Source organism: Aedes albopictus, chromosome 2, assembly GCF_035046485.1.
Source record: "Aedes albopictus strain Foshan chromosome 2, AalbF5, whole genome shotgun sequence".
Taxonomy (NCBI): domain Eukaryota; kingdom Metazoa; phylum Arthropoda; class Insecta; order Diptera; family Culicidae; genus Aedes; species Aedes albopictus.
Window position 1 is genome coordinate 299320242 of NC_085137.1, and position 144179 is coordinate 299464420.

Sequence of the window (144179 nt, forward strand, 5' to 3'; positions counted from 1 at the left end):
GATGCATAAATCGACTGTTTTTGAAATATAATAAACATAGGGGTATACTGCTGTGAATCCCAAGTCAGTCCCATCTGCATTTTTGGCAAAATTGAGTTAATGGCAGTTTTAGATCTTTCTTCGGATGATCTTTCAGTTGCGTGAATAAAAATATATAGTTTGTTCAGTAAAATCGAAAAACAACACCAAGTCAGATTGTCCCATAATGAAAAGTAATCGCAAGTCAGTCCCATTATCAGCTTGTGTACCCTGCAGTACAAAACCGAGCACCGTTTTACTTAGTTTCATAGTTTTGTCAGTAACGTTTTCACATTTGAAACAATTTGTGAAAGTTTCATGATGATCACAGAAGTTATCAAATCATGACGATTTTTTAAAGTTTCACAAGTTTTCACATAGAAACTTCAGAGTCCGTTTTCTCAATGCCTACTTTTTACATATGGGACTGACTTGTGATTCACGGCAGTTTAGACTGAAGAAATGTACTGATACCCTACAAGGTCTTGAAGAAATGTTTAATGAAACTATTAATAATGTAATTTTTAAACATGACAAATGCGACATGTTTATATATTTTGCATTGCGAATGTTTACAGTAATTACAAAGACCAGCACCGCAATATAAATGATCTGTTACAAACAAACTCTGCTCCATCGCGTACCGGTAAACAACAAGTGGTCATCTCAATTAGCCGTCACGCTAGTAATAAAAAAACGTGAACACGTAGCACGTCTATTAGGAAATCTCTCACCATACTGATTATTGCAATTCATCGTTTATTTAGAATGTGCTATAACGTTTCCTCGTTTGTTACAGGGATCTCGCTGGAGCGTTGAGTTTGTACACTTAACGATTTTTTATTTTTGAAAAAGAGATGAATTAGAATTGTGGAGTTAAACAAGAATAGATAAGTTATCATCTAAGCGCAATACAAATTTTACTGAAGTTTACTTCGATTGTTGTTTGGTTATCATAACATTACAATAACGTCTCCATCATTTCAATGCGGTGTAGTAATATGTAACGTTGGGCAATGTATCTCGTAATGAAAAGTCACTGTTGAGGTAGGTATTGGACTATGCTATGAAATTGTTCATAGTTCACTAACCTCTTGTTATGTGTGACATATTTGATTGAAAACTATCTTTTTTTCTTTCTAACATATATCGCATTAAATTCAACAACACCAACAAACAAAACAAGAAACCTTCAAATAAGAAATTCTAATCATCTTCCGTTTAGTCACTGGTGTGTGGTATGCAGCTACATATATGCGTTCCCTAGCTTGTGGCCGATCATCGCAACGCGTTAATGAAAGGCGCGCTGGCTAGTTTTATTGATACGAGTTTGTATGTATTACGCCGAATGGACGTAAATGTGGGCGCCAATAGCATTGGACTTGAATTCTGTTCCTCATGTGGCTATCGCCGTGCTATGGGCTCACTGTGGTAAAAAATCCACCATTAGGTGGCACAAAAGAACATCATAAATCTCAGCATCCTCATTATCTACAAATTTGGTGTCTTTGACAAAGTTTTTTGACAGATATAGGGTATATAGTAGAATATCTATTTGGCTCGAGAGTCTGCCACAAGCTGTGGCTAGTTGCAGTTATAAATATGCAAAAGCATTCTTATTCCAATTGTTATCTATACTACTGAAACTTTTTATATAGTTTACCATAAGTTCTCTAATTTTGACTGCTAGTTCCTCACCTAGTTACAGTACTGAACAGAATAAAGTACGCATATGCCAATTTTCATACCAAATTTTCAAATTTGGAGCTCTGAATTTCAGCTTCTAGTGCATAGGATGACTTCAAATTTATACTCTAGATAATATGAAAATTACCTTGTTAAAAAGAAAGATTATATCATATAAAATTATAAAAGTTATCGCAATTCTCTCATCTTTAGAAAAAACGTAACATTTTGATTTTGGAATACAGTTGAGTCTCATATTAATCGCTGCCACCCACTTCACGCCCACCGCAATTTCTCAGCTGTCGTACACCCAATCCAGCTGATTTTTTTAGTGCATTTGCAGTTGGTGCTTACTATAGACTCATCACATTAAAAAAATGAACTAATTTGGTTAGAGGACAGCCTGGAAAACTCGGTGGGCGTAAAGTGAGTGACAGCGTCTAATAGGCGACTTGACTGTTATTTCTAAATTTGAATATTTAGACAAATATATTCTTTAACAAAGTTGATTTGTCCAACGATGAATTTAACTTTTCTAAACAGTTTACTTATAACAGTTCTCATACAAAATATTAAAAAAAAACAAAATTTTGCCTCTTTATAAAATGGAAGTTTTGCGAAATTTATAAAAGTATTACTTGGGATTATTTTTATTTTTTCACAGATCAAATTTCAAGTTATTTTGAAAATTTGAGATCGATCGGTGCACTAGAAACTGAAAACTAGAAAACAACCAATGCGTACTTTATTCTGTCCAGTACTGTAGCTATGATGATCAATTTTAGTGAAGAATCATTGCCTGAATTTGATAACGCAAACGAAAGAAAAAAATAGAAGAGCGAGTATTTTTTCGACGTCCCATACGCCGGTGATTAGAAATCGATTTTTAGTTGTTTTTCAAGGAAAGTTGCTCTCTTCAAACATCTTATGCCGTAAGCAAAACTCCGACTGCACTGATTTTTTTACTGTAGGTCCCTAGGGGTTGTTCATAAACCACGTAGACCAAAATTTTGCCATCTCAGACCCCCCTCCCCCCGCGTAGACTTTTGTTTATACAAAAAAAATCGAGTGGAGCGTAGACTTTGACCAGACCACCCCACCCCCCAAAAAGTCTTCGTGGATTATGAACGGCCTCTTCTTCTTTTTTGATAGTTTACTTTCCCACTTTATCATGACCTGCCTATCTTCAACTTAGTGTTCTTCCACAGTTATAAATTGAAGAATCAAAGAAAAGTGAATATGAATAGAATGAGGCAAATATATCGACTCTTGGACTCAACGAAAATATACTCAATGATGTTACTACTTGTTGAATATGTTCTGAGAAATTCCTATGATTTTTATGCTTTTGAAACTTTGCGATTAGCACCGGAATATCACATCAAACCGCCTGTCAACTGTTAATCCTCTACCAAATAACTCTGCACAGGGACAAATGAGTAATAAAATTTGAATTTTCACTAACTCACTCATTCCTTCGAAGACGTTCTCACATACTCAGTCACCCACTAACTCTAACTTACTATTCCTTTACTCACTAACTGACTTACTCACCCAATTAATTACACTAGTTTACAGCATTTTTGAACTCGATAAGCTGATGATCATTTTTGGTGTAGAATCATGCCCTGAGTTCGAAAACGCGAAAGAAAAAAATTACAGTAGAGCGGAAATTTTTTCGACTTTCCATACAAGGTTGATGATTTGAAATCGATTTTTGTTCTATTTTTGAGCAAAGTCGCTCACTTCAAACATTTCATTCTCCGTAATCAATACTCCGATTGAGCTGATTTTTTTACTGTAACCCGCCTACATATGATACGTCAAATAAACGTCGAGAAAGAATTTTTAAGTTGGTTTTTTCTTATTGAAAAAAATACATTTCTACAAAAAAATTTGAGAATTTTGCTAAAATTTAAGAAGATCGTCCCTAAAACTCGCCAATATCTTGAATTTCATCAATCTGACGCAAAACCTGTATTCAGATGATCAAATGGTATTGTAGTCAGCTTTCAATTTATGGAAAAAGATTAAAAATTGGTTGAACAAAACGCAATATATTTGAATTTTAGTAAATGACATATTTTGAAAAGTTGTAAAACTCGATATTGAGCTAAAACTCAAAAACTGCTCTACTTAAAATTTTTTGAAGGTCGGTTTCGAAATCAGCACTAAATTGTGCTTCAAAAATTTTGGTCGTTGACAGAAGTTCACGACTTTCGTTATATTTTGTAAACTTGTGTTACTAACGCATACACTTTGCTCATAAATTGAAATTGAATTGTGATTGAATCCATGATTGGATCCATGTGTTATTGTATATTACGTCAGGCCAGGAGATTTGAAAGTATATAACATGTGTAAAACTTTTAAAATACACTCATTGCGCAATTATGGGTCACCCAAGAAGCAATCATTTCAAATAAGAATAGTTTTTCATACAAAAGTAACACTTTCACTATTTTTGTTTTATATTCGCATCATTGAAACACCTTTCTATTGTTTTATATAAAAATCTGCTTATTAAATTCACTTAAGCCGGTGAAAATTACTAAAATGTAGGTAATTATTGAAAACCACAATAATGGGTCAAAATTGGCTGTGTAACGATTACACTAGTTTACAGCATTTTTGAACTCGGTAAGCTGATGATCATTTTTGGTGTAGAATCATGCCCTGAGTTCGAAAACGCAAAGGAAAAAAATTACAGTAGAGCGGAAATTTTTTCGACTTTTCATACAAGGTTGATGATTTGAAATCGATTTTTGTTCTATTTTAAGCAAAGTCGCTTACTTCACACATCTCATTCTCCGTAATCAATGCTCCATTTGTGCTGATTTTTTTACTGTGACTCGCCTACATATGATATGTCAAATAAACGTTGAGAAAGAATTTTTAAATTGTTTTTGTCTTATTGAAAAAAATATATTTGTTCACATATTTTTGGAAATTTTGCTCAAATTTAAGGAGATCGCCTCTAAAATTTGCCAATATATTGAATTTCATCAATCTGACGCAAAACCTGCATTCAGATGATCGAATGGTATTGTATTCAGCTTTTAATTTATGGAAAAAGATTTCAAATTGGTTGAACAAAACGCTAGATATTTGAATTTTAGTAAATTCCATATTTTAAAAAGTTATAAAACTCAATATTGAGCTAAAACTCAAAAACTGTTCTACTTAAAATTTTTTGAAGCACGGTTTCGAAATCAGCGCTAAATTGTGCTTCAAAAATTTTGGTCGTTGACAGAAGTTCACGACTTTCGTTTTATTTTGTAAACTAGTGTTATGGGTCAATTTGTTGCCTATTATGGGTCACTCAAGGGGAACTTAAAGCGTACAATTTTCGAAGCTGAATACTATTCATTTGTGTATTCACATGACAGAAATATATAGGGTGCCTGTACCAGTTATCGCACTACCTAAGGAAAACTATTTCCACAAAAATAAGAAGAAGACCGACGAATGTCATCGATATGTCAAATGATAGCTTAGTTTTCATACTTTACAGTAAAAATATAGAAACCGAGCCAAAACTACTTTTGGTATTTATTACGGCGTGTGCCAATGATAGGAACCCTGTACCAGTTATGGACATATTTGTTAATTTGGGTTCCACTTCTCACTATTTACATGCATTCCTTATGAGATTAGCCATAACTGGTACACTATGGCGAAATAGGGTGCAAGGAAGCCGAAAAGTTAAGGAAAATGAATTAATTCTATCATTTTTGAGCAAAATGTGAAGTTTGAATGATTACAACCATCTTTTGTGATCGTGATCTGTTGTTCACGAATTTTTTCTTGTAGATTTGCATCATTAAAGGTTGAAAATCATCTATGGCGAATTTGAGGTACTATAGCCATAACTGGTACACTGAGCCTATGACTATAAACATTCATTATGTGTTATTCACAAATTAACATTGTAAAAATAATAATTTTGCCATTAGGGACCACACAAATAGTTCCGATTTCTTAATAGGAGAATGTTCATGCAAAATATGACAAAATATAAATTTTATCGTAGCATAATATACGGATCACTACGAAGTCTTTGAGTATTGAACGTCACTTGATGGGTAGATGTACTGTTAAACGGGGTAACTTTGATAATGCGAGTAACTTCTATACTGCCGTTCTACGCATAGTTGTCCCATGTTATATGGGATTTCCATATAACATGGGACAATTATGCCTAGGACGGCAGTATAGTTCGACAGGCACTGCCTATCCTATATGCCTATCACTGGGTCTCCAGTCAGCCTAGTGGTTAAGACTATGGATCGCCAATCCGGAGACGGCGGGTTCGATTCCCGTTCCGGCCTAGAAAATTTTCTCGACTCCCTGGGCATAGTGTATCATAGTACTTGCCTCACAATATACAAATTCATGCAATGGCAGGCAAAGGAATCCCTTCAAATAATAACTGGAAGTGCTCAAAGAACACTAAGTCGAAGCGACGCAGGCCAAGTCCCACTGGGGACGTAGAGCCATAAAAAAGAAAAAGAAAATGGCACTGCCAATTTAATCGTATAACTATGATTCCTTCAATAAAGCGCTGTTTGCAGTTTAGAAGGAATTTCTCTGCCTATCTTGATGCATGGGAAATTCCTTGCCTGCGCCCAAGAAACCGTTTTTCTTCGATCGCAGTATGCAGTTGCGAAGAAATGACAATTCAAATGGCAACCACAGTAGACAATTTCTGCCAGGAATCGGTCAAGAAGTTTCTTGAGCGATTTCTTTTGAACTCAAAACTAGGCTTAAGATAAGAAAAAATCAAACGTAGATCTATACTATTACATATTAAAGCCCGTCTTAGAAGTGTTTTTATGAAAACCGAGAAATTATATCGCAAAAATCAACGGTTGAAAAGTTATTAAAAAAGCGCACGAAATCGGCAAAATAAATCACTCTGTGTCGGAAAGTTGCGGGACGCTAGGTGTAGACTTTTTATTATATTGAGGGTAAAAACTAAATAATTGACATACCAGTTGTTCTAAAAGCTGAACTTGGATATGGGTTACGTTTATATGTACTCATTAACCCTTGGTCAAGCATATCAAGAGATGTTCTATATTCTGGGATGTTCTAGGTGTTCCAAATTGTCCTAGAGTGAAGTCCTTCAAATCTACAAGAATAATTGTATGTACCCGAGCAGGAGAAAATAGCTGAAGAATAAGTAACTCAGGTATGGAAAACCGAATACCTACAACCTGAATGAGGTATTAAGTAGCCCTACATAAGAGGTAAAATACCTAAAATAATAACTGGTGTGTATTCTGTGCCTAACGCGTGAATAATGACATCAGGTATGGCAATACCTAAATAATAATCGACGATTTTTCCATACAAATAGCGATTTTTCCATAATTGAATGATACCTCAAGCAGTCCTCAACACCAAACCAATAACTCGTTAAGGTATTTCATCAATACCTACAAAATACCAAAATAAGTTATTTTCAATACCTGTGTAACCGACCAATACCTTGTCTTGGTATGATACCTGACTTTGGTATGCTCCAGTTATGAGGCAGTTATTCATTCCTGCTCGGGTATTTTCGCCACAAATAATAGCATTGCATAACCTACTGTAATCCGTGAAGCTCTTGACATCTTAAATGTCATTTAGAGACACCATAGGGATATCCCAGGTCAGCCAAACTACCTTGGAGTTCAGAACTTCAGGTCTACACTCGTAACAATAGCCATATCTGTCATACTGAGTAACGCTGCATAATCAACCGCGGTTACTGGAGCTGTCTGAAGTCTACTAGCTTATTATAACCCTTTGGGACATTCAGGGTCGTCCAAACTGTTCTATAATGAAGTCCTTTAAATCTACAAAAATAACTATATGTGTTTTCGTCATAAATAATAGTATTGCATAATCTGCTGGGATCCGTGAAGCTCTTGAAATCTCAAATGTCATTTAAAGACACTATAGGGATATTCCAGGTCAGCCAAACTACCTTCAGAACTTCAGGTCATCACTCGTAACAGTAGCCATAGCTGTTTAATTGAGTAACGAAGCATAATCAACCGTGGTTACTGGAACAATCTGAAGTCTTGTTGCTTATTATAACCCTTTGGGATATTCACGATCGTCCAAACTGTTCTATAATTAAGTTCTTCAAATCAACAAGACTGTCTTTATGTGTTTTCACCACAAATAATAGTATTGCATAATTTGCTGGGATCCCTGAAGCTCTTAAAATCTCAAATATCATTTAGAGACACCATAGGGATATTTCAGGTCAGCCAAACTACCTTGGAGTTCAGAACTTCAGGTCTACATTCGTAACAACAGCCATATCTGCTGTTGGCGACACTGGCAGCACTGTAGGTATCGATAACGAATAGGATCCGTGGGATATAGGCATCGGTCACGGACGTCATCGGCATCGGTCACGGACGTCAACGATCGTGCAATGACTGACAGACACAACGCACAGTGGCGGGCCTCCATACAAAGGTCGGACAAAACCTCAAATGTTAACCGAAATGGCTGAAATTCACAGGTTATGATGATTTTAGTGCCCTGAATCTATTTCGGTTATGGAAATACACATATATTTTGATTTTACTATATTAGGGTGGTTCAAAGTTTCAAAATCTCCTAATTATGGGAATCATGGAAAAGCGATTTATAATATGATATCACGATGTGTTTTTTGAATGTAGATTTTGATTAATCTTTAAATTAGGGGGTTCTTTAATCATGTATTGGAATTGAAATTACAAACAATCTGTATTTTCTGCTGTTAGAGTGGCCCATAATCTTTAAAACTACATTAATCATTAGAAAAAATCGTTTACCTACGTTTTCATTCAATGGATTAATTCAGATACACACCAATGGTGGTTGACAAGACGGGGTCTATTCTCAAAGACCGTCCAAAGACCACGTGACGTTTTACGGTAGAACACGGAGATAAGTTAAAGATTTGAAATGGGGTCTCACATAGTGAACTGCGTGAAATTTGAATTGTTTATAATCAATCTCGTTTAATCGATTTCATATATGTATGCTCGTCCGAGTTTGCGTGGTAATGTACATTGATCTCTGTTATCACTTGTCGAAGCAACCAAAACAATCCGATCTATAAATAATTTGCATTACACATTCGCAATATAGAAGGGAATTACATATTTAAAAACGATTATCAGAGATCGATAATCATATTGATAAACATTAGAGCTCTAACAAATATTTTCAAAATCTTTATAAGTCTGTGTGTCGTTTAGTGGAAATGTGTTCTACGAAAGCGCATGAATAACATACAATTAAACTTCAAGTTTTTGAAAGAAAAATATAAGGTGTTTCACTAACGAGTGTAGAATGTTGGTTTCATAAAATTGAGATTAAAATAATCAAAGATTGCCTTGGTGGTCGTGACAATTACGCAGAAAAATATTAAACGTAGCATTTTACGCCGTTTAGTGAATTCCTTTTATATTTTATAGATTGCTGCTGCTTTGAACTGTAGCGATGTGCGTGTAGAGAAGAAACGCGTAGATGTCGAGGAATTCGTGTCACTTTATTTTTATTGAAACTACGATATAAGTTCATGAAGGTAGGTAGTGTCTAAGTAAATAAGAGCTTAATCATTCTTAGTCATCACTCCCCTCCTCTCCAGCTCCCTTTTTAACTGAAGCGCCCACCTTCTTGTGTTTTTCTGTCAAAAAAAATATTTATTTGTTAAAAAAAAATAAATTTAATTTTAAAAAAGGTTAGAGTTGTGACCATCCGTTATCGCCCCCCCCTCATTCCGCCCCCTTCCCCATATGACCCCGTGACTAATGTCGAATTCGTTTATTTGCACCGCCTGCACCGCTTTGCCACCGGGTGTAGCAAACTTGCACCGAAACCGTTCGTTTATTCGCAGGTACTGTTCTGTTTTGACACCCGATTGGCACCGGTGCAAGAAAATGCTACACCCAGTTTGAGCGCGGTGTAGCAGGTACAAAGCTAGTTTTACCAATACATGTATATCGCTGATCTTGTATCGTGGTTTTGTTTTGGTAGGAATGATGATTTTTTCTTCGGCATTAGGTAAAGAGTTTGCTTCGATATTCGTTTATTTTGAGAAGTTTCAATTTCCAAAGAGCAAATCTGTGCGTTTAAAAATTATTTAAACTTGATCGATGATTATCACGTCTTTCAACTTCTGAGGAATCTGCAAAATTTATCAGTAACATGAAATTTAAAAGAGTTGTTTCAACGTACATTTTTCCCATCACTATTTTTTTTGATTATAGCAAATATGTGGATTACTTTTAATGTTTTTAATCATTAGAATTTTCTGTCGCATGGTGATCTATGATATATGAAAAAAAATACGTAATGAAGTTTTGATAAGCCCAGAATAGAATAAAAATCTATTAATTCAAATTGGACTGAAATATTACTGTAGGTACAAACAGTTTCAAAAACCGTAAATTCTTTTTTTTTCTTACAAGAAATATTGAATTTTTAAATTACATTGAAAGTCGAACAAATGTGACTAAAGGATGGTTAACGCGTTTTTAAGTAATATAAGTTGCTTTTAATAGAAAAATTATGATATTACAAGAATTTGAAGAAGATAAAAAATGTACGAGTGTTAAAACATTGGATAACAATTTTCAAGTAACATTTATTATTACAAGTTTAACATGTACAAGTGGATCACTGAAAACTTTTAAAATTGTTAAATTGTATATAGAAAGAAAAAATAAATAAAAATAATTTTATTCATCACGGAAATCATAAAAACACTATGTTTATTTTTTATATCCTTTATTGTTTTCATTGACGCTCTCACGCGCTCTTACTAATACCATCATAAGCTGTCAACAAATTGCACCGAAACCGTTCGTTTTTCCGGTGTCAATTGCTACACCGGTGCAGTGCACCGTCGGGAATAAACGAATTCGACAGTGAAGGCCTCTTACTAGAACGAGGATTACGATAAATTATTAGTATTCTGAAGTCAATTTGAATTATGTTAAGATAAAATATAAACTTCAAACAATATTACTTACTCCACAACCATGCGGCTCCATTGTGACCTGATATGAAAAAAAATTTTTTTTTCGCTCTTAGCGCAGAAATGCGCAAACAGTGACATATATAGCCAAAAACTAGACAAAATTGCACGTCAGATCCGGGATACGTCGTTGTTTTCTGATGTTTCCTAAACAAGTACTGGATCTCTTTAATACGAAGATTTTCTTCAATATTCCATAAAAGTCAATATTTTTGCATGTTGTAAAAACCTAATAATTTAGTAATTGGATTTTAAACAAAACCTGAAATGTAATGGTTATACATACCCAAAAACACCAACAATATTGTCACATTATTTAAATCTTCCTATGTTGTACAACGAGCTCATGAAGATAGCTCATAAAATAAAGACAATAAACACTAGTCAAGCACCACACAAAACCTCAACTTTGAAAAAATCTACAAGACTCAATTTTTGACCAAATGACTTGAAAATTTGGGCTTTTCTTAGTTGAAGTATCTATAATGGAAGAAAAATATTAGAAACATAAAACATTGAAGTCGATTTTTGAGGTTTTGTCCGGCTTCCGGCCACTGTGCAACGTCAAGGCAGAGTGGAGAGATGAAAATTGTTTATTCTTTCCCATGTGATGAGTAAAGCACCTGTTTGCTAATCTATGTGCATAATTAACTTGCCGATATTAATACCTTTTCGATACTTAATAGTTACGCGTAGCAGCCTGCATTGAAGTGCTTGAACTATAAACTGTAGGTTTATGAAATTTCATGTATTGTGTGATCCTTAAAATGAATTTCTTTAGTACAGGCTAAGTGTAACCACGAAGGTTCGGACAGAATTCTAACCCCTCTAATTCTGTTATCATTAGTAATATAGAGTAAGTGCAATTTGTATAATTTAGATAATCATCTAAAAAGAACCGTTTCTAGGTAAACCGGTCATCACCTTACTGAAGACGGTATTGAATATTTGTTGAGCTAGATTGGAACTAAAAGGACCAGTTTGTAAGTAGATCGAACGTTGAAATGAGATTCTCAAACTAATAAAATCTTCCCATAGCTTTAAGAATTCAGCACAGTAACCCCTGGTGCGATTCTATATCGAAGTCCGAAGCTTCTACCCAACATCTGCAATACTAAGTAACGTTGCATATTTATCTGTGGTTACTGGACCAATCTGAAGGCTACTTTTTATTATTAACCTTTCGGACATTCAGGGTCGGGCAAACTGTTCTAAAATGGAGTTCTTCAAATCTACAAGAAAAACTTTGTGTTTTCGTCACAAATAACAGCATAGCATAATTTGCTGAGATCCGTGAAGCTCTTGAAATCTTAAAAGTTATTTAGAGACACTATGGAAATATTCCAGGTCAGCCAAACTATCTTGGAGTTCAGATTAACCCGAACTACTACTATGTCATAGTCTCTGGTTATATTCTGTGAGCTCCAGTAAGTATAATATTTTTTTTTGTTTTTATTTATGTGTATTAAAAGTAAGTATAATAGATTATACAACATAATTCTTTATAGCCGAAACAGAAGCTACAATTGCTGTAGATGCTAGATAATAAACACCAAAATAGTTTGGATGGCCCCAGCTGATCTCATGATGTCTATTGAACTTTCAGAAGACTTACTGGGTATGATAGATTACAAACCGGAGCTTTGTATAATGAAAGCAGTTACCGCTACACCGGTATACTATCGGAAGAACAGTTTGGATAACCTAGGATATCCCGACTGATGTAATACTCTCTATTGAACATTCAGAAGACTGACTGGACATGATATATTACAAATCGTAGCTTTATATAATGAAAGAAGTTACCGTTACACCCGTAGACTTTAGGATCTAAACTAAAGAACAGTTTGGATGACCTAGGATATCCCGACTGATCTGATACTCTCTACTGAACTTTCAGAAGACTGATTGGACATGATAAATTATAAATCGTAGCTTTGTATAATGAAAGAAGTTACCGTTTCACCCGTAGACTTTAGGATGTAAACTCAAGATCAGTTTGGATGACCTAGGATATCCCGACTTAGCTGATACTGTCTATTGAACTTCCAGAAGACTTACCGGACATGATAGATTACAAACCAAAGCTTTGTATAATGAAAGAAGCTACCGTTACACCTGTTGACTTTCGGATCTAAACTCAAGAACAGTTTGGATGACCTAGGATGACTTGACTGATCTTATACTATCAATTGAACTTTCAGAAGACTTACTGGACATGAAAGATTACAAATGAAAACTTTATATAATGGCAGAAGTTACCGTTACACTCGTAGACTTTAGGGTCTAATCTCAAGAATAGTTTGGATGACCTAGGATAACCCGACTGATCTTAAACTCTCTATTGAACTTTCTGAAGACTTACTGGACATGATAGATTACAAATTGAAGCTTTGTATAATGAAAGAAGTTACCGTTACAACCGTAGACTTTAGGATCTAAACTCAAGAACAGTTTGGATGACCTAGGATGTCCGGAAAAAATATTCTGCATAATATTCTACCTTTTTTATACTATTGAACAGCAAAACTGCAGAAATACGTAGATAATACTCCATAATAACGATTGGAAAAAATCCGGCTTCAAAGGGTTAAGATAAAAAAAAGTGACTTCTCTAAGTTTATTTGGTCATATTGATCCGAAATCTATATACAGGGGATAGACAAAAAAATCGGGACAGGCAAAATTTTCGCTTTTCAAAAAATGATCAACTAGCTGTATCTTTTCGGAAAATGCATCAAACATTCTCAAATTTTTACTGAAAGTTGGTCAACTTGTTATCTATCAATGGTCCAATTTTGGGAAAGATCGTGCCATTCTACATGAAGTTATAAAGATTTTTGAAAAAGATAAAATTATCCGAGAGCAAACTTTGAGCTGTTATATCTCCGGATTCAACGAACCGATTTTTATGAAATTTTGATTATTCACGACTTATATTATGAACTCTGAAAGACATTTGACTTTACTTGAAATTTTCAACAAGAGAAAAAGTTATAGCAATTTTATGTATTTCGCGATTTTTAGTAAATTGGTGTATTTCTAATATGCATCCCATTAGTTTTTCAATTTATTGGTAGCTATGTTGTAACTTTCCTTCAAAACATATTTACATATAAAACAATTAGAGGGAAATTAAATGAACTATAATTTGCATCTTGAATTATGAAACGATGTTGAAGTTTTGGATAATTTTGTGTTTTGTTAGAAAAATAATCTTATCGTTATAATATTCTTCCCTGCTAAGAATTTTAAGTTAAGTCAAAGGTTTTTCATAGCTCATTGTATAAGTCATAAATGGTCAAAATTTCATTGCAATCGGTTCATTGAAATCGGGGATATAACAGCTCAAAGTTGGCTATCGGATAATTATAACTTTTTCAAGAATCTTTATTACTTCGTGGAGAATGGCTCAAACTTTCTCAAATTTGGACCACTGATACACAACTAATTGATGAACTTACAGTAAAGTTTTGAGAATATTTGATGCACTTTTCGAAAAGTTAGAGCTAGTGTAACATTTTTTGAAAAATGAAAATTTTGCCTGTCCCGATCATTTTGTCTATCCCCTGTAAATAAAAATGGAATGGTGTTTGTATGTCACGAATAGGCTCGGGAACGAGTCAACAGATCGACATGATTCTTTCACTGTTGCAATCCGTCAGGGCTCCGACGTGTTCGCAAGCAAAAATAATTCGGAAAAGTGACCGGGAAGGCAAGAAAAACGGGAAAATCAGAAATTCCATTTTGAGGGGCATTTCTTCATGGAACCGGATGTCAAAAACAGAGTAGGCAGGCAGTACGACGTTTGCCGGGACTGCTAGTAACAAATATAAACAGAAAAGGAATGGTAGAAGACGAAATTAACTCATTTTTAAACTGAGTAAAAGGCGTCAATATGATCTTTGCACCCACTGTGCATTCGTAGAGAAAGCACACTACTGAAAACTGTGGGAGTGATAGTTGGTAGAACGTAGAACGTAATAACAAAACGTATGGAATTGAAAAATAATAAACGGAATCAAAAAGCGGAAATGCAGAAAAGCAGAACTAAGCCCGATCAAGACTTCAAACACAGATATGAATTATTAATCTTGAGAATTTTAAACCTCTTTTAAAATTTACCACCTTCTTCCACCACTGTGCGTCCAGTGGCGACGACAATGCTGCCGGGCCAGCGGACAGACTGGTTTGACGAAGCATCAGTATCAGCTATGGTTTTGAATGAAGCGGACAACTGGCCGGTGTGTAGATACGCACGCACCTTCTTTTTGACGGTCGTCGTTCGTTGTCAACAAACGTAGGGAAGAAAAGCAACCGAAACAAGCAACCAACCAACCGAATTCTTGACCATTAATTTCCCCGCGGAGGAGCTTTGGTTGTTTTCGAGACTCTGTTTCGATTGCCCTTCTTGAGAGCTAGCTAAAACAACGTGATTTTTGACTGGATGAACTATTCGTCTCGCGGTCACCGAACTTGACGGTGGAAGAAGATTGGAATCAAACGATTAGTTATTTTTGGCTGTGACCAAAAAGGTGTTGGTTTGTGAAGAATCTTGCTACGCGGAGAAGATTACTAGTGTTGGCAAACAACGTGGGACTTGAATATTTACAAATTTAAGGTGACGCCAAGCTTTGGAATTACGCGTTTGTGAACAGGTCGTTACCAGGGAAAAGTGCTGATAATTTGAATGTTTTGATGCCAATCTCAAATCACGTGGAAAAGATTAGGATAGCAGGGATAACAATATCTGTATTTTGAAAGCAACAAAAGCAAACTCAAACACATTGAACGACATTACGCAAATCGCCAGATATTGGACAATTCCATGTTCAAAATCAGCTGTGGAAAAGTGGAACACCGGCTTCGACCCAAGGTGGCACAGTGAATGCGTGAAGGCGTGTCAAATTCAAATAATTGCAACCGTTCCAAAGCTGCACGCTGCGAGGAAGGAAAGTAAGCTACAGTCAGTGTAAGTATTTTTTACTTATATAATAATTGTTTTGGTGCTTTTTCTTTTGCATGCCTTTCGTTGAATTTATGCTTGATTGATGGTTTGACAAACAACTGTAGTGTGGAAACTTTTTGGTTTTTTGTGTCGCAGATGCTAACCTTGGATAGCATTATATGGTGTGTGAAGCGAAAATGATTCTGCAGGTCCTAATTAGAAACAGAAATATTTGAATATCAGCACCTTTTTGGCATGTTATAATATTTATAATCGAAGGAGTATATAGAACACAGAATGAGAATTAAGTAAAACAAATAAAAATATTTTTTTCTTCGTTTTGCCATTATTTCCTCGCCGAGAATAAATACGTTTCATATGTGAGTGTTCCACGAGTTGTAATGCTCCACTCTATGTTGTTATATTTTCTAACATTGTCAATCAAAAAGGCATTATATGCTTTGGGATAGGCAAATCTGACAAAAGCTAACGATCACTTTTTTCTCTGGTGGCTTAAATGAGAGCCCTATGAAAAAAAATTACTCCGCCAAAATTTGCCATGGCGCAGCATAGGCAAAGTGCACTTTTTTTCACTTTTTCGTATCGAATTCCACATCGTAGAAAAATAAACGAGCATTTTTTGGAAAGAAAATTTGATTCTCTTTCAGATGCGCTTACACTCCCGTGCAAAAGTTTGGGGTCACCCTCTCAAAAACGTGGAAGTGTTTATCGGTCATATCTCAGTCATCTTTCACTTAATCCACTCGTGCTTAGACTCTTTCGAAAGATAAAGAGTTAGATTTGATTCGTAGGTTTATTTCACAAATTTTATATGAAATTTTTAGTATAAAAACTTTACATAAACTTACATGTTTTTCCAAAATCTGTACGAAAAATTGTTTTCCATGTGATTTGTAATTAGGGGCGCTCTTTCACAGGGATTTAAATCTCTATGATAACGGGACCTTTTCATCGCAATCGACTTCTTACACCTCTGGGATAATAAAACTGGAACTGTACAGAAATCGATGCTTCATTGCCTCTCAATGACAATGGAGTAGTACGACATGCACTAAATACTAAGGATACGGGTAATGCCACAAAAGATCTAAATACTGGTCGCAGTGGCTCACCCGAACAGAAAAAAAAATTGTAATTGTAATTGGGCCGACCAAATTTTGAAATGAAAGTTTCATTAAAACCCTATTTCTATCCTCTTTGAGAGCTATTTATTAGATTTTAGTGGAAAAGTTCATAACATAATTTAAACTATTGATTTAGGTTTACTCGTCACCGTGTAAAAGTTTGGGGTCACCCTTTAGTTCTTAGTATGATGCGTCGTGCATAAGTTTGGGGTCACCTTTCAAATGAAATCTGAGTCGGATTTTTATTCAAATCGTTATTTTTTTGGTACAACTCCAATTTCTTCCCTTGGTAGTTGAAAGGCAAGACACAGAAATGGTTATGAAATGCTTATAAACTAATTTCTAGACTAGGTGACACTCTTAAGGTAGAAAATGGTATATACAATCCATACTAAATCAGCTAAGTTCGTTATATAAAATGCGAAATCGAATGGAAATGAGATGAAAATTACTGATCTGTGAATCCTACCCTACAAAAACGTAAGGGTCATAACTAGAGTTATACCTTTACCCTTTACCTCAAAACCTATAACAACGAGTGCCATTTCTTAGAGTAAACTAATGCTATCCAAATCGGGATTTGGGTTTAGTGCAATGGTGCGTTCCTGGAGTGCGTTCGGAATTTAGTTATTTGAGATTTTGGGATAGAATTTCCAAAGACACCCATCAGTATATCGATTAACAATAGATAAATCATATGGAGTATGTGATAAGTCAATCAAAATCATTATGAATTATTACACGAATTTATTCTGGCCTGCTTACTCTCATACGAAATTTGACGTTTGAGCGGTGTCGGCACCACTCAAACGTCAAATTTTCTGTAAGTAAGCAGGCCAGCATAAATTCGTGCAGTGGACCATTGTGGTTTATTAAGTAGTTTATATATTTACTAGCTGTGCCCGACAAACTTTGTCTTGCCTACTGCGTTTTTTGACATTTTAAGTTTCTTGCCAAGACCAAGTCCCCGGTCACAAAATGTATGGAAAATCGATTTTCAAAAACTTTCAATTTGTTCATGTTTTTTTTTTGCCTGATCATAAACCTTCCTTGGGTGAAAACTAACAGAACAAAACCAAGACGACCAAAATCGAGCCTTCCGCAAAATATGAGCGGTCCCACGTATGCCACTGCATTTATATATATATATATATATATATATATATATATATATATATATATACAAAGATATCATTTTCTACCTTAAGAGTGTAACTTAGTCTAGAACTTAGTTTATGAACATACTATAACCATTTCTGTAACCTGCCATTCAGCTACCAAGGGAAGAAATTGGAGTTGTAAAATGACGATTTGAATAAAAATCTGTCTCAGACTTCATTTGAAAGGTGACCCCAAACTTCCGCATGATGTAGCATACTAAGGGGTGACCCCAAACTTTTGCTCGGTGACGTGTAAACCTAAATCGATAATTTAAATGATGTTATGAGCTTTTCCACTGAAATCTAATGAATGCTCTCAAAGAGGATAGAAATAGGGTTTTAATGCAACTTTCATTTCAAAATTTGGTCGACCCAAATACAAATTACACGGAAAACAATTTTTCGTACATTATTATTATTATATTTTATTAAAGACACTTTACCAAATAAGTTGGCATTCGTGTCCAAATTTTTCGTACAGATTTAGGAAAAACATGTAAGTTTTGATAAAGTTTTTAAACGAAAAATTCCATATAAAATTTGTGAAAAAAACCTACGCATCAAATCTAACTCTATCTTTTGAGAGAGTCTAAGCACGAGTGGATTAAGTGAAAGATGACTGAGATATGCAAAGCAAAAGCAAAGCAAAGCAAAGATAACCGTACACATCGTAGTTGCTACTCCGTGATTGACCAGAACAATCGAAGTTGCACAGAGAGCCAATGAATGTGAAAGCTTGGGACTAGCTAACCATTCTCAATGTGCACAATTCGAGAGTTCAGCTATTTAAAGTCAATAACGGCGCTGGCCACGTCCTTACGGTCATCAGGAAAGGGAAGGAATGTTAGTTCGACAACCGTTGCTACTAGAAACCGTGGAATCCACAGCATCCCCACAGTTGTCACGGGAAGGAATGGTGGTTAGTAGGGTAGGGTAAGGTGTGGATCTAGGAGCCACCTCTGTTAGGTGATATGATCCACTAGTTATATGGAAATACACGTCGCGGTCTTCATCACGATTATGATTTATTTGATCACGATGACCACTGATCCCGGATTTCGTGCTCGCGTTTCCATCGCCCTACCGTGGAAACCGACTGATCTACGATTATTGTAGCACGATTCTGAACCCGGATTTTTCACTCGCACTTCCATCGCCCTACCGAGAAAACCGACTGACCAACGAATATTGTAGCGCGATTCTGAACCCGGATTTTTCACTCGCACTTCCATCGCCCTACCGTGGAAACCGACTGACCAACGAATATTCTGAAAGATGACTGAGATATGACCGATAAACATTTCCATGTTTTTGAGAGGATGACCCCAAACTTTTGCACGGTAGTATACTTAGATCCGGTAGGTACTTATGAACAATATGTCATTGATTTGAGGAGCTCTTGCTATGCCTCCGCCGGACGATCTTCTGGATTTTTTGTTTGCTGGCCAATTCGGTGTCTGTTGGCGTGGGCATCAAGAATGATGATAATGGAAGCCATTACCAATGGAAAATAACAACTTCTAGAGCAAAAAATGAGTAAAATTTGACGACAAAAATTTTACTTTTTTATGTAAACAAACGATTTTCTCCTTATCTCACCAAGCGCCTCTACAATTGGGGGTCATCCGAATTAGCCTATAGCAAGGAACATACAAACCCTGAAATTCCGTGCTTACAATGCTGCGCATCGCACAGTGGCGGGGCTCCATACAAATGCCGGACAAAACCTAAAACTATCTTCAAAAGTGCTGAAATTTACATGGCTAGTTAATTTGTGTGCACTGAATCTATTTCTGGCATCCATAATTTGCACATTTTTGTATAAAAGTTGGTTTAATGTATAAAAACAATATTGTTTTTAATTAAATAAATAAAAAGCTTATAATAATTAAGTTCGTATCTTGTTCAGGCTGATAAAAATTTAATTTTGACTTTTTGTCTCCCCACCTTCAAACATTTTTGGCTGGATTTTGCATTTTGAGGGGGGCAAATAAAAAAAATATTTATCGAAATATCGGATCTTGCTAAAATATATTTACCAAATCCGATGAGTTTTTAATATTTTTCAGATTAAATGCTTTATTATTTTTATCCCCACCCCTCGACCAGCCAAAGAGTGGTGGGACAAAAAGTAAAATGAATATTTGTAACGGCCTTTTTTGTTCTGGAATATAGTTTTAGTGCTCTATGTTCTGCGATAAGATTGGATAATATGCAGGGCCGGATTTACAAATGTGGGAGCCCGGGGCCACAGTGTTGTGGGGGCCCTTTATAGAGAGGATTTATTTTTGCCCATATAACATGGAAAAATCTAAAAAAAAAATGATCCTTTCTTTTTAAATGTGGCCACGAAGGAAAGTATTAACCCTTCGGGACGCGCGCTGTTGTAAAAAGTACAACACCATCAAAAATCCTCGTGCGTCGTATACAGCGCGAGCGTGGTGCAGTTTCGGTTGCTGGATGCCGCGCGTCCTGAAAGGTTAATGTCGTTAGGGAAGAATTTGAATCTAGAACAAAAGACAGAGCCAAGAATGATGTTGATATCCACTAAATTTATTCATAACAGATTCTAGCGTAGAAATTTATATGAAGTAGAAAATGCTATTCAGAAATGTATTCGCGCCATTAGATTCCCGATTTAGTGGAAATTCATACCAGAGTTCATAGAGAAGCTGCAAGAAGCTGAAATTTTCAAGGCATTTCTAGCAAAATTTGTAGCACAATCGGTGTTGTCGTTTTTGCGAAATTCAAAGAGAATTTCTAGTGGATCCCTGCTGCAATCTATGGAGAAATTGCAGGTCGATCATCATGAAGATATAACACTTAACAGCAACTTATTCTAGCGCGACTGCAAAGGATGGTTCTGGTGAACAAGAATTTTTCACTAAATTATGAAATCAAAGAGAAGATTAGAATAGAAAATGCAGAACAAATTTTAGAGGGAATCCATGATAAGATCCTGATGGAATTTTTGACCTAATTTCTAATAAAATTTCCTGTTAAATTTCTTGAAAATAATTAGCGGAAAACCCGGATAAATATTAGCCAATGTCTCCACAAATTTATTCTGATATTTTCTCTATAGAAATCTGTGGATTTTATCAGTTCACTATGAATTCATCCTTATTTCAGCAAGCAAATCTCATAACTCAAAAAAAATTGGACTGAAACTCTTCAAAATTATCTGCTTTAATTTCATGCTAGATTTCCTCTAAAAAATGTTGCAACAGTTGTGGTGTTCTCCGATTTGAGTAAGTCGTAATCTGTCTAAGTAAAATAAAAATCAAAAGCTTCAAAAAACACCACTAAATTTCGAAAAAAAAACAAAATCCTTCAATTCTTCCAAGAACACTATACACAATTCTTCAACATATTTTCAAACACTTTAAATTTAGCAAGAACTTTTTGACTCTGCAGTTCTGGAGTTACTCTAGAATTCAATCGAAGAATTTCATCAGGATTTCCGATAATTATTCATAAGCAATTGCACAAAAATATAATGGCATTGAGTTTTGGAGGCAGAATAAAAATTTCATTAATAGCTGGACAAATATAGTTAAAGTCTTTCTCAAAAGAATCACAACATATCACATACATCTTGCAAGTAGACAGTAATTTAAAGTTCTAATAACAAAAGCCAAATCAAGAGATGTTTATTGTAATACTTTTTTCCTGCTTAACATTTTTTTGTGAAGTGAAATTTTGTGGGGGCCCCTGAAATATGGGGGCCCGGGGCCCTGGCCCTCCCTGGCCCCCTCCCCTAAAACCGGCACTGATAATATGTTAATCTACATAGTTTTTCGTATGAAGCATGTAGAATTGTATTAAAATCCAAGTTAACAAGGCAATATCGCTGCACACTATTTACTAAGTGAGGGTAACATTCTATTTATCATCTACACTTGTCACACAGCGAAAATATGATGACACCTTATACCACATCTAGGTAGAACAAAAGTCTACAATACAAGCTGACAACACAGACAAACCTCTTATTAACGGTTAGATAAAATAATCTGTAGTTCGTAAATCGTACGCTCATGGCGCTCCGTTTATTCTATACCGTCACCTAGTTAGGGGATTGCGAAACATTGGCATTGATTGGCGGTTTGATTAGCATTGAGCGATTATATTATTGTGGTCTAGATCGTTGCCATTATTTAAATTGCAATTTGTTCGAAGTGATACGTCTGTTTGTCTGTGCCTTGGGCTGTGGTCGCCATTTTAGTGGCTTTTTGAGTTAAATCATTCTTGATATTAATATCGCCGAATTGCCGATAAGGTAATTCAGCAATGAAAGCTTGGATGATTAGTTGATAAAATAATAAATATGCATATGCAAGGTACATTCGTTCTTGAATTTACAAGTAATCCGTTGTTTCATTATAATTATTAAAAGGTAAACTACAGATAGCTACTCACTTTAATATGATCGAGAGAAATACAGTCTATCACATAAACCATTCAATAACCGCTCTGTTGTAGTTGCTCAAAAATGCACTAGTTGAACACAGTACTAACGTAATGCTGTGTCAAGAGATCGAATGCGCGGCAATGAACAGGTCAAAACCCCACCCAAGTTCATTCTGCCTAAGAGATAATGCTACATATCAATAAACTATAATGACTTTTATATCCTGGACGAGAATTTTAAAATATATTTTATATGTTTACGTTCGAAAAAAAATATATAAATTTTCGACTGCTCCGCCACCATGCGTCTCCATTACAATTTTTCTTCAAAAAAGTATTTTTTTCGTTCTTAGCGCGCGCAGTTTCGCGCAGACAGTGACGCATATCCCCAAAAAACTAGACAAGATTTGGGGTTAGATGCAACACACCTGATTGTTCCGAACTGTTTCATTAAAAAGTACTACATAGATCAATTTTGCCTGAATTTATTATCAAAAGAAAATCAGTAAAAATCAGTAAAGGGTTGTCCATAAACCACGTGGTCATTTTTTGGGAGCTTCCGAATAGCGTTTACGTTACTTTGCAGAATTACGGCAGCATACAATAGATAAGCTGACGTCTTACTCTACTTCTTTCTCATCGATCCCTTGTTTTTACGATTACTTCAAATATTCTGTAGTTAAATCGCTCGCTCACGGCACCCGCATCTTTTTTTTCTCCTGTTTATCTTTTGCCACCTGCTCAGTGGTTTGCGAAATACATCATGGTCAGCATTGGGTGATTGTTTCGTGATGATGATTTAATCAGAATTTTGTTCAAGTGGTTAGTATCAACCGTATCGTTTTAGGGGAATGCGTTTTAAACATAAAATCGCTGTGAGTGACGCAGCTACGAAGGTTAATGCACACTTAGCTATAGTTGGCGTCTTTTATCCTGGGATGGGATACAGGTATTTATTTCTTGTAACCTGACTGTCAGGCTGAATGCGATCTTTTTTCATCAACACCCGTGCAGAGGAGAATATCAAATTTATAACAACAGAATCTCAAAGCCTGTTTTTGTATCATAATTTGTTATCATTAACATATCAAAGTATTACTTTATATAACATGTATTGTTGGTTAATCTTATTTTGTTCTAAATAAGTTATTAAGATTCATCCACTAAATAACATTTCAAAAATATAAAGTATTACGAATATATACTTATATAAATATAAAGTATTACGAATATATACTTATATAAATATAAAGTTGTACACGAAGTTTTGTTATTATTCCGCTATTGAAAATGTACAAATATGTGCCAAACTATAACAAATAAATAACAAGTTTTCAAATTCACTGCAAGATTCATTGTTATTTAGTTGTTATTGAACCTAACAAAACATGCTATCTAATTGGTCTTCCAGGAACATTTTTTTGATATGAGTTTTGTTATTGTTGCTTATGACAGACAAGTTTATAACATAATAAGATATGTTAATAACATGTATGTATGTATGTATGTAAAAACATAAAAATTACTGATTCCACTATACTGCCCATAACCGCATAACAGTAACATTTGACAGAAGTAGGCATTGGAGAAAATGGGACCCAAAGTTGCAGATCTTAATAGTATGGGAATGAACCGAAATTGTAAACATTTTTTATTGATTCGTAATCAATTGTTTAGCAATAAGAACTTCTACAGCACTTCTTGTATGCTGGACCTATTGTCAGAAAATAAATCGGACTTAAGTATGATTGATGACACGCATTAAAACCAGTCTATTTTCCCAGTGTGACTGTTATGCGGTCACATCGGTTAATGAGACAAAATGACTTGGTGTTTATTTCACAAATCCTAGAACAAACTTGAAAATTTTATTCAGGTAGTCGAAAGTACTTGTAATTTGATGATGATCCCCGATATTAAGTCAATAACAGCAAAATATGCAAATGTTACAATTATGCGGTTATAGGCAGTATACAGTTATTATGCCAAAATAACATATTATATTATGCTGTTGATATTCTCTTCTGCTCGGCAATTCTTCCAGGGATTGTACCAGGGTTTTTCTAAAAATTCTCTTTTGAGCTTTCACAGAAATAATCTAGAAATTGTAGTAGTCATTTATCGAAGATTTCTACTTGTACAAATTCTTTACAGGCTGTACACCAATCCCCTATATTTCTCCAGGACTCCGTTTCGCCTAAAATCTCTTGCGCTAGCACTTGTAAGGAGATCAGTCGTCTACATGGGAAATTGATAATGTTCTAAATCATGCTTAACCTGAAGACCAAGAGACCTTGTTTCTGCTTTTCTGTCAGAGTTTCTGTCAGAGCTTTTTTCAACGTGTTGTACAAAATACATCAGCGGGTCTACTGAAGGGTAAAATACGTCTTTGAGCTCTATTTTGTTTCTTCAAGTACACTAAATAAAATGATACGCATGACCCAGCCTTTTACAACCTTGGAGAACATCTGCCGCTGTTGTCGCTCTCGGTAAATCTCGACATCATTATTTATTGTCGGGGAAGATACACAAATCATGTCAGGCAAAAGTTTAATCATTTTCAACCCCCTCTCAAGCGAATAATTAAAACGAATTTTAATACCTACTTAACGGTTTATTGGAAATTCATATCAGCGCGACAGAAATAGCAAAATCATAACCGTTTGCGCACTACCTTGCCATAGCTGTTTTTCAATTCAAATGAAATTAAAAAACTCTCATCTCACTTGTAGATATCAAGCACGTTTTTTTGTGGCTTATCTACATATCCTCATATACATGTAGGTAAATTTACTTTTTATAATGTGTTTTTTCGTTGCTGAATTGGATGTGTGTATGTTTGATGGATTGAGTGTACAATAAAATTAGGAAGTTTTCGGCTATTCATTGAGAAAATTGTACAAGAACCGTTCGATAAATGTTAGTTTTATAGTCCCTCAAACATTTCTGTAGTAGGACTACTGCAACATTTCACGATATGGCTAACATTAAGACATGATAGCTTATTTTTCTTTACCCACGTGGCTTTATGTTATCATAATTGAATCATTACTTCCGTTCCATTGCAGATTACCATTGCATCACGTTCATCGATCGCCAAGTCTCCTAAATGGACACGCTCCAAACGCCCAATCCCGTAGAACTGGACGAAACGCGTCTATTTGGCACGGTGCCGGAAGCATTGGCCGATGAGAATGACCCGTCTTTAGCGCTGCGGTTGCCTTTGTTGCAATCGAAACTCAGTCTGCGATCGTCCTCGCCAGAAGACAACGACAAAAGCTCCGGCATTGGCAGCACCGTGAGCAGCATTGCAACGGCCGATAATAACGCGATTCAGGAGACAGGTGACAAGATGAATGCGAATGGGGATTTGTTTGTGCCGGCTCGAAGCCCACCCACGGAGGAGGAAGGTGATGGGGGCACTCCAACGAAGAGCATCCAAACTGTTGTGATTGACATTGAGAACGGGGAAGGTAAGCGCTGAAATAATTATTTAATTTTGATGATAACTGAGATAATCTTGGAATGACTGTTTTAACTGCAGTACCAAACTGTAACCACTATATCGGTATCCGATTCGCTTTAGCCACCGACCGGCGCGCGAAATTTGTAAGCATGTACTTAGCACGTGTTTCATACACGCGTCTGTGTGCGTTTTGTCATGCTCTCATCGTATAAACGAAAGCTCATTTCGGAGCTTTTTATGCTGTGCAACATTTCGTTCATATGTACCACAAACATAGTGTAGTGCAACATAATATCACAGTAGAGGATGATTTCAGATATTGAATTGTATCGGGTTTATCTAGAAATAAATGTGTTATTTTATATACTCTTTTCCCAGAAACATGCAACTGCAGCTCATGAACATGAACATGAACCATTCCTAAATTTTGACAGACATTTTGGCTTGCGGTGCACTTTTTAGAAAATAATTGCTTCGCGGTTTACTGGTTTATTCAAGGGTTTATTATTGTCAAAGAATGCAATTCGAAGTTTGTGACGAACGATGTCATATTTTTCATTTTCAGATTTAAGCTCTGATTACGTTTTTTTTTGTTGGAGCTGAGTGAAACGGTTGTTTGACCTGGTATTTATTTTCTGAGGATATTTTTGGTCAAGATCGTTTGGAATATTGAGTGAAGACTTATTTTTTGCCAAATTAATGACAAATATGTGGTGGATTCCTAACGAAGGCATCTATGAAATCCTGCGTATACCCCTGAATGATTTATGGTTAAGTTCATAAAAAATGTTTTTCTAATGGTGATTTTGAGATCCATTGCTCTGCATTTCACTTTGAAAATCTTGAATTGTCTGTGAGATTCTTGGTTAACTACGTGCCAGATCAATAATACAGTTTTGCATTGTACGTGCATCAAAAATATGAGATTTTAGTTAAATTTCTTAAAAAATTCTTCAAAAATATCTGGCGCGCTTTGAAATGAACTTTAAAGTGACGGTTTTTTTTATATGTTCCGCGGTGCACTTGTCAAGGCATCATGGTGCACCAAGTGCACCACGGTGCACGATCTGAAAACTCCTGAAATAGGAGACTCTTATTTTTTTCTCTTGGTGTAACGTCCCAACTGAGGCAGGCTTGACTGTCGTGTGGTAGGACCGGAGATATTCTATGCCCAAGAAAGTCAAGGAAATTTTATTTACCAAAAAGACCAAGACCGACCGCGAATCGAATCCGTCACCTTCAGTATGACCTTGCCGAATATCCACTTCGGCTAACTATTGATGAGTATTTGAGCTTGATGAAATAAATCTGTATAACATTAGAGTGATCCTACTAAAATGCTTCCCTTTTTTCCGATAAACATTGATAACAAACACTGTTGAAAATGCTTTGACATCCATGTGCACAACAGACACATGTGCTCAATGAACAAATTGTGATTTGAAATATGAAAAGAAATCCATGCACTCCGGTGAGACATGAACTCACGACTCTCAATTCGCCAGACCGAGGCTTCTATTCCTTCAAGCTAGGGAGTCACTTGACTATCTCCGTCGTCAGTAGGCGTAGAACTGAACTCAATTCCACAGTTTCCACGATTTACAAGCTCCCGAAAATTAAAAATAACTTCCTCTCCCGCATGTATGCCAAATGTGCACAACAGTGTATGTATTAGATGTTCATCTAATCCCATCCGAAGAAGATTTGGGTTGTGAAAAGTAGCAAAACAATGTGCGAATGTGGAATCGAGTTCAGTTCTACGCCTACTGGTGACGGAGATAGTCGAGTGACTCCGTAGCTTGAAGGAATAGAAGCCTCCGGCTAGCGAATTGGAAGTCGTGAGTTCGAGTCTCACCGGAGTACGTGAATTTATTTTCATAATTCAAATCTCAATTTGTTCATCGAGCACATGTTTCTGCTGTGCACATGAATATCAAAGCATTTTCAACAGAGTGATTTCCACATGACTTGGTCAGCCAAAGCAAAATCAAGAAATTGATAAGGGCCTGTCCATAAACTACGTAGACTCTGAAGGGCGGAGGAGGGTTATGGCCAAAGTCTACGAAAGTCTACGAGGAGGAAGGGGGTGGGGGGTTCTGAGATTGCCAAAATTGATTCTACGTAGTTTATGGACAACGCCTAATTGATAACAAAGATATAAATTTGTGAAAAACATAAGGCTTATTTTTGGAAATCTCAAACTCAACCCCCCCCCCTTTGGTAGGCTTTTGTAGATACACAATTTTTGAAATTGGCATTGACTTTTACAAGAAAACTTGGTTGATCATTTTTGAATAAAATAGGAAAAAAAACTCGATTCTACATGCTTTCATGTATTTTTCCTCATTTTTTTTAATTTTTGAATTCGCTGTTGCTGTAGGTAGGGTAGAATATAGGAGGAATATATTTTATTAATGTGAATTATTTGTAGAATTTATTTTAGTATCAAAAATTTCCAAAAATGTTTCCCTTTGCTTGTTTTGAAAATCGATATAAATATTCGACACGAGTCGAAGGATATTAGTTAGTAGCATTTGACCATCCTTGACTACTTGACAAATTTTGAGACTGGCGGTCAGCTTTCAACAGAAAAAAATATTTTAAATAATCGAAGTTTAAGGGTTTTGAAATATTATTATTTTTCTAGAGTATTGTTTTGCTCCTTGCTGTGCGTGCATGGCTCCTGATGGGGTGAGTAAATATTGCAGCATAATCGATCGCGTTCGCTATGGTCTCGCGCGAAAACGAAAACAATAGATGCGCGGTGTTTAGTTTTGTGTTGTTTCTTGTTGTGAATGCATATGGTTTGGATCATTGATTTGTTCTTTGTCGCGTTCAGTTCATTCCTGTGTGGAATGGGCTTAAAGCTTCTGCATCCTAATGGGGTGGAGACGCGCGACAGGATTTCTTTTAATAGAAATATTTTCATTTAGAAAAGTGGTCGGTTGTGCGCGAAAGTTGGTGTTAATTGATCCATTGTCAGATCACATCACCAACCATAGGTGACTCCTAGACCTGACAATGTACCCTATCCTACTAACAAAAACTCCTTCCCAAGACGATCGTGGAGACACTGGGATTACCGGTCTCTATAACAACGGTTGTCTTACTAACAATCCCTTCCTTCCTCGATGACCGTAAGGACGTGGCCAGCGCCGTTATTGTCATTACTTAATTTTTAAACGAAAAAATCAAAAGAATCATACAAATCATCCCATACAGAAATGAAGAACTCACTAAAACGACTTGATAATATTTTCAGTACCTCCAAATAGTAATATTAAAAAAAAAACACACAAGTAATACAAATGCAGGCTATTTCAGTACATCTGTTAAACTTGTTTTATTTTTTTGAGTTTTGAACTTGAGCTTGAGCTGAATTGATCGCCCGTAGATTTTTCATTTCATTTATTTAATTAACATCAAATTCATGATAATACTAAATCAACATTTGCGATATGCAGCTGCAGCCACGGGGATGCTACGGTGATCTGATATTGTTGCCGCTTATCGTGCGCAACCAGAGCTCACCAATACTAACATTCACTCAATACAGCAACGGGAGCAAATGAAGAAAAACGCACCTTGACAAAGAAAGTTTGCGGAAAGAATTGTTGTGTGTCTTTTTACAAAGAACTAGTACTCTATAGGAGCTTGATTTAAATACCGACACTCTAACATTCAAATTTATTAATTTATTGCGCATTTTCATACTCAACACATTCATGAGATCTAATCTGAAACAAGCGTTTTGATCCAATATCCCTCGTAAAAGGGTAAACATCCCACTTTCACGATTGTGTTGGTGAACATTTTGACTGGAGTATAAATTTATGCTCCACGTAAGGAGGCACAATCCAATCTGTCAAACTCCATAGAGAAAAAATAGGATGCCATCTCCTTGGCTGCAGCCCTCCAACCTCGGTCACGCCCAACACTCGCCAAGTCACGCTCCACCTGGTCCACCCATCTTACTCTTTGCGCTCCACACCTTCTTGTGCCAACCGGATCAGTAGCAAACACCAGCTTTGCAGGGTTATTATCCGACATTCTTGCAACGTGCCCTGCCCACCGTATCTTTCCGGCCTTGACCACCTTCTGGATGCTGGGTTCGCCGTAAAGTGCAGCGTACTCGTTGTTCATCCTTCGCCACACACCGTTCTACTGCACACCGCCGAAGATCGTCCTTAGCACGCGTTGCTCGAATGCTCCGAGTGCTTGCAGGTCCTTCTCGACCATGGCCCATGTCTCGTGTCCGTAGAGGACCACCGGTCTTATTAACCTTCATCCAGCCAAAGTACATTTTCCACCTTCGGAAAAGCACAAAAATGGTCATAACTTTTTTGTTTTTCGATGGATTTTGTTGAAATTTTCACAACTTCCCGAAAAACTCTTCTAGTTTATGATGCCGGGGACATGGGTACCTGGTCCTCATGGTTCCGGAGTTATTCCGGATTGTCTTGGGGTACCAAAATTACCCACATACTTTGCGCAACGTATATCTCAAGATCCCGATGAGGTAGAAGTATAGTGTCTTCGGCGAATTTGTTCAACAGGTTAAGAACTAAACGGCAACGGCGACTTTGGTTCGCAATTAGGCCGCTAGGCGGCGCCAGTGTCAAAAATGTTCAAACCATCATATCTCAGAAACCTGATAAGATAGAATGATGCTGTCTTCGGCAAAATTCTTCAGCAAGTTCAGAACTATCTGATAGTAAGGTCTTTGGTTTGGGATTTATCCGCTAGGTGGCGCATTGTGTCTGAAAAATTTAAACACGTATATCTCGATACCCTAATTAGATACAAGCATGCCGTTTTCAGCAAAGTTGTTCAGCAGAGTAAAACTATCTGGCAATGGCGTCTTTGGTTCGAGAATAGTTCGCTAGGTGGCGCCAGGGTCAAACATCTTCAAACCTCTATATCTCAGAATCCTGATAAGATAGAATGATGCCGTCTTCAACAAAGTTCTTCAGCAAGCTAAAAACTGTCTGATAGTTGAGTCTTTGATTCGTGATTATTCGCAAGGTTCTTCGCTACACCGTCTTTTACCCCTTCTTCTTCTTCTTATTCTTCTTCTTTATGACTCTACGTCCCAACTGGGACTTGGCCTGCCTCGCTTCAACTTAGTGTTCTTTGAGCACTTCCACAGATATTAATTGAAGGGCTTTCTTTGCCTGCCATTGCATGAATTTTTATATTGTGAGGCAAGTACAATGATACACTATGTCCATGGAGTCGAAAAAATTTTCCCGGCCGGAACGGGAATCGAACCCGCCGTCTCTGGATTGGCGATCCATAGCCTTAACCACTAGGCTAACTGGAGACCCCAGTTTACCCCCTGCAGACAAATTTTGTCACCCCACAATATTGCTCCGTTTTCTCTTCCGGAAATTTCTACAGGAATTTTTCTGGGAATATTTCCAGTCATTTCTCCGAGAATTTCTCAAGGAATTCCTCTGGAAATATCTCCGGGAATTTTTCCGGATTTTTTTCCAAGATTTCTTCTAGGACCCACATCAGGAACTCTTCGGAGATTCCTTCAGGAATTCCTTCGATAATTTTCCCAGGAATTCTTCTGGGATTTTCTCCAGGAATTCCTCCGGATGTCCTCAGAGAATTTTCTCAGGAATACCTCCATGAATTGCTCCGGGATTTTCCTCAGGAATTCTTTCAAGAACTTCTCCATGATGGATTTTTCCGAGAATTTTTCTAGGAGTTGCTCCAGGAATATCTCCGGGAATGTCTCCGAGAACTCCTTCAGGAATTTCTTCAGGAAACCCGCCAGGAATTGCTTTGAAAATTTCTTCATGAAATTGTCCGAGAAATCCTCCAGAAATTCTTCCAGGAATTATTTCAGAAATTTCTCCGGGAATTTCTTCAGAATACTTCCGGTTTTTTTTTGCAAAAAAATCCACTGGGAATTTCTCCAGGAAGTCTTCCGTGACTTTTTTTCAGAAAACCCTTTGAGAGTTTCTCCAGGAATTTCGCCGGGATTTTCTCCGGGAATTCCTCCGGGAGTATCTCTGGAAATTCTCCTTGGAATTTCTCCAAAAATTCCGCTAGGAATTTCTCCAGGAAATCCTTCCAAAATTTTTCCTGGAATTCCACTGGGAATTTATTTACGATTCCCTCCAAGAACTTCTCCGGGAATTCTTCTAAGACCTCCATCAGCAATTTCTCTGGTGATTCCTTCAGTAATTTCTCCAGGACTTTTTCTGGGATTATTTTCAGGAATTTTTTCGGGTATTTCTCCAGGAATTCGCCCGGGGATTCCTCCAGGAGTTCTTTCAGGGGATTCCTCCAGAGATTCTTCCTGGAATTTTCTTCGGGGAACCCCCAGGAATTTTCCAGAGGAATTGCTGGAGAAATTACCGGAGGAATTACTAGAGAAATTTCCTGAGGAATTCCTGGAGGAAATCTTAGAGGCAATACTTGGTGAAATTCCCAGAGAATTTCCTGAGAAAATCCCGAAGATTTACTTTAAAAAATCCCGGAGGAATTTCGGAAGAGTCCCCGGAAGAATTCCTGGAAGAATCCCTGGAGGATTTTCTGGAAGATTTCCAGAAGAAATTCCCAAAACAATTCCTGGGGATGTCCTGGAGAAATTCCCGGAGACATGCTCGGAGGAATTCCTGGAGAAATTCCCGGAGGAATTACAGGAGACATTCCCGGATTTATTCGTAAAAGAAGTCCTTGAGGAATTCCGGGAGAAATTCTCGAGTGTTTTGTGAGAAAAAAAAATCACGGAAGACTTCCTGAAGAGATTCCTGGAGAAGTTTCGAGAGGATTTTCTCTAAAAAAACCGACTGTTTTCCGAAGAAAATTCCTGGATATATTCTTGGAGAAACTCCGGGAAAATTCCGGGAGAAATTCCTAGAGAAATTCTTGGAGGAATTCCTGAAGAAATTCCCGGAGGAGCTCGTGGACGAATTCCTGGGAAAATTCTAAGTTAAATTTCCGGAGAAAATCTCGGAAAAAAGTCCGGAGGAATTCCTGGAAAAATTCCCAGAAGAATTCCTGCAGAAATTGCCGAAGGAGTTCCTGATGGGAGTCCTAGATGAAATCCTGGGGAAATTTCCGGAGGAATTCCTGGAGGATGTCCTAGAGGATTTTCCGGAGGAACTTCTGGAGGATGACCTAGAAGAATTCCCGGAAGATTTCCTGAATAAATTCTTGGAGGAGGTTCTTGAGGAATTCCCAGTAAAATTCTTGGATAAATTCCCGCTGGAATTCCCGGAGAAATTCCTGGAAAAATTCCCGGAGACATTCCCGGAACAAAAAAACGGAGCAAAGAAGCAATATTGTAGGGCGACAAAATTTGTCTGCAGGGGGTCAAAGACGGTGTTGAAGTGTTGCCTCTTGTACCACTGTTCTTGACCGTTACTATCCTGCCAAATGGCTCTTAGCTTGCTGAACAGCTATGCTGAAAATGGAATACTTCTTCTTCATTAGGGTGTTCATACATTTCTTAATACTTGACGGAACCAATCGATTAATATCAGAACCAAGGACACCAGATACGGCTTACTTCCTCTTAACTTTCGGAACAATTTGCTGGGCGTTTGCCGATTTTTGAGATAAAATTGTTTGAATGTTTTGATTGCTGGTGTCACCTAACGTCGCCATTGCCGGATAGATCTCAACCTGCCGTACAATTTTACAGAAAACGCCATGCTTTTAGCTTATTACAGTAACGAGATACACGTGTTTAAATATTAGACACAAGGTGCCACCAAGCGAATGAATCACGAATCAAAGACTCAACTATCAGACAGTTTTCAGCTTGCTGAAGAACTTTGTTGAAGACGGCATCATTCTATCTTATCAGGATTCTGAGATATAGAAGTTTGAAGATTTTTGACCCTGGTGCCACCTAGCGGACGATTCTTGAACCATAGACGCCATTGCCAGATAGTTCTTACCCTGCTGAACAACTTTGCTGAAAACGGCATGCTTGTACCTCATTAGGGTATCGAGATATACGTGTTTAAATTTTTCAGACACAATGCACCACCTAGCGGATAAATCCCAAACCAAAGACCTTACTATCAGATAGTTCTGAGCTTGCTGAAGAATCTTTCCGAAGACAGCATCATTCTATCTTATCAGGTTTCTGAGATATGATGGTTTGAACATTTGTGACACTGGCGCTGCCTAGCGGCCTGTCGAAATTTTCGACTACTGCGGGTAGTGGACGTGGTGGCAGCGGTGCTCGTGCTGGTTGATCCTCCATGTCAGCAACGTCGGGAACGGTTTGTATGCCCCTGCGTGGCGGAAAATTTCTAAATAACTCTTTGTTAAGGTTGAAGTTTCCGAAGAAAACTTCAACCATTTCTGAAACTCTTTTAGTGGATTGCGGAATCGAACTCTTAAGTGGATTTAGGTATCAAACTCTTCAGTGGATTTTGGGATCGAACTCTTTGGTGGATTTAAGAGTCGAACTCCATTGTGGATCGGTATTGTAAACTCTTGCAACGCTACCAATCCCAACCATATCATGAAATCACAAAACTTGTGACAATGAATGGTAAGGGAAGGCAGGCTGCGGTGGATACAATGGCTCGTACCTTCGGCTTCGCTGCACAAACTCCAAAGGGTGGGATGCGATGAAATCGCACGCTGCTCCGATGCTCCGTTCGCTACTCGCGCACAACTGAGTTGTTTCGCGCGCCCTTTCTCCAAGGGGTGGTAGCGTGGGTTGCTGCTGGGTGGAACGTCCGTTCGCTTTGCCGTACGTTTTGTGAATGGCAAGAGCGAAGAGGTCCCGCTGGCTTTATACGCTTCACCAAGCGTGTCGTCGATATGGGAAACCGGTCTGCTGTGCGCTCTCCGCTCGGTGGGTGGCGAGAGGGCTATCGCTCGTTGGGTGGCGAGAGGGCTATCGCTCGGTGGGTGGCGAGGGGGTTATCGCTTGGCTCACGGTGTGTTTGGTAGTACAAATTTATTACAAAAAAATGGGCATCGCTAATTTTTACGCCTCGTGAAAGTTGACGCTACCAGCTTTCATTCAAGCCCAACATCGAAATATTCCATCGGGGGAACTTTTTCATACAAAAATTGGGTATGTTTGTTAAGTAGAAATAGGGATTAATTTGGAACCGTGCATTTTGTATGGGGAAAAACAGTATTCTGAAAAAGTTGTTCGGGATCCCTCGGTGGATTTTTTTGAGGGACCCTGCAAATGAAAGCTGAAAGCCTCTATTTTTGAATAGCGAAAAATTTTACGATGCCTATTTTTTTGTTATAAACTTTTCCCATACACACGCCGTGGGCTGCTTCGATGCTTCGCGCACAACTGAGTTGCTTTCGCGCGCTCTCCAAGGTTGATAGCGTGGGTTGCTGCTGCGTCCGTTCGTTATGCCGTTCGTTTTTGGAATGGCTTGAGCACGACGAATCCGCCAGTTTTATACCCTTTGCTAAGCATATCTCCAATAGGGGAAATCCGCTTGACGCGCGCTTCTCGCTCGATGGGTGATGAGGGGAAGTTCGTTCGTCTGCTTTGTCGTTCTGTTCACTTTTCGGGCAAAGTGATATTTTAGCGCGCCATTATCAAGAGATGGTAGCGTGGGCCATGCGGATGCGATTATGGAATGCCGAAGTGGATTGAGCAAGGCGGAAGCAAAACAGCGAAATTATGTCAAAATCACGTGGAGTGTACAAGTATTAGGATATTTTTCTTTGCAATACATCAATCAACTTCATCATTTAGAATAAGATAAACATTTTTTATTTTCTTATGTCACACACAACTTACTTCTACAATACTCTAAACCTCTACTCTCCAATATCGAATCTTTATAGTTTTTATTTATTTATTTATTTATTTTATATATATACAACACTTTCTTTCACTTTAACTTAACAATAAACTTAGACTGACAGTAGCTTTGCAATAGTTTTATACTGCTTAACGAGTCCTGTAACTGAAGACATCTTCAAGTGATTTAGCTTTCCAATCGAAAAGGTTTGAGTTTTCTGTAGTGAAATCAAACTTATTAGACAACTTGTAACTGTGTATTACTATATATATATTTTTTTTACCTGAGCTAATTATCTTTACATCGTAGAATCAACATTTGCCGTTCCATGGTGATTGACGTCATCTTTGGTAGGTGTTGCGGCTCCTTGAGTAGAGATAGAAACATGCATTATTTGCCTTGTTATGATACTATGTCCATATTGTAAGTTACCTTTTTCATTCAAAAATACTGTATAGCACCATATCCTTGAATCTGTTAGGCTTCGTAATTATCCTTTTTGGACGGCTCGATTTATCGTCATTAGTGTTTACAATCTCCTCTTCAGTATTTTCTATTCCGATGTCTGAAAGTTCCGAATGGTCGTCAAATCCCTGCTTTGTCGTTATAGCATCTGCTTCTTGATCTGCAACATCAGTAGCCTCTTGCACGAATTCTGGAACTTTTTTCACGTCTTGAATGTTTCGCGAATATTGTACACCTCGCTCGCTTCGTATAACAACTTTAGCTCCATCTCTAGCAAGAATTGTGAATCTTTCTCCAGAAAATGTAGGATCCGATTTTTGTTTTTTCTGTACCCCCACAAGAACTGTATCTCCTACTTTAATGTCGGAATTTGCAGCTCCCCTACGTTTGTCGGCATACTTCTTACTTTGAAGTTTAGATACTGCATCTTTGTCTTGAATATCCACGCGGTCCAGTGATTCCGAAGGTTGGGCGTCCCAAAGACTAGGAAATGTTCCTCGGTACTTCCAGCCCACTAAGAGCTCGAAAGGCGTAACTCCCAGACGAGACAAGGGGCGAACCTTGTTGTGTAAGTGCACGTACTTCTCTAATGCAATCTTCCAATTGGTTTTGTCCAAACGCGCTGCTGCAAGGGCCTTTTTAATGCCACTATTTTGTCGCTCTACAGCTCCATTCGACTGTGCGCTCAAAGGTATAGATTTCCGGATCTTAATACCTTTCTGCTCCCACGTCTTGGTGAACTTGTCACTCTGGAACGGAGGCCCATTGTCACTTTGTATTGCTAGCGGATATCCCCAGACTTCAAATATCCTATCCAAAGCTGCGTTCGTGGTATCTGCGTCGATGTTCTTTACTTCTATTACATGGATATATCTTGAATAGCAATCTACGACCACCAGAAATTCACCGTATCCAAAATCCCTGTCCGTGAAAAAATCTATTTGTAAAACTTCCCACGGTCCTTGCGGTAACTCTCTATTAGTAAGTGGGAGAGGCGGGTTTTTCTTTGATAATCGCAGACAAGTCTCACATGTATCGACGAACTTCTGGACGTCTTTATTCATTCCTGGCCACCAGAAATGGTTCCGTAAAATCCTTTTCATCGAAGCTGCTCCTATGTGTCCTTGATGAGCCAGATCGATCGCTTTTGCTCGTAATTTGTGGGGCAATATTACCCGGTCTCCTTTGAAAATCAGGGCTCCAAGTGAACGCAAGTACTTTGCATGGCATTCGAAAGCTTGTAACGATGTGCTCCATTTTCCGGAATTCAATGCTATGTCATGCTGCTGCTCATCTATTTCGGCTTCGAGTTCAATCTCATTCCAGTTGATTTCCATATTCTGCGTATCCAATACGAATAGAAGATGTCCTTCCGCTGAATCATCGAATGAATCAACAGGTTTGCTGTCCACAACCAATCTCGAAAGCACGTCGGCGATGTTTTGATCTCCTGGGATGCTTTCAACTGAAAAGCTGTACGATTGTAATCTAAGTGCCCACGCCTCTGCTCTTGAAACAGATCTTTTCCCGATGCGGTGCTCGCCTCCGAAAATAAACTTATTTGACCTTGCATCCGTTCGTATCTTAAAGGTTACGCTCATTAGGTAGCCAGAAAACCTTTCCACGCCCCAAACCATGGCTAAGGCTTCTTTCTGCGTGTGTGGATATTTTTGCTCTGCTGGGGACAACGATCTGGAGGCGCAAGCAATTACTCTTGGGTTAGAGTTATTGTCGATTTGAACCAGGACGGCTCCCAAGCCATGGGGTGAGGCATCGACATAAAGCTCCGTTTCGTCAGCCTGATTGTAGTACCCTAGAGTTTTTATCTTGGTCCAGGCAGTGTTCGTCAGATAGGCAAATTCTTGGTCCAACTCATCGGACCAGTAGAAATGATCCGCTCTGGCTAGTTCTCGTAGACGCCATGTTTTGTCAGCTCGATTGTGAATAAATCGATCGATGTAATTGATCAGGCCCAAAAAATTTCGCACTTCGTCTTGGTTTTGAGGTCTGCGAAAATTCTGAATCGCTTTGATTTTTTCGTCTTCTATGCTCCATCCTTCTGCAGACAAATGGAAGCCCAAAAAGGGAACTTCCTGTTGACTAAGCAAACATTTATTTTCATTGATTTTGACGTTATGGTCTTCCAGTCGCTTAAGTACTTCCTTAAGATTTGCGTCATGCTCTTCTTTTGTTGCTCCAAATACTAATACGTCATCTAAATAGTTGACCGTACCTTCACATCCGACGAGAATAATGGATTGCATGACCTCCTGAAAGATGTCCGGAGCATTACATAATCCAAATGGAAGCCTTCGGCATCTATATAGAGCGTCTCCCGAGAAAAAGTTCGTCAAATGCCGGCATCGTTCATCAAGAACTATGTGGAAGAAGGCATTTTTAAGGTCAATGGTCGAAAACCATTTTGCCCCGTGGAGTTTCATTAGTATTGCTTCAAAAGTCGGCATCTTAAATGGCGTCCGGTGGATGCATTTGTTCGGACCTCTGAGGTCAACAACTAATCGGATGTCGCTCTTTCCTTTTGGTACGACCAACAATGACGAACAAAAGGAGCGGTCCATATCCTCCGTAACTGGCTCGATTATACCTGACGTCAATAGCTCATCCAGTTTTTGCCGTGCCAGTCTCTTGAATCCTGCTGGTATATGCGTATAAACGTTTCTTGCTGGCGGCATCTCTTTGTCGTAATGCAACAAAACTGGCGGTATATTGAACTTGGGGAATTCGTCTACGATCGAGGTGGTAACTGCTGTCGTTACAGCAAGCTCGCATTTCCAAATGTTGCTTCGCCCACCAACAGGTACTTTTAACCCGACATCCAAAAGGCTGTATCGAGCAGCTGTATTGAAGCCCAATAATGACCTCATCTCTTCTACAACGTAGAATTTTTCCAAACAGACTGGCCTGTCCTTTGATACGAATAGCTTCGCCGAAAATGTTGCCACTACAGAGATCTCTCCTTGTGAAGCGTAAGCACGTAACGTTTTGTCAGATGTATAACTCAATTCATACATCTCTTTAGCTTTAGAGCTGTGACCGAGGATCTTATCCAATGTCTTCCTTGTAATTGTATTTACTTGGGCCCCGGAGTCGATGAAAAACACAATACGTTGCCCAGCTACGTGACCAACGACAAAAGCATCTTCCTCAGTGGGAGGTTCAAAGGCAGGCACAGAACATATTCTCATCTCGGAGCCTCCGTCATCCGAGGAATGTTGAGGCAAAGTATTAGCCGGTGTCTAGAATGTACAGTTATTTTATTTAGATTTTTCTATAATGCTTATCATTTACACAACAGAGGCTATCTTATCCGACGTTCTTTAGATGAACACGTTTAGGAATTCTATATAGTTTTACTGTACGCACTGCATTTATTTGTTTATTTTTATTTCATTATTATTATTTCTGTTCTTTAAACTCAAGAACAAGATCGTGTCGAATTCAACTGGATGTTATAAATCATTGTACACAAATGATCTGAAATTGGTAAATTTGACCTTTACATAAGTTTTTGATCATGCCTAATAGCCACATGTTATTCCACACGTGCACAATGTTCAAGAGCTTGATCATAAAACTGGTTTTGTAGACATTATCCAAGGCTGAAGCTTTTGCTTTGGACTTGCTCATTTTTAGTAAACATCATGTAGAATTTCCAGCCCGATGCGAATTAAAGGTGACCTATCACCATATGAAGACAAGACATCCAATGTTATTTCGCCCAACAACAACTACCGAAGACTAAACCGACCTTCTTGATTTTCTTTATTTTCAGTTACCAAAAACTTTCTTTTTGTATTCAATTTCTTTATTAATCAAACATAGTTCAAGTGTCAGATAAGATAGCACTCAAAATTACTTTATTCAATATCTTCAGCTTCCATTACCTTGACTTCGTCCTCTTCTCCACTTTGAGTGATCGCCGCGATCTTCGGCACTGGCTCTCCTTCTTCTGCTGCGGTATGAGTACGCTTATGCCCAACTGCAACCTGTGGTGACAAGGTGCAAGACCTGGCAAGGTGCCCACGGCGCTTGCAGTTATGGCACACCTTGTCAATATTGGGACAACCAGACGCATCATGATAGATGCTAGCACATCGCCAGCAAGCTTTTCGTGAAGGGCCTTGGTAGTGAGCTCATCCACGATGGAATGCACCTCTACCTCGTTGGATTCCTCTGTATCCTGAGCCTGTGCCTCTACGAAATTGTGCCCGTGAATCTGCTGATTGTGTTACCGCTGCAATTGTGACGGTGTTCTGGCGATTAACCTTTTGATATTCTTCTTCGTTCAATATCTCCATTTCCCGGTCATGGACTAAAGCAATGAGGCTGTTCACGTCTCCTTGGTTAACCCAGTTTCTGTGCGCTAAGACCCGGACCCGGCTGTCAATGGTCCCTTTGACGATAGTCCGTACTACGGCTTCCATCTCCTCTTCGGTCTTGTAGCCACACAATTTAGCGGATGCTGACACTCGTCGTACAAATGAAACGCTGGATTCTCCGCTTTGCTGCACCATGTTCATGAGCTTTCCACGTTGCCCAATAATGTAGGTGCGTGACCCGTAGTAGTTGTCCAATCGTGCTAACGCATTTGAAAACGGCTTGTTCCGAGGATCAGGCATTTCGGCGGTTGAAGATGTTCCTTGCATGACCTCTAGCAACTTCGGACCAGCCTTGATCCGAAAAATGTCCATTTTGGCTTGCTCGTCGGTGGCGTGGACTAGATTGAACGATGCGCTCAGAATCTTCTTCCAGTGTTCATAGGCTTTTTTATCGATGTCTGTCTCGCCTTCTGACGGCTTGCACTCCGGAATATTCAGCGAGCTAAGAGACATATTGCTCATAGTCGCTAGCAACGATCCGCTTCCTGATGAGGTTGATTGATGATGAGATGCTTCGCTGAGTTCGAAGTCCACAGCATCGTTACGCAAGTTTGCATCAAAATCTTGGAATGCCTGCTGCTTATCAGTACGAATTGTTTCCAATTCGAGTTTGAGCGCTGATATTTCCTCCAAAAGCATCTTCTTAGAAACTTTTACCTTCGTTTTCCTATTTGAACAAAGAGAAATATCGTTTTCATGTCAATTATTGGCCTTTTTCGAAAAAAACTGCTTCATTTTGATCACCCTGTCTCAACTACCAGGGTTTTCAAGCAATCTTTATGAATACTGTCTCGACTACAGTATCATTTCTCATTTTTAGATACCCTGTCTCAACTACCAGGGCAATTTTCTTTTGGATGGAGCGGTCTCGACTACAGCTCCATCAACTTCAACATTAGTTGTCCTATATACTTACCGCGATGAAGATGACTCGGTCCTCGTACCGCCTGCGCCATTGTCGAAATTTTCGACTACTGCGGGTAGTGGACGTGGTGGCAGCGGTGCTCGTGCTGGTTGATCCTCCATGTCAGCAACGTCGGGAACGGTTTGTATGCCCCTGCGTGGCGGAAAATTTCTAAATAACTCTTTGTTAAGGTTGAAGTTTCCGAAGAAAACTTCAACCATTTCTGAAACTCTTTTAGTGGATTGCGGAATCGAACTCTTAAGTGGATTTAGGTATCAAACTCTTCAGTGGATTTTGGGATCGAACTCTTTGGTGGATTTAAGAGTCGAACTCCATTGTGGATCGGTATTGTAAACTCTTGCAACGCTACCAATCCCAACCATATCATGAAATCACAAAACTTGTGACAATGAATGGTAAGGGAAGGCAGGCTGCGGTGGATACAATGGCTCGTACCTTCGGCTTCGCTGCACAAACTCCAAAGGGTGGGATGCGATGAAATCGCACGCTGCTCCGATGCTCCGTTCGCTACTCGCGCACAACTGAGTTGTTTCGCGCGCCCTTTCTCCAAGGGGTGGAAGCGTGGGTTGCTGCTGGGTGGAACGTCCGTTCGCTTTGCCGTACGTTTTGTGAATGGCAAGAGCGAAGAGGTCCCGCTGGCTTTATACGCTTCACCAAGCGTGTCGTCGATATGGGAAACCGGTCTGCTGTGCGCTCTCCGCTCGGTGGGTGGCGAGAGGGCTATCGCTCGTTGGGCGGCGAGAGGGCTATCGCTCGGTGGGTGGCGTGGGGGTTATCGCTTGGCTGCTTCGATGCTTCGCGCACAACTGAGTTGCTTTCGCGCGCTCTCCAAGGTTGATAGCGTGGGTTGCTGCTGCGTCCGTTCGTTATGCCGTTCGTTTTTGGAATGGCTTGAGCACGACGAATCCGCCAGTTTTATACCCTTTGCTAAGCATATCTCCAATAGGGGAAATCCGCTTGACGCGCGCTTCTCGCTCGATGGGTGATGAGGGGAAGTTCGTTCGTCTGCTTTGTCGTTCTGTTCACTTTTCGCGCAAAGTGATATTTTAGCGCGCCATTTTCAAGAGATGGTAGCGTGGGCCATGCGGATGCGATTATGGAATGCCGAAGTGGATTGAGCAAGGCGGAAGCAAAACAGCGAAATTATGTCAAAATCACGTGGCGTGTACAAGTATTAGGATATTTTTCTTTGCAATACATCAATCAACTTCATCATTTAGAATAAGATAAACATTTTTTATTTTCTTATGTCACACACAACTTACTTCTACACGGCCGAATTGCGAACCAAAGTCGCCGTTGCCAGTTAGTTCTTAACCTGCTGAACAAATTCGCCGAAGATACTATACTTCTACCTCATCGGGATCTTGAGATATATGTTGCGCAAAGTATGTGGGTAATTTTGGTACCATAAGACAATCCGGAATAACTCCGGAACCATGTGGACCAGGTACCCATGTCCCCGGCATCATAAACTAGAAGAGTTTTTCGGGAAGTTGTGAAAATTTCATCAAAATCCATCGAAAAACAAAAAAAGTTATGACCATTTTTGTGCTTTTCCGAAGGTGGAAAATGTACGTTGGCTGGATGAAGGTTAACGTTTTGTACATAGTGCATTTGGTGCGTGGGGGAATCTTTTTCGACCGCAGTTTCCTCTGGAGCCCGTAGTAGGCCCGACTTCCGCTGATGATGCGCCTCCGAATTTCACGACTCACGTTGTTGTCAGCTTTCAGTAAGGATCCGAGGTAGACGAATTCCTCCACCACCTCGAAAGTACCCCCGTCAATCGTAACGTTACTACCCGGACAGATCCGGCCGTATTCGGTTCCGCCTACCAGCATGTACTTTGTTTTTGAGGCATTCACCACCAGTCCGACCTTTGCTGCTTCACGTTTCAGGCGGGTGTACAGCTCTGCCACCGTTCCAAATGTTCCGGTAATAAATATCCATGTCGTCCATAAAGCACACAAATTGATCTTATTTTGTGAAAATCGTTTCCCGGCTGTTAAGCCCGGCTCGTCGCATCACACCTTCCAGAGCGATGTTGAAGAGTAGGCATGAGAGACCATCACCTTGTCGCAGTCCCCGGCGAGATTCGAATGAACTGGATAGTTCACCCGAAACCCTTAAGCAGTTTTGCACACCGTCCATCGTTGTTTTATTCAGTCTAGTCAGCTTCCCATCAGGAAAGCCGTTTTCGTCCATGGCTCTCCATAGCTCTGCCGGGACCTGATTTAGTCATAAAATGATTGAAATCTATGGAATAACACATCTGCGTACCAACCTATCAATATCCGTTTTAATTAAGGCTAGAAAACACTTATTCTAGACAAAAGATCACAGAGTTTAACCACTGTTTTTATTTATTTTTAATTACCGTGTGCCATCAGTCTAGATCTCTGAAGTCTTTGTTTTACTTCACGACAGTGAAAAAGGGTAAACATGTTGAAAAACGGTATGGTGATAATGGTATAACGCATTTGACATTTCGGTGCCTTTTTTATAAGCATATGCTATCGGGAAAGCTTCAACTTTTTGAGCCAGAGTTCCACTTATGTTACGTGCTTGGGGCTTGGCATTCCAACACCATCCTCAATGTACACGTTTCGAGAGCTCAAACTTTATTGGATCAATAACGGCGCCGGGCACGTCCTTATGGGCAACCGGGGAAGTGTTAGTTCGACAAACGTTGCTACTAGAGGTTGTAGCGAGGTTGTCACTGGAAGAAGTTATGTCAGTAAGGAGGAATTCATAAATTTATACATCAGCATGAGCATATATACAGTATACACACAAATGTGTCACCTTACAATTTGGAAGAATGGTGAGACCATGGAAATCCTAAATGAAAAGGTTTTGAATGTAAAAGATTTAGCGTCACATCGCAATTGGGTGGACTTGTAAACTAATATGCCTTGCTACTTACCATGAAATCGATATATTAAAACAAAACTACAGGCACTAGCAGTGACGGACCGCACAAATTCAGGACAAATACTGACGCATAACTACGGATCACGGTGCTTACGGTGTAAGGTGGCGGACTGTACAAAAACATAGGAAAATTTAATTAAAATGCAATAAAAATAATGAGAAATTAGGCCAACACTTGTAGTGTCGAACTTTGAAACATGATTAATAGATACATATGTACATCTATTGACTAATAGATACATACTGCGTTTTTTAAGAACAACAAGGAACGAGCTCACCAATTACACAGCTCAACATTTTTTTTGTCTCAAGAGCAAACTTATGTGTCTCTGACAGATTTTGGGCCACTGAATCCGAATCCGGGCTCAGATTTGCTCCAGCACGTCACAATTTTGAGCAATATTTCAATTTATAGGGCAAAATATGCGATTTTGGGCTTTTTTGACTGCAATCCATTAAGCATGGAAATATATTTTTTAAGCAATCAAATTATAAATTGGTCAATTAGCATCTAAATTAACGACTCATGCAAAATATTTCGTTTTACCAAAGCAAATCTGATAGATTTAAGCAATTTATGTCAGTATGTAAACTTGCATGTAACTTTTGGAGGGTAACTTGTATGGGAAATTTCGTATCTCAAAATAAATCGCTGTATGGGATAGGAGCAATGCATGCACAACAAGAAACAACACAATACCCTCTATTCTTCTTCAATAGCTTCCCGAGCAGGAACGAATAACTGACACATAACTGTAGCATACAAAAGTCAGGTATCATACCAAAACAAGGTATTGGTCGTTTACCCAGGCATTGAAAATAACTTATTTTGGTATTTTGTAGGTATTGGTAAAATACCTCAATGAGTTATTGGTTTGGTGTTGAAGACTGCTTGAGGTATTATTCAATTAAGAAAAACTCACGATTTGTATGGAAAAATCGTCGATTATTATTTGGGTATTGCCATAACTGAGGTCATTATTCACGTGTTATGCACAGAATATACACCAGTTATTATTTTAGGTATTTTACCTCTTATACAGGGCTTCTTAATACGTTATTCAGGTTGCAGGTATTCGGTTTTCCATACCTGTGTTTGGTATTCTTCAGCTATTTTCTCCTGCTCGGGTTAGCTGGAAAACTGCTTTCGAGTTTTCAACTTTGACGATTATATCGATTATATATATATATATTATATCGATACTTCTTCAAACTTAAAATTTCTATTCGATTGTGTACCAAATAGATGTAAATCGTTGGAAACTGAAATGCGGCATGTTTTACATAATTTTCAAATGACTCAACGTACATATGTACAGATGGGTAAATTATTGATTAAAATTGGGAAAAAAATCACAGCTCAGGTGAGATTTGTACTCACGACCCTTATTCGCTAGACAAGTGCTTTACCAACTAAGCTACCGAGACAATTAATGACCCGGCATTTTAGTTGTCAAGGTAATTCAAATCTCATCGATCTATATCATTTTCCCCTAAACCGCAAATATAACCATCTCTGTTGTACATATGTACGACGAGCGAAAGCTATTTGTTTATTGTTTGAAACTGTTTGCTATCGTACATATGCGCTTCTCCAACATATGTACGTTGAGTTATTTGAATATCATAATTGAACACACGGATTGGTATTACCGAAAATTTGCACTTTGAGTGAGATGTTTTACATGTTTACATGCACACGATTATCCTAACTATATATTCGTGAAAGTACAATGTTTCCAATCATGACAATGAATGAAAATCACACTCATTTCATACAAGCATCACACTATCACATAAAGTCATCACTTACAGATCATATTTTCAATTCAACTTCAATAAATATCACGCAAAAAATCGATAAACGAATAATAGTCACATTGGATCAATTTACCCCAAGGCTTCCGTGGAAAAATGGACTACCATGCGTCCCCATACCATTCGGTAATTATTGTGCTACATATATTTCTGTGTTTCATCCGACTTTTCGTTTCCGGTTTCCTTCTACGTAGTACGAATCAGCGTTAAAGAAACTCGAATTCCATTCTACAGTATACACAAAAAAATAAATTTATGAAAGAATTGTGGTCCAACAGGTTCCTTATCATCATATAATGACTGTTTACGGGGATCTATTACAACGCTATTTACAGCGGGATAGCCAAGGTCTACCAGCCCTTGGAACCAGTTTACCATATTGTGATAATACAGCCAGAGGTGATGTCGATGATGATCACAGCCCTGACTTATCGATACCTGCTAGGACATTAAAAAGAATGAATAATATTCAAGCTGGCTTGCCCCATTCTATATGATTCTGTACACCTATGATCGTCGTAATGGAAAGTTCACAGCAGGGTTGACTCCAGCTAGTGGCAGGCTGGCTGGCACGATTTCAGCACATCATCCAACGACCGATCAGACTTCATGTATTCGGCGTACGTAACATTGCGTGCCACTAACACACACCGGCACTGGGTCAATTATCGCTCCTACACTACGCCGGGTTACCGAGTGGTGGGCACGAAGAAAATAATGGAAATAATTGACGCTTACCAGTAGAGTACAATACATTCAAAAAGGGGAGCCTAATTCATATGCACATTACTACTGGGGGGCTCTGCCGCAGTGGTGGTCAATTGGAAGACGCTCACGTCCCATGGTGGTCACAGGACATATTTTGAAAGAAATTGAAGGTAAAACTGAAATGGCGTACTATTATCGGACAATTGTCGAACAGATTTCGTTTCCCAACATATAAATAATCTTTCTCAGGTTAGCTATGAAGATGCCAAAGTTATCTCGATTTCTAGTTACAACGGTTACTGTGCATTCTTTCTCTTTTTAATGACAGGAAGGAAAGTAAACAATTTACCAAGTATGATTTACACGGTCATCTGTGCAAGAATTCGTCGCACATTCCATTATTATATACAGATCATTTTTCGCATCTATACGAAATGGGAAAAATAAATGAATAAAGGAAATGTTAAAGTAGACTAAAGCCAATATTATGCAATGTAAACATGGTCAAGATTCAATGGCCCATGAACTAATAAGAAATATACCATTTCTGCACAATTCAATTGCGCACACAATTCTGGAACTTTGGGAATCCCTGGCTCATACCGTAACGGTGAAGAGCTTGAGAACGCCGAGCTTCACCAGTTGAGTCTCGGTAGGCAAAGTTGTCGCACGCGCTTAGTCGAAACCGTGAGTTAGTGTGTTCGGATCGATCGGTCTCGCGTATGGTTTATTATCACATTCCCCCGCTTTGGTTTGCAAATTGACCAGTGAGTGCGCGCTATTACGGGCAGAACAGACAGACACAGAGAGAGAGAGAGTGCGAGTTCAACAAGTTCAGGTGGTTGGCAGTCGAGAAGGTATTGAACTTGCTGTTCCCTAGGATGATAGGATTTATTGTCTCCAAATAAATGCGAAATCCGGCAAATCATGGCGGCTGATCGAAGTGTGTTTGTGGTACAGCACCCATTACTCCTTTGTATGATGCATATAAGCCGCAATCGAGGCTAGCTGAAAAGAGAATCGTTGAAAAAACAAACAAATGATTGGTAAATAGGCACGGAATTATGACGAGTGTGATGATCGAATGAAGAAATCTTTGGAGGTCAACTGCCGAAATGATTCTGGTCGTCTTCCAATAAGTGCTGGTGTTGCGAAGATTGTGCGATGCATTCCGCAGTTGAACAGCCTCACTTGAAGCCGTAAACTGTTTTGTTATACACTAATGAAATAATAAATATTTCTATTTTTATTCTATGATGGCGTATAGATTCGTAATGAAATGTCCAAATACATTATGGTGTAATTGATAAGGCAAGATTTAAGAGCTAATGTTTGCTATTCTGTTTTATGATATGCCATTAGACATATCCTTGCGCATCTATATATATAAAAATGAGTTTGAAGTCCCTTTGAGGCAACAAAACTTACAAACGGGTGAACCGATCAGAATGACTCTTGCAGGGTTTGATTCGTATTCATGGTGGCTGTGTTTATATGCATAAAAAGTTACGAAAATCATTTTAAAAAGTATAAAAAAAGAGAAAATATTGATTTTTATGAGCCGGGAAGAACTTCAGCCTGATTGAAATGAAATCAATCTAGAGTGCGTTGCTGCGATGACCTTAGCAGTTGTCAAACCACCCCAAATTGGCAAGACAAAGTTTGCCGGGACAGCTAGTAATATATATTTTTGTTTCATCCTTAAGGACGACAACGATCCTGAAATAAACTAACAGTTTAAATTAGTCACTGACATTCAATTATGGTTGACTGTATAACGTTTGTATTAGTTTTATCGGCTAGTTTAGCTTTGTAAAATTCCTCTAGACGCCCAAATTGGAGAACCTATGAAGGGATTTTCATAAAAGTGACTTTATTCGTTTGCATTTGAGCGATTCCAAGCAACAGCATCAAAATTAAGCAAATTTTTTAATTCATGATTTTCTATTGAACTGAAACTTTGCACAGTTTTTCAGTTCCATCTAAATCGCCATTTTTCGATATCAAATTTTAATTTTGAATCACGACTAACTTTTCAAAAGGGTGTATGTGAAAATGGTTCAAAAATATTCAAAAATCTGCACAGCCAAAATGGTTCGTTCGATTGCTATGAATTTTTCAGCAAAGTTAGATAACTAAATGGTGATTCCTAAGAAAATATACACTGTGAAAAAAATCTTTTTTAACATTAAAAAATATCATTTTTGCCACAAAAACTCAAATATCTCAAAACCCTATCTTTTTACCAACGTAAATTTTTTAGCGAAGACGGTCTATTATATTAGCAATCTACCATAAAAATTTGGTGATGGTAAACTAATAAACAAAAAAGTTATAACATTTCAAACATTTCACAATTTTCACATTTGGTAAATATTTTTTTCTGTGTAAATTATTTCGGTCAGAAATCGCAGTTTGATGCTGATTTTATTGTTAAGCAAAATTAGATAACTAAATGGTGATTCCTAAGAAAATATACACTGTGAAAAAAAATCTTTTTTAATCTTAAAAAATATCATTTTTGTCACAAAAACTCAAATATCTCAAAACCCTATCTTTTTACCAACGTAATTTTTTAGGGAAAACGGTCCATTGTATTAACAATTTACCATAAAAATTTGGTGATGATGAACTAATAAACAAAAAAGTTATGACAATTAAAATATTTCACAATTATCACATTTAGTAATATTTTTTTTAAGTGTAAATTATTTCGGCCGGAAATCGCAGTTTGATGCTGATTTTATTGTTAATGGTCGTGCGTGAGTAAAACAAGCTGTTTTTATTATGTATTATGTATATTATATGTACAGTAATGTTCCGATTTTATCACGCCCTCCGCGCATTAGTCGTTTAAGGTACACCGGTGCAAGTTGAAATGGGTGGGGCAAGATGAAACACGAAGTTTTGAAACAGATTTCAATACAATTTTGTAATTTATCTTTCGTTAAAAGATTGTTTGATTCAAAAACTATGCGTTACGGCGATCAAACTATTTATTATCATTAGAAAACATCATGTTAACCCGCTGTTTCATCTTGCCCCACCCGTTTCAACTTGCTCCGGTGTACCTCATTCATTAATTTGCTGTTACATTTGAGGACAAGTGTTTTCCCTCTTCTTCAAGATGAATGTTGAGAGCGTGTTTTGCAACGTTAAAAATATTGAAATGGGTATAGATGTTGAAGAATATTCCAAAACATTTTTGAAAAGGGGCGTGATTAAATTGTTTAAACAGATGTCGCTGATGGTGCGGTGGCATGACTCTCTGCACTTAGCACTTCTGGCAATTTCTCAGTTGTTGTCGTTTTAGAACTTCCTGCGCCCTGCTTTACCGATGATATACAGATGGCTCGTTTGTCAAAGTCTAGACGGCAGGACGTGCAAGTAAATTTGTATTCAATGTGGGCATTTGGGCATAACCAGTCTCTTTCAGTTTATCTATGGTGCTTTCGGTGAGATTTCGTAACTCTTTTGAACATTTTTTTTTATCAAACGGTCTACAAGAGAGCGTTGAGTTGAAGACCTTTGAGAAAGCGACTGTTCATGTTGTTCGTTAGATTATAATAAACAAAATCACTTATTAGTTTTAACTGACTAGTTTGGTGTTGTTTGCTTGGCTGAAGAAAAAAATTACTAATAAATTTTTAATATCCATAGCGAAGTATTTCTTTGCTTTTTCGTGAGCATTGTCATGGTATGTATACAGACACACAAACGTAACACTGACGAAATTTTCATTGACCACGCCTTTAACGATCATTTTGAATCTTGGTTGTGGCTTTCATAACCAGAAGAGCGCCCATCGTGCGTTTGACGTTTCACACTAGGGCCTTCTGATGACGATATTGCACAACGCAGTGTTTCGTGAAACATTTCCGCCAGGTGGTGTTAGTCTATGTCTGTTTGTCTATGGTATGTACCTCTCATGCATTTGTTGTTGTTGAAATTACTCACATTCTTCCGATCATAAAGTCTGTTCTTTAAGAGGTAATTTTTTTTGCAGATAAACTAGACGTATACGCGTATATAAAACTTTTATTATACAGCTTTTCTCTTCAAAATAATTTTAATTCCATTTTTCTTATAATCAACAGCTTTTCAACACTATCAAGGGATTGTTTCACCAATCACGTACAATAAAAAGTATGACACTCTCAATGTTTTTGATCACAACACTGGATCGCGTCTAAGTTTCAAATAGATACTATAGTAATTATGAATAATCAAACAAAAATATCATGAAAACAACTTGTTTAATTCAGGCGGTAGCCTTTACAATAAAATCAGCATCAAAATATAATTCTCGAAATAATTTACACAGAAAAAAAATTTTTTTTTTGTTACTAAATGTAAAAATTGTGAAATGTTTGAAATGTCATAACTTTTTTGTTTATCAGTTTACCATCACCAAAATTTTATGGTAGATAGCTGATATAATGGGCCATTTCCCCTAAAAAAATTGACGTTGGTAAAAAGATAGGGTTTTGAGATATTTGAGTTTTTGTGACAAAGATCATATTTTTTAAAGTAAAAAAAGAAATTTTTTACAGTGTATATTTTCTAAGGAATCATCATTTAGTTATCTAACTTTGCTGAAAAATTCATAACAATCGAACAATCCGTTTTTGCTGTACAGCTTTTAGAATATTTTTGAACTATTTTCGCATACACCCTTTTGAAAAGTTAGTCGTGAGTGAATATGAAGGTTTAATATCGAAAAATGGCGATTTAGATGAAATTGAAAAACTGTGCAAAGTTTCAGATATTTTTGAAATGGTCGCTCAGGATCGACTGACATGACTCCGTGGAATTCCTCATTTGCTTTGAATCGATCTAAAACAAGAAATTCAAAAATATCAGCCATTAACTCTTGAAAATATCAAGTTTATATGCACTCTCTTTTATATTTCTTATCACCTTATACACAGCTCTGTTTGATAACACATTCATATATGTTTTTCTCTTTTATTGTTCACTTTCGTTTTCAATATTTGTTACCAGTACTATAGAAGCTTCTGTTATCATCCACACTCTATCCTGATTTGCCTGTTCAGCACTTTTTTGACGAAAATAGAACAGCAGAACTATTTCGGTAGCTTCGGTAATCGATTTACCTGATGCTCAGTACAGCTAGGAAGAGACGAACCAGCCAAGGGCTGAAAGTCTCTTTAATAAAGACAAATCAGTCAATCAGTACAGCAACTGTCAAAACCGGGTGCAAATGGTAAACAATGCAGCATAGCTGTATTCATCTGTTCTCTTTTCGTCAAAAAAATACCGAACACGGTAGGGGTGGTGGGGGTAAAGTGGACAGGTGGGGTAAAATGGACAGGGTACAGTTTCATGGCATTTATTGTTTTTCAAAATGTTTCAACGATTGAAGCTTATGCCTAAGCATGAATCATTATACTTTTGCTGATCTTGAACATTAAAATCAAATAATCCTCTTCAGGCAGGATGACAAGAACTTTAAAAATCACGTGAAACAACGGAAATGATGTAAAATCTGCTTATAATTGCTAAGGTTTTCTCGTAAGTTATTTTCAAATTATTACAAGTTTTACACCCTTAACCAATAAAGTCCACGTAGAAGAGTGTATTCAACCAAAAAATAAATTAGGTTTTGTAAAAAAAAATAAGTTTTGGATTTTTTTTTAATAAAATCAGGCCGTGGGGGTAAAATGGACAATCGGTACAAATTTCACCAAAATTTCATATTTTTTTTTGCAAACTTCAGAATCATCAGCCGTCATACCTATCATGAGATAATTGTAGTAAAAAATTATAAAAAACATATTTCATATCAACAAAATTTAATTTTCATCCAAAACAGTGCTTGTTTTTTACACTATTTTTACAATAATTATTTAGGTGTGTTTCAAAGTCTGTATCAAAAGTTTTAAAACAACAAAATGAAGGTATCGTATGAAATTTGATAGTTTATATTTAAAAACATAGAAACAATATGTTGTTATATAACTTTTAACGACTTGTTCATTTTACCACATCGATTGTCCATTTTACCCCCACCAATTTTTTTCACGCTATTTTGATGCACGATTTGGTGAAGAAAATAATCAAAGAAAACAATATTTTTTAAATGCAACCCCTTACAAGATTTCTAGAGTATATCATTATCTTCCATGTTACTCGGAAAAGTAGATGGGTTTTGCCGCATTTCCGCGGGAAACCACTAAAACGCTTAGGTTGTCCACTTTACCCCCACCACCCCTATTCCAAATTAAGTGTGTATTAGACTGGGTCAACAAAGTCGATTTTTCGGAACAAAGCTTTTTCGATTCAATTTAGCGTCCAAAGCAACTGTGCAAAATTTGGGAGCGATTGGCTGCTTCCCCGTATTCCGCATTGCGATTGAAATTTGTATGGGATTTAGTATGGGAAAACGTGCTTTTTTGCATTTTTCTCATAAATTGAAATTTTTCGTCTAAAACGATCTAACTAATGAGGTTAAAATATAGCCTAGGGTGTGCCAAACAACTTTGCCGAAGACCGCAAAGTGATCCGTAACTTGTGAAAAAAGTTATTACGTACAGATTGCCCGGTGGTGCTTAACATTTAACATGTAAAGGAATAACATCAATAATAAAATCTCAATTTTCGGCCTAAGTTACCAGGTGTATAACTTTTTCCACAATCGTTGGATCACTTTGCGGTCTTCGGCAAAGTTTTTCGGCATATCCTAGGCTATATTTCGACGTCATTAGTTAGATCGTTTTAGACGAAAAATTTCAATTTATGAGAAAAATGCAAAAAAGCTCGTTTTCCCATACTAAATTCCATAAAAATTTCAATCGCAATGCGGAATACGGGGACGCAACCAATCGCTCCCAAATTTTGCACAGTTGTTTTGGATGCTAATATAGATTGAAAAACCTTTGTTCCGGATTGATACGATCAAATTTAAAGTTTCTCCATACAACGTTGACCCACTCTAGTGTGTATAATATTAATATTATATTGTATTTCTTTGTTTATATATGGATCATCACACAGAAGTGAAGTTCAAGGGTTCAAGGGTGTTTTATATGCGTCTGTGACGAGAATTATTATCGAAAAAAATATCAGTATCGATAAGTCATCCACCAAATGAAAGCTTATGTTATATTCTTTTATGTGGTGCTAAGAGGAAAATGTTCGATCAGGCGATCTTGAACATTTTTTTTAATTTTTCGTGATTTCTAGAACAATTTTTTGAGGAATTCCCATTTTTTGGGTATTTTTAACCCAAAATTTATATGGGCAAATCAACTTTTAAAGAACATTTCGCTCTTTGCATCAAATGAAAGAATACACCCTTAGCTTTCATTTGATAGGTGACTCAGGGATTCATTAATTAATTTATTTAGTATTATATCAAATTCAATAAAAAACTGAATCAACAATATTTCTCCATTATACACGGTTTGTGGCTTCCGTTTTCCATCCTCGGTCACGCCCGATGCTCGCCAAGTCACGCTCCACCTGATCCGCCCATCGTGCTCTTTGCGCTCCACACCTTCTTGTGTCAACCGGATCTGTCGCGAACACCAGCTTTGCAGAGTTGTTGTTTGGCATTCTTGCAACATGCCCTGCCCATCGTATCCTTCCGGCTGTGGCCGGGTTTGCCGTAAAGTGCAACGAGTTCGTGGTTCATCCTTCTCCGCCACACACCGTTCTCCTACACACCGCCGAAGATCGTCCTTAGCACGCGTCGCTCGAAAACTCCGAGTGCTTGCAGGTCCTCTTCGAGCATGGTCCATGCCTCGTGTCCATAGAGGACCACCGCGTTTGTTCATGGTGCATTTGGTGCGTGGGTGATTTTTTTTAGACCGGAGCTTCTTCTGGAGCCTGTAGTAGACCCGATTTTCGCTGTTTGAATTCCACGACTCACGTTGTTGTCAGCCGTCAGTAAGGATCCTAGGTAGACGAAATACTCCACCACCTCGAAGGTATCCCCGTCTATCGTAACATTACTACCCAGACGGATTCGATCGTGTTCGGTTCCGCCTACCAGCATGTACTTTGTTTTTGAGGCATTCACCACCAGTCCGACCTTTGCTGCCCCGCGTTTCTCTGCCGTTTCGCCGTTTCGCAACTTCGCCGTTTCAAATGTTCTGGCGATAATATCCATGTCGTACCCCAAGGCACACAATTGATCGAATTTTGTGAAAATCGTTCCCCGGCTGTTGAGTTCGGCTCGTCGCATCACATCTTCTAGACCGATGTTGAAGAGTAGGCATGAGAGTCCATCACCTTGTCGTATTCTCGGCGAGATTCAAATGAACTAGATAGTTCACCCGAAACCCTTACGCGGTTTTGCACACCGTCCATCGTTGCTTTAATCAGACTAGTCAGCTTCCTAGGAAAGCCGTTTTCGTCCATACTGGTCGATACTGTCTTATGCCGCTTTGAAATCAATGAACAAGTAATGCGATGGGACCTGGTATTCACGGCATTTCTGGAGGATTTGCCGTACTGTGAAGATCTGATCCGTTGTCGACCGGCCGTCGATGAAGCCGGCTTGATAACTTCCCACGGACTCATTCTTTTTAGGTGACAGACGACGAAAGAGGATCTGGGATAGCATTTTGTAGGCAGTACTCAAAATAGTGATCGCTCTGAAGTTCTCATATTCCAAATGGTCACCTTTCTTGTGAATGGGGCAGATTACCCCTTCCTTCCACTCCTGTGGTAGCTGTTCGGCTTCCCAGATCCTGACTATCAGCCGGTGCAGACAGGTGGCCAACTTTTCTGTGCTTATCTCGATGAGTTCAGCTGCGATACCATCCTTTCCATTTTGACAGTTCTCTATCTTGTGACAAAGAAGGTGCAATGAAGAACAAGTAACTTCAGTAGCTGTTATGGTGTGTTGAGCTGCAATTCTCTCATAGAACGTATTGTGTTGTATGTCAGGTGAGTAGTTAATACTCCTGGTGTCCATGGTTCGAGTCTGAACAAAAGGTTTTTTTTATAATTCCCTATGCGCTTTTTTGGGTTTCAAAGAAGAATCAATTGTGTTCTATCGTCTATAATACGGACAGTGAATAAATTGCACTGCAGTATGCGTGATAATGTTTGCACCATCGTATCAAAACGTTTCAGTTTCACTTGTGAATACAATAAATTGATTTTCTTTACAGGCACATAAGCTATAACTCATGTCATAGTAGGGTGCGAAATCAAAAAATGTCGATTTTATTAGTTTGACACTTGCACAATGACTAACTGGCAAACTACTCGTGATTTATCCACGCGCAAATGTCGAAAAGTAGCTTTACAGTCACAGTGGGAGTGTCGCAGTTAAAAATCAAAAATTTTGAGATTTTTTTTTTCTATTTTGACATAGCTTAATGGTGCAGACATTAACACGCAAAAGAAATTCAATATTGCTATTGGTTCTGGAATTAGGTAAGGGATTGACAGTAAACATGCTCTCGTCGGAAAACGAAAAAACGGATGTTGTGTTCGAGCAAATTCAAGACTTTCTTGCACGGCGCTACTCGTAGCTCCCTGATGCCATTGGTATTCGTGTGAGTGAGTTTTTTCCTATGGTCGAAGGATCATCAAGGCCCCCGTAATTTTCCTTTTCGGTCGTCCGTGCCGTTAAATAGCTGATTGTGCGTTTCTTTGCCATTTTATTTTTTAATGAGGGCACATAATTCGTCTAAATCTTTTTTTGATGGCAGCGATAGCCTTCGTAATCCATTATAACCTTGGACAACCAATGGACACCTTCGGGAATAGTTGCTTTTGTTTTTTTTTTGCAGTCTAAGACCGTTTCACGTTCTTCCAGAACACTCATAAAATGTCTTTTTTTTAACATTTGCGCGTGGACAAATCACGACTACCGTTGCCACCTTTTCATGGTGAAAATTTTAAACTTAATAAATCTGATTTTTTATTTTACTCACATCCTACTATGATATGAGTTAGAGCTTACATAGATGCAAAGAAAACCAAGACATTGTGTGTGCAGGTGTTATGGGAACCTTATTTGTACGATGGTGCAATCATTATCACGCATACGGCAAGGTTGCTGTTACTGGCTTTGAAACAAGTCGTGTTGCTTGGGCCCGTGCCTACGTTCTCCACGCCATTCAGGTGCTGATCGAAGTGCTACTTATGTACACCATTCGATCACCTCACGTCCGTCCGTCAAGAAGCCTCCGTCCTTATCCCTGCACATTTCGGCTCGCGACACGAAGCTGTTGCGGGATGCGTTGAGCTTCTGGTAGAACTTCCGTGTTTCTTGCGAACGGCACAACAGCTCCATTTCTTCGCACTCCGCTTCTTCCAGGCGGCGCTTCTTCTCTCGAAAGAGGCGGGTCTGCTGTTTCCGCTTCTGTTTGTAACGTTCCACGTTCTGTTGGGTCCCTTGTTGCATATGCGCGTATGCTGAGGCGACATCCGGTTGTTTTAGTCGCTCTAGGTTGTGCCGTGGCGGTCGCCGGTACCGTATACATTGTTGATGACGGAGAATTGTGGGCGCAGTTTGACCATCACCAAATAGTGGAAGGAGTCGATGTCCAGACGTCACGATAGGTCCAGACGTCGATAATGCCGTCCGTCAATCAGAACGTGGTCGATTTGAGATACCGTCTGTTGTGGTGATCTCCGCTGTGTTGGAAAAAGGTGCTACGTATGGCCATGTTTTTGTATGCGGAGAATGATTCGTAGGCCGTTTTCGTTCGTCTGCTGGTGGGCGCTGAACTTTCCAATCGTCAGTCTGAATTCCTGCTCCTGGCCTACCTGAGCGTTTAAATCTCCTTTGATGATCTTGACGTCGTGGAAGGAGCATTATAAAGAATCACGGGAGGTGTTCCTCTAGGAATCCCGGTAGAAAATTCTGCAGGAACACTTTCAGAAGGTATTTTAGGAGGTTTGCCTGGATAAATTCACACTATAGATGGTAAATTTGTTTCGATTTTGAGAGTGAATTACATCCTTATCAGGGATGGGATTATTCAGTTGCAATTAGTTACCATCACTTGCTATCAAATTGCTTCAGAAACATCTTATCAAAATACAGTGTTTGGAAGACTTTTAATTGAGAATTACATTTTAGTGGTTCATCCCGAAAGGGACATAATTCAACTCTAAAGGGCTCCATTTGAATTCAATGATAGAATTTTTTTTTAATTATTTCTTGTCTCAAACTTTGCGTAAGCACTCCTAACGGCCAAAAAGGACAATTTACAACATCAGTTTGCCATTTTTACTGTAGCCTCACTTTTGAGAAAGGCCTAAGCAAACAACTAGTAAAAATAAATATACAGGGGATAGACAAAAAGATCGGGACAGGCAAAATTTTCACTTTTCAAAAAATGCTCAATTAGCTGTAGCGTTTCGAAAAGTGCATCAAATATTTTCAAATTTTTACTGTAAGTTCCTCAACTAGTTGTGTATCAGTGCACAAAATTTGGAAAAGATCGGACAATTCTTCACGAAGTTATAAAGATTTTTGAAAAAGGTAAAATTAGCCAACTTTGAGCTGTTATATCTCCGGATTCAAAGAACCGAATGCAATGAAATTTTGTCCATTTATGACTTACATGATGAGCTATGAAAAACAATTGACTTAACTTAATATTCTTAACACGGAAGAAAGTTATAACGATTAGATTATTTTTCTAAAAAAACACCAAATTATCCAAAACATCAACATCGCTTCAATATTCAAGATGCAAATTATAGTTCATTTAGTTTCCCTCTAATTGACTTATATATAAATGCGTTTTGAAGGAAAGTAACAACAGAGCCGCCAATAAATTGAAAAAGTAATGGGGTGCATATTAAAAATAGTCCAATTTACTAAAAAATCGTGAAAAAAATTAAATCCCTATAACTTTTTCGCTTGTTAAAAATTTCAAGTTAAGTTAAATGTTTTCCAGAGTTCATTATATAAGTCATGAATGGTAAAAATTTCATTGCAATCGGTTCATTGAATCCGGAGATATAACAGCTCAAAGTTGGCTATCGGATAATTTTATCTTTTTCAAAAATCTTTATAACTTCGTGAAGAATTGTCCGATCTTTTCTAAATTTTGTCCACTGATACACAACTAGTTGTAGAACTTCCAGTAAAAATTTGAGAATATTTGATGCACTTTTCGAAAAGTTACAGCTAGTTGAACATTTTTTGGAAAGTGAAAATTTGGCCTGTCCCGATCATTTTGTCTATCCCCTGTATATTAAGATTGTCCACTTTTCTAAGAATAAATGTTCTTTGCTTCTCAAGTCCATCCCCATATTTTGGTTGGTATACAAAAAGAAATCACAGGTCAAAATTTCAGCTAAATCCATTGAAATTGAGAGGTGCATCAAATCAATTTTGTGATTTTCGACAATTTCCGAACTTCAAAAACTCATAACCACTCTAAAAACGAATTGGAAGATATACTTATCCTACTTACTTATCCTTATACTTACAAGTTCTCCGAACAACATATGTAAATTAGACTCAATGGAATGTATGTAAAATCTCATTTACAATCTAAAAAACCTTCAATAATTGAATTTTTTATGTCATTTGTACCTGAACACCCTATATTTCATTATAAGTTGCATTGTCTACCGCCATTGTATTCTCTATATAGAGTGTTGATTTATTTGTTTCTTTTTTTAAAGAACGGACACGTTCAATGCTAAGGGGCTGTTCAATTCATACACCAGGAAGACTCTGGGGGAAGGGGGGGGGGGATGTCCCAACAAACAGAAGCAGCTGAACAGCAGTTTCTTAACCTAAAGTTTGCTTAAGAATGGTTTCTTCCACTCTTGTACAGCGAAAATGTTTGCTGGGGTGGTCTGACCAAAGTTTACGCTCCATACAAATTTCGAAAATTTTTGTATGGATTAAAGTCTACGAGGGGAGGGAGAGGTCTGATCTGAGATGGCCAAATTTTGGTCTACGTGGTTTATGAACAGCCCCTTATAAAACTATTTACTTGTTCAAAAACCTAAATTCTCACCTATTGCTGTCATTTTATAGAAAAGGCAAGAACAATCCATAAACTTGACAGAAGCTTCTGCCGCAGAATCACTCTAGATACCTCGGCTCCATCTCAATTATAAAAATGAATTATTGCAAATCGTAAAAAATAACTCAACTGTTGTATAGCTAACAGTAAAATAAATAAGATTCTTCTATTGAAAATTAAATTTTGAATGTTACACATCACAAGTTTGTGAAGTAAGCCGACACAACGATTTCTCCAAATCTCGTCGAATGAGATACCAATTACACTTTACGAGAGCAAAAACCACAATAAAAAGGCTTCATAAAGTTTAATCTTTTACCATGATGAATTGTCCATCAAGTCGAGAATCACACATACTCTGTTTGGACCAGTGCGAGTAATGATAATTGCTTTTTGGCTTTAGTAGGTAAGGTACCTCTATACCTACCAAGCAGAGGCCTTCGAATTCATGTGCTCTTTTGCGCGTTCAACGATGAATGGCCGGGTCGCCGCGCCGGGCGACGCGACGGACTATGGACTACGGTACCGAGGTGTGCAAAGTTTATACCACTGTTTTATGGTGATGATTTTTTTTTACATATCCCACGCGGGAGTATGGACGACGGACACCCCATTCATACAGTGAGTACAGAGAAAAGGCGAAACAGCAAGTGAAGTGTATTTACAGAAATTGTACGACTAGGTAGTTGCTCAATTCGCTTTTACTGGTATGCATGACTCGTCTAGATTGAAGCGCGCGCAATATCTGTATCAAGGGTGTGTACAAGGGAGGGAACAAAGAAAATCGAGCTTACAGTTAGCAATGAAGTTACTAAAGAAAGATAATTTATTATACGATTTTTTTTTTTTTAATCCGTGTCGGGTATTTCCATCACTGCGACCATTGTTTTGATCTATTGTGATATATTCCCCATTTTGTTTTTAGCTTTGTCCATATGACATAGCACTATTGGAAGTGATTGTCAATGTTGGACTTATAGCATTACTCCAGCACGGTATTGCGTACTGAATGTAGTGCACTACCGTACTGGGATTTGTTCTCCATATTTCAAAGGGTTCTAACAGCCCTTTGTCGAAGAACCTAATTCTAGTATTGAAAGTTGCCGGACAGTGGCATAATAAGTGTTCCGAGTCTTCTTTCTCTGCTTCACAGAAGCGACAACAATCATCTTGAAGTTTTCCAATCAGCTTCAAGTGATATCGGCTCGGACAATGGCCTGTAACTAGACCGACATATATACTGAGATCTTTCTTGGAAAGTTCTAGTATTTTGCGAGTCATTTTAACGTTCGGAGTAATAAAACGTTTTGCCTGCCTCGCTATAGAAGTGTTTTTCCAATTGGCATCCACTTTTAAAGTTTCCCAAGCTTGCAGCTCCATTCTAAGAGATGCAGCAGAAAGCCCACAATAGGGTTCTGGCCCTATGAATTGACGGTCCGATCCAAGTCTTGCTAGCATATCGGCTTTTTCGTTACCATCAATTCCACAATGGCCAGGAACCCAATATAAATTGACTTGATTACGACAAGACAGGTTTTGAAGTGATTGAATACAATCCCACACATGTTTAGATGTGCATGTCGCCGACCTCAAAGCATTCAGCGCTGCTTGACTGTCAGACATGATGCAGATATTTGAATGCCTGTAATTTCTGCGTAAGCATATTACAGTACATTCTAAAATTGCTTGAATTTCAGCTTGAAATACAGTGGGCCACTTGCCCATAGAAATCGATAGGTTTATCCCAGGACCAGTCACTCCTGCTCCTACTTGATCATTCAGTCTTGAACCATCTGTATAAAATACAATTGATCCTGGACGAAGATCTGGACCACCTAACTCCCACATTTCACGGGATGTGTCAATCACTCGATATGAACAATTGAAATTGTATTTTTTCTCCATCCAATCTCCATTATTCAAAATCAAGGGATTAACGTTAAATTGTTTAAGAATACTGAGATGCCCAATAAGGTCACCTTCCAAGAGGTTCACAGATCTCTTGATCCTTAGCGCACTCTTTTCAGCTTCTAGTTGCAGAAATTGATGCAATGGTAGCAAGCAAAGCAAAGCATCCAATGCTTTGGTTGGTGTACTCCTCATTGCACCAGTTATTGAAAAAGTTGCTAATCTCTGAAGCTTTTCTAGCTTTTTTTGAGCCCCTTTTTCTTCAGTTTTTTTCCACCATACCAATGAAGCGTAGGTTACCCTGGGTCTCACAATTGCCGTATAGATCCAATGGATCATTTTTGGCTTTAATCCCCATTGCCTACCAAAAGTTCTTTTACTTATCCATAGAGCATTTGTCGCTTTGGCGATTGCTTGCTCTAGATGAAAGTTCCAGCTTAGCTTGCTGTCAAGGTATACCCCAAGGTATTTAACTGTATGTGAAAGTTCCAGAAGTGTACCTTTCAATATAATATTTTTTATTACATATTTTCTCTTTCGCGTGAATGGTACAATAGTGGTTTTAGAAGGGTTTATGTTTAGTCCTTCCCTATCACACCACGAAGAGACAAAATTTAAAGCACTTTGCATTCTCCTTCAGACTCTAGTTTAATTTAAAAACACTTCACTAATACTTTACTTTTGCAAAAGAAAATAAAAAATGAATAACTCTTTTAAAGAAAAACTAGAAAGGACGAGCAAATTCCTTTTAATTCTACTACTGTGCTTATCTTCGGACAGATAGGCCTATTTCGTCTGTGACTTACAGACTTCTTCAGTGTCAAGTGCTCGACTGAAGAAAACCTCGCATTCGTTGTGGTATTTATACTAGGAGTGTATGTGCAGGTACGTGTGTGGGTAAAAGTGTAGGTATAAAAATGTAGGTACAAAGTTGTAGGTACAAAATTGTAGGTACATATTTGTCAAAAAAAAGGGGGTGTATCTGCCTGTTAGAAAACAGGGTGTCAATAAGATACCTAAAGCTAGGAAAATTCCTACCGATTTGGTAGGTATCAGGTATCAGTAGGTCGGCTCTAGAGGCACGTTCTCCTCCATTTGGGAAATTTGTGCCATCGCCATGAACACGAGCCTATTCATCATTTACCTGACGGAGAAGGGAAGGAAAAAGGATAGGAGATGGGAAAGGACAGGTAAGGGAATAGGATCGTCATACTCGCAAAAGCGTACCACAATGGGTTCACATAGCGTCCTGAAAAGGACACTGTAATAACGCATAAGCGTGCCACAATGGGTTCAAACAGCGCCCTGAGAAGGGCACTGTGATATTGCATAAAGCGTAAAGAGAGCCTATAGCTCTTTACCACAGCGGGTCAAGAACAACAGAACGTCCTGAAGATTCAGGTTTCTGAAGTCAGTTTCACTTAATAAGTGTTTCCCGAGTACTCGGAAACGCAATTGCGCAAAAGCTGGACAGTTACATATTAAATGATACGAAGTTCCATAATCGGATTCACAGCTATCACATGCAAATGAATCAGCTTGCTGAATATTCGCCATATGATAACTGAGTCGGCAGTGGCCAGTCAATGCTTTGACCAGCATGCTGCAATTCTGCTTTGACAGATTTGTTAGATACTTTGCCACCCCTAGAGATGGCTCAGTACAATACAATTTTGTTTGACGACATGACTCCAAACTATTCCAGTATTGTTTGTGCTGAGTGGCAGCCCAGGTGTCAATCTGAAGCTTCACCCAACACTTGGATACCGGAATAGCTGGCTCAGGGCCAATGAAGTCATGTGATGCTCCAGTGCGAGCTAACTCATCAGCCAATTCATTTCCAGCGATGGAAGAATGGCCAGGTACCCATACAAGGTGAACAGCGTTTGCTGAATTCAGCTCCTCAATTTGAGTTCGACAAGCGATAACTATCTTCGACCTGGAGTTGGCCGAAGCAAGTGCTTTAATAGCAGCCTGGCTGTCTGAACAGAAGTATATTACTTTGCCCATTACGTGCTGCTGAAGTGCTGATTGCACTCCGCACATAAGAGCAAAGATTTCGGCCTGAAAAACGGTGCAGTGTCTGCCAAGTGAATAAGACTGATACAGCCTTAGCTCACGAGAATAAACACCAGCACCTGCTCGACCTTCTAGAAGGGAGCCATCAGTGTAACATACGATGCCGTCTGAAATACTTCTCTCCAGATAACCGGATGTCCACTCTTCCCGGGAAGGGAATTTCGTGGAAAATGTCCTATATGGAAAATTACAAGCAATTGTAAGATCACTTGGAGCAAGGACAACTTTGTCCCAATTCACCAAAAGTGGAAACAACGAGGTGTGTGTTGAACTGCGGTTCACAGGAGTTTCCTCTAGTAAACCGAGTACCCATAGACGGTAAGTGCAAGAAAGTGCTTCTTGTTTGAGATGAATGTGTAGTGGGACAACGTCAAAGAGAACTTCGAGCGCTGCCGTGGGAGTTGAAGAGAACGCTCCAGACATCGCCATTAAGCACATCCTTTGGAGATGGCCTAACTTTGATTGGACCGTTCTCACTTCGCCCTTTTGCCACCACACAAGACATCCATAGGCCAATATTGGCCGAACAACAGTTGTGTAGATCCATTTGATATACTTGGGTTTTAGACCCCAAGTTGTACCAAAGGTTCGCCGGCATTGCCCGAAGGCCATACAAGCTTTCTTAATTCTGAACTCAATATGAGGTGTCCAGGAAAGCTTGGAATCAAGAATGACTCCAACGTACTTTACCTGTTCAGTCACATTGATTTCAGAATCAAAGAGACGTAAAGTTCGAACACCATTACGGTTTCGCTTTTCCGTGAAAAGTACAATAGATGTTTTACTCGGATTTACGGAGAGGCCATATTGGCGACACCAACCCTCAACTACCTGAAGAGCGTTTTGCATCAGGTCGAAAAGGGTGCTGATGCACATACCAACTAACAATGTTAGGTAGTCGTCGGCAAAACCATAAGTAGGAAAACCGCTATTATTGAGTTGCCTCAATAGCGTATCTGCCACGAGATTCCATAAAAGTGGTGATAAGACTCCCCCTTGGGGGCATCCACAAACACTCAATTTCCTAATCGCCGCTTGACGCAATGTCGAGAAGAGATGTCGGTTTTTGAGCATTTGGTGAATCCAATTGGAAATCATTGGAGATATACCATGACCCCGTGCGGCTTCCAATATGGCATCGAAAGGCACGTTGTCAAAGGCACCCTCGATATCTAAGAAAACACCCAAGCAGGATTGCTTTTGAGCGAATGCCTTCTCGATATCGTAAACAACTTTGTGTAAAAGAGTCACAGTGGACTTTCCAGATTGGTAAGCATGTTGGTTCACATGAAGAGGCACATTGGCCAGATAAACATCACGGATGTGATGATCCACAATGCGTTCTAAGCATTTCAGAAGAAAAGAGGTCAAACTGATAGGTCTGAAGCTCTTTGCTTCTTCATACGACGCGCGACCCACTTTCGGAATAAACTTCACAGTAATATCCCGCCAGGATTTGGGAATATATCCTGTAGCAAAACTGCAAACAAGTAGTTGTTTCAAAACATGTTTGAAATGATCAAATCCCTTCTGAAGCAAAATAGGATAAATCCCATCTGCCCCAGGAGATTTGAAAGGAGCAAAGCTATTAAGTGCCCATTCAATCGATTCTAAAGTTATGATACTCCGAGCCGAAGCTAAAGAATCATAACTACAAGAAAAGACATCAGGTTCATCCGAAGATGTAATATCCACACATCCGGGGAAGTGTGTACTGAATAAACATTCTAAAACTTCCTCATCAGAGGAAGTGAAATCACCATTTGGCAAACGAAGTTCGTTCACTTGAAAATCCTTAGATTTTGTTCAATCGACTGGCTTCACTCAGACTGGAAACATTTGTACAAAGGTTTTTCCAGCCGGATCGTTCAGCAGACCGAAGAGCTTTCTGGTAGGCCTTGCGAGCCGACCTGAAAGCTTCCGATCCAGCCGAACGTCGTCTGTTCCAACTCTTTCTACATTGTTTCCTGAGCTTCGCCAGATCGGAGTTCCACCAAGGGGTTCCTCTTGTGGTCTTCACAGACCGCAGAGGGCAGGCTTCTTCAAAAGCTTCCATGATGAAGGCCGTTGTAGTATCAACGGCATCATCTAAATCACTTGGAGTGTCAATTGATGGTGAGTATCCATGAAATTTGGCTGCAACCAAATCGGTAAAGAGATCCCAGTTGGTTGACCGGGGATTCCTGAAACGCAAAGTTTGCGAAGTAAAATTCACATGTTCAAACAAGATGTAACGATGGTCAGATAAAGATTCTTCATCTGACACATGCCAATTGGTCAGCTCATGACTAATTCTGCTAGAGCAAAGCGTAATGTCTAACACTTCCTCTCTACCAGATACCATGAAGGTTGGGCGGTTGCCTATGTTAAGTAATCCAAGATCTGTACTACTCAAGTATTCCATCAAACTGGAGCCTCTCAAATTGATGTCTGAGCTGCCCCAGATTATATGGTGAGCATTAGCATCACTACCAACAATTAGCGGAAGGCCTTTTGAAGTGCAGTATGCAATGACTTGCTTGAAAGCATCCGTAGGGGATGGTTCATCATGCGGTAAATAAACCGAACAATAAACGTATTTCCTGTTGAGGTTTCCAACAGATACATCTATTATGATAGCACATACATCTCTGGTAGTTAGTTCAGAGATGAGTGTAGCAACGATTGCGTTGTTGACAAGCACACATGCTCGAGGCATGACACGTGAGTTTGCCATTTCATTTTTACTGAAAGTAGCAAACACCGGATTCACAAGGTTTCCTAAATAGAAATTCCCCTTACGAAAGTAAGGTTCTTGGACTAACGCCACTTGGGCTGTACCATTTTGCATAAGTCTACAAAGATTGATCGTTGCTGTTCTTTTGTGCTGAAGATTGATCTGAGCTATCCTAACCGTAGCCACTACCCAAACTAGGCAAGATTAAACTCTTAACAATCACAGCACAAAAAAGAACAGCAACAATAAAGCCAGATCGGTATCGAATTGAGTGCGCCAAAGGCGAGGATGCACAGAATACACTGTGTAAAACGCATAATGCGAAACCATATAGGTGAAAATCTAAACTAATTAATAACATCTTCATAATCCCGCCCTTATTCAGCCTCAAGAATGAGATTGAAGAAGGGCAGCTGATTGTCTCGGAGAAACACAAGGTCCACCGCGCTATTGCTCCGGTTAGCACAGTAAGGGCAAATACTGTGGAGGGTGCCCTGGTACTCCACAGGCTCCGTTTGCGGTTAGGTTTTTATTAGACCCCCCTAGCCATTCATTCCTAGGCACGGTAAGCATAAAGCCGCATAACACCATGAATTAGGGGTCACCTGATTAGTGGATTCCTACCACTGGAACAGGCGGTCCGTAGTGCTATTCTTAGCCAGTTGAACTAACCGCTACCGACACTACACAGCTATCTAGGCTGATCGGGAAAAGAAGTTGATATTGGTGATCAACTTCATACGGGCCCGAAAAGCCGGCAAAGCATCCAATGCTTTGGTTGGTGTACTCCTCATTGCACCAGTTATTGAAAAAGTTGCTAATCTCTGAAGCTTTTCTAGCTTTTTTTGAGCCCCTTTTTCTTCAGTTTTTTTCCACCATACCAATGAAGCGTAGGTTACCCTGGGTCTCACAATTGCCGTATAGATCCAATGGATCATTTTTGGCTTTAATCCCCATTGCCTACCAAAAGTTCTTTTACTTATCCATAGAGCATTTGTCGCTTTGGCGATTGCTTGCTCTAGATGAAAGTTCCAGCTTAGCTTGCTGTCAAGGTATACCCCAAGGTATTTAACTGTATGTGAAAGTTCCAGAAGTGTACCTTTCAATATAATATTTTTTATTACATATTTTCTCTTTCGCGTGAATGGTACAATAGTGGTTTTAGAAGGGTTTATGTTTAGTCCTTCCCTATCACACCACGAAGAGACAAAATTTAAAGCACTTTGCATTCTCCTTCAGACTCTAGTTTAATTTAAAAACACTTCACTAATACTTTACTTTTGCAAAAGAAAATAAAAAATGAATAACTCTTTTAAAGAAAAACTAGAAAGGACGAGCAAATTCCTTTTAATTCTACTACTGTGCTTATCTTCGGACAGATAGGCCTATTTCGTCTGTGACTTACAGACTTCTTCAGTGTCAAGTGCTCGACTGAAGAAAACCTCGCATTCGTTGTGGTATTTATACTAGGAGTGTATGTGCAGGTACGTGTGTGGGTAAAAGTGTAGGTATAAAAATGTAGGTACAAAGTTGTAGGTACAAAATTGTAGGTACATATTTGTCAAAAAAAAGGGGGTGTATCTGCCTGTTAGAAAACAGGGTGTCAATAAGATACCTAAAGCTAGGAAAATTCCTACCGATTTGGTAGGTAGTCAATTGGTGTTTGTTGTGTTATTTTTTTTTTTTTTTTTTTTTTTTCCGCCGATTTGGTAGGTAGTCAATTTGTGTTTTGTGTATTGTGTAATGTTTTGTGTGTGTTAGGTAAAAATTTAAACAGCCACGTGTACCCATTGCCCTGATCCTTGTTAAGTAGTTTTTTATTGTTTTGTTTGTAAATTTCTAAACTTTCTGCAACATCAAGTTTCCATGGGTTTGTAATGTGTCGTAAGAGTTTAATATTTGAAGTATTCATAAAATGTCCTTCATTGAAAATATAAAACGAAAGAACTTAATTACATTTTCGAAACAGCACAGTTGAACGGTTACACAAAACAAACAATACAACAGATCATCAACAAAAAGACACAACAACAATACAGACGTTCTTTGACTACACTGACACGGACAGAACCTACACTTAAACGGATAACTGTGAACTACAACAATGACACCAAAAAACTCCGACCAATTCTCAGAAAGTTTGGTTTTGAATTAGTTTTCACAAGCAAAGCTAACCAACTTCAAACTCTCTTAGGATCTACGAAAGACCCGTTGGACAACTTAACAAAATCTGGTGTTTACAAATTAACATGTAATCACTGTGACAAAATATACATAGGACAAACAAAACGCACACTCAACACACGATTCAAAGAACACATAACGGAAGTATCAAAAGCACACAAAGACACAGACAAGGGACTCATTCATCATTTTAAATCTAAAGTTGCTGAACATATTTTCAATGAAGGACATTTTATGAATACTTCAAATATTAAACTCTTACGACACATTACAAACCCATGGAAACTTGATGTTGCAGAAAGTTTAGAAATTTACAAACAAAACAATAAAAAACTACTTAACAAGGATCAGGGCAATGGGTACACGTGGCTGTTTAAATTTTTACCTAACACACACAAAACATTACACAATACACAAAACACAAATTGACTACCTACCAAATCGGCGGAAAAAAAAAAAAAAAAAAAAAAAAAAAAAAAAAAAAAAAAAAAAAAAAAAAAAAAAATAACACAACAAACACCAATTGACTACCTACCAAATCGGTAGGAATTTTCCTAGCTTTAGGTATCTTATTGACACCCTGTTTTCTAACAGGCAGATACACCCCCTTTTTTTGACAAATATGTACCTACAATTTTGTACCTACAATTTTGTACCTACATTTTTATACCTACACTTTTACCCACACACGTACCTGCACATACACTCCTAGTATAAATACCACAACGAATGCGAGGTTTTCTTCAGTCGAGCACTTGACACTGAAGAAGTCTGTAAGTCACAGACGAAATAGGCCTATCTGTCCGAAGATAAGCACAGTAGTAGAATTAAAAGGAATTTGCTCGTCCTTTCTAGTTTTTCTTTAAAAGAGTTATTCATTTTTTATTTTCTTTTGCAAAAGTAAAGTATTAGTGAAGTGTTTTTAAATTAAACTAGAGTCTGAAGTAACAAGTTCTACTAAAAGCTCTAAAGTAATAGTAAAGTGACTTTGCATTCTGCTAGTGACGATACAATCATATTTGCCTCGAACTAATATGACTATATCGTCTGCGAAGCCAATAACTTCGAATCCCTGAGATTCTAAATTTTTGAGAAGATCATCAACTATTAAAGACCACAATAGAGGTGATAGTACGCCTCCTTGTGGGCACCCTTTAACTGCTTTAATACTAATAAAAGAGTTTCCAAGGTTTGCTGATATCTCTCTTTTAGATAACATCTCGCTAACCCAATCTATGATGCATTTGTCAAAATTACGATTTGTCATTGCAGATATCATTGAGTTATGAGATGAGTTGTCAAATGCTCCCTCAATGTCAAGGAAAGCCGCAAGTGAAATTTCTTTTGCTCCCAAAGATCTTTCTAGTTTTGTAACAACTGCATGTAACGCTGTTACTGATGATTTGCCTTCCTGATATGCAAACTGATATTTGCTGAGAGGAATTTTGGCCATATATGATGATTTTACGTATTCATCAATAATTTTTTCCATAGTTTTAAGCAGAACTGACGATAAGCTTATCGGCCTGAAGGATTTTGGTGAGGTTTTATCCTTTTTATTTGCCTTTGGGATAAAAGTTACCCGCACTTTTCGCCAATCTTCTGGAATGTAGCCTAATGCTAAACTTGCTTGAAAAAGTTTTGTCAATATGGGTGTTAAAATCGCCTTACCCTTCTGCAGTAGTACAGGAAAAATTCCATCTCTACCTGGCGATTTGAAGGGTTCAAAGGTGTCAATCGCCCATTCAACTTTATTCACATTGAAAATTTTTTCGGCCAAGGTAGAGGCATTTGTCCTGGATCTTTCTTGCCCAGTCGTTTCATTCATTGTTGTATGACTGATCGTCCTGGTATTACAGATGCCAGTTCCTAATGCAGATGTACTTTGGTCTTCATTTGAATTAATAATAGAACAGGGGAAGTGAGTTCTCATCATTAGTTCTAAAGTTTCATTAGCAGTTGTAGTGAAAGAACCATCTTCTTTCTTTAAAGTACCCAGCCCATTAGAGTGATCTTTAGCAAGGATTTTTTGCAACCTTGCGGTTGCAGGAGTATTTTCAATGTTTTCACATGTATGCCTCCAGTGTATCCTTTGCGATCTTCGTATTTCTTTATTATAAGAAGTGAGGGTTTCTTTATATTGAGCCCACTGTTGTGTTCGTTTCGCCCAGTTAAAGAGTTTCCTGGTCTTTTTACGAAGTTTTTGTAATTTGTTGTTCCACCATGGTACATCTCTATTTGTAGACTGTTCCTTGACGGCGCAACTCTTATTAAATGCACGCATAATCAAATTTGAAAATTGTTTTGAGGTTTCCTCAAACGATTCAATAGTGTTTGTGTTAATTGCTAACGTGTTATCCAGTGCTGCTAGCTCTATATTATACATATCCCAGTTTGTCTTTCTGGGATCTCTAATGGTTTGTATGAGTTGTTGACCAGCATCATATTCAAACAATATTTGCTTGTGATCAGATAACGATATTTCGTCTGACACATGCCAATTTTTGATCTTATCTGTGATAGTTGGACTACACAAAGTTAAATCAAGAACTTCCCCTCTATTAATATTCATAAAAGTTGGGACATTTCCTCTGTTGCATACATCTATGTTATTGTTGGAAATATATTCTAAAAGGTACTCACCTCTGTAGTTGATGTCCGTGCTTCCCCATACAGTGTGATGGGCATTTGCATCACATCCTATTATAAATGCCTTATTTTGCCTTCTGCAGTATTTGACAAACGCCGCTACTTCTGGTGGAGGCACCTCTCCCAGGTCTCCAGGAAAATATGCAGATGCAATGCAAATTTCTGTTTTCCCGTGAGTTGTTGGTACCTCCAACATAACTGCAACGATGTCTTTATTTATGAATTCTGTAATTGGAACTATTTTTAAATTTCCCTTTACTAAAATTGCAGCTCTTGGAACGAGCTGCCCATTATCGTAAATCAACTTACCAGAAGTTGTAGGAATTCCTAGTATCCTACTCTTATTTGCCCACGGCTCCTGGATGAAGGCAACATCCAGTTTGCTCTCAGTGAACCTTTTACAAAGTATAGCGGTTGCTCCCTTTGCATGGTGAAGGTTCACTTGGACGAATTTTAAATTTTTAGGGTTGAATTTGATCTGGTTCACCGCTTGGTCGGGGATTTAATGCTGCCCCAACATTGGTTCTGCGGCTACCTTTACTTGAACACTTCGCTCCTTGGATTTTCAGGTCTCTGTATCCTAGTGCTGATTCTTCGTTTTTCGTTGTGTTTGTATTTTTTTCGATACCGATACTTGTAGCGTGGCCAGAGTTTTTAGGGATTTTTTGTGCTCTCTTAACACCACTGGGTCCTGGGATTTGAGCACTTTGATCTACGACCATTATGCCATCTCCAGTACTTGTATGGGTCTTGTGAGAATCACAACCATCCCGTAGCTCTGGTCTTTCACTACTGCCTTCCTCATTCCTCTTTTGATATTTTTTCCTGAGGTTAGCATATCCGAATTTGAAGTCCAAACTAAAATCACTTTTTTTGATGGAGTTCAGAGATCCTCCGTCAACTGTGAAAACTAGTTCAACATGTTGGTTTTTAACGTTACGTTGGAGTACCCTCCACGTATCGACAGCCAACCCATCATTTTGGCTCTCTAATAGAGCCAGAATCTCTTCGTTGGAGTCTTCTGCACTCAATGGAAAGAAACCAATAAGTATCTCTGGACGGGGGATATCCTTTTCTTCCACCGCTAAAAGCTGCGCCCCTGCCCAGGGATTAACTGAAGGAATAATGCTTTTTAACCAGTCTGCAGTTTCTTGATTTTTGCAAACGATGATTAAATAGCCTGACTTGAGCACACAATTGCCAAATTTAGGCTTAAGTAACTCTTTACGTTGGCCTGCCACTTTTTTCAATATATCTTTCTGAATAGCAGTCAGTTGTTCAGTTGAAAGCTCTATATCAGGGTATCCTTTTGGGAGTACCCCCAGCTTTACATAATTCGTGACATCCCGGTATGATGGCTTGATCTTGCCTTCAAATCCCTTTTGGGGTATAGGAAGTCCCGATCGAGCCGCGTCAAGCCGGTTTTGCACATTGCTGCTGGTCACCTGAGGTTTATGGGCACCTCCGTTGTTGCGCGCAATTTTAGCTGGCGTTGGATTGCCGCTGGTATTTGATCCATTCAAGTCCGTATTTCTTTGGCGCTTGGATGAATCGTTAGATGGTATTAAAGCCAAAAGATGAGCATCTTTTCGGCTATACCCACTCTCGACGAGCCTCTTGAAGCGTTTTTGACCCGCTCCGCTTAGTTTAATTTTAGTTGTCCTCTTAATTTCCTGTGTAGAGGTATTTAATTGCACCTCAGGGTTTAGGGGGACCTGAATTGATGGCGGAGAGGATAGCAGAGTGACGTTGATTCCATCTTCGTAGTCGTCATCATCATCGTAGCTATCATCATTATCATCGCCATCGTTATCGGTGTTGAGGATGGATGAGGAGACGGAGGGTGTTGATTTGCTTTGGAGTTGCAAATCATCTTCCTCATTTTCTCTATCAATCTCCATCTTTGATCCACTCATGATATCGCTAGAACATAAAAAAATAGGACGATTGCACGATAAAAGCTTCAATAAATAACAATAAAAAAAATAATAAAAATAAATAAATAAATAAAAATAACTAGCACGAAATATAAGCAACAAACGTCAATTAGTAATTTAGGTATAATAAAGAGAAGAAAAAGGAAGATTAAATAACACAATAATAATTTCTGTAAGTAGAATAACACTTAAATTTGGATTAGATCACACACAAAAAAAAAAAATAATAAATAAATAAACAGTTGAATATTTATGTAAGAAGCATTTATCCCCAATCTCCCCCGAGAACTGCAATTTTGCTTTGTTTGCGGTGTATACACACCACCGGCATTGTGAGTGTGTTACTCTCACGTATTGAATTTCAACAGTTCCCCCCGCAGTTCATACAAGTGAACCGAGAAGCACTGAGAAGGCAAAGACACCCGAACGGATTTATTTTGCCGTTAAATTGCTTTTAGGTTTTAATCGTATCAAAACGGCAGCCCAGCAAATTTCGGTACTTGTGGGATATGTATTGCACTTTTTCGCCACTTGATTTTTTTTTTTTATCTGGATTGTTATTCACACCACCTCACTTTCCATACAGATGGTAGCATAACTTGTATGCAAGTTGGGCTTTGTCTTCCACACACACTGCACACTTATATTGTTCCGTCTCATTAGTCGAAACCGCAAGAAACTAAAACTGCTATTTTAGCACACAATTTGCAATTCTGTTGATTACTCACATAAAAGAAGTAATTCTTAGCACTTCGGACTTATGCACTTTAATCACTCGCAAAATTAGGATGCACTTTCACCGCGAAAAATCCGAAAAATTTGGGAGCTGATTTCCAGAACACTTGCGAAGCTAACAGAGTTGCCAGATATTATACGATAAAAAATATGCTATTTTAAACCACTTCCACAACGTATCAGAAATACCTGATCAATCGAACAAACATCAGAAGGTATGAAGGTCAAGGTTGTTGAGGGTCACCGACTTTAGTGAACGAGTTTAAAGATGTAAGAATATTTTGTATTTATCTAGCCCAAACAAAACTGTCCCGAGCAGCCCGTCGCACGCACGCCAACGTTCTGTACCATAAAGGCGGCTCCTGCTAATGCAATGGAAATTTGTGTTTACACATGTGGTCGATTCGACCAGATTCAACGACACGGAGGGGTACTAGTGACACATAATTACGTTCAGTTGCGGTTGAGAATTTGCTCAGTACGCATGTCACGCTCCCATCTCATCCCACAGTGCTTGACAGTGTCGACGAGTGACAGTAGTGACGAGTTCCTAAGTGATATCGTTTTGTTAGTGCATTGCTCTCTCTCAGTGATTCTACGGTATGACATCTGTGCGGTCGTGATGGGGTTTGGGTGTTGATTGGCGATAGTCGTTTGGTTCGAACTCTAATTAACATACAAATGAATTGTTTGTTTGAGGAGCCCCCATAACATCGGCGATCATCTTTTGCTCTTTACACCTCAAATTCGTAAAACCATTTCTCACCATTATATTTCGCTTATGATTTAAAATAAAGATAGCTTACATTAGTATTTCAACCTCGTTACTCATACTGTGATAGTATATCAAAAAAGATGATCGACGAAGGCAATCGACAGTGTTGTTTTCGAAACAAGCGATTCAAATGTATTCAAATATTTTACCGAAAACATCACGCACTCTCGTGTTTTCACGGTGAACATTTCACAGAAGTGGTCAGAACAGGAAGGAACAGAACTCGGAGAGCTTGTGCTGAAACGTAGCTAAGCAGAAGAAGTTTATTCATTCTGGGAAGTGATTGTGTACTTGAGCAGACGGATCAACTTTTTGCATCAGAACCGGAATAATTCCAGTGTAAGTGATGTAATTATTCGATTATATGTGACGTTGACTTCACTGGACGCTGGAGCCGATGTGTTTTACGTAACACAGCTATATGCAGTACACGTTACCATGTTTGCACGCAGTTGTCGAAGTACATGTGAGAAATAAGAAGTGGCGGTATAGATGCAAGTACATTCATAAACGGCTTCGCATTACTCACTGTTTACGTATCAGAGGGGGAAGCAAAAACGTCCAAATCAAGACCGGTCTCGTTCGATGGTTTAGGCATTCATGTTGCAGACGATGGCGCCGAATGTTTACGTTCGTTGGTGTGTTTATGGTATTCTGTGTCACATTTTGCGATGGAAGCAAACACGTTTCGTTGTTGTTCTATAATAAGAGTGTCTTGCTAGAGTCTAGACAGCTTGCGAAATTTTTCCAGTGTAGTAGTTCTTGCAGATTGCTTCCCATAAATATCGTTTATGAGCTCAAATATATAATGATTATTACTATTTTCATCTTCATTAATAAGATTTTCAGCCCAACGCTGCTTTTTTAAAAGATTCTTAAGCTATACATTGAATTTTGTATTTACTTCTCGAATATTTTAAATTAAAATAATCAAATTAATCGACAAGAGCTTTACACTTTCGGTGATGACATGGCGATAAATTTACAGGTAAAGTCAGTTTGTGCTTGTTTCTGTGAAAAAAAAGGCCATCTCATTTGCCATGGGGGAAGATGCCACATAAAATGATTAGTAGAGGCACCAACAACCATGCGCCTGTGCTTCTGAATCTCCTTGAAAACACACGATTGATAACATTTTTCGAGCTCAAAAAAAAAACCCGACGGGCACTTTCGAATATACAGGGGATAGACAAAATGATTGCAATAGACAAAATTTTTATTAAAAAAATCAACTAGCTGTAACTTTTCGTAGAATGCATCAAAAAAGTTCGTTATATGAGTCATAAATGTTCAAACTTTCATTTCATTCAGTTAATCCGGAGATATGGAAGCTTAAAAGTAACAATCCGATAATCATGCATTTTGTTAGAATCGATCTAACTTTATGTTATATAGCCCAACTGATAGACAACTAATTGATCAACAAACTTTTTTTTTGGAAATGTTTGATACTAGTTGTAAACTGAATATATTTTTGAAAACTAAAAAATCCCGTTCCGATCAATTTGTCTATCTTCTGTACTCTGCGAAGTTGAGACAATTCTAAGGGTTCATCAGCCAGGCTTCCAGAACGATTGTTTATGTACATAGGCGAAGCTACTTAAGTAATCAACAAGTAGAGTTTGAGAATACTTTACACCATCCTCAGGAAACCTTAAACAATCGGAATATAATTAGACCAATGACGACGCCGGTCGTGTATTCATTGTCATAGAGCAAGGCAAAATGTGTTAGTATGATGTCCGTTGCTACTGAAGATCGGTTATACCTCTGCATCTGCATCTCCACGGTTATCTTGGGAAGAAGTTGTTTTGTCAGTAAAGAGAGGAGGAAAGTTACATGATCGGATTGACCTTGTTGACTTGTAACTGTCAATCACATCTACGTGTCTGGGCAGTAGACGTCCGTACGTACATATATAATTGGTTCATTTGTTGGGTTTCTTCTCAGAGTCGGCAACAGTTTCCTGACCCATATTCAGGCAGTGTGATATTTGCCCATCGTTTTTTTTTTCATTCCTGATTGTTAAACCTTATTTACAGCTCATTTGTCTACTAGGTTACTACGTGAGCGAAATCAATTGGGGTTTTAAATTTTGAAAAATGTATTATTTTTTTGATCTTTCACGTTTTTCTGAGCCATTATGATTTTTTTCAGATTTTTAGAACTTAATTTTAATACCTAAATTCATTTTAAAAGAGATTTTTTGAAATCACCTTTTGACAGCTGAGCAACTGTTTGACAGCTTCGCCCAGTACACACTGCGACGAGGGGTGATTCGACAAATCACTCCCATACAAACTTCAAATTGATTTTTAAATAGGTTCCCGGGCACCAAAATCGATGAAAATTTGGATTTCGGCTCAGTTTGACATGCAGATTCAGAATATCGAATTATCTCAACACCGTTAAAGAAGCCAATTGGCAGCTACTGTTTCACTTTTTACAGCGCTTTAATGTTTTGTATTCTACTGCATCGAGCTGAATAATTTTTGTACTACTTTCACTATCTAGCCTTCCATTAAAGAATAAAAATAGAAAGAATTCCTCTTGCCTTTTTCTATGTAAACTTCAAGCGACAAGACAAGTAGCGCTCTCTAAGCGTATCAAGGTAGAAGCTCTCTGTATCAGTGTTCGTGAATTGTCATAAGAGAAGGTGGTGTGCGTATGTTTTGGTATCCACATACAATCAGTAACGCACACTACCGCATGAAGGTTGAACTTTCATCCGCAGATAACGCTGCGGTAGTGTCCCCCCGAGCATCAGCGGAGTGGGCATTCTTGATATTCTTATTCTTTGCTTTTATGGTAGAATGATGAGAAATTAGATTGCTAATGGTGCTGTAGCCAATAAATTAGTTAAATTTATTTCATACCTTTGATGTTACATGTGTATTGTTTTGATATACGACACATTCTACGGGCCCCGTATTTATTTATTTATTTATTTATTTATTTATTTATTATTAACATCAACAGACATCTTATGCCCCAATGATGGCCTCTTATAACTAATACATAACGTATCATCAATACTCATTTTTTAAAGTTGAAATTTGGCATATTTCACATTTTTGTAACATTGTTCATTACTCTTGTCGTCCAAAAATGTATTCAACATGATATTATTGTAACAATAAATATTTTTTGAACGACGGTTAAATAAAATCGTGGTTTTAAGGCATTTAGGCACACTATTCATCAAAGCTGTCGTATTTCAAACACCAACACACTGATTTTTCAAAAATCTTCCATGATTAACTGATAAATGTATGCAGATTTTTTAGCATACAAAGAATTTTAATTGTAATAGCCCCCTATCCATGGATCGCATCACCGACCCAACGCTGACTCCCAGATCTCCCATCCTTTCCGTCTAATAAATACCCCAGTCCGTGCTGGTTGTGGGGATGCAGAGGTGATCTTGGTCTTTAGTAGCAACAATCAGCACACTCTAACATTCTTTTCCCTTCCCAACTGACTATAAGGACGTGGTCGGCGCCGTTATTGATCCGAAAATGTATGAGCTGCCTAAATTGCTCTTTGAGAATAAGTGGAGTGTCCTAGCCCTTATTCATTTGGATCTCAGTGCAATTGCTACCAGCTCAGATCAATCACGGAGGAGAAACCATTGACATGTATAGTCAGATTTGATCGGTGATCGCACAAAGAATTTTAATTGTAATACTTTACAACTCTGAGGTATGGCTGGCCAAAGTATAGATTTTAAGCGTTGTAACGTCACGGAAAATCAACCTTTATGGAATTTATTCAATTTCAGAACAAGTTTCAAATATGAAATTTTGTATGGTCTTTGTACTCCAGAATATCTTTCAAATGAGACTAAAAGAAAATAAATCGGTTTACTGACGCCTGAGTTTCACCTGGTTGAAGTTTGCGTTGTGTAACGTCACGAAAAAAAAGTTCTATGGAAAAGATCAAATTTCTCTGGCTTGGACGGCTCCTGCAGTGGACAAAGGTAGTTTTATATTCTAAACTACTTCTTTCTCGTTGTGTATGAGCCCTTTTTCAAGGTATCATTCATAAATTTCCATTAGGGCCCGTTCATGAACTACGTAGACTCTTGAGGGACGGTGGGGAGGTGATGTTAGGCCAAAATCTACGCTCTATGCAAATTTCAAAATGTGTGTAAATTGTAATTGTACTGTGATCTTGTTAAAATTTAAAATCGTAATCAAATGCCACTCAAACCGATAATTTTTATGATATCAGAGCCAAACAGACAAAAAACTGACAAAATTACCATCTCATATATCTCAGGGTATTGATAACTACGAGAGTTGGTGTTATCAGCAAAGTTGTTAGGTTGGTCAAAAACGTACAGCTGATGGATAGTTTGATTTATAGTTCAACCAAAAAGCGGCACTAGAAAACTTATAAATTTTAAATTTCACATATCCCACGACTCCAAAACCTTAGAGACCCAGTCAACACACGATCGTATATGATGTTGAATAGGATGCAAAAATGGAGGCGATATACGCACACTTTACACGCGGTTAAATGGAAGCAGGTACGCATATGGCCTCCACTTTAGCATCCTATTCAACATCATATAAGACTTTGTGTTAGCTGGGGAGATGGTTTCTTCGGCAAAACTGTTTAGTAAGTCAAGAACCTGCAGTGGATTTACCATTAGATGCAAGATTTCGCCAGTACAAGACGCTAGTTTCCATTTTGTAAAAGCTGGCAAATAATTAGAATTTCTCAAAAAGTATTCTAGAAGCTGGAACTTATTCTACCTTGGATGTATTGTATTCGAATCAAATGGTAATCTAAGACCAATATATTAGTCATCAATCTTCAAAAAATGATTTGATTTGATTCACTTTGTCCCAAGATATAAGATTTAATCTTCGTGTAGAGCTAACCAATCCAGTCCAAATTTGTAGCAATTACAGATAACAAGCTGAGGAATTATCAGCCAAAATTTGAGAATTTTTGTTAAAATTTCTACAGAATTACGGATTGTTGAATGTTTTCAAGATAATTAATAATATTGGTATGTTTTTAAAAATTTGCATCTTGCGCCACGGTGCGGCAGATATTATTACCAAACGGCTATGAAACTGAAAGTACTTGATCTACCAAATAACTTTACCGAATCAACAATATTTCTAATTATTCAGGATCCTGAGATAAACGAAACTAAAAATGTGTATGCCCTCTAGTGCCTCCTAATGGAAGGATTTTAAATCATGCGGCCCATCAATTGAAAGTTCTTGATCAGCCAAACAACTTTGTCGAGAACACCAACTGTCTAAATAATAAGGATCTTGAAATATATGGGATGGAAATTATGTCAGTGTTACGTCTGTCTTTGATATCACAAGAATCATCGACTCATATATCTCAGGACCCTGATCACTTAGAGAGTTGTTTAACTTTTCAACAGAGATGCCAGATTATTTTATCAAAAATCTGCATCAATACAGATTTTTTTGTATCGCCGTATTTGAGGGCATATCAGACATCAAAAATCCCAGAATTCGATAGAAACTTATAAAATTATACAACTTTTAGACGGTTTTTACTTTTTACCAGTATTTATTTTTCTTAGACGTTTGTAAAAATGCACAAAAATCATAAATTCTCCACAGTTTAACCACCAATTTATAAAGTTTTTGTTAAATTTCCGAACATTTTATGTTTTCTGGAGAATTCTGTATCACATTTGGAAAATCTGTATTTTTCTGTATTCTGTATCTTGTCTGTATAGAGGGTAAAAAATCTGTATAATACAGAAAAATCTGTATATCTGGCATCTCTGCTTTTCAAGGATCTTCAATTTAAAAGTCGTTTGGTTTATGGTTCTACTAGCCTAGTGGTAGATGAAATTTTGAAAAATCATGCGCATTAAATGTATTCGGAAAAGAAAAATTGTAAATTTTTAAGAAGTGCCCATAAATTTTCAAATTATGACTGCTAGTTTCTCAACTAGTCAAAACTTGTAGGAAACTTTTATAGAAATTCTAATCATTTGCAAACTATTATAAACTTTTTATTAGTGTCGCCCAGTGGCGAAATCTCACGTCCAATGGTGAATCAACTGTAAGTCTTTGTCAAATCAAACAACTTTGCCAAAGACACCAACTCTCTAAGTAGTTTTTTTATCACTGTTAGGTCTATTTGTCTCTGAGATCACAGAAGTTGATCTTAGGGTCCTAAGTGGTATGCAGATCCTCTGATACGCCTTTGGTTCAATAAATTCTCGCACACATCTTAAAACGTTTTTACTTGAATTGATGACATCGCATAGATAATTGAAAAAATGTTTTTTCTCGACGGCGTGATGAGTTCTATATTGAAAAATCTAAATATATGGCGGTGCGAAGTAATGAATCTCAGTGGTCTAGTACATACATATACATACATTTATTTGTTCAACATCATTAAGACAAGACATAATCAACAATAGTACGCCACAATACTCGGTTTGTGGCTGCCGCTCTCCATCCTCGGTCGCGCCCAATGCTCGCCAAGTCACGCTCCACCTGGTCCGCCCATCGTGCTCTCTGCGCTCCACGCCTTCTTGTGCCAACCGGATCCGTTGCAAACACCAGCTTTGCAGGGTTGTTGTCCGGCATTCTTGCAACATGCCCTGCCCACCGTATCCTTCCGGCTTTGGCCACCTTCTGGATGCTGGGTTCGCCGTAAAGTGCAGCGAGCTCGTGGTTCATCCTTCTCCGCCACACACCGTTCTCCTGCACACCGCCGAAGATCGTTCTTAGCACGCGTCGCTCGAAAACTCCGAGTGCTTGTAGGTCCTCCTCGAGCATGGTCCAGGTCTCGTGCCCGTAGAGGATCACCGGTCTTATTAGCGTTTTGTACATGGTGCATTTGGTGCGTGGGTGAATCTTTTTCGACCGCAGTTTCTTCTGGAGCCCGTAGTAGGCCCGACTTCCGCTGATGATGCGCCTCCGAATTTCTCGGCTCACGTTGTTGTCAGCCGTCAGTAAGGATCCGAGGTAGACGAATTCCTCCACCACCTCGAAAGTATCCCCGTCTATCGTAACATTACTACCCAGACGGATCCGGTCGTTTTCGGTTCCGCCTACCAGCATGTACTTTGTTTTTGAGGCATTCACCACCAATCCGACCTTTGCTGCTTCGCGTTTCAGGCGGGTGTACAGTTCTGCCACCGTTCCAAATGTTCTAGCGATAATGTCCATGTCGTCCGCAAAGCACACAAATTGACCGGATTTTGTGAAAATCGTTCCCCGGCTGTTGAGCCCGGCTCGTCGCATCACACCTTCCAGCGCGATGTTGAAGAGTAGACATGAGAGTCCGTCACCTTGTCGCAGTCCCCGGCGAGATACGAATGAACTGGATAGTTCACCCGAAACCCTTACGCAGTTTTGCACACCGTCCATCGTTGCTTTAATCAGTCTAGTCAGCTTCCCAGGAAAGCCGTTTTCGTCCATGATTCTCCATAGCTCTGCGCGGTCGATACTATCGTATGCCGCTTTGAAGTCGATGAACAGGTGGTGCGTTGGGACCTGGTATTCACGGCATTTCTGGAGGATTTGCCGTACGGTAAAGATCTGGTCAAGTGGTCAGTGGTCTAGTCTTTGGGACAAAATTAGAAGAATATGGGTGGCACTAAGCCGAAGATGGGTGCCGGAGTCATTAACCTTCATGAAGGAGTATTTATACTGTTGATAGCAATAACTCTGCCCTCCGAGCCATTTATCACAAAACAAATTTTCAATAAAATAAAGTTCCCCTTGAAGCAGTGACGATAATGCAATAATATATTCATAAATTCGGGCAACTTTGGCTGATTATTCTGATTCTAACATGATGTGCATTTTCGTGACGTTACAACGCGAGCAAAACCCTGTTTTAAACTGAACGGGCGTTGTAACGTCACGAAATGTAAAAGTCGATTATTCAAAAACAAATTCGAAATTTATATGTTTTATTTTCTTGTACCGACTTTTCGAACCCTCTAAGCAGAATACACTCTTCGAATGAGTGTAATCAGTTTCGTACCTTTTAATTCCGCCCTATGTTGCTTATCCTTTGACAGACACGCGTACTTCGACTACCACTTGTAATCTTCCTCAGTGTCAGCCCGTCTACTCCATAACTTTATGATCTATAACTCGATATTTTCTATAACTCGGGGACTAGCAGACATCTTCAGTGTGTGAGCATTGCAGATCTTCTATTTTTAGGCGACAATGACGCCTGCCACGTCAGGTTGCAGGTCTATGTGGGGAAGGGGAAGGTAGTGATAATTGCAATCTTCTGTGTCCACAGCAGACCAAATTTACCTCTGCGTCTGTACAAATTCATGTGGATGTCGGAGTGTTGGAGGAATATGGTTGGCAGTGAGTTCACACATTATTGGTGTGTGGATGCCGGGCGTAAGGTGATAGACTTGTGTGCTTATTACTATGAGGCTAATGCGGCACAGTTCTCTTGATTGCATAACTCGCAGGCGATATCTGATAGATTAAAACTGAGCTATGAAAGACAGAATGACGAGAAACGGCTCTTTCTGGTTTTAGCGATAGCTATGAACGTATTACACATGAGTTGCAGAGAAGACGAAGAAAGTATATGGAAAGGTTCAAAGTAGGAGGAAAGGGAAGAACCAGGGATTGAACCCAGGACCGTTTGCTAGGCCAACAAGCCCGTATGTTCAACAAAGTTTATGGTTCAAGAGACATTATTTTAAAACACTTATTTTGAGCACTTTCAGAGCAGTTTCTATATTTTCAATTTACGAAGTTAATGGAGTTCTTCTTCTGATTTATCTACTGAATATCTCTGAATTGCACAAGTGTATTTTCAATTTCTTGGTACTAATAATCTTATTTCTATATTTCCATGGTGAAAAAAAAATATCAATTTTGAAAAACAGGTATTTTCATACAAAAATGGTTACATTTATTTTGGAAGAAAATCGTTTCTTCCGAGAGTTTTTCAGTTTTATGTCGAACTTCTCTAGAAGAAATGATTATGATCCAATATGTTTTAATTTATTGATTCTTTTTCGGAATACTTAGTTCTGAACATTTCATATAACCATAACCAGATGAAAATTAAAACTTCTGAATGGCAGTGTCTATTCAGAAATGTATAATCCACCTGCTCCGTTCTGAGATATTTAGTGTCAAAAATAAATCGTTTTAGAGGAAACTGAATAAACTACAAATTGAGAATATAAAAATGTGCTGTCTTTGGGAATCATATTAAATATTAAATGCTCTAAGATTGCAAAACATAGTTTTTGTGGGAAATCAGTGAATGAAAAGTTACTGGAAGAATCATTTTTTTAAGGTATCACTCCAACTATGTAATAATAATATGTGGAAACTTTCCCACAGACAGAATATGGCCAAAGCTACGTGTTAAGGCGTGAATTATTTTGTTCAGCCAGATAAGGTTTTTGGACTATGCAGGGTTCAATTTTTGCAATTCAAAAAGTAAACCCGTTGAATACGACATTTCCAGTTCAAAACAGTAATGAAAAGATTAACAAAACTCAATTTTCAGGTTTTTGGTCGTGAGAATTTCCCCCCATATGTTTTGTAACTCGATAGTTCTATAACTCGATGGCCTCTTTGATATCGAGTTGTGGAGAGTTGACTACATGCTTGAACGAAAAAATGCAATAAAACTGATTGCACTAATCTAGTGATATTTTGATTCTCTTTTTATAGTAAACAAGAAAAACGACGAGATGAGCTATGCAGATGTAAGTATAACAGAGAAAAAAAAAATAACGAGTAAAGAATATCATTAAATAACAACACGTTCCTTCTCGGAATAAAGGTGGTACAGCAGCTCCATACGACCTTCTCCAGCGGAAAGACGCGAAATGTCGAATTCAGGTAAATTACTCTGCACTATGTATGATGATCGTGTTGTATTATAACACGATGCGCTGAGCAGCCAAATGATTCAACCCAAGGTTAATCATACGCTCAACTCGTTTTTCTAATTTACACTAACCCCTGGATGACCTGGCAGTGACAAAATGCAGTAAAAAGCAATTTCAAGCATTGCAGTGAATATTTCCTTCAAACTCATTCCACAGGGAACAGCAGCTTAAAAACTTGCTGCGCATGTATGAGGAGAACTCCGCGGAAATGGTGAACGTGCTGGCAGCCGATTTGCGAAAACACAAGCAAGAGGCGCACGTGCTGGAGATCGATTTTCTTATCAACGACATTCGGAACACCATTTTCAACTTCCGAGAATGGGTCAAACCGGAGAAGCCGGAGAAGACCATGGTCAACATAATGGACGGAGTGTACATCTACAAGGATCCGTACGGAGTGGTCCTGGTGATAGGAGCCTGGAACTATCCCCTACAGTTGACCTTGGTCCCGGTGGCAGCCGCAATTGCCGCTGGAAACTGTGTTCTCATCAAGCCAAGTGAGGTAGCGGCAGCGACATCGAAGTTCATCGCTGAGACCATCCCAAAATATCTGGATTCGGTTAGTGGATTGTGCTCAGTCGATCGATTGTGTGTGAATTGGGCGTGAAACTAGCGGAAAATTGATTGTAATGCTTTGTGTGCTGCCGAGTTTATTCAGTTGTTCAGAGATGTTTCACTGTTGCTTAAATGTGCTCATCTTCATATACAGATTTTGATAAGCACATCATACAAAAGGAAGCAACTTCACATCGTAAAATATTTGTTATACATAATACTTGGCTCGAGCCGATCGTCACACTTTTAGAGACTCCTGCTTCCCCTATATATTTTTATGAGGGTGGATGGTCGAATAGTGTATTTATTTATTTATTCAGAAGATTAAAACTAGAATGAGAACAGTCAACCCGCTAACATCAGTCAGACAATTGCATCATTGTAAACTGGCTCTACTTTTCGATTCGGTCAGTGATTTAACAACAATAAACCAAACGTACACAAAAAGCGAATAAAGCCTGCTGGAGGAAGAGACCAATAAATTTTTCGTAATAAGCTTAACTTTTCTCTTGTTCAGTCAGTCAGAACTTGTCCCACGCTATTGCAATTTTGTGTATTGCACCGTTGTCTACAATCGCGAAAAAAAAACAAGATAAGTGCACTTCGCACAAACTGCCACACAGCAGAACCAGTTCCACTGCCCATGTAATCTACGGAAAGTCGTCCACCGATCGATTGCATAAGAAAGACGGTATGTCTGCAATTACGCTTACATCGTTGCAAACAATCTCTTTATTTCGTCGGCTCTCACCTCAAAGCACACAAATCGATCGCTGTGATAACACATTGCAATAATGTTGCATTATGAGCAAATATGTCTACCGTACTGCATATAGGAATGCTACCGCGTGGTCGAAGGCGGCGCAAAAGAAACAGCGGAAATCTTGCGACAGAAGTTTGACTACGTTTTCTACACCGGTTCCGGACGAGTTGGGCGCATCATTCATCAGGCGTGTAACGAGAACCTCACACCGTGCACCCTGGAGCTAGGTGGCAAGAGCCCCTGCTACATCGACAGCACAGCGGACATTCCCATTGCAACGAAACGGATCCTGTGGGGCAAGTTCATCAACGCTGGCCAGACCTGCATTGCGCCAGATTATTTGCTGTGCTCGAAGCAGGTCCAGAAGCAGTTCCTGGAAGAAGCGGGAAAAATTCTGAAAGAATGGTACGGCAACAACCCGAAGGACAGCCCCGATCTGTGTCGGATCATCAATCAGCAGCATTTCCAGTAAGTATGATATTTTTTGTCAACTAACAATTGGAATCATGAAGCTCGAGATGGTTTATCTATTTGTTTGATTGTGTATCAATTAATTATACCCAGCTATAAAAAAGACAATTGACACATTCTACCGTGACGTTACAACGTTTCGACGCATTCGTAGTCAGATTTTCCACTATAACTCATGTAAAGGATTGTAAATTTCAATTTTTTTTCACATTAGGATTCCTTTTAAAATGTCCGATACATTTGATCTATTGAACATTTTTTTTTATTGGAAAATCTGTTTTTTTTTGCAATTTCTCATCGTAATAGGCCGTTTTACCTCACGCAGATCTGACAGGAAAAAGCCTACTTTCCCACACCAATTTAGCAGTGCTGTAATGATTCATTACAGTATTGATTTGCGTTGCGTAATAAACCATTACAGCACTGTTTTCAGTTTTGATCAACTTTTTGAATCTTTCTGGACGCAACTTTGAAAAATTGTGAAAACTGCAAAGTATAACAGGCTATGATCAGACTTTTTTGAATATGGCTGTGCAGTTCAGTGTGCAGTTTGATGAAAAGGTTTTGTTAAAAAACAATCCTCAAGTGATAATTTATGAAATTGCAAAAAAAATGTTGTACGCAGCTCGGTGCAAAACTCGATTTTTACAACACTCGTCCTAATTATCCAACTCGACAAGCCTCGTTGGATAAATGTACGACTCGTGCTGTAAAAATTCTTATTCTGCACCTTGTTGCGTAAACTACTATTTTGCAATTTCTCATTGTAATAGGCTGTTTTACCTCACCACGCATATCTGACAGGAAAACGCCTAATTTCCCACATCAAATTAACAGTGCTGTAATGGTTCATTACAGCACTGATTTGCGTTGCGTAATAAACCATTACAGCACTGTTTTCAGTTTTGATCAACTTCTTGATGCTTTCTGGAAGCAGTTTTGAAAAATTGTGACAACTGCACAGTTTAACCGGCTATGATCAGATTTTCTTAAACATGTCTATGAGCATCAGTATGCAGTTTGATGAAAAAGTTTTGTTTGAAATTTCCCTCAAGCGGTAATTTATGAACTTGCAAAATAAACGCAACTCGGTTGTACGCAACTCGATGCAGAACTCGATTTTTACAGCACTCGTCGTAATTATTCAACTCGGCAAGCCTCGTTGGATAAATGTACGGCTCGTGCTGTAAAAATCGTCATTCTGCACCTTGTTGCGTAAACTACTATATTACTGCTACAACTGGTTTTTACCGAACTTGGCTGAAAAATCTAGAAAAAAGGTTTAAATTAACTCTTGATGTTATCCACCAAAAGCTTGGGGTCACTGTCGTAAGCATGGAAAAGTGAATTGTTGATGTCGTTATTGTCATCTTTCATTCAATTGCAATTCTTCTTGGTTTATTTGAAACATAATGGATAGTGTTTACTGCATAGACATTAAACCAAACATGTTTTTTTTTAATTCTTATACTATAACTTTTTTTTAAATGTAGTAAAATCTGTTAATTTTACATAACATTTAAAAATCGTTGAATACGTCAAATTAAAGACATTAAATGTAAATTTAGTTAATTATCTGTGAAATGAGCCACAGAGAATTCAAATGTATTTATTTAATCTATTTTTATGTAGAAGCTTTCCAACTTCTAATTGATTTCAAATTAGAGTAAGTTCTCGATCAAACAAATTAGAAAAACATTCAGCATTACAGTCTTAATTCGTAGCTTCACAATTTGCTTATACAATGTTAAATTTTAATATTATTCCCAACAGACGTTTAAGTGCCATGATCAAGGGAGCCAATGTGGCAATCGGAGGCGAAACGGACTCCCAAGAGAAATACATCGCTCCCACGATCCTCGTCGACGTCAACTCGAATGACCCCGTGATGCAGGACGAGATCTTTGGTCCGATCCTGCCCATCATTAACGTCGACAACGCGTACGACGCCATCCGTTTCATCAACTCAAGGTAACTATTTGATAATCCATTTGTATCCCCACTTTGTCCCCCAGTGCACATCTTTTCATTGAAATAGTCGATTGTTGAGTCCCACATCTTATTGAAGCAATCTAGTGCCGTCCATCATACCTGTTGCGGTCATCGCCATTGATTAATGTTATTATTTTTGTCGAATCACTTTCCACCCCACCCGACAACCACAACATTGCGCCCTCGCTCCATCATCCAACGATTGGTCTCTCGATGTGTTCAAAATTATCCAAATCAGATCACCCGCGCTTGTCATGTACATCTTCACGCAAGACAAAAAACTGCAAGATCTCTTCATACATGGTACAAGGTCGGGCAGTATGTGCCTCAATGATACCATCATGCAGTACGCCGGTAAGAAGCTACAAGCCTGGTCCCATTCCGAGTCGATCGGTGATCGAAGCGCTCTTTTGGTGGTGGTTTCAAGTGGTTTCTTCTGCTATTGGTGATGGATGATTTGAGTGTTTGATGCAGGAAGACTTAATAAAAATGTTGAGGTCATATGCTGGTGATGGATGCTGTTTTTTTAACTGTTTTTTTTAAACCACGAGATAATTATCAAATTTGAATTCTGATAAACCCGTTGTATTCAAGAGTAATTTAGTTATTAATTTTCTATAATCGATCAGAAGTATACCAATTGCATTATGTAATAAATGTATCTCGCGAATAGTATCCTATTAATAAGCGCAAAACTGAAGTGATCAATCTATCTTCATAGATTTTCTCTATTATAATAGAGAAAATCTATGAAAATAATAATTATTAACTCCGTTAGCAAAATTGAACAAAACATCATTCTCGCTTTTATTGTTGTTTCAAACGTCCTTGTCCTTTCATCATACTGCACCGTAAAATCTTTCGAAAATGATTTCAAGTGTTGGACAAATTGATCACTGTTTTTAATCCTATATGTGATACTTAACAGGATATATCTATCCGAAAGGAATTCACGACTAAGATATTTTTGTTCGCGGGATACATTGATGATAAAATGATTTTGGGTTTGAAAAGAAAATGTCTCACTTATTCATCGTAAAATTACTTCATCGAAATCTGGTGGTGGTTCCATCCTGTAGAATTAATCCTTTATTTATATGCTTTCTCCCTTTCAACCGTATACTAGAAACAAACCGCTAGCTTTGTACATCTTTAGTAAGAATAGAACGGATCAGAAGGCACTGGTTACTAATACTACTAGCGGTGGAGTTTGCATCAACGACACAATGATGCACTGTGCAGGTTAGAGGTTTTTATAATAATCGGGAAGTTATGTACAAGCTTGTGATAGTAAAAAAGAATGTACCGCAGCCGTTGTTTTGAAGCTATGTTGGATTTATGAAACTAATCAGATTGGATTTATAGTATGTGTTTTCTGATAAGTATGTACTGCATTTCAAAACGACACGACCATTTCAGGTTGAAGGATTCGTCATTGATATCACCGTCATCATTAAAATTTCGAAAGCAGTTTTCTCTTCTAAAACATAGATACAAGTTTTTGATGAAAATGTATTCACTGTATTCCATTCTCCATCTGGAACAATGTGAATACATTTTCATAACTGTAGTGACTAGAGATTTTCTTTTTCAACTATTCAAAATCTCTGATCTCAAACACGTTCTCTTGGATTGAGTTTTCCAGGCTCAATGTGTCTGATCGAACTTCAAAACCAGAACATATTCAAACGCTTTCTTAGATTTTTTTCTTATATCGCATGCCGTAAGGCATTGCCCAGAATCCGGACGCAGATAATCACGTATATCATAACAAACAGAAAAGGTTAAGCCCTCAAAGCGAAGATAATTTATTGTAGTTTCATGGAAAATATCATTGAAATCATTTAATTTAATTTTTCATACATTTTCTCATTTTTTCGTGTTAACATCCTTAAAAATCTGCACAATGGTAGTAAATTTTAACACCAACCCCTTCGGCGTATTTGTTTCACAATCGGGTCATCTCTGTAGTGTCTTGAGACCCTCTATGTACCAGTCTGATTAGGAATCCGAAGAAACTTTGCCAAACATTTCTCTTCTTGCAATGTTAAGGGTAACTCAGTGAATTCCAAAGAGGCGAAATTAGAGTGTTTTTTCGTTCATAAACACTATCCATCCGTGATGATACCACTGAATATCTCCGGCAGTCGTGATAGCTCGCCAAAGTAGCTCAAACCTCTATAGATGTCCCGTGTGCATTTTTGAAAAGCAGCACGCGATTCTTGAGGCTATCGTCCTTGTACACATTTGTTGTCATTATCGTGATATGAGAAAACGATGCTCAGAGCTCGAGCTTGCTGCCAAATCTAGAAATTCCAAGCAGATTAATCCATGAACACAAACTTCAATCTTCCAGGGACACTTCCTCATGGCATGGTTAACAACATGTGAGTACATCACACGTAATGGTTTTGGAGATATTCACATTTTGGCGACTGTCGGACCTCACCACGCTAAATTTTCAACGTGTTTGTGCAAGTTTTTTTTCCTTCTCTTGACTTAAATTTGAAATAACTTTGCACTCGTTGCAAGAAAATCGATGAAATTTTCACCATTAACAGAGGACTAGTTTATGGTCTGACTGCTGTAAAAGAATGATTTATAATTGAGAGCTCTCGAACTGTGCACATTAGGAATAGTAAGCTAGTCCCAAGCCCTATTCTTTGGTTCCTTGTGCAATTTCGATTGCTTTGGTCAATCACGGAGTAGCAACTACGAATTGTGTAGTCATCTATGCTCATGCTCATGCTCATGCTCATGACTGCTGTAAAAGAATGATGATTATGATCATTTAGAGCGTCACAATAAATTTTACTTTGCGTTCGGATTCAAACTGGACAATGCTTTACACTGAACGAAAATCGCGCACAAAACTTATCGTAATAAATTTACATAAAGTTTATATTTTTACTCACATTTTTTTATTACTCGAACGAAACAGCATGCAAGATATTCTTGCCTAGTGCTCAGACAAATCAACTATTCATCTAACTTGCTTGATATAAATTTTGTTAATATAAAATTTTTGGTCACTACAATAACGAACATCTGTGTTTTGAACGAGAAAACTGCGTTCGAAATTTAAATAATATCTATGACGAATTCTTTAACCTTAATCCTGAGGCATATATCTGCCTGGTATTTATAAATTTATATAGAATGTAATGTGCTTCGTGTCTATAATTTATATTTCTATAAACGTTGAAATTAGCGGATACATATTAGTTTATTTTGGCCCATATAGCCGAGGCGGTAAACGCACGGGTATTCAGCATGACCATGCTGAGGGTGACGGGTTCGATTCCCGGTCGGTCCAGGATCTTTTCGTAAAGGAAATTTCCTTGACTTCCTTGGGCATAGAGTATCTTCGTGCCTGCCACACGATATACACATGCAAAATGGTCATTGGCAGAGGAAGCTCTCAGTTAATAACTGTGGAAGTGCTCATAGAACACTAAGCTGAGAAGCAGGCTTTGTCCCAGTGAGGACGTTACGCCAAGAAGAAGAAAAAGATATTAGTTTATTTAGCAAGACCATTTTGAGGGTATGTGGACTCTTTTCCGGGTACGGTCCTGGTCCTAGTATGATCATAAATGACCCGGAAGGCCTCAAAGAAAATAATAGCTGTACAAAATCACTCATTTGATGAAAGTAAAATCTGTCTTCAATGAAGTATTGAAGAAAATAGGCACCAGAGAAATCTCTGATAAAAATTAGCAGTTTCAGCGTCAGCCAATCCCCTATTGGTAAAACTAGAAAAAATATCCTATTGGCAGCTAGAATGACAAAAAGTTCTTCTGAAAGCCTGGAATTGAAGTAAAGATCTTCTAGAGAGCAGCAGATCAGATTCTCAGCTGTGTTTTATGAGGTTTTACTTACTTTTTTGTGGTTTCTAGTATATCATGTGGCAGGTATGATGGTACATTCTTAATACCCAAGGAAGCCAATACTGGACTGACCTGGAATTGAACCCGTCACCATCAGCAATCAGCATGGTCTTGCTGAATACCGTGTGCTTCGGTTATATGTATGGGCTCTCAAAGCTTTTCTGTATTTTTTAATTCAGAGAACATTTCCCAGGTGTACTATACATTCATAACCTAACAATAACCTATTAAATCAGTTGAATTTGTTGCTACTGCAAATACTACGAGTGGTTACTTGTAGAACATGTTGAATAATTGGTAATTCAATGCTCTCCGTGTTGTCATACATACTAGGGTAAGTGTTCCAATTATGGTTATAGTACCAATCATTCACCATAGTTGATTTTCACCCTTTAACGGCGTAAACCAGCAAGAAAAAAAATTGTGAACAACAGATCACGTTCACAAAAGATGGTTGCACTCATTTAAAGTCCACATTTCGCTCAAATTATGGTAGAAATAAATCATTTTCCTTAAAATTTCGGCTTCCTTGCACCCTTTTTCGCCAAAGTGTATCAATTATGGCTAATCCTATAAGAAATGCATGCAAATAGTGCGAAAAGGAACCGAAGTTAAAAAATGTAGCCATAACTGGCACACGCTGTAATAAATACTAAAAGTTTTGGCTCCGTTTTTATATTTTTCCTGTAAAGTATGGAAACTAAACTATCTTTTAACATATTGGTGACATTCGTTGGTCTTACTTTTGTACGAATAGTTTTCCTTATGGAGTGCCATAATTGGTACACGCACCCTAGTTATTCAAACTTTGGATTGATATATGATTAGGCGTTTATACAAAATCCATGCAAGTATTATTGTATCATTCACTCTCCCACACTGCTACCTCCAGGCATAATTTTAAATAAAATAATGTTGTTGCGGTATTTATTCTTAACCAGAGATAAACCCTTGGTTCTGTACGTCTTCAGTAAGGCTAACAACGATAAACATACAATTATATCGAACACCGTTAGTGGTGGAGTGTGCATTAACGACACGATGATGCATTTCGCAGGTTTGATTTGCTTTTAGTACTTTCGGTATCCCACTACAACTGTCGGCTATGGTCATATCTTGTAGAACATTTCCAATTTGAAACATCATAACACAACCCAATTCCTGGTTCCTATTATTTCTCATTCTCATACATGATCCGTAGTTTGACAGCTTCTGTAGTTCTAAATCACCACCGGCCTGAATTATCAAAAGACCCCAACTATTTTCAAAAACTCACTAACGAATGTCTCGCTTATTTCGAACGAACCCGCCAGAGACAAGGCACTGTCGATGTACATCTTTAGCAACAACAAAACTGACACAAATACTATAATTTCTAACACCTCGTGCGGAGGAATCTGCATCAACGATACCTTAACGCATTACGCAGGTTGGAACTAATCTTAAGTAGGAGTTAGATGTAATACCTATTTGTATGTTACTTCAATCTGTTTGTTCCTAATTGGCGATTGGTTTCTATTGAATAACGAATGTTACATATTTTCCAAGTTTTAGTGCACTACCTAATCCAAGTTCTTTCGTCACCACAGTTGAAACATTGCCATTCGGAGGTGTTGGACCCAGTGGAATGGGAGCCTATCACGGAAAGTACTCGTTCGATACGTTCGTCCACAGGAAGTCGTGCTTGGCGAAGGACTTCAACCCCATCGGAGAGAAGTTGGCCTCGTAAGAACTTTCATTACTTTTTGCTGCCGTATCACATATTAAGAAAAACATTATTTCAGTTCTCGATACCCGCCTTATTCGGACAGTAAACTGTCCTTCCTGACGACGCTGTTGAAGAAGCGCCAAGGACTGTCGATGAAGTTCCTGCCATACGTGCTGATGTTCGGTATCGGAGCTGCCACAGCACTGATCGTGAGCTCTATTGTGAAGGTAAATATAAACGTATTTTTGAACGTTATAAGTGGGAAAAATTATATTTGTGGCCTCCACATGCTGAATTAATATTACATGTATGATTCATTGCGGCTTGTCATACACGTACCAATTCAGCAGAAACGATATGGCTGCATTATCATGTCAAACTTAGTAAATTCAAAAACTTTGCTTGTTTCGTCACGCTAAGCATTCAGTGTTGTGTATCGTTTGCTATAATTTGCTTTTTTCTTTAATGCCATGCCAAATCGTTGCTTGATGGATTTTCTTTTGAAAATAGAAAATGATCTTGTTAGAAGTTCTTTATGCAAAGATTGACCATCATACAACGGAACATGGCGGCATTGATAGCTTTGCATTTCTCTGCTTCTAATACATTTAGTGGAATGCAACAAACTGTTCTAATTCACAATATTTTTTCCCATTTCAGAGGCGTGCGCACTAAAAGCTTTTTTCCGATAAGAAAAATTGACACGCTATATTTGCACAAAAACATCAATTAGTTGTATTTCCAACATTTTATAATGTATTATGAGAACTAAATTGTGTGATAAATGTTACTGCAGACTTGCAAAAAAAATCATCCTTTATGATAAGAAATAAAGTTTATTGGATTCCACTGAACAGTTTTGTTTTATTTTACTGCATCTTACAAGCTATGCATTATTTTCAAAATTGGAAGATGTTATGGATACACAAGACACAAATAAACTTCTGCACTACCTTTGAATGTATTATTTTCTGCGCACTTGGATATAAATGAATGTTTTGGAAACACTCTTAAATATGAACGCCTCTCGAAAAAATAAAGATTTTTAGTAGAAATGCTTTAACATACAGCCAATGAAGAATATTCCAGATATTGCTGCAAACACGCAAAGAACAATATGGTAAGGGAGGCAAGATGGGTCACCTAAAAAATAAATTCTTATACCTTTCTGGACACAAATAAAATTCCGATGTTTTCCGTCCCGAGATGAAGTAGCATAGGGCCAAAAATCGCGTTAATATAGATAAAAAAAAAACCTTTAGGAGTCTATCCAAGGATTCCTTATATAATTCGCACAGAATTACTGCAGACATGGATTCTGGAATTCTCGTGGGATTTTCCAAGGAAAAGCTTCCGCGATCCCTCGTAGGGTCTCTTCAGGAATTTCCCCATGGATTCACTCGAGAATCCCATGAGTGATTCTTTCAGAAACAACTCCAGCTATTATTTTTAAAATACGTTCAATGATTACTCCAGGAACTCTTCTTGGAACTTTTTCAGGAATTCTTTGAAGAGCTCCTCCTAAAATTCTTTCAGTAACTTCTTCAGGAATTAATCTAGGACTTCCTCCAGGAATTGTTTAGGGATTCCCTTATGAATTCCTCTTGGGATTGTTTCCTGCTGGGGTTTCTTCAGGACCTGCTGCAGGGATTCTTCCAGGAATTCTTCCACGAATTTTTTTTAGGACTCCTTAAGGATTTCTCCAAGAATTCTTTATGCGATGTGCTTCCTGGCATTTCTTCAAAAACTCCTCCTGGGATTCCTCCAGAAATTTCTCCAGGGATTTCTTCAAGAATTTCTCCAGGGATTCCTCCGGAAATTCCTACAATGATTCCTCCAGAATTTCTTCTATAGATTCTTCTAGGAATTCTTCCAGAGACTTCTCCAGGAATTCCTTTTGGAGATTCCTTAAGGAGTTCCTTTAGAGATCCGGGAATTCCTAAAGGCATGCCTCCAGAAATTCTTCCATGGGTTCCTCCGAAGATTCCTCAAAGGATATTTCTAGGGATTTCTCCAGCAATAATCTAGGGATTCCTCAAAGGATTTCTCTAGGGATTCCTCCAGGCATTATTTTACATCCTTCAGGAATTACCCTAGCAAATTATCCAATAATTTTCCTAGGTATTCCTGAAGTTATTGATTCAAGAATGCCCTCAGAAATGTTTACAGTAATTTCTCCTGGAGTTTCTCTAGAAATCCCCCAGGGAATCCTTCAGAAATTCTTCCAGGAATTTATCCAGTAATTCCTTCAGGATTTTCCCAGGAATTTCTTCAAGAAATGGTTTAGGAATTCCTCCAGAATTTTCTCAATGAATTTCTCTAGGGAGTCCTCCAGAAATTTCTCCAAGGAATCCTCCTGGAATTCCACCAGGAATGTCTCCTCCAGAAACTCATCCAGAAGCTCCTCCAGGGTTTTTTAGGGATTTTCACAAGGATTCTGCCTAGGATTCCTCCAGAGACTCCAATTAGGATTCCTCTAGGAATGCCTACAGACATTCCTCCAGGCATTTCTCCAGAACTCCTTGAGGCATTTCTCCAGGAAATGCTCTATGCATTCCTTCTAGAATTTCTCCAGATCTTCCTCCGAGAATTCTCTCAGTCATTCCTACAGAAATACCTCCATGGAATCATCCAGGAATTCCTTCAAAAATTCCCCTGCGAATTCCTCCAGGAAATTTTCAAGGGATTTCTTCAGAAATTTCTTCAAGGATTCCTCTCATAATTCCTCTAGGAGTTGCTCCAGGAATTTCACCAAGAATTCATCCAAGAGTTTTTCCCTAGTTTCCACCAGAAATTCCTCTAGGGATTCTGCCAGGATTTTTTCCAGGCGTTTCTCGAGGATGTCCTGCAAAGATTTCTCCAGCAATTGCTTCATGGATTCCTTCAGAAATTCCTCCAGAAAGTTTTCTAGGGGTTCCTTTAGTAATTTAATGATTTTTTTCATTATCTTTTTCACGGATGCATTCAAGCATTTCTCCAGAAATACCTGAACTTATTTTGAATTACTTCAAGAATTTCTAGAAAAAAATCCTCCAGTGATTTGTATTAGAATTTTTTAAAATAATTTTAGAGGAATGCGTACAGGAACCAGGAAATTCAACAAAAAGTCAACCAGGAATTCTTTCATAATTATCTCCAAGAAATCTTATAGGAGTTCATCCACGGATTTGTTCAGGAACCCTCTATAATTCCCTTCAAGAATACTCCCTGCTGCTCCTACAAAGATTTCATTTCATTTATTTAGGTAACATCAAATTCATGATGATACTGAATCAACAATTTGCCGCCATAATACTCGATTTGCAGCTGCAGCTCTCCAACGTCGGTCACGCCCAACACTCGCCAGATCACGCTCCACCTAGTCCGCCCATCGTGCTCTCTGCGCTCCACGCCTTCTTGTACCAACCGGATGGTTAGCAAACACCAACTTTGCAGGGTTGTTGTCCGGCATTCTTACAGCATGCCCTGCCCATCGTATCCTTCCGGCTTTGGCCACTTTCTGGATGCTGGGTTCGCCGTAAAGTGCAGCGAGCTCGTGGTTCATCCTTCTCCGCCACACACCGTTCTCCTGCACGCCGCCGAAGATCGTCCTTAGCACCCGTCGCTCGAAAACTCCGAGTGCTTGCAGGTCCTCCTCGAGCATGGTCCATGTTTCGTGTCCGTAGAGAGCCACCGGTCTTATTAACGTCTTGTACATGGTACATTTGGTGCGGGGGTGAATCTTTTTTGACCGCAGTTTCTTCTGGAGCCCATAGTAGGCACGACTTCCACTGATGATGCGCCTGCGGATTTCACGGCTCACGTTATTGTCCGCCGTTAGCAAGGAACCGAGGTAGACGAATTCTTCTACCACCTCGAGAGTATCCCCGTCTATCGTAACATTGCTGCCAAGGCTTGTCCTGTCTCGCTCAGTCCCACCTACCAGCATGTACTTTGTCTTAGCCGCATCCACCACCAGTCCGACCTTTGCTGCTTCGCGTTTCAGGCGAGTGTACAGTTCTGCCACCGTTCCAAATGTTCTAGCAATGATATCCATGTCATCCGCAAAACAGACAAATTGGCCGGATTTCGTGAAGATCGTACCCCGGCTGTTGAGCCCGGCTCGTCGCATAACACCTTCCAGGGCGATGTTGAATAGTAATCAGGAAAGTCCATCACCTTGCCGCAGTCCGCGTCGAGATTCGAATGAACTGGATGGTTCACCCGAAATCCTTACGCTGTTCTGCACACCGTCCATCGTTGCTCTTATCAGTCTAGTCAGCTTCCCGGGAAAGCCGTTCTCGTCCATAATTTTCCATAGCTCTGTGTGGTCGATACTGTCGTAGGCCGCTTTAAAGTCGATGAACAGGTGATGCGTTGGGACCTGGTTTTCACGGCATTTATGTGTGAAGAATTAGCATTAAGTTAAAATTCACAAATAAAAAAAAAAAAAAAAAACACGGCATTTATGGAGGATTTGCCGTACGGTGAAGATCTGGTCCGTTGTCGACCGGCCGTCGATGAAACCGGCTTGGTAACTTTCCACGAACTCATTTACTTTAGGTGAAAGACGACGGAAGATGATCTGGGATAGCACTTTGTAGGCGGCATTCAAAATAGTGATCGCTCGAAAGTTCTCACACATTAACTTGTCGCCTTTCTTGTGGATGGGACAGATTATCCCTTCCTTCCACTCCTCCGGTAGCTGTTAGGTTTCCCAGATCTTGACTACTAACTGGTGCAGACAGGTGGCCAACTTTTCCGGGCCCATCTTGATGAGTTCTGCTGCGAAACTGTCCTTACCAGCCGCTTTGTTGGTTTTGAGCTGATGAATGGCATCCTTAGCTTCCCTCAGCGTGGGAGTTGGTTCGTTCCCGTCCTCTGCTGCACCAACATAGTCATTTCCTCCGCTGCCTTGGTCCTCCATGCCTACATTCTCTTCGCCATTCAGGTGCTCGTCGAAGTGCTGCTTCCACCTTTCGATCACCTCACGTTTGTTCGTCAGGAGGCTGCCGTCCTTATCCCTGCAGATTTCGGCTTGCGGCACGTAGCCTTTGCGGGATGCGTTGAGCTTCTGGTAGAACTTACGTGTTTCTTGTGAACGGCATATCAGTTCCATTTCCTCACCCTCCGCTTCTTCCAGGCGGCGCTTTTTCTCCCGGAAGAGACGGGTCTGTTGCTTCCGCTTCTGTCTGTATCGCTCCACATTCTGTCGGGTTTCATGCTGCAGCATTACCGCCCGCGCTGCATCCTTCTCCTCCAGAACCGCTCTGCACTCCTCGTCGAACCAATCGTTTCGTCGACTCCGTTCTACGTACCCGATGGTGCTCTCGGCTGCGATGTTGATGGCTGCTTTGACTGTACTCCAGCAGTCCTCTAGAGGGGCCACATCGAGCACACCCTCGTCCGGCAACGCTGCCTCGAGATTCTGCGCGTATGCGGTGGCGACATCCAGTTGCCTCAGTCGCTCTAGATCGTACCGGGGCGGCCGCCGGTACTGTACATTGTTAATAACGGAGAGTTTGGGCGCAGTTTAACCATCACCAGGTAGTGATCAGAGTTGATATTAGCGCCACGATAGGTCCCGACGTCGATAATGTCGGAGATGTGCCGTCCATCAATCAGAACGTGGTCGATTTGCGATTCCGTTTGTTGTGGTGATCTCCAGGTCTAACGATACGGGAGACTGTGCTGGAAGAAGGTACTTCGAATGGTCATGTTCTTGGGGGCGGCGAAATCGATGAGACGTAGGCCATTTTCGTTCGTCAGCTGGTGGGCGCTGAACTTTCCAATCGTCGGTCTGAATTCCTCCTCCTGGCTACCTGAGCGTTTAGATCCCCTATGATGATCTTGACGTCGTGGTTTGGGCAGCGGTCGTACTCGCGTTCAAGCTGCGCGTGAAATGCGTCTTTGTCATCATCAGTGCTTCCGGAGTGAGGGCTGTGCACGTTTATTATGCAGATGTTGAAGAATCGGCCCTTGATTCTCAACCTGCACATTCTTTCGTCGATCGGCCACCAACTGATCACGCGCCTCTGCATATCACCCATCACTATGAAAGCTGTTCCCAGCTCGCGTGTGTTGCCGCAACTCTGGTAGATGGTATGATTACCTCTAAACGTTCGCACCATGGATCCTGTCCAACACACCTCCTGCAGCGCTACGATTCCGAACCCGCGGTCCTTCAGTATATCGGCGAGTATGCGGGTGCTCCCAATGAAGTTGAAAGATCGGCAGTTCCACGTACCGAGTTTCCAATCGCAAGTCCTTTTTGTTCGCTGGGGTCGTTGCCGTTGGTCTCGGTTCGTATTTATCTATTGCTGATTTTCCACTACAATGGTTTTTTACTGCTGGCTCGTAGGACCTGACACCAACCCCCTACTTTCCGGAGGAGCATAGTGCTTAGCGGCTTAGCTTAGAGTCCTTCCCTGGCACTCGGACGTAGATCAGCCGCCCCTTACATGGGGATCAGACGCTGTTGTGAGCCGCTCCTCCTGGAGAACAGACGCTCAGATTTGCCGAAGCAAACAACTCCAGCTGTTATTTTTAAAATACGTTCAATGATTACTCCAGGAACTCTTCTTGGAATTCCTTCAGGAATTCTTTGAAGAGCTCCTCCTAAAATTCTTTCAGTAACTTCTTCAGGACTTTATGACTTCCTCCAGGAATTGTTTAGGGATTCCCTTATGAATTCCTCTTGGGATTGCTTCCTCCTGCTGCAGGGATTCTTCCAGGAATTCTTTATGCGATGTGCTTCCTGGCATTTATTCAAAAACTCCTCCTGGGATTCCTCCAGAAATTTCTCCAGGGATTCCTTCAAGAATTCCTCCAGGGATTCCTCCGGGAATTCCTACAAAGATTCCTCCAGAATTTCTTCTATAGATTCTTCTAGGAATTCTTCCAGAGATTTCTCCAGGATTTCCTTTGGAGATTTCTTCAGGGGCTCCTTTAGAGATTCCTTCGGGAATTTCTAAAGGCATACCTCCAGGAATTCTTCCAGGGATTCCTCCAAAGATTCCTCAAAGGATTTCTCTAGGGATTCTTCCAGCATTAATCTAGAGATTCCTCAAAGAATTTCTCCGGGGATTAATCTAGGGATTCCTCCAAGAATTCTCCCAGAGATTCCTTCAGGAATTACCCCAGCAATTTTTCCATTAATTTCACTAGGAATTCCTGCAGGTATTGATTCAAGAATTCCTCCAGGAATTCCTTCAGAAATGTTCACAGTAATTTCTCCAGGGATTTCTCTACAATTCGGAAATTCTTACAGGAATTTCTCAAGTAATTTCTTCAGGATTTTTCCCAGGAATTTCTTCAAGAAATGCTTTAGGAATTCCTCCAGAATTTTCTCCATGAAATTCTCCAGGGATTCCTCCAGAAATCCCTCCAAGGAATCCTCCTGGAATTCCACCAGGAATTTATCCTCCGAAAATTCATGCAGAAGCTCCTCCAGGGATTTTTTTTAGGGATTTTCCCTAGGTCTCTGCCTAGGATTCCGCCAGAGTCTTTAATAAGGATTCTCCAGATCTTCCTCCGGGAATTCTCCCCTACAGAAATACCTCCAAGGAATCCTCCAGGAACTCCTCCAGAAATTCCTCTGCGAATTCCTCCAGGAAATTCTCAAGGGATTTCTTCAGAAATTTCTTCAAAGATTCCTCTCATAATTCCCCTAGGAGTTGCTCCAGGAATTTCACCAAGAATTCATCCTAGAATTTTTCGCTGGTTTCCACCAGAAATTCCTCCAGGGATTCTGCCAGGATTTTTTCCAGGCGTTTCTCGAGGATGTCCTTCAGAAATTCCTCCAGAAATTTTTCTAGGGGTTCCTTTAGTAATTTAATAAATGTTTCCATTATCTTTTTCACGGATGCATTGAAGCATTTCTCCAGGAGTACCTGAATTACTTCAAGAATTTTAAAAAAAAAAACCTCCAGTGATTTGTATTTGAATTCTTTGGAATAATTTTAGAGGAATGCGTACAGGAGCCAGGAAATTCAACAAGAAGTCAACCAGGAATTCTTTCATAATTATCTCCAAGAAATCTTATAGGAGTTCATCCATGGATTTGTTCAGGAACCCTCTATAATTCTCTTCAAGAATACTCCCTTTGTAGGAGCACAAAGAAATTGGTCCTGCGGTTCTTAAAGGAATATATCCTGTGATTGTTTTTTTTTTCTCTAAAAAATCCTTCAAGAAGTTATCCGTTGATTTTTTCAAGAACTTTTTCTAAGATTTCTTTGGAAGTTTTTCCAGGGGTGTTTTGAGGATGTTGCTTCAGAAAGCCCTCCAGAGTTTCGTAAAAAATGTCAGAAAAGTTCCTTAGAAATTCTCCCGGGAATGCCTCAAGGGTTCCTTTCAACGATTGCTTTAAGACTTACCTTTGGATTCCTTCAGGAATTTCACCAGGGATCTCCTTCCGAGTTTTGTGTAGGTATTTCTCCAGAAATTTCTCCTGGAATTTCTCAAAGAAGTTGCCTGAAACTCCCGAAGAAAATGCTGGACGGATTTCTGATGGAATACCGGGTCCATCAGAAATCCCTTCAGCATTTTCTTCGGGAGTTTACTCAGAGATCCCATTAGGAATTCTTACAATAAGGCTTCCAGGCATTCTTCCAAGCAACACACATGTAGCAGAAGAGTCTCGGCAGCGCAGGTTTTGGTTGCGCGGAAATCACTGTGACTTACTTTAAACAAATAGTACTTAGGGTAAATGGGTATTATGCGCCCCACCGGGGCAAACGCCCCCCCCCCCCCCCTCACCTCTTTGTTTTCTAGCAATTTAAGTGATTTTTACATGCGTGATCGATTATCAATCTTGAATATTAAATAATAATTACCATCAATATGGTCTGTTTGTTGATTGGTACAGAATAGCAATAAAAATATCAAAAAAGTCTGAAAACGAGGGTTTTGACGTAATATTTTGCCTTTCGTAATCAGACTTCATTGTAAACGAAGCTACCCAACTAGCATTTTCAGCGCTATAAGCTTCAGTCATTTGCTTTCTGTTGTGTAACCATCGAATAAAAGCAGTCAACGCTGAATAAAAGGGAAGCTAGTCAAATATAAATCATAAGCTAATATTCGACTGCAAAACAAACACCATACAGTTACCAAACTCGGTTTTCAGAAATCCATTGCTTGTCACTGGGGCTGCCTTTACTCCACTCTATTCCAACTCCGGGAGATTTTCCGGAAGATGTGAAAACTTGAACAAATCGAATAGGAGTCCCCACTAACAAAACAGCTGCTACTATACAGTACAATTCGTTATACTGACAAATCCCCAAACCAGCAGCGCATTAAAGGCCGTTATGCGATATCATTACAGCTAAAAGCTGTAATAAAGAAACTGTTGGTTTACCAACATGACTTGTCGGATGTAAACATTATTGTCAAAACAAACTTTAAGCGGGATATATAGCTATTACACAAATTCTTTACAGCTATCCATGTATGTGCTGTGAAATTATTTGGGTTGCTTTTATTGCACTTTAATTCAATGCCGGAAGATGTGCAAATCGAGTAAGAGTCCCAGCCACTACAACAGCTGCTTTTATACAGCACGTTTTGTAATGTTGCCAAAACACAAAACAGCAGCGCTTCGTAGTCGTTTAAAGAACACTCTTTCAGCTAGAAGCTGTGGAATAGAATCTGTTGGCGCAACCACACAGCTTGTTCAATAGAGCTTGCTGACGTTTATTCACCTTTCTCTTTCAAGCATGCAGGCGGGATAGGATTTGTTTTCATCGGGAAACCTTTCCTGATGGCAACAAATCCTATTCCGCCTGCATGTTTGAAAGAGAAAGTTTAATAAACGTCAGCAAGCTCTATGTAAACATTATTGCGTTTGACGTTTCACAAGCTTTTGCAGCTAGATGAAGTTGGGTAAGGTTTCTTGTGGCACAATTATGAAGCCTTGTCTGGAGTAAAACAAAACGGGCTATTTTCTATGCTATTTACATATAGCAGTGTGGCAGCGAGGACATCATCGGGACCAGTGGATACGGAGACCGGGAGTTCGATTCCAAGTAGCGGCAAGTACTTTAATTATTCAATTTTAAAAGTGATAATTCTAGTTCCACATGTATTGCGTCACAGTATCCATAACCTAATTATATTAAATCGCTTAATTTGGGGATGCCGTATAACTATTATTTAACAACTGCGAAAAGGCTGAAAAAGCGCCTTCTCAAGATGTTATTCAGTTAGTGGTTACCTAGGAGGCGAGAAAAGAGCTATGACTTCGTGGCATAGAAGCTGCTCGCACAGCATATACATGTGGACTAGCATGTGGATTAAGTTCGCCAGATTCATTAGTATAGGGCTTGCATAGTAGCTAGCTTCCGTCCATATGTACAACATAGTAAATCAGCATCACATTCACGATAAATGTTAGTTGGGTAGTTCTGTTCCCATGTGCTATTTTGCAACTTGTATGCCGTTAAACAGTTGTTGAAAGACCCTCCTAGCATAGGCATGTGATATCCCATCGGACATTTCTACTGCGGGTCTGAACGTTTTTCTTCCCTTGATGGGGCGTATTGCCCCGGTTGTTTTGAAACTGTAAACTTAAGTTTTAATGCTTCCATAGCCGCCCTTCCAAAGGCCACATTCGCATGCAACACTTTATTGACTTTAAGAACATAAATTTGCAGTGGACAATCGGTGCAATAAGGGGCTAGTTTCAGAAATATTGCCGTTTCTGCTTATTAGGGTGGCATATTATACCTGTTTACCCTACATCACGCAAAAAAATCATTTTCTCATTTTTGAATTTTCTTGAAAGACAGCAAATGTTAGCTAACATTACGATCAAATGTTGTAATGTGAAGCCTATAATTATCCCAAATTAACTTACTTACTTATGGCAGGGTGCAAGGATGGCAGAAAATCACTTCAAGCGATAAATGATACAGGATACGAATAATCCAAGATAGCCTTGTTCTTGCAGTAGCATGATGCCGACGCCTCACACCGTGCTCGTATCACAGAACAATTAAAGCATCTGATGCACACTTTATCGCGTGATGACCCGTTATCGGATCATGTTACAAGTCATGATAAATTTTATTCATCACATTTTTTGCCACTTACGCACCCGTAAACCGCATTCATGATTCGAAATGATACGTTCATAAGCATATATGGAATCACCAAGAATGCTCAAAAAGTGAATGAAATCACTAATTTATCATTTCGACTTCATGATAACGATCGCATCGCGCCCGGACATGCCGAGCGAATCATTCTTCTCGGACCGAAGTTTGTTATGATGCTTGACGACAAAATGTTATCGTTGTTGCTATGATCGCGCGATGCCGTTCGACCGCGACACATTCGAAATCTGATCATGATCACTAGATTTCCATCCTTGGCAGGGTGGCCACTCAGAGCGGCAAATAAAATTCCCGAGTTTTTCCCGGTTTTCCCGGTAGCTTTTTAAAAAATTTCCCGATTCTGAAATATAATGATTTACAGTGAAAATTAAACGTAATCTACTAAGAAACATTTAAGTAGCTTTTTTTGAAAAAAAATTCCGATTCTGAAATATAATGATTTACAGTAAAAATTAAACGTAACCTACTAAGAAACATTTAAGAGAAATAATATTGAATATTTTCAAACCCTTGGATTTACAATGTGTTCATATGACCCTGAAAATAAGTTTATAACTAATTTACTAAATATTTAGCTATAGCTTATAAGTCGTGTGTTGTTTGATCTGATTGTCTCGTATCCAATGATGGGCATTGAAGTTACGACATCTTCATTAAAAATCGTTAAATTTATAGATGACATCTAGTACTAATTATGCAGTTATTTCAGAATACAATAATGAAGAGGATAATAATAGGGGGTCGAAATTCCTAGAGAAAACACTATGATTGTAGGATTTGTTGAACGAATCTAATAATAAGTGGATTTCTTAGTAATATTTAAAGTCTCTTCCAAAAATTCATGGTAAGTACTTTTGGGAAACAGAATACCCACAAAAAACATTCTAGATGAACTTCTGGCAGAATATCTGAAAAGATTACTCATGAAAGAATTTTGGAAACAATTTTTAGGACAATCTTATGGTGAAATCAGTGTACTTCATTATAGCGTAAATGGCTACTGCACAGACAGGCAGGTTTTTAGACTGAAATCGTAAATTTTAGGAGAAATTTAAGAGATTAAAATAACTCAATGCTAGACGATTATCAGACAAAATCTAAGATATTTATCTTAGATTTTGTCTGATAATCGTCTAGCATTGAGTTATTTCATCAGCGATTGCAATATGAAAGTCTCACATTTTTAGATATGTCAGTAATTTATCCAGGAATTCCTGAAAGACTTGTTTTTGAGAACGTAATTTTCATCAAAATTTAGAGGCAGTTCAATTATTCGGGAATTCTTCCATAAATCATACAACTATGTATATTGCTCCAAATGCTTTTGAATACTCATTAGAACTCCCGCGAGAATTTCAATTGGAAGTTTAACTAGAAACTACGAATTCTCTAAATTCTCTAGAATTTCCTGTACCAGAAGTTTCACCGGGAATTTATGCTAAAGCTTCACCAAAAAGGGATTTTCCCGACAATCCACCCCGGTTTTCGTCGAACTTTTTTTTTTCAACAGTTCAACAAAAGAATACAACAAAGAACTTTATGGAAAACGACAGAACTTTCTAAACAAAATATTAGAAATACTTTTATGATCTACACTAGGCGTGTTTTTAGGAATGCCACCAGATACTAAAAATCCCTTCATATATTTTTCCAAATGTTTTTCACTCATTATTTTTAAATTGTAAGAATGTTTTCAGCAGAGTTACTCATCCAGATTTTTACAATTTTTTATTTGAATTTCCTCTGACATTACATCAAGAATTTCTTGGAGCAATTCATTCAAGAAATTAATCAAAAATTTTATCAACATCCTACCCGAATTTCTCAAGGACTTTTTGCTCAAAGGCACAAGTACTCTTAGTGTTTTTTTTTTATCTGTATTAACGAGATTTTTAGCCCTGGGCTAGTTCATCTCGGGACCCACGCTTTACTTCCCTTCCGAAGGAAGAACTCACATTTTGTAAGTTTGTCGGGAGTGGGATTCGATCCCAGGTCCTCGGCGTGATAGTCAAGTGTTCTAACCATCCAACCAGATCCGCTCCTCTTAGTGATTGTACCAGGACATTTTTTTGAATTAAATGATATATTTTTTTGTTTTATAAAATTTATTACGATGGTTGATGCTTTCTGGAACATGTACATTAGGGTGGCCCACACTAATATGAAAAACAAAAATTTCGAAAAATGCCAAGTCTTACCTCCTCAATCAATAGTTTTGGACTCCCAGAAGCTACGTTCAAAATTTGAGCAAAATCGGTTGAGCCTAAGGGGGCGCTCAAAACGCTTGAAGTTTGTATGGGAAAACTTGGCCAAATGTATGCAGAAATTTTAAGTTTTCGAATTTTGCCGCTAGGTGGCGCTGTAAGCGTTCAATAATCAAACCCTATGGTATTATTGTAGGTGACTATATGCCAAACAAGTTTGTCGAAGACCGCGAAGTGATCCGACGGCTGTGAAAAAAGTTATACCCTAGGCAAAGTGAGGCAAAGTATTGAGATTTCATTATTGATATTATTCCTTTACATGTATTGGAAAAATAACAATAAAGTTTATCCTCACTTTTCCTAGGGTATAACTTTTTTCACAGACGTTGGATCACTTTGCGGTCTTCGACAAACTTGTTTGGCATATAGTCACCTACAATAATACCATAGGGTTTGATTATTGAACGCTTACAGCGCCACCTAGCGGCAAAATTCGAAAACTTAAAATTTCTGCATACATTTGGCCAAGTTTTCCCATACAAACTTCAAGCGTTTTGAGCGCCCCCTTAGGCTCAACCGATTTTGCTCAAATTTTGAACGTAGCTTCTGGGAGTCCAAAACTATTGATTGAGGAGGTAAGACTTGGCATTTTTCGAAATTTTTGTTTTTCATATTAGTGTGGGCCACCCTAATGTACATGTTCCAGAAAGCATCAACCATCGTAATAAATTTTATAAAACAAAAAAATATATCATTTAATTTTGATTATTGAACGCTTACAGCGCCACCTAGCGGCAAAATTCGAAAACTTAAAATTTCTGCATACATTTGGCCAAGTTTTCCCATACAAACTTCAAGCGTTTTGAGCGCCCCTTAGGCTCAACCGATTTTGCTCAAATTTTGAACGTAGCTTCTGGGAGTCCAAAACAATTGATTGAGGAGGTAAGACTTGGCATTTTTCGAAATTTTTGTTTTTCATATAAGTGTGGGCCACCTTAATGTACATCCTAAAATTCAGAAGTGTCATATGAATCTATAAATATATTTGTCTTAACCAGTCTTTCCATCAGAAAGTTCTCTAGAATATCTTTGAAATTGTTCAAAATGTTAGGTAACATCACTATGATTCACTTTAATTGTCATTACTCGAAGATAAGATGTTAATGTCCAAGAATGGATTCTACGCCAGTTCACCTATTATCTTATTTAGTTTTTGATTGCATATCCCTAAGAATCTCGTACTTTTGCTATTTAGTTTTTGATTGCATATCCCTAAGAATCTCGTACTTTTGCTTCTGGAGACTGTATATATTTTAGAAGTTGTCGGAGTGTCTATGTTAGAAACTCCCGCTGGCTATCAACAATTCCCGAGGTTTTCCCGACTTTTTCCCGGTGATTTCAAATTCCCGAGCTTTTCCCGGTTTTCCCGAAATTCCCGACTGGGTGGCCACCCTGACTTATGGGGCCAACCTTTCTCTGTAGTTTTTTTTTTAGTAGTTTGCAGATATTCGAGGACAGTAGGTTGTTGGCCTAAGGTCCCCTATCCACCGTTGAGGGGCAGTCAGGTAAAACTTCCAGTGGAGGAGCACTTCATACTCAGCCGTTGGATGCCACAACAGATGCTGCTTAAGCCGCACTTCCTTGGTGAACGGACGCTTTGGAGCTGTTCATAAACCACATAACCCAAGTTTTGGCCATCTCAGACCCCCCTCCCCCCTCGCAGACTTTCGTCCATACAAAAAATTGGAATTTTGTTTGGAGTGTAGACTTTAGCCAGAGTTGTATAATGAACATTTTGTAACTATTTTTCATTATGCAACTCATTTCAGTTGCATTGTGAATCAGTTCAGAGAAATTGATCATTATGATACCTAAATGAGTTATTTAAAAGATAAATTATGACACTGAGTTGCATAATTGTTATTCATGCAACAAGTTGCGAAATGATGTTTTTTGAGCACGAGTCGTACATTTATCCGAATTATCAAGAACTATTACGAGAAAAATTTTTTTTTTCTGGATTGAGTACAAAATATTAACAGACATTATTGTTTATTTTCAGGACGACGACTAGATCAATTTACGCACGTTTTACCACTCAAGGAACAGTGTAGACTGTCGACCCCACAAAGAGACTGCAAATACCATAAAACTATGCTTTAGAACGTGCAGGGTGTATGTGTACAGTTATTGAACAGATGATGTTTCATTCCCGTGAAACATTTGTGATAGATCCCTCTTGATTACTGCTATTTCATACAAATGGGTATAGGTTTCAGTGGTACATACTAGTAGTAGTAGTTTCAAATTTCAATGACTTAAGCACATACTCAACTATTTTAATGTTCACAAGCGGGATTAATACAGGCTAAGTTTTAATTATTTTCATAATCAGTTAGAGGAGCGATGCTACTTCATCATGACTCTTACAATTCGGCATCAAATAGCTTTGCGTATCTAGAATGAAGAGGTAATAAAAATGCCAAAAAAGTAATGGTCATCATTTGAAATCGTGAAGGGAAAATATAAATGTTATTTGTTTGTTAAAGGTAATTTTTATAATCTCAGCTTTGATAAAAAATAAATATGTCATAAAGATAAAAGTAATCCATGTATTTATTATCGAAAGAAATACCTTATAACGATTGTGCATCTGAAATGTGAAGTGTGAGAAATACAACTAACGTTATCGTTGTCGATATTATAGGTTTGTAACTGATATTTCTTAGAACGAACGTAAACATTTAGCTCAGTCATCGAATGAAATTCACGCTTGCTTGGTGTTCACTGCTTCAGCACAGGCCAATACAAATATTTTCTCTCTTAATCGCTATCAGCCGACCAGTCAGTAGTCTTATCGCACGCTGACAAACAATTTATACAGCCGAATATTTGCTGCTGCTGTTCTGAAGTGAGTAGGTGCGATCAATTAAATCGAAGACTCAGTATTGTTTTTGGAAGCCGTGGTGATAGTAGTAAGTGAAGTCTAAAGATTTCATCTATTTTTGGGATTTCAAAAAAAAGGTAAGTCGTTGTTCATCAACGAGTAAGAAAAATTGTATTAGTAATTTCATTGTATTATTTCCCTCCTTCAATGTGATTTCAAATGTCTCACAGTTTTACCATATCATAATTTAAACTTAAACTTTTTGTGTATATTCTAACAGAAACAACACCGAACAGACTCTGTATTTGCTTTCTGTACTTAAAACAAACCACTAATAGTTTTTTATGCATGATAAGGTCCAAATCATATTTTAGTGATGTTCTAGTGCCAAATTTCCTTCGTGTGTTACCTAGGAAACATGAATGTAAATTTTCTCTTATCGATAATTTCGAAAATCGTATGTGCTGAGATAAGGTTTATTTACGATTAACGATGTCAGGGCGTAAGCTTGATTAGCAGATGAACTGCAAAACGATATCAGTGATGGACTCTGGACCACGCTTTTATTGTTATGTTCTGAGACAAGCAAACCCGGTTTATTGGCTATTGCGAGATAGATTTGTAGTTGTTCAATAATATTTTAAGATGAAAACCTTTATGCTCTTAGCATCAGCGAAGATGACCAAACACTTTGTATTTAAAGCCTAATAATGTGATACCCGGGATCTAACTCTCTAGGGTACTTGGGGAATTGGACTCCGTGACATTTCCCCGAATTCCACTACCCCGAATGACATTACCCCGAATGACCCATTACCCCGAATATTTTTTTCTGAATTATAAATTTCGTATTTTCCAATAAGAAGGAAAATCATGACGCTCATCCCGGAACGAACTAGCTTGGTCGATAAAACTTTATTCTGCCTTTTTTTGCGGCGAGAATACCTAAGCATATGAAGCTCCTGGGCTCCTGGTGCGTGAATCCTCTGACCAGTATGATTAAAAGAACAGGCAATAACCAAAAGAAGGAAAAATCTCTACTTAACAATTGGTTTCGGATCATACGGATGAAAGAAATAAACTAATGTGATCATGTCACTCTTCCATATAACAGTATAACTTGAAAGAACAGCCTATGATTAAAAGAAGGAAAAATCTCTGATAAAAATAATAACATTTGCGACGCCAACAAAGTGCTTAAATTAATTATTAGAAAGAATAGCCTTTGTTTGAAAGAAGGATACATAAGTGATGGCCGCATAGTAGAGTGTCCTTGAATGAAAGTTCTTTGGTAGTAAGGTCAGAAAGAACATCATATGCTCAAAGAAGGAAATTTTTTGTTGAAATGTGGTGAAACACTTAGTGTACCGTTAACTACTTATGGCGGGTCTCGAGGTAGGTTTGTGGATAAATAATTCGGATATTGGGTCATTCGGGGAAATGGGTCATTCGGGGTAATGGATCATTCGGGGTAATGGAATTCGGGGTAATGTCATTCGGGGTAATGGAATTCAGGGTAATGGAATTCGTGGAAATGTCCTAAAGCCGGGGAATTGCTACGGTTGATTGAATGAAAAACATCGTTTTCCCATAGTAATTCCCATACAAACTTTGAAGGGCTTGTGCAATCTCAATTTTCAACCAAATGAGCTCAAATTTTGAGTGAAGGCAAAGAATCTACTTAAGGTCCCATTAGACGTGACAAATATTTGGCCAAACAAGCCCAACAAATGACCAACACAACGTGAATCATAGCAACCTGGTATAAATGTAGGACTTCAATGGCAAATATTTGTCATAATGACAAACAGTCTAATGGCACCTTTACAAGTCAATTAAGCGGTGTGGAGCAAAAACGTTTTTTTTTTCAATCAGGTTAATACCTAATTATACATACATTTATTTGCACTACATCACACTAAAATTAACACATAATCTACAATGGTGTGCCACAATACAATACTCAGTTTGCGACTGCCGCTCCCCATGCATTGTCGATCCCGCCTGATGCCCCTAGATCACGATCTACCTGGTCCATCCATCTTGCCCACTGCGCTGCGCTTCTTGCCTTCTTGCACCAACCGAATCTTTACAAACATCGATAGTGCAAAGTTGTTTTATCCGACATAAAGGTAAACAAATATTATTACTACAACTCGAGTATACCTCTGCATCTCCACGATTGTCGTCGAAAGATGTTTTTCAGTAGAACGCAGTAGGCAGGGTAGCTCTGAGAACCACCTATAGGGCAGTGCATGAAATTATCTCCTTCTATTTCACTCTTACAGAAATTTTGTAAACAACAAGGCCACGAAACGTCAAAATCCCATACACTGAAAAACAAGAAAACCCAAATTTGAGTATTTTTAAACTCACTTTTGAGTTCTTTTTTGCATCCTCTTTCATTCGCTCTCTTTGTTGTTGTCAAAGAGTGAATAGCAAAACAACCCAACTTTGAGAGTTCGATGCGGAAAGCCAAAATTGAGTAAGTGACATAGAACCGAAAGTTGAGTAAATTTAACTGACGGTTGAGTAAAAAAAACTTCGACTTTAGGTACTTTGGCCGAATACGCCTAAATGCAAACTACCTACCTCAACATCAACTCTATCAACTCAAAATTGGCTTCCCGCACGCAACCTCGAAGTTGGGTGGATTGAACTCAGTTTTGGGTACTTTTGTTTCTCCGTGTACAAAATCAAAACAGTGCAGTGCCCTATAAAATTGCGGTTTATTTAATTCATTTATTTACAGGGTGCGTGCGATATTTTTGCACTAAATCATATCGTAATCATAAAACACGTTTTAAAAATAATTCGACAATAGATCTATACTAAATGATTTTCTCGCGAACAATTGTGATTATTTCAATGATTTAGGAAGAAAAAAGTGGTCCTAATATCGATAACCTTTTTTGAAAGATCCTGAGAACCGCTGCAAGTCCGTTTTAGTGTTGTTCTCTATATTTTGGTTAACAATTGTGTTATTTTAGGTAAAACTAGAATTTTTTTGTACGAGGAACTCCAATGGTATCATCGTTATGTGTGCCGTTCAAAAAATATCCCATATATTTGAAAAAGAGGTTTCTAGAAGACGAAAATGCTAACAACTTAAGTATAAATATATGGAACAGCTGCATACTATCTGCATTTTCTCAGCTGTCAAGAACGCTATGAAGCTGATTTTTTCAGTGTAGTTGGGGGATTCCATAAGCTTGTTACCTACAAAAAACTACATCGCTGGAATGGAAGATAGCGGAGAAATAACTGGAAGAAGTCGGAAATTCTAATTTGAGCAATGGTATTCTAATAGGGCTGCTCAAAAATTTATGAGAAATTTTAAAACTAAAATATTCTAAGTCTGACCACCTCAATTTGCTGTTTTAGACTCCCATAAGCTACAGCACATATTTGAGCTGAATTGATAAGGTCTTAGGTATCGCTCGACTAGTCTGAGGTTTATATGGTAAAACTGGTACAAATATGTGCAGAAATAGCATAGTTTTTATTTTCTGCCACTAGATGGCACTGGAAACGTTCAATAACCCTTATTTTTAGTATTATTATAGGGAATTCTATGCGGAACATCTTTGTTGAAGACCGCTAAGTGATCCGATGCTTGCTAAAAAAAGTTGTACCCTAGACTTAGTGTATCGAAAAAAGAACCAGTTTTTATTGATGCTATTTGATAATGTGTTAAAATCACCACGTCAAAAATATTTAAATTATAATTTTTGAAGCATATCTGTATCATTACGTCTCGTGTATCATTATCGGGCTTTTACACATTACATTTTACTGATTTCGTCTTATTTACACAACAAATAGTAGAACCCGAAATATTATTGGGCGCGCTAGTGTAAAACATAGGATCCGAAAATATTTTCTCATACCACCACGTTTTTGATTATTAATGGTTTTATATTTTTCACAGTTCACTAGAAATATGGTGCATTTGATGATGTGGGATTTATATTTTTATTGCAACCCTTTGATGAAATATTCCTGTTTGAAGGTTAGTGCAAAATTACCGCACGCACCCTGTATAGTATTACATCAAATTCAAGATAAAACTGAATCAACAATATTTCGGTTCGTGGCTGCCGCTCTCCATCTTTGGTCGCGCCCAATGCTCCACCTGCTCTCTGCGCTCCATGCCTTCTAGTGCCAACCGGATCTGTCGCGAACACCAACTTTGCAGGTTTGATGTCCAGAATTCTTTCAACATGCCCTGCCCATCGTATCCTTCCGGCTTTGGCCACCTTCTGGATGTTGGGTTCGCCGTAAGCTCGCTGCATGCTCGTGGTTCATCCTTCTCCGCCACACACCGTTCTCCTGCACACCGCCGAAGATCGTCCTTAACACGCGTCGCTTGAAAACTCCGAGTGCTTGCAGGTCCTCCTCGAGCATGGTCCATGTCTCGTGTCCGTAGAGGACCACCGGTCTTATTAGCGTTTAGTACATGGTGTATTTGGTGCGTGGGTGAATATTTTAAGACCGCAGCTTCTTCTGGAACCCGTAGTAGGCTCGGCTTCCGCTGATGATGTGCCTTCGAATTTCACGATTCACGTTGTTGTCAGCCGTCAGTAAGGATCCAAGGTAGACGAATTCCTTCACCACCTCGAAAGTATCCCCGTCTAACGTTACATTACTACCCAGACGGATTCGGTCGTGTTCGGTTCCGCCTACCAGCATGTACTTTGTTTTTGAGGCATTCATCACCAGTCTGACATTTGCTGCTTCGCGTTTCCGGCGGGTGTACAGCTCTACCACCGTTCCAAATGTTCTGGCGATAATGTCCATGTCGTCCGCAAAGCACACAAATTGACGGGATTTTGTAAAAACCGTTCCCCGGCTGTTGAGCCCGGCTCGTCGCATCACACCTTCCATAGCAATGTTGAAGAGTAGGCATGAGAGGCCATCACCTTGTCGCAGTCCCCGGCGAGATTCGAATGAACTGGATAGTTCACGCGAAACCCTCAAGCAGTTTTGCACACCGTCCATCGTTGCTTTAATCAGTCTAGTCAGCTTCCCAGGAAAGCCGTTATCGTCCATGATTTTCCATAGCTCTGTACGGTCGATACTGTCTTATGCCGCTTTGAAGTCGATGAATAGGTTATGCGTTGTGGCCGTATATTCACGGCATTTCTGGAGGATTTGCCGTACGGTGAAGATCTGGTCCGCGGTCGACTGGCCGTCGATGAAGCCAGCATGATAACTTCCCACGAACTCATTCGTTTTAGGTCACAGACGACGGAAGATAATCTGGGATAGCACTTTGTAGGCAGCATTCAAAATAGTGATCGCTCTGAAGTTCTCACATTCCAAATGGTCGTCTTTCTTGTGAATAGGGCAGATTACCCCTTCCTTCCACTCCTCCGTTAGCTGTTCGGTTTCCCAGATCCTGACTATCAGCCGGTGCAGACAGGTGGCCTACTTTTCTGGGCCCATCTTGATGAGTTCAGCTGCGATACCATCCTTACCAGCAGCTTTGTTAGTTCTGAGCTCATGAACGGCATCCTTAACTTCCCTTAGCGTGGAAATTGGTTCATTTCCATCCTCCGCTGCACTGGTGTCGTCGTTTCCTCCGTTACAGGCTGCTTCCACCTTTCGATCACCTCACGCCTGTCCGTCAAGAGGCCTCCGTCCTTATCCCTGCACGTTTTGGCTCGCGGCATGAAGCCGATGCGGGATGCGTTGAGCTTCTGGTAGAGCTTCCGTGTTTCTTGGGAACGGAACAGCAGTTTCAATTATTCTTCCAGGCGGCGCTTTTTCTCCCGAAAGAGGCGGGTCTGTTGTTTCCGCTTCTGTTTGTAACGTTCCACGTTCTGTCGGGTCCCTTGCTGCAGCATTACCGCCCGCGCTGCGTCCTTCTCCTCCAAAACCGTCCGATTGCCAGGGAAGACTCCAAGCTCAACTGTGCACTATGCAGAGATGCCAGACATACAGATTTTTCTGTATTATACAGATTTTTGACCTTCCATACAGACAAGAAACAGAGTACAGAAATATACAGATTTTTAAAATATGATACAGATTTCTACAGAAAGTATAAAATGTGCAAAAATTGTAGTTATTTTCAATAAATTGAATGAAAAATTTGTAAATTTCTGCTGAAACTCAGAAGAATTTATGAAAATATGTGCATTTTCACACATGTTTCAGAGAAATAAATACAAGTTAAAATTAAAAACCGTAAAAGTACTGTTAGTAGTTTGTAGTTTATATTGAAATCTAGTACTCTCGGTTTCTACTGTATGCTCAAATACGGCGATACAGAAAAATCTGTATTGATACAGATTTTTGACAAAAATAATCTGGCATCTATGGCACTATGATCCTCCGGAAAGTAGGGGGTTGGTGTCAGGCCCTACGAGCCAGCCGTAAAAAAGCCATTGTAACAGAAAATCAGCAAAGTTGTGGTTACAAACGATATAAACATGACAAAAATCCTGATTTTAACATACATGAGTAAGTGCCTTCGCAAAAAATTGTTGGTCACATGAATGCCTACACTTTGCGCATCGCAACTGAAATTGAAATTAAAACTTATTTTTTAAATTTTTCCTATAAAATATTAAAATTACTCTGAAAGTATGTAACCGATTTTGTAAAAGTACAGCCCCAGATGTCCTGAAAATATTTGCCGAAGACCGCAAAGCTATCCGAGTTTCGTGATAAAAGTTATAACCTGCCGATCGTCTAAAGGATCTTAACATTTAACATGTAAAGGAATAACATCAATAATAAAATCCCAATTTTTGTCAGACATTGGGTATATATTTTTCCAATACATCGCTTCGCTTTTCGGTCTTCGACAGAGTTTTTCTACATGTCCTGGGCTATACTTTTACATAACCGGTTACATTTGTAAGGGAAATTTTGAGCATCTTTCGAGAAAAATACAAAAAGTATGTTTTCCCATGTAAAATCCTATACAAACTTCTATTGCGATGATTGCGATGCGCAAAATGTAAGCTAAACCAGTCATGCTCAAATTTTTGCACAGTTGTTTAGGACCTCAAATGCTTTGATCTGATTGAATCCAATACAACTTTGACCCACCCTACTAGATACTTTATTGTATAGATGATTTAGTCATTTTTTCCTCCCATTGCCAGTGTTTGTTATTTCAAAGTGAAAGTTTATTTACGTTTTTCATTATTTTTTTTCAGACATTGTATATTTGTTAAACATGAACATAGCAGACGTGAGTAGTTTTTTTTTAGTTTTATATTGGTGTACTTAAACACTACAAATCACCACCCAACGAATTAGTAGTATTAATTTATAGGAATTGTATATGTTTTCAGACTGTTCAACAACTTCACACTGCATTTGCAACAGGAAAAACTAGAAATGTCGAATTTAGGTAAGATGTAGCATTTTAATTGAAAATTAATTTTAACACAATGCATACCTAATATATGAACAACCGAGCATCGTTTAACATTTTATATCTTTTCAAGGGAGAAACAACTCAAGAATTTACTGCGAATGTACGAAGAGAACCATGACAAAATGGCAAGAGTTTTGGCTCAGGACCTTCGGAAGCACAAGCAGGAGGCCTATCTGATGGAAATTGACTACATGATAAACGATCTGCGCAGCATCATATTCAACCTTCGTGACTGGGCCAAGCCAGAGAAACCGAAGAAGACTTTCGTGAACATGATGGACGAAGTCAAGATTTACAATGATCCGTACGGAGTTGTGTTGGTCATCGGCGCGTGGAACTATCCTCTGCAAGTGACACTAGTGCCGGTGGCTGCTGCTATGGCTGCAGGTAACTGCGTCCTGATCAAGCCCAGCGAAGTGGCTCCAGCTACGTCAAAGTTCATAGCTGAGACCATTCCAAAATATTTGGATCAGGTAGAGTATTCAAACTGCGTGTTGGTGATTGGAATTTAAACATGCTTATTAATTCTAGGAGTGCTATCGGGTAATAGAAGGCGGAGTAAAGGAAACTTCGGAGATTTTAAAACAGAAGTTTGATCACGTCTTCTACACTGGATCAGGTCGGGTTGGTAAGATTATTCACCAGGCATGCTCCGAAAGCCTGACACCGTGTACACTTGAGCTGGGAGGCAAGAGTCCGTGCTACTTGGACAGTTCAGCAGATATTCCTATTGCCACCAGACGAATTCTGTGGGGCAAATTTGTCAATGTAGGTCAAACTTGCATTGCTCCGGATTATGTTCTTTGTACGAAGGATGTCCAGAATAAGTTCCTGCAAGAGGCTACCTCAGTTCTAAAAGAATGGTACGGAGAGAATCCCCGACAAAGTCCAGATTTAAGTCGCATCATCAATGAGCAACATTTTAAGTAAGTTGGATATTGAAATGGAGTTCGTTTGGTAACGATTTATCCCTATACTAATGTTAGGCGTTTGAGTGCCATGCTGCAGGGGGCAAATGTAGCAATTGGTGGAGAGACTGATGCCAATGACAAATACATCGCTCCAACTATCGTAGTAGATGCGAAAGACACAGATTTGGTTATGCAGGATGAGATATTTGGTCCAATTTTACCCATCGTTAATGTACAGAATGCTTATGAGGCTATTCAGTTCATCAATTCTCGGTTAGTTCAGTTAATTAATGTTACTGCAGAAACCATATTCACTCTTGAACTTTTCTTCCAGAGACAAGCCATTGGCAATGTACCTTTTCAGTAAAAACCAGGCGGACAGAGAGTTGATCATTTCAAACACATCCTGCGGTGGAATCTGTGTCAACGATACTATGGGACACTTTGCAGGTTGCATCAAATGTTATTTAAAAAATCCGAGTATATTCCTAACTAATATGTTTTCTCAGTTGAGACCCTGCCGTTCGGAGGTGTGGGCCCCAGTGGAATGGGATCCTATCATGGAAAGTATGGGTTCGACACGTTTACGCACAAAAAATCTTGCTTGGTGAAGAATTTCAGTCCAGTTGGCGAGAAGTTGGCTTCGTGAGAATTGTTGACATAACCTGGAACAAAATATTACGAAATCTAACTTTCTGCTTCGGTTTTAGGTCACGTTACCCTCCATACTCCGACAAAAAACTGTCATTCTTGAGCATGTTGCTGAAGAAAAGACAAGGTTTTTCGTTAAATTTACTACCATACGCTCTAATGTTTGGACTCGGAGTTGCTTCCGCAATGCTCGTTAGAACCATTTCAGAGGTGAATATAATATAATCGAGTTTGTTCACTTTTTAATTCAATTGAATAACAATACATTTATTTTATAGAAGGATGCCTAAGAGGTTAATTGTATGGAAATTTCCAGCTATTTTAGTATCTAGGGAGTTGTAAATATATACTACAAAAATTGTTTGAACGAAATACTCACATATTTTGAATGATGACTTTCATGTTGGAATAGTGTAGTGGCAGCCCCCTGGTAAGATGACAATGACAGATGCTCGTGAGTGTCCATGAATGTGTGCGTATGAGTTTGACAGCTGACGAAGCATAAATGCTGATGTGTGTTATGAGTGAATGTTGTTTATAAACATACTTGTTAGTCCGTACTAGTCCGTAGATGTAAATAGATGTGTAAAAACGTAGTCCGTGGAATTCCTTTCTTCCGTATCACGAGAATCCCGGGACGGGTAATTTGTCCGGTTGAGATAATCACTGCGCTGGGATTTTATCAGGTTATGGCCCAGGTTTCGTGAAGAAAGTGAATTAAAAATGCACTCTGTTCGAAGAGGCATTTAATGAACGTTTTGTGAAAGAAGTTTGCTTGCCCCCGGAGGGTACACCCGAGTACTGCTGTCGAATAGCAGATTTGGAAACAAGTTTGAAAGAAAGTGTATCGGAAAAGTGCTGTTGGAGTTATTTTGGACGGCCACTGAGCGGCATAAATCGATTACGGACGGTACGGGGCGAAAATATTTCGAAGAGGAGCGATTGCAATCGTTGCGCCGATGGTGTTTCGACAGGACAGATTGAAAAACTGACACCATTGTTTTGAAGAAAAACGATAGCGGAGTGTTGCACAGTGGTTCAGAGTGGTGATTTTGTTAGTGCAAAATAGCGAGTAATTAGAAAAATGACTGAAACGAGAATAACTTTCGACCGGTTAAACGACTCCAACTGGAGTACATGGCGGTTCAGGATGGAGTTATTGCTGATGAGGGAGGAGTTGTGGTCGATCGTGAAGAAATCCAAGCCACAAACAGAGAACATAACGACAGAATGGATAAGGAAAGACGAAAAGGCTAGAGCAATAATAGGATTGGCACTGGAGGATAACCAGTTGAGCCACATCATGGGAGCGGCTAGTGCGAATGAAATGTGGGATATTCTCAAAGGATATCACGAGCGAGGGTCACTTTCCAACAAGGTCCATATTTTGCGGAAACTGTGTTCGATGCGCCTGACCGAAGAAGCTAGTATGTCTTGTCATCTAATGGAAGCTGCAGAGCTAGTTCACCGTTTAGCGAGGATGGGGGAAGTATTAAAGGAGCATCTTGTGGTGTCGATTCTTTTGTCCAGCCTACCCGAGTCATACAACCCTCTCGTCACTGCACTTGAAGGTCGTCCGGAGGAAGATTTGAAGCTAGAGTATGTGAAGGGGAAGCTTCTGGATGAATGGCGGAGAAAATGTGAAGGTAAAAGCCAAAAGATTGTTCCAGAGAGAGCCATGGTGACCACAACGCTGCCCGAAAAACGAAGAAATGTGAGGATGTGTTATCATTGCAATGCGAAAGGCCATCTGTGGAGAAATTGTTCTGTATTGCAAGAGGAAGTACAAGCTAAGATGAATACACAAGAGGATAGAGTAACGTCGAAGGTCTTTCGGCGCCCAGATCCAGGAGGAGTGTGTTTTACGACGACGACGACTGGAGCAGACGTGTTGACTAGTCCGAAGTGGATTTTGGATACCGGTTGTACAAAGCATATGACTGGTTCGGAGGAAAGTTTTGTGAGAAAGACTTTGTGGAAAGAGAAGGTAACATTGGCGGATGGCAGAACAGTGAAGGCCAAAGGAAGAGGCCAAGGAAGAATTATAGGACGTGGACTAGAGGGGGCATCCATAGACATGAAGCTGAAGGAGCTGCTGTATGTGCCTGAATTGTCCGGTAATGTATTGTCTGTCAGCCGTATCACCGACGAGGGGTATTCAGTGGTGTTTGGACCAACAAGTTGCCGAATCCTGGATGGTAATAAGGTCATTGCTATTGGTGAGAAAAATGAAGGGTTGTACTACCTGAAGCAGTAAGTGCGCCCTAAGGTCTCGGCTTTGAGCCAGGAGGAGTATATTCGTGTACTTGAGGGGCTGCACTAAGGAGGAGTGTTGGAATAGTGTAGTGGCAGCCCCCTGGTAAGATGACAATGACAGATGCTCGTGAGTGTCCATGAATGTGTGCGTATGAGTTTGACAGCTGACGAAGCATAAATGCTGATGTGTGTTATGAGTGAATGTTGTTTATAAACATACTTGTTAGTCCGTACTAGTCCGTAGATGTAAATAGATGTGTAAAAACGTAGTCCGTGGAATTCCTTTCTTCCGTATCACGAGAATCCCGGGACGGGTAATTTGTCCGGTTGAGATAATCACTGCGCTGGGATTTCATCATTTCATGATTGTGTAAGGTTCTTTTTTCAGCCCTTACCCGCTGTTACTCGGCAGAGCGCACAGTGGCGGGCCTCTATACAAAGGTCGGACAAAACCTCCAATGTTAACCGAAATGGCTAAAATTCACAGGTTATGATGATTTTAGTGCCCTAAATCTATTTCTGATATGGAACTCTTCATATATTTTGATTATGGTGGATCAAAATTTGGAAAACTGCTTATTATGGAAAACATGTAGAAAATAATCGATAATAAGCTATCACGATGTGATTTTGAACGTATATTTTGATAAATCTCTTAATTTGGGAGTTCATAAATCATGTATTAGTATTGAAATTAACTATGATAGTATTTTTTTTTTGCTGTTAGGATGGCCCAAAATCTTTAAAACTACGTAAATCATTAGAAAAAATCGATTACCTACGATTTCTTTCAATGGATTAATTCTGATACATACCTATGTTTGCTGACAAGACGTGGTCTATTCTGAAGGACCGTCTAGAGACCACGTAACGTTTTGCGATGGCTACACGGAGGAAATTTAACGATTTCAAATGGGGTCAGATAGACTCAAATGTGAACTGCGTAAAATTTGAACTGCTTTTTATCAATCACGTTTCAACAACTTCATATATGCTCGTCCGAGTTTGGGTTGTAAGGAACATTGATCTCTGCTATCATTTGTCGAAGCAACCAAAACCACCCTGTCCATAAAGAATTGGCAATATATATTCGCAGTATGGAGGGAGTTGTAATAAACGATCATCAGAGATCGGTAATAGCTCCAGCAAATAATCTAAAAACCTTTATCACTCTGTGTGTCGTTCAGTAGAAATGTGTTTACGAAAACGCATTAATAACATACAATACATAAAACTTTATGTTTAAAAAAAAAGGGGTTTTACTAAACAGCGTTAAATGTTCGTTTCACGAACTTGCGATTAAAATAATCAAAGGTTGCCTTGGTGATCACGACGATAACGCAGAAAAATATTTAAAGTAGGGTTTTACGCTGTTTAGTGAATTCTCTTTATATTTTATAGATGACTGCTGCTTTGAACTGTGGCGGTGGGCGTGTAGAGAAGAAACGCATTAATGTCGACGAATTAGTGTCACTATATATTGAAGCCACGATAGAAGTTCGTGAAGAGATTGCTTCCAAGCTTTTTGAGCAATTCTTACGATTAAGATGAATCGAAGAAACGACCACTTTATGAAAACCAACAAGCAATGGTTTGTAGTTATTGGTATATATTTTTAACGGTTGTTTTATTTTTATTTTATTGTATTTTAAAGATTAATAAAGTTGGTTGTATTTGGTGAAGCAACATCATCTTTAACCCTCAAGAGGATACCTTAAATGAAGGTCCGTTTTGGGACCCTGGGGTCCATTGGACCCCAACATATATTCTCGCGTATCTCGTGACCCTTACTTTTTGAAAGGGTGATGTTTTCAGCAAAGATGTTAAGAATGTCAAGGCCTATCTAGTGATGAACAATTTAGTTCGGGAAGTTTCCGCTAGGTGGTGCTAGTGAGCATTGAAAAATGCTCCCGATCTACAGGATATAACGTACCTAAACAAGCGGACAAGGACAAGACGTACCGAAACAAAAGGGTAAATCGCACTGCTGTAGACGAGTAGACATATATGTCCAGCGGGTCAAAAGGGGTCATTCAAATATTACGTTACGCAAAGGAGTGGGAAGTGGTCTAGCGCTGTGTTACGTTTCATTCAAAATTTTCCATACAAAAGTTGTTGCACGGAGAAGGGAGGAGCCCTTAAGTTGTCAAATTTTGCGTTTCGTAATATTTGAATAAACCCAAGAGGAATCAGAGACAAACAGACGTAACACTATTAAAATTTAAATCTCATATATCTCAGGATCCTGATTACTTATAGTTGATGTCTTCGGCAAAGTTGTTGGTCAAGAACTTATAGATTATGGACCGTTTGATTCGATATTCCACCACTAGGCAGTGCTAGAGAGCATGCGAATTTTTTTATCTCATAATGTCTCAGGATCCTGATTTCTTAGAAAAATGGTGTCTTAGTTGTTGGGTAGGTCAAAAATGTTCAGTTGATGAGCCATTTGATACGAACTCTCCTATTGGGAGACGCTGGTGCGGGATGCTTATTATTTATAGAGATGGTGTCTACAGCTGTTATTTGGCAGGACATGGACCTACCGAATATAGACACTATAGAATCTACAGACTTGGGGAGAAATATTTGAATTACGCAATTTTAGAGTGTTTTATAATGAATTTAGTGTGTACTAATAGAAAATGACGTCACACAACCCACAGTCGTTATCGTTCCGTAAATCTCGTTTGGCTAAACGAATTGACAGATCGCTTGGTTAGGGGCCATCCATAAATGGCGTAGCATTTTTTTGACGATTTTTGACACCCCCCTTCTCCCCCTATTTTCCCATATTTAATGCATGACTCGTAGCATAATCAGAGACTCTCCCCACCACCCTAAAATGCCACTTCATCTATGGACGGCCCCTTACAGTTGTCTGCCCCTTGAAAAGCATATGGAATCAATAGTGTTTATATTACAGATTATGGGATATATACAATTATACTTTGATCATAATTTACACAATTTTCCACAGCACAGAGATCAGACATCCAAGCTCAGTTTCAAAACTGTGTAAGGAATTAAACGTTCATTTGAAGTGGCAACACAAGTGGCAACATCGTGGTGGCGCTGCTATCCCAATGTTCCCACGCTGTTGTCGGTAGTGAATATAAAACTTATGTAGATACAGGGGATGGCCAAAATGTTTGGGATAGGCAACTTTTTTTCTCTCACAAAAAAATTCAACATGCTGTAACTTTTCATATAGTGCATCAAAAAATCTCAAATTTTGACTGTTTGTCAACCTATTATATGTGCATCATTGGTACAAATTTGGACTAGATTGAATAATTTTTCGCGAAGTTAGAACCGTTCGGGTAAAACACTATTATTAAGACAACTAATTTTTGAACTGTCATATCTCGGAAACTAGTGAACCGAATTGAATTATTTTTTTAACGTTTATCAACAATATATTGATACTTAATATGACGTTATAAAATGTAATATTTTCTCACGGCGAATTAAGTTATACCGGATTGAAATTTTTACTCATATAGAGGAAAATAAGTCAAATTTAAAATACCGCACAAAAATTACTAAATGTGTTCTTCCTTCAATCTAAATAGGCTCTAATATATCTGATTAGAGATAACTAGAGAACAGAAGTGGAAAATCTTTGGATATCAACACTAAAATTTATTGACAATGATGTAAAAAATTACATTATTTCGAGAAAAATCCAAAAAGTGTCAATCCATGATAACTTTTTTCAACGTTTAAAAAGTACCTATGTTTTAATAGTTTGTGAAGCATTTACATATTGTTAGTGTACGTTAAAAATTTCATTCAATTCGGTTCACGGGTTTCCGAGATATGAAAGCTCAAAATTGAGTTGTCTGAAAAATAGCGTTTTACCCGAACGGTTGTAACTTTGCGAAATATTAATCAATCGAGTCCAAATTTGTACCAATGATGCACATATAATAAGTTGACAAACAGTCAAAATTTGAGATTTTTTGATGTGCTCTGTGAAAAGTTATAGCTTGTTGAACTTTTTTGTGAGAGAAAAAAAGTTGCCTATCCCAAACATTTTGGCCAACCCCTGTATGCGTACTCACCACTAATTGTAGCAACTTGCCGCATAGGTGACGCTAGTGTTGTCAACGCTAAAAAAAATGAATCCTTGCACAGCTTTCGAGACAATTTTCTATAGGCTTGGATGTCTGTTCTCTGTGATACAAAATATATTTTCATGAAAAATCGAATAAAATGGAATGTAAATTTTAACGTTTCCTTCCCGTAACCGAGAGGAACTCCTGGAGAGAAATTCCTGGAGGAATCCTGGAAGAAATTCCTAGGGGAATCTCGAGAGCAACTCCTAGAGGAATCCCGGGAGAAATTTCTGGAGAAATCCCCGGAGGAATTCCTGAAGAAATCCCAGGAGGAATTTCAAGTGGATTTCCCAAAAAAACTCATGCAGGAAACCCGGGAGGAAATTCTGGAGAAAACCCGGGAGCAATTCGGAGACAGATTCCTGAAGAAATTCTGGGAGGAATTCGTGGAGGAATCTCGGAAAGCATTTGTGGAAGAATCCTTTTACGAATTCCTAGTTGAATCCCTGGTGGAATTCCTGATGTAGTTTTGGGAGTCATTTCCAGAGGGCTTTTAAGTGGATTTACCAGATGAAATCGTAGAGGAACCTCGGGAGGAATTACTGAAAGAATCCCTGTATTAATTTCTGGAAGAATCCTGGTAGGAGTTCCTTCAGAAATTTTGGGAGGAATTCCTGGAGGTATCCGGGTGAGTCAATTCTGAAGTAAATTATCCACCAAATTGGAAGTATTGGTATTGTCTTAGATATTGTGAACAGAATGTAATTATATTGTGTAATTCTCAAGATATTCACTTCAAAACCCTAGTAGCACATATGTTTTATAAAAGTCAATGCAACTCCTATATGACCAAATTTGGTCATATAAGAGTCATAAAAACTGATGTAGAACAAGTGTGCTACTGGGGAAGAAGCGTACTTATTTGAGGACGCTTGCCACTCGGTAATCTAGGATGCTGGACATATACGAACTAATTAGCGCCATTTTGCAGAAAAACTTAAAAATAATTTTCATTACCAAATAATCCTTGATGTATTGAACACTTTTGCCGAAGACACAAACTTTCTATACATTCCGAATCTCAAGATATTCAAGCTAAATTTAACTTTCAATCCATAATTTGAATAAACAATAGCGCCACCTACTGGGCTAATTCCAATTCAATTTGTTCGTCACAAGATTGCCCTTGATCTATTGAACAATTTTGTCGAAGACAGCATTATTCTAGGAAGTGACGATCACAAGATATAATCATTCGTGTCGTGTCCAATGGACCCCAGGGGACCAAAATCGCCCGGTTCAACTTTGACATAAAAAATAATCTATAGTACGCCATGAAATATTTGTTATTTTTGCACAAATAACTCATCGTGGTGTAGTTTGAAGGTACTGTGAAAACGGGACCGATGTGTCAATCCAAAGTTTTTTGCGACCACTTCAAAGTGGCTCTGGGGTCCAATGGACCCCAGGTATCCATTAGAGGGTTAACAATGCGGGATGTAGGTAACGTCTAAGAAAATAAAGGCCTAATCATTCTTAGTCATCATTTACCTCCTCTCCAGCTCACTGTTTTTAACTGGGGCACCCACCTTCTTGTGTTTTTCTGTTAAAAAATAATATTTAAAAAAAACGAAAAAAAAAATTATTAGTGCTGTGATTATCAGGTTATCACCCCCCCCCCCCCCTTTATTACGCTCCCCTCCCTCTATGACCATGTAGCTTAGTGAAGGCCTCTTACTAGAATGAGGATTACACTAAATTATTGGTATTCTGAAGTCAATTTGAATTATATAAGATCACATATAAACTTCAAACAATATCACTTCTTCCACAACCATGCGGCTCCATTGTGACCTGATAGAAAAAAAAAACTTTTTTCGCGCTTAGCGCAAAAATGGGCAAACAGTGACCTATATAGCCAAAAACTAGACAAAATTGCATGTCAGATCTGAAATACGGCGTCGTTTTCTGGTTTTTCCTAAACAAGTACTGGATCTCTTTAATACAAAGTTTTTCTTCAAAATTGCATAAAAGACAAAATTTTTGCATGTTGTAGAAACATAATAATTTTGTGATTGGATTCCAAACAAACCCTGAAATGTAAGGGTTATTCATACCCAAAATCACCAAAAATAGTGTCACATTATCCAAATCTTCCTAAGTTTTACAACGAGCTTATGAAGAAAGCTCATAAAATAAAGACAATAAACACTACCGTGCCATGCCCTAATACCGCTACCTTAAGGATGCTCTTCACTTCAAAGAGCCCTGTAAAAATCAATAATTCATGTTTCTTGATTTTTCAAACGCTATATTATTGCTTATTGTGTGTATTATGTATAATAAATAAGATAAATTGAATTCCAAATGTTTAATCCATTGATAAAATCAAAATTGTAAAACAGCATTGTTCCTAATACCGTGTATGTGACCCGCATACATTGGTGGTCCTATGAATCAACGTATCGATCATATTAAGTTCATACTTAAAAGAACCTGTGCGTCAAACGTTGCGTAGAGGTTTGTGCAATTGATTCATAAAGTAAAAAGTATCAATAATATTTTCAGTTTGCAAGTTTTAGCCGAAACACGGTATTTGGAACACAAAAAGAACCATGACCTAATACCGTGTATTGGTAGTTTGCACTCACATTCTGTAAATCTTTGTATTTGCTCGTTTTTGTAAACATGTGCCAAATTTATCACGCCTAACTTGAGAAGGTTTAATATGCTCATGATTGAACTAGTTATTCAGTTAAAAAATAATACACTTTGTAAAATATTTGAGTTTTTTGTCAAATACACGGTATTAGGAGGCACACGATATTAGGGCATAGCACGGTAGTAAAGTACCATACAAAACTTCAACTTTCAAAAAATCTACAAGACTCAATTTTTGACCAAATGACCTCAAAATTTGGGGTTTTCTTAGTTGAAGTACAGTAGACGTTCGATAAGTGCAACATGTTTACGTTTCACTTACCGAATGAAATTCGTTAACTGCAACAACTGACAGACGTCACATTACTGTCAGTTATGTACTGCAGAATGCAACCAATGTGCATACGAAAAACATCGCATTGCATCAAAAGCGCATGCGAATAACATCGCATCGCTGTTGACATTTCATTTTGACGGATAGCGGTGCGATAACTGCAAAATTGTTGCAGTTAGCGGACTTGCAGTTAAAAAGCATTGCAGTTAAAGCGTTTGCACCGAGCGAACGTCTACTGTATCTATAATGGAAGAAAAATATTGAAAAAATAAAAAATTGAAGTCGATTTTTGAGGCTTTGTCCGGCTTCCGGCCACTGTGGAGCGTCCTAAAGCAGGATACCTCCACTTTCAATTGAGTTTTGGATGGAATTATTATTTCGATGATAATAAATAAACTTTGCAATAAACTTTTGTATTAAACTATCTGACCTGGGTTTTTCCCCGTTCTCCCTCTTAACCTTCCTTTTGCATCACGTTGGCAGCAGCTCGCTGACGTAGTGTACGGTTTGGGTCAAAAATGGCCCTAATGCCAAAGGAGGGTTAAGGCACAGATGTCACACTTTGCGACCCTTGATGCAAAACGGTAACGGTGGCCGTCGTTGGCTTTGTGCTCTCGCACGGAATTTGCGAACCTTCCCTTCTTCTTCTTTCTTCTTCACCTTCACTTTCGGCGATTATCTAGGGGGAATAGCGGGCTCCTTTATCGGATCCCCCTAGCGACGGTGGCAGAAACCGCAGCTTCTTACCCAATAATCATTGGCATAGCTAGCTTTTTCTTTTTTCTCGCTCACTCTCCTAAACAAACACAAGAAAGAGAAGGATGAAAGAGGGGGCACAGGCCCCCTCTCGCATCCCGCTTTTTCTCGCGTTTGTTTAGGAGAGTGAGTAAGAAAAAAGAAAAAGCTAGCTACGCCAATGCCAATAATAGCACGCCCGTTTTGTGCATTCTTGCTCTTGAAAAATTTGGCCAATTTGTAATAACTTTTGTTCTGACAGTTTTTTCGAAAACGCTTTCTTGTCATAGAAATAGTCGTTTAAAGTCGTGGGAAGTGAAGAGTTAATAGGACGCAATCAGTGAAGTACTAGATTGAAAGTAGTGAGCTGGATTTTTGCATGGAGAGATGATCAATTCTGCATTTCTGCAATGAAATGGTGCAAACAGCGTGGGTATTGTGATTTCTTGCGTAATTTGATGCTGTTTGAGCAAAAGTTCGGGTGACTGCCCAACTAACATTTATTGTGAATGATAACGTCAACAAAGCGTCCTCAATAAGGCATTTTATTAGACGTTTCAAATCAGCTGTTTTTTTAATGTTTACCAGTTTTGAAGTCCAACCGGTGGGCCCATTTATTTACATTTTCGCTAGCATAACATGTGATACAGGCCCATTCAATAAACGGGGTTCATTTATCTGCAAAAATGCGTCAATCCGCCCACTATAATTAATATCCGTAGATCGTGGGGATGTTTTTTCATCTGCTAGTGACATAATACAGCTCGGGGGATTCATACATGCCGCATTAGAAACCGAAACATCTCTGCCAGCAAAAATCTGATTAGCGCTCATCACATGTTATGCTACTTTTCGCGAAAACAAAAACACCAAATGTAAACAATAACAATAAGCGACCCACCGGTAGAACGTCTCGTAAAATAGCTTGTTGTAGGATCAGAACCCATGGAATGGAAAGAAAATTCTAGAAACGATATATCAATGTAGATGAACCTATGCAATGATCCACCAATGCAATTGTGCGCACCAATGCAGCGATGCACCAATGCAACGATGTACTAATTCAAATATGCACCAATGCAACGATGCACGAATGCAGTGATGCACCAATGCAATGTTGCGCCAATCCAACGATGTACATTAGTGTGGGTCATCGGAACCGTTTTCTCAGATCAAAGCTTTTTTGATTGCGTTTTGGGTCCTGAGTATCTGTGCAAAATTTGAGCACGATCGGTTGCGTCTACACTTTGCGCATTGCAATTGAAATTTGTATGGAATATTGTATGGGAAAACATACTTTTTTGCATTTTAGCCATAATTTGAAAAAGTTTGTCTGAAACTTTTTAACCGCTACTGTAAAATAATAGCCTAGGATGTTTTGAAAAACTTTGTTGAAGACCGCAAAGCGATCCGATGCTTGTGTGAATAGTTATAACCAACGAACCGCATACATTTTATTTTATTTTAATTTTTTTATTTATTTTATTTATTAATCTACGTAATAGCACAAGTAACCACTATTGGTTTTCAAAGTATATGCTACTATTTCTATATCCAACTATTTCTATTATCTAAATGCTAATGTACTTTAATTTCATTTGAAAAGAGTATCGATGCAAGTTTTGAATGAATGATAGTTGCCTTTTTGTCTGCAATGTGCTGGTAATTCATTCCAAATTTTAATGGCTCGTTGACGAAATGAATTTTTTAAGTAATTTGAACGACATCTAGGTACAATAAGCAACGGTGCTCTTGTTGATCGTGCGTAAGCGAAAAAGTTTGCGAGGTACTTTGGAGGGTTGTTAAGAATCTTAAATGTTTGATTACAAATCCTGGTCTTGAGATGATTGACAAAGGTGCGTCCCAAAAGAAATGTTTCATAACTGGAGATATGGTCATATTTTTTGAGATTGTATACATATCTTGTGACAGCATTGTAAACTAAATTGAGTTTTCTCAAATTTTTTTGCGAAACCAGTCCGAAAAGTATGTCTCCATAATCAAAAAGAGGCACTAGTTGTGAACGTGCCAGACGAAGTCTAACATGTTGTGGAGTGAAATATCTTAAAGTTGCGAGAGAATGAAGAGCATTGTAGACTTTCCTGCATACAGAATTGACTTGGGCATTCCAGTTCAAATGATGGTCCATTATTATGCCGAGATTTTTCACCGTTTCCGAATATTCTATGAGGCTGTCTCCAACTCTGACCTTTGGAGCGTCCGACACAGACATACGTTTCGTTTGAAACAAAATAGTTTGAGTTTTGGTCGTGTTAAGTACAAGACCATTTCGTTCACACCATCTAATGATGTTATAAATATCACTGTTCATTTTTCTTACTATTTCTGATACGCAATCAGGTAAATCAGAAAGGTATAACTGACAATCGTCTGCATACAAATGAAATTTACAAAAAGATAACACGAGTGGTAAATCATTAATATACATTGAGAAAAGTAGAGGACCAAGAATAGATCCCTGTGGTACGCCACAAGAAACTGAAATTCTGTCAGATATAATACTGTTAAATTCAACATATTGAGTACGGTTTGATAAGTAGGAAAATATTAGTTTTACTGAAGGATTATCCAAGTTGAAATTATGCGACAGTTTTCTACAAAGAAGTTTATGATTAATGGAGTCAAACGCCTTACTGAAATCTAACAAGGCCATTAAAGTAACCATTTTATTATCCAATGCTTCTCTTACATCATTTTCAATTTTTATCAGGGCAGTGACCGTACTGCAAGTTTTTCGGTATCCAGATTGCAAATCACACAGCAAATCATACCGAGTCAAATATTCGTTTAGCTGCTTCGAAAGAATGGATTCGAATATTTTAGACAGTGCGCAGAGTATGCTTATCGGTCGATAGTCTTTTTCAGAAGTCGGATTGTCATTTTTCTCAATTGGAATAACCTTGGCAATTTTCCAGTTCATAGGGTAGTCCGAACAAGTAATGCAAAAATTGAAAATATCGGTTATATACGGTAAGATAACACACAAGGACATTTTCAGCATTTTGAGAGGAATCAGATCATCTCCAACAGAATCGCAAGATGCTGACATAAACTCAGTAAATATTTCATCGCCAGTTACTCCTCTAAATGAAAATTGTGGATGCGACACAACGACATCCACGCTTTCCATAAACGAATTCGGAACATAGTGTGAAAGGAAATAGCAATTCAAGGATCCTGCAGTGACATCACCACCACCTTGTTTTGAATTCATCTGCTTAAGTCCAAGTCGTTTAACATTTTTCCAAAGCTGCTTTGCAGGAAGATCAGCACTGAGTTGAGATGTAAAATACTCTCGTTTAGCGCTTTTAACCTCTCGGTTTGATAGATTCCTTAAACGAGCAAAGTTATTCCATTTCTGAGCATTGCTTCGGTCTCGTTTCCAGCACTCGTAGGCACACGAGCGATTCTTGAAAATACGTTTAATACCATTATTTATCCAGGGATAGTTCGGATCCTTACTACATCTTTTAATTAGCGGAGCGTGTTTATTGAGAACTGAAAAAAATTGTTGTTGAAATAATTGAGTTTGTCATCAACGTTGCTAAATTGGTACAACCTTTCAAAGTTGCAACAACGCAAATCAGTCAGGAAAGAATCAGTATCAATATTGTGATAATTTCGAACCCAGTACTCATTAGAACACTCTTTAGAGTGCTTAAACTTGAAATCTATACAAATTAAATCGTGATCACTTATACCACCAACTGATGATTGATAAGTGTTACTCACAAGCTCGGTACAATTACCTGCAATAAGATCAATTGTAGAAGAGGCACAACCAGGTTTGTGATAAGTTGGTGAGGTTTTCATGAGCTTAAAAGATAATTCATTAAAGCGGTCACACATGTTGCGAGCTTTTGAAGTCATTTCGTGCATCACGTTTACGTTGAAATCACCCATGATCAAAATATTAGGTTCAGTTGGTACGATTTCAGAAATCAGATCGAAGACATCGTTTAACTTCGATAAATTTATCTCCGGTGGCTTATAGCCAACTCCACATACTAACTTGGACTGATTTAGCTTTATGAATAAAAAATCAACATCACTATCACGTTGAGATTTAAAGAGAACAGTGTACTTCAAACCCTTTTTGACATATATTGCAACACCTCCTCCACGTACTTTTTTCTTACTCAATCGATCCGATCGGATAAGAGTGTATCCACCTAGCTCAACTGACTTACTAGTATTAGTTGGCTTGAGCCATGATTCAACGACCGCAAAAATACTTAGATTGGATTTTTCTAGCAGTGATCGATAGTTGTCTATGTTGTTAATTAGACTTCTGGCATTATGTATCGCTATTTTCAAAAAATTCCTTGAATGCTTACTAAATATTGATTTCATATTATCATAATCCAAATAATGAAAAGAAGCTTTTGATTCATAAATAGATTCCTTCGTTACGACAGCACATTCAACCTCTGGCAAGAATACGTTAGCAGTCGGAAGTACAGTGGCATTGATAACATCATTCATCAAAACTACATCAATATTAGTGGATTCGTTTGCCTCTCGTTTTTTTGATTCAAACTCGCGAACTTCTACGCCTTCTGGCCAGTAAAACGTGTCACTAATGAATGGAATGAGAGCATCAGAAACAGAAACTTTAAAAGACACAAAAGAGAGTTCGCTGATATCTCTGTTTTTAGGTACAAGTTTAACGCACTTTAGTGATGAGTCACCAACGTTGATGGTGTCACGTAGATACTCAATTAGGGTCTGGGACCATTTGGGCAGGAGCACCTATTTTGGGCACTTGCTGATATAACTCAGTCAATTTCAAACAGATTGATTTGGATTTTTGTACATGGCTAGATACTGTGCATATCTGATCGTGTCTCAAAATTCAAGTCAATCGGTTCAAAATTGACTGAGTTATAGCAGCAAGTGCCCAAAATAGGTGCTCCTGCCCAAATGGTCCCAGACCCTATGTCATTTTCGGTCTGATCTACGTGGAACGGAGTAACATAGAACGATTTTAGAATCTCAGCAGTAGATTCCCGATTGATCCGACGATAATCCCTGTTTACAACACGCAGACGACAATTTTCGTGGGGTGCACCGTTGAGAGCCACTGACGTTGCAGAAGTGCTTGGTGGATTTTCGTTGTTCGATGAAACAATTGCAGATCGATTAGAGGATCCTGTGTTTGTGGTGGTTCTTCTCGACGACGAACTAGAGTTGATGGTAGAGGTGGCGGTTGTTATGGTGTTCTTGGCAGTGGCAGTGGTACATGCGGTAGAGGCAGTGGCGGTGGAGGCAGTGGTGATGGCGGCAGTGGCGGTGGAGACAGTGACGGGGATGGTCGATGGAGCAGCGGCGGTATTGGCAGTATCAACAACGGTGGGTGTAGTATGGGTAATTGCAGCGCATGCGACGGCGTTTGTGCTGCAGGCTATGGTTGAGTTTGTAATACTGGTAGGAAAAGTAACTCTTGGTATAGGTGAAGAGTCATCAGCATGTCCAATGGAAGCATCATCATTCGAATCAGTACACTGTTCACCTTCTGCGCCAGTGAGCGTGATGTTAGCCGCATTAGAACGCAAAGACTGGTCTAGATTGAAGCGATCGATGCTGTTGAAGAACTCAGAATGATCGTACATAGTAGGTCCGGATGACAACAAATGTTGCAACCGGGATGAAATATTCGAATCACGCCTCATAGATGTAGATGTCGAAAATAAACTGCACAGTGTTTTCAAATGTTCCCCATTCTGTCCAATCCTCAAGTCCATTGAGTCCACTCGAAGTAGGAGATCTCTCATCGTCTTCATGATCACCGCTTCTCGGTCCATGACACTCGGGTTAAAGTTGACTCTGCAGTTTTCGCAGAACCAAAGGAGACCCACATTGGTCGTCCAAGCTTTAAAATTGGTCGTGTTCAGGCCAACGCAGCCGGGGTGAAAAACTCTTCCACACGACCCGCTGCACAGAACACTTCTATCAGATCGCCCTAAATCCTTACCGCAAGCCTTACATGCATCCATGACTCAAAGCTCTATTTTGGACAGAGAAGGGTTCACACTGAACTCGATATTCCCCTACAAAAAAATCAACCAATGCAATATTGCAAAAGTGCTATACAAATACTAACACTGTAAAGCTGTGATCAAGCGTGTATACATGTGTTTATGTTTTAACATGTAAAGGAATAACAATAGCAACAAAATCATGCTATTTCGCCAAGCAATGTCAACGCTATAACTTTTTTCATAAGCATCAGATCACTTCGCGCTCTTCTACAAAGTTTTTCGGGACACCCTAGGCCACGGGGGTGATCACTCTAATAATATTAATAAATTTTAAATATTTTTATTTATATTCCATAAATATGAATGCTATAAAATGCTCGACACTGAACTGAAATCAAGACTGAAATATAATTCAGTAACACGGGGGTGATCACTCTAATAATATTAATAAATTTTAAATATTTTTATTTATATTCCATAAATATGAATGCTATAAAATGCTCGACACTGAACTGAAATCAAGACTGAAATATAATTCAGTAATCACAGCAATCACTGAAATCCCACATTTTTTCAATTGTTTGTGTCTGTCAGTCGAAATCGAAAGTTCTTATAATTATTATTCATATCCATAATTTGATTTTATTCCAATTTTTTTATTCTAGGGTAAAGATATTGATAATCTTGAGGTTGGAATCTCCATAAGTGCTGCTTGTAATCTCCCGAAATTGTACCTTAGACCCTCTCTCGGATTCTATAAAGGTTCCACCGAGTTGAACAATGGACGTAGAATCTCAAGGAATGTTACCTTATGGGGCAAGATTAATGCATACAATAATAAAGCTAATGTTAGTAAGGGATACAAAAAAGTATTTAATTCTTTTCGGATTATGCTACGAGAAAAGCGATGTGTGAATCAACGTTATTTATGCGATTTGTTTTGGTCGATTTTTCTGTTCAGTTATCCACTTATCCGTGAGCGGTAATGGCGGCGACGGGTATAAATAACCGATTCGAATTTTGACGTTTTGTGGGGATCGCAACCGGTTGGCGCCATCAAACGGAGGGTGGAGAGGTGAAGAGGAGAATGGAACTGTTTTGACTTTCCCCCAAGAAACGTCAAAATCCGAACCGATTGGACATGCCCGCCGCCGCCATTACCGCTCGCGGATAAGTGGATACGGCTATACCCTTCAACTAGGTAGATTGATTGACGTAGTTGCTCTGTCAGCATTGTAAAGAGAAATTGCACGGATACTTCAGGGAGCCTGCCTAGAGCCTACATCAGTAGGGGGAGTTCTATGTCCGACAACTGGTCTTATGGTTTGAACAGCCCAACAAACAGCCTCTATCGGTCACAGCATACTGTACGTTCATAATTGCTAGACCGCTGCAAAGACGCGGTACTAAAAAAGTCCTTGATAAATTGGCCTGAGAAGCAATCACATTGCTTGTCCGTCCTTCAATTTTTACATAGAGATGATCTTATGACTTGAATTCAATAGACTAGCAGCCCTTCTGCCGAATTCAAACCTGCGAGAGAAATAGCATGGTTTCTAACTGACACTTTTCAATTTCAGGATTCAAGGAGGCAATTTATGCGCTATTTTATTCATATCCTGAGGCTCTGTTATGTTTGATGCGCTTGCTGAAAAAAAGAAAGATAATGAAAACTTAGGTGAAAACTTTAAATTTCTGGCTATTGAAATTATATTTTTTTGTTGACAGCCAAATAAACAAATTGGGATTAGATATTGTCAAAGATTGCTAAGACCAAAATTTCAGTTCAAGTACAATTTTATAGCATTAGAACGGAGCTATAAACATTAAATATATTTAATCGTATGCATACCCATATTAAATAATATTTTTGAAGTGATCACCCCCGTGTTCAGTAATCACAGCAATCACTGAAATCCCACATTTTTTCAATTGTTTGTGTCTGTCAGTCGAAATCGAAAGTTCTTATAATTATTATTCATATCCATAATTTGATTTTATTCCAATTTTTTTATTCTAGGGTAAAGATATTGATAATCTTGAGGTTGGAATCTCCATAAGTGCTGCTTGTAATCTCCCGAAATTGTACCTTAGACCCTCTCTCGGATTCTATAAAGGTTCCACCGAGTTGAACAATGGACGTAGAATCTCAAGGAATGTTACCTTATGGGGCAAGATTAATGCATACAATAATAAAGCTAATGTTAGTAAGGGATACAAAAAAGTATTTAATTCTTTTCGGATTATGCTACGAGAAAAGCGATGTGTGAATCAACGTTATTTATGCGATTTGTTTTGGTCGATTTTTCTGTTCAGTTATCCACTTATCCGTGAGCGGTAATGGCGGCGACGGGTATAAATAACCGATTCGAATTTTGACGTTTTGTGGGGATCGCAACCGGTTGGCGCCATCAAACGGAGGGTGGAGAGGTGAAGAGGAGAATGGAACTGTTTTGACTTTCCCCCAAGAAACGTCAAAATCCGAACCGATTGGACATGCCCGCCGCCGCCATTACCGCTCGCGGATAAGTGGATACGGCTATACCCTTCAACTAGGTAGATTGATTGACGTAGTTGCTCTGTCAGCATTGTAAAGAGAAATTGCACGGATACTTCAGGGAGCCTGCCTAGAGCCTACATCAGTAGGGGGAGTTCTATGTCCGACAACTGGTCTTATGGTTTGAACAGCCCAACAAACAGCCTCTATCGGTCACAGCATACTGTACGTTCATAATTGCTAGACCGCTGCAAAGACGCGGTACTAAAAAAGTCCTTGATAAATTGGCCTGAGAAGCAATCACATTGCTTGTCCGTCCTTCAATTTTTACATAGAGATGATCTTATGACTTGAATTCAATAGACTAGCAGCCCTTCTGCCGAATTCAAACCTGCGAGAGAAATAGCATGGTTTCTAACTGACACTTTTCAATTTCAGGATTCAAGGAGGCAATTTATGCGCTATTTTATTCATATCCTGAGGCTCTGTTATGTTTGATGCGCTTGCTGAAAAAAAGAAAGATAATGAAAACTTAGGTGAAAACTTTAAATTTCTGGCTATTGAAATTATATTTTTTTGTTGACAGCCAAATAAACAAATTGGGATTAGATATTGTCAAAGATTGCTAAGACCAAAATTTCAGTTCAAGTACAATTTTATAGCATTAGAACGGAGCTATAAACATTAAATATATTTAATCGTATGCATACCCATATTAAATAATATTTTTGAAGTGATCACCCCCGTGCCCTAGGCTATGTTTTCACTTTATCGGTTACACGGTTTTATAAAAATTCGAGCTTGTTATGAGAAAAATGCAAAAAAGTGTGTTTTCCCATATAAAACCCCATACAAACTTCAAACGCAATGCGCAAAACGTAGACATAACCGATCATGCCCAAATTTTGCACGCTTATTTGGGTCCTGAAATGGGTCCAAAAAAGCTTTGATCTGATGGGATACCATTGAATTTTTCGATGACCCACTCTAATGTACATATGCAACGATGCAGCTATGTAATGAGGCACCAATGCAAGGATGCACCAAGTCAACATAGGTACAATGAGCCATTTTACGAGACGTTTCGGATCAGCTGATCGCTCATTTCATGAATGAAAATTTGACAGGCGGTTGCGCCCAAGCCCGTGAGTGTTAATATCAATATCAACACTGTTGTCGTTTCGAAAAATAGACTATTCTACAGTGCAATGATTATTGTAGCTTTCATTCTGTGAAACATTTCAATGAAACATTTCAAAGCGTGACGGAAGGACAGACAACTCTGGGATTTTATAAATATGATATAGCAAAGAGGCTTACTCGTTATCTATCTAGGGAAGTGGAACCATCTCGGCAGGGGTCCTATTTTGGGCACTTTTCTGCTATAACTCAGCCAATAGGACAGATCGGTGAAGTACTAGTGGTTCGCTACCCTACACGCTAAGGTCAGTTTACCTAAATGTGAGTAAAGTATACTCATAATCGCCGAAAAGTGCACAACCTCATTTTATGGGTAAAGTGGCTTTACCCATTTATGGATTAACTGGCAGTACCCAAATATGGGTACTTGTGCAGGGGAAAAATATGAGTAAATTTTACCCACATTTGCGTAATGAAATTTTGTTTCATAATTTAAAAAAACTGAATCGGAAAAATAGATGGAACCCGGGATGAAACTTAATTGCTTATTTGATTTTATTAATGTATATTTCGTAAAAAAAACTTTATTTGATAGCTACATCTAGTTTACTTAGAATCTATTTTATTCCAGGAAGTTGTTTGCGCATCGGTGATCCCGGACGGCAACCAGCATGAATTTATTGCCCAGGCGGTCTGAGGTTCGTTCCAGTGAGAGATCCTCAATCTGGGGAGAAGTTGAAAACGCAAGTGGTGCTTTGAAGAGGAGGTTGCATCGAGGTAAACCATTGACTCAGCGGATCCTTGGATGACTGGAAGAACTATTGAGGGACACGCTCGATGTGGCAATTCCATAGGCGATTTACGACCTCGTACAACGATTTCCATGATTACAATTGGAACCTGAAATTGTAAATAATAAGTAATTTATCCATCGAGCAATTCATTAATTTTTCTTTGTGCTTACCTTTGCAAATCAACTGGAATCGCATTTCATTCAAACCCTTTCCGACTAAGTGAATCAGTTTGTTGATCACTCGGGTTTTGACGAGGGTTTTGATTAACACTTTTACTTTTCACGCTCCTCAGCGCTACCGGATGGCAACCACAATGGATCAATTGACCAGATGGATTTCTCAGCGTTCCTCGTGGGTCGCACACGGTGACATGAAGGGAATGCTGCACCGGTAATCCAGCGTAGCGAACCCGGACTTTTGACTGTGTGCGCTAGTCAGGAGATCTGGAGCCGGAATCGGCCTCGGCGGAGTCTTTTGCATCATTGTCACCTGAAATGATAAATTAGTTACAGGAATTAATTGAACAGTAATTCATTATTATTTATTTAATTTGCTTACCTTTCAATATTAATCGAATTTAATTTTTTTGTAAAGTTTCTGCTCCGAAATGCTCGCCGAATTGATGATCATTCTGATTTGACTGGATTTGACGAACACTTTTATTTTTCAGCCAAATATGGGTAAAGCTCGGTTACCCATATTTGGGTAAATCAGCTTTACTGCTATTATTAGTAAATTTTACCGTTTTTTCTTGGTATACTTTACCCAAATTATGGGTTTTGAATGCAAAACCCAAATATGGGTAAATCGATTACCTATTTATAGGTAATCTGACCTTAGCGTGTATAACAATAATTTCGTCTACACGGAGAAACTGAAAAACTCAAAATTAGGTACTTTTAAACTCAATTTTGAGTTCTTTTTCATCTCCCTTTTCATGCGCTCTTTCTGTTGTTGTCAGAGAGTGAAGAGAGAAACAGCCCAACTTTTGCAGTTCCGTGCGTCAAGCCAAAACTGAGTTTCTAGCACAGTACTCAAATTTGAGTGAATACAACCTAGTCAAAATTTCGGTTGGGTGGAAAAAACTTAAAATTAGGTATTTTTTCACATGGAAGCAAGCGGGAACAACCCAACAAAAACATCGATTCCATCAACTCAAAATTGGCTTGACGCACGCAACCCCGAAGTTGGGTGGAAAGAACTCACTTTTGGGTAGTTTCGTCTCTCCGTGTACCGTCTCACACCATATACAAACCAAAATATTACCGTTCGGTAATAATCGATTGTTTCGCTTGTTCAGTATTGTCGGCGCGGTACAAAGTTAGAAAATGCACATCACCGAAAATGGATTTTTCTCGAAATCCATGCGAGATACCTAACTTCGGAAGTGGTGATTCCAATTCGCATCCGGATGCGCTTTAGAGCGCCTGACTTCCGAAGTTGGGTATCAAGCACAGATTTTGAGAAAAATCAATTTTCGGCAAAATCCATTTTCTAACGTTCTTCCGCACCGACAGTAATAATTGATTCCGATAGCAAGCGAGAAAAACCGGAAGTTGCCAATGGGGCACGCTCGGTGTAGTACAAGATTTGTAGTAATGAGCTGAATTTTTGTATGGTGAGAAGGTCAATTCTCTGTTCGTGCAATGGAATAGTTCTCACCATACAAACATTCAGCTCATTACTACAAATCTAGTACTACACCGAACGTGCCTCATTCTCCGTTAATAGGAGGCAATCAGTGAAGTACTAGATTGAAAGTAGTGAGCTGGATTTTTGTATGGTGAGATGTTCAATTCTCCATTTTTGCAATGAATTGGTGCAAACAGCGTGGGTTATATGATTTCTTGGCTAATTTGATGCTGTTTGAGCAAAAGTTCGGGTAACTTTGTTGTTGTAATATTTATTTCATGCAACTTCAACAACACAGTTACCCAAACTTTTGCTCAAACAGCATCAAATTAGACAAGAAATCATATAACCCAAGCTGTTTGCCCCATTTCATTGCAGAAATGGAGAATTGATCATCTCACCATACAAAAATCCAGCTCACTACTTTCAATCTAGTACTTCACTGATTGCTTCCTATTAATTTGATGCTGTTTAAGCAAAACTTTGGGTATCCCTGTTGTTGTTTTCTCCATTTCTTGCAACATAGTTATCCAGAGTTTTGCTCAAACAGCATCAAATTAGGCAAGGAATCATAAGACCACGCTTTTTGAACCATTTCATTGCAAAAACGGCGAATCGACCTTCTCACCATACAAAAATTTAGCTCATTACTTCAATTCTAGTACACGGAGAAAAATGGATATACTTTTTAGTTTATTACTTAATAATAATTTTGCATTTTACTGTTTTAAACTTTGTCATGCGTAAAAAGTATGCATTGCAATCATTTACATTATGCAATCCCCTGTATTAACAGTATTTATTGGTTTCCGTGAATATCAAAGCCCATATCTTAATCTTAGGACTTGAGAATATTTAACTCGACCACCGCCATTGCTAGAAAGTTAAATAAATCATCCGTACTGTTATATCTTGTTTGTCCGCGAGTTCCTCGAGTGTTCAGAGTCCTGTTGGAAGCCGGAGAATCGCCGGTTGCAGTTATTCGTTTCATTCACAGTAAGTACTTAGCCATTTGTTTTTCTCACGGACATTAAATTTGAGTTACCCGCATCAGATTCCGGCAGCATCGGAAAGCTGTATCGACCAAGTTCCTGCCGAGGTTCCTGCTCCTTGAGTGATCCGAAGAACAGGTGGAGCATTAAGCGATGGAGAAAGAACGTTGCGGAAAGGAATACGATGGAGATGGAACCTTTCCGGATGATGTCTGAGTCCTACCAAGGATGCTGCTCATCAGTTTAAATATCATCGATTCATACGTCATCTCCCATGTTTAGAGTTAGGTGAATTGTATTTAGTTTATTCAAATTATTGTAATGTATATCTAAGCAAAATGATAATAAATTTGATAATCTTCTCTCCGATCTTGCTAAACTACTTATTTTTCTTCTTGGTTATTGTGTTTATTAAAAAAAAAACAAAAACAAATTAGAATATGCATTCAGCAACGAATAAAGCCGGTGTATGCATTCCAATACATAAACGATTAAAAACTATGGGATGATAAACTCTAAAATATGCATTCCAAAGGGTGGGCAGATCGAATATGGTTTTAGTATGGAATGTATGCATTTTAGCATTTTCTTTTTTATCCGTGTACTTCACCGATCGTGTTCGATTTATCATTGAGACCGCAGCAGATAATTTCATTGACGCCAGCGCGATCGAAACGCTCTCCCAGTAGGGGCCCAAACCAACGCGTTCCAACGTCTAGAGCAAGTGGGACTCGCACGAGGTTTTTAAGTAATCCGTCGCTGCAGCGTCAAACCTCATGGGACTCTCGGGTCGCGAGCATTCACCACCACGACGCGTCTTTTAAGGCGAAACTTCAGAGAATACAAACATGGCTGCCACAATGGCCGACTTGGACCCCTACTCACATTTTCAAGAGCACCAATCTTAAAATTCGTAAACAAATGCGCTCGATTTGGAAAAGCTGCCTCTTTTTGCAAGTAAGCAAAGCCGGGATAAACAAGTGCGGCATGATTGGATGCTTCGTTCGTCAGATGTGTGCCTCTAAAGTTTGTATGCAAAATTGCAATGGGATTTCTTGATGTTTCACCTTAAGGTTGAAGGATTCGTCATTGATATCACCGTCATCATTGAAATTTCGAAAGCATTTTTCTCGTTCAAAACACAAATGTTCGTTATGAAAATGTATTCACAGATTCCAGATTCGTTATGAAAATGTATTCACTGATTTCCAGATGGGGAATGGAATACAGTTGATACATTTTCATTGTAAACATTGATGCCTTGAAAGAGAAAACTGCTTTCCAAATTTCAATGATGAGGAATTCCACAAAGTCATGTCAGTCGATCCTGAGCGACCATTTCAAAAATATCTGAAATTTTACCCAGTTTTTCAACTTCATCTAAATCACCATTTTTTTATATTAAACCTTCATATTCACTCACGACTAACTTTTCAAAAGGGTGTATGCGAAAATGGTTCAAAAATATTCTAAAAGCTGTACAGCAAAAACGGATTGTTCGATTGTTATGAATTTTTCAGCAAAGTTAGATAACTAAATGATGATTCCTTAGAAAATATACACTGTAAAAAATTTCTTATTTTACTTTAAAAAAATATGATCTTTGTCACTAAAACTCAAATATCTCAAAACCCTATCTTTTTACCAACGTCAATTTTTTTAGGGAAAATAGCCCATTATATCAGCTATCTACCATAAAATTTTGGTGATGGTAAACTGATAAACAAAAAAGTTATGACATTTCAAACATTTCACAATTTTTACATTTACTAACAAATTTTTTTTTTTCTGTGT

General features: G+C 38.7%; 4 protein-coding genes and 1 long non-coding RNA gene across 18 annotated transcripts; 3 read left to right on the forward strand and 2 right to left on the reverse strand.

The window, feature by feature from the left end:
- Positions 1–11307: 11307 nt before the first annotated feature.
- Positions 11308–11839, forward strand: LOC134287141 (uncharacterized). The gene is made up of 3 exons (XR_009997060.1): positions 11308–11469; positions 11523–11597; positions 11650–11839. It is a non-coding gene; the product is annotated as an uncharacterized LOC134287141 (long non-coding RNA).
- A 3102-nt stretch (positions 11840–14941) lies between these two features.
- On the forward strand, positions 14942–110037 carry LOC109423814 (aldehyde dehydrogenase, dimeric NADP-preferring). Of its 12 annotated transcripts, none has more exons than XM_029879542.2 (11): positions 14943–15713; positions 25476–25880; positions 84540–84574; positions 84652–84710; positions 84917–85319; positions 86152–86546; positions 88323–88520; positions 88780–88895; positions 94018–94153; positions 94213–94363; positions 94797–94990. In XM_029879542.2, the coding sequence occupies exons 2-11, from the start codon at positions 25517–25519 to the stop codon at positions 94809–94811; spliced, it is 1872 nt and encodes a 623-aa protein (XP_029735402.2). In that variant the 5' UTR covers positions 14943–15713; positions 25476–25516; the 3' UTR covers positions 94812–94990. The 12 variants fall into 12 exon arrangements, 11 of the variants coding, with proteins under 11 accessions (XP_029735402.2, XP_029735401.2, XP_029735400.2 ...); XM_029879541.2 differs by lacking the exon at positions 88780–88895 and adding an exon at positions 93370–93485; XM_029879540.2 differs by lacking the exon at positions 88780–88895 and adding an exon at positions 93742–93857.
- Positions 40251–41135, reverse strand: LOC115258286 (uncharacterized). The gene has a single exon (XM_062852154.1). The coding sequence runs from the start codon at positions 41133–41135 to the stop codon at positions 40251–40253; it is 885 nt and encodes a 294-aa protein (XP_062708138.1).
- LOC134288180 (uncharacterized) lies at positions 69778–74365 on the reverse strand. Its single transcript, XM_062852153.1, has 2 exons — positions 74063–74365; positions 69778–73320 (listed from the first exon to the last, which is right to left on the reverse strand). Exon 2 carries the CDS (start codon positions 73311–73313, stop codon positions 71859–71861), a length of 1455 nt encoding a protein of 484 aa, XP_062708137.1. The 5' UTR covers positions 73314–73320; positions 74063–74365; the 3' UTR covers positions 69778–71858.
- A 261-nt stretch (positions 110038–110298) lies between the features above and the next one.
- LOC109423816 (aldehyde dehydrogenase, dimeric NADP-preferring) lies at positions 110299–119642 on the forward strand. Of its 3 annotated transcripts, none has more exons than XM_019698861.3 (10): positions 110299–110460; positions 117496–117530; positions 117634–117692; positions 117790–118192; positions 118251–118645; positions 118706–118903; positions 118965–119080; positions 119140–119275; positions 119341–119491; positions 119560–119642. In XM_019698861.3, the coding sequence occupies exons 2-10, from the start codon at positions 117516–117518 to the stop codon at positions 119569–119571; spliced, it is 1485 nt and encodes a 494-aa protein (XP_019554406.3). In that variant the 5' UTR covers positions 110299–110460; positions 117496–117515; the 3' UTR covers positions 119572–119642. The 3 variants fall into 3 exon arrangements, with proteins under 3 accessions (XP_019554406.3, XP_019554407.3, XP_062708136.1); XM_019698862.3 differs by having other exon boundaries at positions 110337–110460; positions 119563–119642; XM_062852152.1 differs by having other exon boundaries at positions 110340–110457; positions 117494–117530.
- The last annotated feature ends 24537 nt before the right edge of the window (positions 119643–144179 follow it).

Coding starts and splice junctions, on each gene's coding strand:
- LOC134288180 (XM_062852153.1), bottom strand. CDS start 73,313: ATGAGTGGATCAAAGATGGAGATTGATAGAGAAAATGAGGAAGATGAT.
- LOC109423816 (XM_019698861.3), top strand. Junction 117,693..117,789: donor ACTAGAAATGTCGAATTTAG/GTAAGATGTAGC, acceptor TATCTTTTCAAG/GGAGAAACAACTCAAGAATT. Junction 118,646..118,705: donor ATCAATGAGCAACATTTTAA/GTAAGTTGGATA, acceptor TACTAATGTTAG/GCGTTTGAGTGCCATGCTGC.
- LOC115258286 (XM_062852154.1), bottom strand. CDS start 41,135: ATGCTTTTGGAGGAAATATCAGCGCTCAAACTCGAATTGGAAACAATT.
- LOC109423814 (XM_029879542.2), top strand. CDS start 25,517: ATGGACACGCTCCAAACGCCCAATCCCGTAGAACTGGACGAAACGCGT. Junction 88,521..88,779: donor ATCCGTTTCATCAACTCAAG/GTAACTATTTGA, acceptor TATCCAAATCAG/ATCACCCGCGCTTGTCATGT. Junction 94,154..94,212: donor ATCGGAGAGAAGTTGGCCTC/GTAAGAACTTTC, acceptor ACATTATTTCAG/TTCTCGATACCCGCCTTATT.